The following is a 144179-nucleotide window of genomic DNA, read 5'->3' as shown; positions in this document are numbered from 1 at the left end:
AGCCCAGTTGTACCCCAAACATGGTCATGTTATTCTATGCAGGCTAGAATCTCTAATCTATCTTGCCCACACCCCAATGGGAGATACCTACAGCATATACTTCACTGTAGCTTGAAAAGATTAAATCATACAGGAATTAGAACTGCAATAGAAACAACTAAGCATGGCAGTAAAATTCCTAATAATGTGTTTGGGGGAAAATGCTGGGTATTTTGGAACAAGGTATAAAGACTGTAGAAAATATCAGGATCACATGGCATAAGGTCTTCATCTGGCTGAAAGTCTGATTATCTGAATTCTATGTTCATAAATGGAATCAGTATGAGCAGAAGGTAAACTTCACAAAATGATTAAACTAAGTTTTGTGTATTTTCTGACTATCAGTGGCAGTTATGCCCTTTCCTGGAGCAAGAGGCCCTTTGAACAGTCACTCATGCCCTGGTCATCTCCCATATTGTAATGTAATGCACTCTACATGGGGCTTCCCTTGAAGAGTACCCAGAAGCTTCAGCTGGTCCAGAAGGCAGCCACGCAGGCAATCAAGGGTGTCCCAAGGTTTGCACACATAACACCTTTGTTGCATGAACTGCACTGGGTCCCAGTCTGCTTCCAGGTCCAATTCAAGGTGTTGGTTATTACCTTTAAAGCCCTACATGGCATGGGACCAGGATATCTGAGGGACCGTCTCGTCCTGATTGCATCGATCCACCCCACCCGGTCCTGCAGGGAGGGCATGTTACAGACTCCATCTGTAAAAGAATTCCATCTAGCGGGGTCTTGAAAGCATGCCTTCTCTGTAGTAGCTCCCGCCCTTTGGAACATCCTTCCCCCAGAGGTGAGACAGGCCCCCTTGCTTCTGGACTTTTGAAAAAGATTAAAGACCTGGTTTTGTCAGCAGGCTTGGAATGGAAGGGGGGATAATTGTACTTGGGGACAGCTAGCACCCTAGAGTGACTCGGATGGACCTACTACACTCATAGTCTGATAAAGAACTTTTGCCCATCATGATTCCATTACCTTCTTATTTTTATTGTATTTATAATTGTTTTGGTTTTTAACTCTATTTTATTGTAAACCGCCCAGAGTCCCTCCTTGCGAGGGAGATGGGTGGTGATAAAATTTGATAAATCAGATAAATAAAATGACATAGGGAGGAATGATATGGTGGAATGTGGATTTAGAAATAATTGTTGCCCATCTTTAAACTGTCGCCAACACAAACAGCCTAAACTTAGCTATGCTTACTCAGAAATAAGTGCCACTGAGTTCAAATTGGCTTTCTCCCAAGAGTAGTGAATTGCAGCTTTAGCACCTAATTTTGTTGCCTTCTTTCTACTAAGTTACATTTGAAAGCAGAAAGAAAAAGGCCTCAGTTGTTTGGTATGGCGTCAGACTCCAGTCCGGCAAGGCGTTGGCGTTTAGCTTACTAGCAAGTATCTCCAGTATAAGTAAGTTGCTTCTGTGGTGTTAAGATCCTCAGAATGTCAAAAATGAGCACAGACAAGGAAAGCGATACTTTCAAATAAGGTTCCTTAGTGCCACTCAAAAAGGAATATCTGGTAGGTGCGTTCAGTATGCATTGCCATCCTACGCAACAAGACAGCAGCAATCGGCACCTTTTAAAATGATAAATGTGACTCTTGTAGAATATTACCAGCCTGGGGCTATGGGGAAAATGATTTCATGAGCTCCCCCATTCATGTCACACTTCTTCCTTCTTTTTAAAAAATATTTTGCTTGCAGACTTAACATTTCAGCATCCAGGTCTACACTCGTATCCATTGCACACCAGAGCAAAGCACAGGAACCTGCTCACCCAGAGCTCAGAGGCCCATGGCGTCATCTGGATGACGTTTCCTGTTTATATCCTGTCCCAAGCCTTTGTACCAGTTGGAATTCAGTTCCTGCCAACAGGAAAGCAGAGATAATTCATGCAGGAAGCACTGACGGTGAGGATGAAGTGAGAAGGGCACTGCCTGGGCCTCTTAGTGGGCCAGGATGTGAATAGCTTCTCAACTTCCTTTGTAAAATAAAGTGAAATGTTGATATAAATGGAACTACTTTCCTCTTACTCAGATGTCTTTCTTCTTTGATATGAATGAGCCAACACACTCCTTTGCAAAACTGTTCGTATCTGTTCTACTACTAAGCAGAGCATTTTATGTATGATTTACATGCATGTACAAAAGTATAAAGTGAAACAACCATCACCTTAAGCCATATATGCTTTATTTGTTTGGATACAGCATGTTTCTGTATCCAAACAAGTTTCTCTAGTCCCTGCTTCCTTGTCTTCTTTTTTCTGTTTGGGCTGAGTTTGAGTTGTCTGAACCTGTCACATCTTGGAGCATTTGGTCTGCCATGGGATCCATCCTTTGGATCTGCTGTCACAACAAATAAGAGCCCCATGTAAGATGAGGATATAAGTACCATAAATACAGTGGTGCTTAAAAGTGTGTGAACCCTTTTGAATTTTCAATATTTCTGCATACATACTGTATGACCTAAAATGGGATCTGTTCTCCATACAAGTCCTAAAACTAGATCAAGTGAACCCAATTAAACAAATGAGTCAAAACATTACTGTATACTTGTTCATTTATTCATTCAGGAAAATGAGCCAAAGCTACATAGTTGTGTGTGGCAAAAGTATGAATCATCCAGAAATGTTCTAAAATGTGTCCTGCACATGTCCAAAGACAGATCACCTTCATTCTCATGTGCTTTATTGCTTCAATTTGAAAACACAGTGTTTCTATGTGTATATATTTTTCTTATATGATGCTGATTATATATTTTGGAAAAAGTTGAATACAAGTTGAAAAGAATATAAAAAATAGATAATGAAGGTGAAAAACCAGATATAAGCCGTAAAATACAGGTGGATGCCCAACAAATCTAACATGTCCTGTGACTAATATATTCTCATACATCATTGAAAGCTTCTTATACTATAAAACATTTCAGATCCATTTTCTAATCAAAACATGTGACAGGTCACTTTCAAAGGCGTAGAATTTCCCATCCCAAAGCAGAATTAAGACACTTTTATGCCTTTGGTGGAGTATCAAATAATAAAACTGGATCCAAATACACTTTCACAATACCAGATTTATGGACAAATGATTGACTTCTCTGGACTTCTCTAACATAAGCAAAAATTCTCAGATGGGTTAGTCATTAGTGGTTATTAGTGGTGACAGTACCTCCACTTCTGAAAAAGCTCAGTGGGAGGAATTTTCTGTGATGTCCTTTACAGGGAGATGGCAAACTGTCAGAGAGACGATGGAACAGTGAAAGGCAAGAATGCCACAATATATCCATGTTTCCAAATTTCTCTTCTGTGTTGAAAGAATATCTAAAGCAAATGCTCTTTCATCAAACTAAATAAGAACTGATAGAAAAAAAACAGAACGGAATGTCTCTACCCAACACTATTGAGTAACACTCCTTTCTACCTAGTTTAAGATGCCCAGTGAACACACAGATCAGAATAATCTTAGTCTGACTATCCACCGCTTTAACTCTCCGTGTGTCACGTTTTGGGGTTGCTGTTTTTCACTGCAAACCATGCTAAGGCTGCCACATTAGAAATGCATGACGCCAAAGTGTCTCTTTGAAGGAAGCACTGTGGGCAGAGCAGGCTGTTTGCTTAATCTGGTGGGATGAGCACTGAGAAGCAACTAGAAGTTGCCAATAAAACCAACTCTGTCATCCCAAGGGAAAAGAGATATGCAAGTTTCAGAGAAAGGAGGAAGAAGAAAAATAAACTGTTGCTGGTAGGCAAAGTCCACCCGATGATGAGATATATTCAAAGGCTGAGAATACTTTAGCTCACTGTTGGGCAGCGTTAGACCTGCAGCGTCTTCAAGGGGGACAGGGTGATGAAAAGCAGTATTGGGCTGTCATGACATAGGCCCCGCCCCTTTTGTCCAAGTATTGTGATCAAGCACAGATGTACAAAAAGGGTGGAGCTTGCAGGGTGATGCTGCTTTAGTCATTTTGATGAAAGCAGCAAGACCTTGCAGATTCTAGAGTTGAGAAGGAGATTTGCAACAGAGAACTCTAAGCACTTACAGTAGCCTTAGAAAGACCACCGCAGTGGGTTTGCTCCATTGAGGAGGAGGGAGAATTGAGCAGGTCCTTTGGAGGATTAAGTTAAAATCATAGAGATGGAACTGACCATAGGGGCCATCTGGTCTAATCCCCTGCTCAGTGCTGGATCCACTAGAGTTTCTCTGACAGAGGACAACTTGTTCCTCTCCCTGTTTGGTGGATTTTGCAGTTAATGGCTTGGTTCGCTGCCATCTGTGGTTTATTCATCAAACTATGATTAATCCAACCATGACTTAGTGCAATGTGTGGTGTTTCTCCGCATATGGAAGTAGGATGGCTGGGGAATAAATTTAGATCATTTAGGAGAGAATCAAAACTTGTTAATTAAGCCTTAAGGCATACAAAAGGGATAAGGTGTACTGTGAAAATTATTATGTTTTCTTTGGAATTGAAATCCAGAATGTGACAAAATAGTGTACTCACTTTCAAGCTCTGTACGACTTTTAATTAAGAGAGGTGCTTCAAAAAGCAGACAAAATGGCATCAGGAAGAATCTTCTGTTCTCTTTTGTGGTGATTTGGTGAGTCCTCCAGAAATGTTCATTTATATTCTCTTATGGTAGCATAGAAGTAGATGTAGAGGGTTATGGAAGCCAACAATTTGCCAAGTCTGGGGAAGATAGTGTAATGCAGTGTTTCTCAAACTTGGCAACTTTAAGATGTGTGGACTTCAGCCCCCAGAATTCCCCAGCCAGCAAGCAAGATGGCTTGGGAATTCTGGGAGTTGAAGTCCACACATCTTAAAGTTGCCAAGATTGCTAACACCAGTCTAATGTTAAGAGCTGGGCTGCAAAATGCAAGACATCTGCTAGATGCAAGCAAATTGCTAACACCCATTTAACCCTTGCTGCCATCTAGTATTCATATCACATTCTGCAACCCAGTGTGTGTGTGTCTGTGTGTGTGTGAGTATGTCTCCTGCACGTAAATGGCTTGATGAGCCTTGGGTGTTGTGTACCCATATGACTTTTGTGAGTACATTTAGGTGGCAACATACATCCCATGCTTTTTGTACTCCCTGTCTCCCTCTCATCTGAGTTTATATAATCCTGACATAGTTTTTTATAATACTCTCGCCACCTGCTGGTGCCTCTGGAAAGACAGGCATATTTTTAAATGCTTTTCAAAGCTTTTTATTAAAAAGGTAATTGCTGACCAAATTCTGCTGCTTATTCAGTTTTTTTCATTTCTTCTTAGAAAGGCTGCCTCTGTAAATAATTTCCATTTTTCACAAGGAGGAGGATTTATTCATACCCATTTCCCACACATTAAAAATCTATGCTGAACCTTAGAAGCAGCTGTCTCCAGCAATGTAGGAAAATAAAGAAAAGAAAAGAAAAGAAAAGAAAAGAGGATTTTCTACCTACAGAGTGAACCAAGAAAATATGGCTTCTATTTCCCTAGTTTTGAAGTACACACTGCATTCATATGTGGAGCAATATGTGTTCAATAAACAAGTCCATTGTTAGTTAAATAAGCCACATTGGTTGTGTTTGTAAATAATAATAAGCTAAAATCAGACCGGCTCTTTTATGGCTTAGCATGATGTGTTGAACTCAGGCTAAGATTGAAAGGCAACTTGGAAAGCATTTAATCTAGCCATTCCCAAACCTGGGGCACTCTGGATGAATGGGATTCCAGCTCCCATCGTTATAATCCATTCCATCAAGTAAACTGGCATGCTAGCCAGGGATTATAGGATTTGTAATTCAACCAATATGCAAGACATCAGGTTGAAGGCTAATCTAGTCCAAATCTTCTCAATGCTACGTCCACCATATGCCAGATGCAACAACAGGGTTGTTGAAAATGCCCATCCAATATTTGCTTAAATATCTCCACTGCAGTCATGCTCATCTCAGCCTCTCAAGTCTGCCTGTTGCATTTCTGGGGGGAGGGGTGGGTGGGATTGAAATGCCCTTGCCCGGCCTTTGCCAACTTAGTGGCATTGACCATACAGGTTGGGAGTTGTAATCCTCGCCAGTTTTGGAAGGCTATTATGTCCGGGAAGGCTGGTTGAGTATTACATGTGAAGATGTGAATCCTCTATCCCCAGAGTTGATTGATGGTCCTTTACCAGCCTCCCTGTCGTCATATCATACTTTCCACTGCAGAGTAAAGTCACTGAAGCACAGAGAAAGCCATTCCCTTTCCCAACCTCATGTTATCTGATATCACTGAATTACAAATCCCATCACCTCCAGACAGTGGCTAACAGGATGATGGACACTGAAGTGGTCAATAGAGCTTAAAGCAACAGTAGACAGTTAAGAAAGAAAAAGGCACTCCAAAAGGGTGTTGCTCCAGCCCAAGGCCAGATCTCTTTCAGGGATTAGGCCTGCTTGTGGTTGTCTGAGTCATGTGTTTACCTAGTTATCACTGTGCTGGCCAAGGATAAAGAAATGCATGCAGGCAGCGCAGAAAGGCAGGCCATTCTAAACAGGCCTGGGGAATTTGGATTGCCTTCCTGTGCTATGGGCCTCACAAGGGTATTAAAATTGTCACGCAACTCCCACAGCATGTAGAAATCTGAAAGTGGAGATGCACAGTCCAGCTCAGCCTGAGGACCGGAGAAATCCTGAAAAAGAACTTGAAAAATCCTCTCTCGTTTGGGTTTGGGACACGAGGACCCACAGTGTGTGTTTCACTGCAGGATGCAACAAGAGCACCTGTATCACAAGTTATCTGAAAGAGGAGTTCTTGACAACCATGCACAACAAAAGGCTGAAGGTAGCCCAGGAGCCATGCTTTGTGATCCACTTGGGTCTCCGTAACTGCAGAAGAGGCTGGGGAAACAGGCACCTGCCTTGACAGTACATAGCTAAAGGCCATGTTCCTTCTGAGAAAAGGGCACGGTGGCAGAATATATATCTTCCATGCAAAATCTCTCCAGTCCATTGCCGGGCTATTAGACAGGGTGGAGAGAAACTTTCAAAACTTGCAGAAATCCAATGCTGGTCAGGATAGAAAATGTTGAGCCAGGGGATCTAAAATTCTAAGGCAGTTTCTTAGGTTCCAGTTCATAAGCTGTGCAAGTCTGACCACGTGCATCTGTGACAAGCTGGCTGTCCTTAGTCTAGCTAAAATGTGCATCTTGATCGTAAGCCATACATTATCTATATCCAGCATCCATATGTCACACTGCGTGCATAGTTCGTCCTAGGAAAAATATAGCAGAGATGCTGTAGGAATAAGAAGGTGTAGCTGTACTTTATCTTCTTATTTACGAAATGTGCCCTCTTGACCCAGATATCGAGGAAATATCAAGAAGTGTTTTAATTGCTCCAGGCTGTGTTACAATGAATTCATGTCCAAAGGTGACCAGTTGTGAAACAAAACCACTCTTGACATCATCAGTGGTAAAGAAGAGTGGATCCTTCCTACAAAAATAAAAGAGAGAAAAAGAACCTAGTAAGCAGTATTTGCACAACTCCGCAAAGTCAGAATGATACTGTAGATGGCTGTCATTTTTTTTCTTAGAAATGCAGTGTCAAATTAGATACGGAAGAAAATCTGCTTCATAGCCTTCTGTAAGGCTTATGCAATCTAGAGAGAAGAATCTCAGATGCTTCCAGTTAGACCAAAGGGGCCCAATTCAGCAGGCTGCTGAATCTCTACTGCCAGCTGGTGGCTTCTGAGGGAGTCGGGGTAGGGCACAAAGTGTGACACCAAACTGGAACTCTGTTCTAACGGGGAGCTATACTGATTGAAAGCTGGAATGCCTTTCTGAACTTAGCAAGGCTTTCTTCCTCTTCATGGGGAGGCATACAGCCTCTTCTGGGAGCAGATATTGGGGTAAAAATAAATTGGGATGAAAGCCACTATTTCTCTTCTCAGCCAACAAAATCTATAAGCACCAAGTTCATTTCAAATAGTCCTAAGCTTGACCTCCAGCTCAGACTTCTTGTGAAATAACCTTCAGAAAACCTAGGTAAGCTAGTGCCAGCCCTCTGGGATCTATCATATGGTTTTAAATTAGAACTCAAGATTCCCCAAGTAGAGTCAAGTATAAAAGACATGCCTAGAACTTCAGACCAGAGTCCAAGAATTTGTTTAGAGCACGACCTCTGGTAATCTCCCAAACGTTTCTCGTTTTGGCAAGATAGGGAATTTTTTTGTTTTGTTTTCTTGCAATTAAACAAATGGGAATGAGAAATTCTTTGCAATCTTTTAGTAGATTTCTATTACCTGTGGTTTCCTCCTTCCTTGCACTGCTCTTTTAAGGTGGATAAACTGAACTCCTCCCTAAATATTTGCTTCACAGTCCCTATACAAATGGGTCACACTATCTGTGTTTAAAAGAGAGGAGTGCCTAGAGTATTCCCTACACATTAAAGTCAAGTATTAATGCAGCAGGTGATCCTTTACCATATTTGTTTTAAAAGCTTACTAAATAAGAGGCTTTATTTAAATCTTAGCAGATCTGCATGCTTAGAGGGTTAGTAGGATGCCTGCCAGTCTCATGCCAGCTGGACGGAAGACATTGATGTTGCAGGGAAAAGAAGTAGAGATGGGCCTCCCACTGGAAGCATGTTAGGCTTTTTGTCCAATGTGCCTTTATGTAATTGCTTTCAAAACAGAAAGCTTCCCCTGCCTTCTCTGACTGACATTGATTAAGCCTGATCCCTTGGGCAGGTAGGAAGATTACCTGAAAACATTGGCCAATTGGTTGGAGGACATAAACACTGCAGGCAAAAGAAGGGCAGATGGATCTCTCATTGAAATCACGGAGTTCAAAAACGAACAGTGAAAATGGAGGATTTCATGATGAAACCAGTGCCAGTTGAATGTAGCTTTGAAAATGAAAATTGAGGAATCAGACAATCCCCTTTTCCCCTTTCTACTATGAAGTTCATTTTTCCCCAGGCATCAGCAAACCCAAAAGGCCATTGATTTGCTATTTTTTTCTCCAGGGATACTGTGCCTTTATTTATTGGATTATCTTACTCTTTTTTTTTCCTAAAGTACTATCTCAGCTTTTTAGTAAGCCTTGATGTTTCTCTTTTTGGCTTCTGAGGTGCATTGTATGGGACCTAAGATCCTATACAGGTGCTTCATATGCATGATCCTTGCTGGGATGTGGGTCTGTAGAAGTGAAGGAATCTCAGCCAAAAGACTGTCTGGAAATCACTTGGCAGCTCCCTCAGAGCCGTAATATCTGCCAGTTCTGAATTCAGGGTAGTGCCTTTCTCGTGCAATGGCAAGCAGATGTCTGCAAAAGGGGATAGTAGTGATCGGATCCAAATGTCTCCATCTCAATTTCTGCCAGTTCTTTCTCATATCTATTGGTTGTAATCCCTTGCTTAGAAAGTTAAAGGTATGGCTGTTTTCTTTTCCCTTCCAAACAAATACTGGATTTATATATGGCAGCTGAACTAATAAGTGAATGGACTGTAACACTTCAACCCACAACTGGAAGCTACCACATTTGAATCTTGCCCGTGAATGAATGACAGCAACCACAACAACACTAACACAGATTATGACTGTATTCTAGCCCTCTGGCTAACCTATGCTGGTTTTCTTTTTGAATGTAAGGAATTTTTGACAAGCACACATTAAAAGTCACGATCCTCCATCTGCACCATGAAATGCTATCTCAGATCTTCTATCATATTTTGCTGCAGGTAGAGATTAGTAGTTACTGATTTATTTAAAATATGTATTCTCTCCTTTATAGCCCTAAGAAACTCTCACCATACAATCACAATCCAATCTAGTATCAGGAATGGCAATAACAGGCTATCACAGTAGAACTATTCAGGTAGCATTTCTATCCTTTGTCCTTGTCTTCTTTGGGGCCATCCCTTGCCCAAGGTCTCTTTGATAGCATAGATGTCTAAGACCCTCTGAGGGAAGAGGACAGACCCAAGCAACTGCCTACAGACAGGGCCGCAACTGGTGCGGGGGGCAACCGGGGCATATGCCCTGTGCGCTGCGCTGGGGGGGGCACCAAAATGAGCACTGGGGGGGCACCAAAATGGGCGCGGAATCCATGTTTGCTCCGGGGTGACACAGACCCTAGTTGCGGCCCTGCCTACAGAGCAAATCCAGCCAACCCTGGCCTTAAGACAGAGAGAAATTAATGTTAGTGTCTGGACTTAATGGTCTTTGAACTACCCTCCTTTTTTAAATGATAAGACACATTATTTCATTTCTGCTCTGTGGCCCCTGGGTATATTTTGCTAAGTGGAATCTATATCTCTGCTTCCAAATCCTACTTTGATGATGCCACTTCCCTGAGGTGGGATTTCTAAAGGGTATTTTACTTCTGTGTACACATACAATCACACACTCCTTAACCAAAAGTGAATTCACCAGGAAGTCATGTTATGCATGGCCAGCTGATACCAGCTGGAGCTATACAAGACAACAGACCAATCTCTTTATATCTATGTTGAAGAAGGTCGGAAGTCATCTGTCTTTTATGTTTTTTCTATCTATTTTTGCACTGTTTTAGTTTTTCTTGTTTCTCTTGAGACTTGTATTCTATCTGTTCTATGTTCTATATTTTGTATTTTAAATATACTTTGAAAAAAATTAATAAAGCTTTATTAAAAAGACAACAGACCAATCTCAGTGGGGCCTATACAGATGTCCTGGATTGCGCTATGATACGAGAGGCTATGATATTTCTGCCTCTCCTTCTGCCATCCTTGAGAGGGCCTGGATCTGATATACTAGAGGGGGATTGACTACCTATTTATTTATTTATTCATTCATTCATTCATTCATTCATTCATTCAATCTGTATAGGTGCCCATCACATATGTGACTCTTGGCAGCTCACAACAATTAAAAAACAACATCAAGAACAAGAAACCAATACAAATAAAAGCAGACATACCAACCCTACTAAAACCATGATTGAAAACCATATTAAAACACAGAAACATAATCATAATCAGCAGCAGAGTACAATCCATACATCACATGCAGTGCAACCATTGAACAGGCATTACGCTATAGCCGGATGCCTGTGCTGATAGGCTGCTCCCACAGTCCTCATTAGTTCAGTCCCTGTCAGGTGCAGATTCCCAATGGCACGTGGTGTAATAGGGCCTCACTGCCACTATAGCAAAAACAGGGCCAGCCTTATCTTTAGCAAAGTGAATTGGCCATCTCAGGCAGGAAATATTGTGGGAAAGAGAATGGCTGTGGGGTATTAGAGGACAGAATAGTCTACTTGTTCTGTGGCTGTCAGATGTGGGGAGGACACTGCGCCGCAGCAACTGCATTGAAATAGGATTGAACATTAAGCTGCCAGTCCTGTCCCAGTTAGCTTATGTACAAAAAGTAAGGAAGAATGCCATCTTGTCCACCATCGGAAGAAAAATTATTGTTGTAAGGTGCTCTGAGTCACTTGCTGAGAAGGGCGGCTATAGAAATCAATCAATCAATCAATCAAATAAATAAATAAATAAGTCTTCAGCTGTTCTCATCATCATCTTAAATACTCAGCCCCTATAAAAGCGCATGCGATTGTCGTCCCTACATTACAAACTCTGCTAGACCCCTAGGATCTACTTTCTTGCAGATCTTTCCTCCAACAATTTGTAAACTCAAAGCAGGTTGATTTCATGTTTTCCTCAGGCAGCTTCCAGTCACGGATAATTCATTAGCTACACCTCCTTAATTAAAATGCTGCCCAGCAGGCTAAATAGTCTTGGAAATTGGCCAAATGGTCAAATGTTCACCCTGGACTGGCCAAGGGTCAGGGCAATCCAATATGGCTTGCATTTGCGAATTGACAGAGCCCTGCAGGGGAGGCAGGAACTGTTAGGGAGATCATTCCGGACCTGGCAGGATTCTGGGCATTCAGAGAGAAAGGATGAAAGTCATTCAAACAGCAGCATATAAGTCCTCTCTAATTCTTGTCATTAGAGATCATGGAAAGAGGCTACCGCTTGGGTTCCCATATTGCGCTAAGCCAAAATATGATTTGGTTTTGGTTTAATGTTATATATGAACCCAGCCATTGTAGTCTGTAACCATGGTGGATGGCTTAGCCTGCTGTGGAACCCAGCCAATGGTCGTTAATTCAGCAAACCATGATTAAAGAAACCATTCCTTAGTATGACGTGTGAATCTAGTCCCTGGATTTAGGTAATCAAGAGGCTCAGCAGATTTGGGGCTCATCGTGCTCCACCTAATCTGCGTTGTGGGTAGATGTATAATGAGTGACAGCCATTTAAGGGATCTTGATCTCTTCCGCTGAATGTGCTCCGTTCCACTGAGAACAATCCAACACTCCACATTACCTATTCCATGGGTCTGGGCACATTGCTTCCACATCTCTCCTCCCAGATGCAGAGCCTGACTTCCTAAAAGGGTATTTTGGAACCAGCAGCAATTTTATTTAACTTGAAGGCAGCTCCTGTGTGCAAGACATTCCCCTGTATCGTTTTCACTCATCTCCTTGCTGCCGCCGCCACCACCACCACCACAGTATCAACAAGTCCCTTTCACAGAACGGCCAGATTTGATTTCCCACTGGGCAGCTTTCGATTTGGACTTGTCTTCTTGGGTAGCACTTTGTTTGAGGCTGGCATCCTGCCTTGGGACTCGAGAGAACAGACAATGGCGGGCAGGGTGGCGGGAGGGCACGCCAAAGAGGGAAATGGTTACATTTCCAGCTTTTTGCTAATGAGATCTCCAAATGTCCACGGTGGGCTGTTCTCAGCATGAAGCTCTCAGCAGCGAAGACAGCCAGGGCCATTTTAATCACTTCCAGATTTGTGTGGGAGGTCAGGGCCCAGGGGTACCGCTCCATGTCAGTTTTATAAACAGTGCAGTTTTTCCAGATGGCTGCTGGCTCCAGCCTGGCTAGCAGGTTGATTGGGCCAGACCAAAATAACAACAGGTGGAGAACAGGCCACGGCAGCCTGACGCTATCTCCGTTTTCCATCCATTCCCCCCAATATTTTTTTTTAAACAAAAAGAAAGTTACAGGCAAATCCAGGAATGTTAAAAGTGGCTACCCATATCAACACAGGGACTTTACTAACCTAATGGTATGGCGATTGGCCTGTATCACCTGCTTTTAATACAGCTTTCTCCAATTGGGCACCCTGCAGATGTGTCTAGATAACACTCCCAGAATTCCTTGCAGGCTGGGAATTCTGGGTTTGGTTGTCCCATCCCATCTGGAGATGCCAGGTGGGAAAGGCTAGTTTAGTATTTCAAGCCTTCCTTTCTGGAAATGGAGCTACTTGCCCTTCAAAAATGTCCATTAATACCAATGGAATTTATGATTTTTTAATGGAGTGGGATTTTCATTGGGACATGGTGGAGGGGGCAGTATGGGGAAGCCCCCACTTCCCAAACACTACAGTCTCTACTATAGGGCTGCTATTGGTTTTTCAAAAAGACAGCTTAGTCCAATTATGATCCTGTGCAAGACATAATGAAAAGGGATAAGAACAGCAAAGCAACAATTATCACACTCTTAATCAGAAAAATGCCTTATACCAAGTAACTCAAATTAACCATATTGACAGGCACTGACTATCCAAGGTGCAGAATGCCTGGAATTGAACAATGGTAACTTCTGCATATCACCTATGCTATTTTATAAATAAAATTATGTGTATGTTCTTGCCTATAAAAACATATTCAACAGTAAATCACTTGGCTTTTTATAATACAATATAATGCCTTTCTTTTTCTTCCCTTCTTTCCCTCCCTCCCTCCCATTAGGAAAAAGATTAATATTGGTAGTTTTCTACATTCTAAATTTGCACATAGCCAGGTGTGTGTTCCTTGTAGAAACTGTTTCATGAAGCTATGCTAAAGGAAGGAGTCTTTGTAAGGATCAGAAAAGGAATTGCAAAGGCGTATGTGCAAATGTGCTATGCTGATGACACTACTCAGATAGCTGAAAATGCAAAGGATCTGCAAGCTCTAGTAATAAAAGTCAAGGAGCACAGTGAATAAATAGGACTAAAATTAAATATAAAGAAGGCCAAAATAATGACAACAGGTACAACAACCAGCCTTAGAATTGATAATGATGATATCGAAGATAGCTTCTGCCTTTTAGAATCAATCATCAACAGTAAAGGAACAAGCAAGTCCAGAAGTAGGCTGCAGACCAGCTCTTGGTAAAGCAGCCATGAAAGCCTTGGAAAAAATATTCAAATGTTGTGATGTGTCTATACCTACAAAGATCAGAACTGTGCAAGCCATGGTATTCCCTGTGACACTCTATGGAAGTGGAACTTGAACTCTGAAGAAGCATGATAGAAAGTATATTGATACTTTTGAAAGTTGGTTTTGGAGAAAACTCCTTGGACATGGACAGCCAAGAAGATAAATGAATCATTGAACAAATCAACCCAGAGTTCTCACTCAAGGCACGAATGACCAGGCTCAAATCATTTTATTTATTTATTTACTGTATTTTTCGAATTTTGTCACCGCCCATCTCACTCAAAGAGCGACTGGGCCAAGCATCCTACTTGGGACACATTATGCAAAGACCCAGTTCTCTGGAGAAGGCTGCAATGCTGGGAAAGGTGGAAGGAAAGAGAAGAAGAGGATGACCAGCAGCAAGGAGGATGGACTCAGTTAAGTGGTGATGGGGGCACCCTTGGAAGACCTGAAGGACCAGATTGTCATGGAGAAAATCTATCTATGTGGTCACTAGGAATCAATATCTGTTTGATGGCACATGATCAATCAATAAGCAAATGTAAAGTCAGAAAAGAAAACAAAGTTGTAAAATTATTATTGACTCTGTTTCAAAGATTGTGTGACAGTAATCATATTTAAAATAAGTGAAAATTTAAGAAATATTTGCAGTTAGCATTCAAGATCCCAATGGTAAAGGGCACAATTCAATAAAAACCAGTCTCACAATCTGCCCATCTTCTATTTTATTCTAACAATGTGATGTCTGGTTTATTCATGTGGCATATGGCATACTCCCCACTCCATTCTCCTGGTGCTAGTTCTTTCTCTACTCTGTTTTGTTTAAATACTTTTATTACAGCTTTTCCAATTATTACCATTTCTCTGCTCTACCAAGTTATGTGTGTTCCAATCTAGACATACCTATCTGACCAGGTGGGAGTGATTTTAAAGCTGTAGAATCTGTTTTGCAAAAATTTCTCTCCTCCTTTGGTTTGGGAATGGAGGCAGGAGCTGTTTTGTTGTTGTTGTTGTTGTTGTTTTATTGTACATTTACACAACTGCACTGCTATAAGTAATCCCACGGTTTTTTTTTACAACATCTGCATTCCGTGCAGCTGTAGAACTGTGCAGGTAGTTGCTTAAAATGTTTTTAAAAGCAGACAAAACAAAACAAATGCAGAAGAAACTGCAGTTATGAACTTATTAGACTGTAGTAGAGGCCTAACAGCCCCAAAAAGCAGACATTGTTTGTGCACAGCCAAAGCTTCACCTGGAACAAACAAACATCCATCCTCAAACCATGCCAGCAGAATCCTGCATTTCCAGCTGTCCTGGTGCTGTGTATGGCTTGTGGCAATGCTCCTGCTACCAGTGCAAATGATAAAATAAGTGAGCTTTCTTCTGTCTACTTCTTCTGTAATAGAACACCAAACATTGCTATGTGGCACTAAGGCCACGTCATGGATATGTCACAAAATACACTGAACTGATTAACTTGCTCCTACCAAAGAGCCACTGGTTACATTCCGGATAAATATTAGCACAATGGCGCATCAGAAACAAAAGGGCTTTGGGTAGGATTCCTGTTGAAATGCTGCTGATTTCAATGAAACATGAAGCACAATTCTCTACAGATTTACAATTTTTTTAAAAAGAACTACTTTGGGGATTACTGTCTAGGAAGCATGTTTTCAATTTCAGACTTAGGGCAAACTACATGTTCCATTAAATTAATAGCATTTAGCTCCTTAATCCAAATTAGGGCCACACAGCATGTGGAAGGGTAATTTAACCCTTGTCTCCTCATTGAAAAATCTCTCTCTTTTTCTCAAACAAAATACCCACCGATCGTTGAAATAGTGTATGTCACTGCATTGGTGTCAACAGGAGCATTTTTTTAAAACTAAGGCTCACTACTGCAGCAGGCTGTGTATGATTCTAGGAGTTTAGGGCTGACTGAAAAGGTGAAAGAAAAAGAATATTTGATAAATAGAGGCGATGCAGCACAGCAACTGGTAAGGAGTGGGATGAGTCACAAGAGAATGGGCAGCAGGAGATCTGCTTGCAGAAGAGGAAAACTTGCAGAAAATGCGCAAAAGAAACTGATGGAGGGACGCATCTATATGCACACTGATTTTTGCTTCATGCCTATTGTAATTGCTGCAATCATTTTTATTTTAAAAAAGGAGGAGCTGGAAACTGTACATTTCTGAAAGGGCAGCCCAAAACATTATTGATATTGTCACCAAGCAAGTTTCAATTAAATCCCAGGTTTCTGAGCATGAGAACCCAGGACAATTAAACTAGGACCACACGGCTGCAGCCAATTATGGTTTTGCTACAAACACAGCTGAGGGTTCCTCCCCCGAGTGCCACAACTGCAAACCATCTGTCCATGGTTTGGTCTTAGGCTCCTATGTAGTCCAAAAGTGATGTATTCAGACCAGAGCAAGCCATAGAGAAAACCCAACTTTGGCTTGGTCTTTCGTAGAAGAAACCATGGTATTCCATTTGGATGAAACAGTAGCCTAAAAAGAAACCACAAATGGCTGGTTTGTAGCCAAGGCACTCAAGGAAAGGATACCCAGGGGTGTTCTTAGCCACTGTTGTGTAGATGTCAGGTTAGAAAAGTGGAAAGATGGAAAAGTACTATAGACCCATGAACCAGTAGGCCAGCAGTGGGGAAAATATTGCCACCTTGAATTACCCAGGAGTATGTAATCTCAAAGATAACAGAAATATAATCACTGCATAATTGTCTCTTGGAAGCAGAAAACTTTGTAGATGCAAATTAGGGCAAAATCAGGACTGGGCAGTAATCTTATGGAATATATTTGTCTAAACAAGCCTTTGGTGGAATGCAATCTTCTACCCCTTTCTCTCTGCCCTTCCCATCCCTATCCCAAGTATTTCTAAGTATACAAGCCAAGAGAAAATATATCTGTCATTCCTGCATAATTTGCAGAAAATGCTCCCAGTCTTGCAATTGGGTCTTTAAATTCCATTTATTTTGTGTCGATTGAATGAAAAGATGGCTTCCTCCTGTGATCAATAAAAACTCCTTGCAGGCAAAAGAGACTCAGATAATATTGCTGGAGGGAGTCCATGTATAAGTTGCCTGGAAGAATTTGCCCCACAGTCCCAGCAGACAGATCATTGTATCCAGTGGTTTGTCTGAAGGAAGCATGTCCTGGCTGTTCTTCTATCCAGATCTGTGCAAGTGCAAGAGTGATAACATGGGGGATGGATAGGATAATCTGGATTTATCCTTTCTGCACATAAACTCTGAATATTGTGGACAACTAACTGCTTATTTAATTGGCTGGCTTGATAACCTTGGCTGCACGTGTATGTGCAAATCAAATATCTGCAGAGCCCAATGCTAATTTGTTCAGTTCATTTATGAAATGCTCTCAGATAAGTAATTGTGTGTTTGCTGACATTTACATGTGTGTCTCAGAGAGGATGAGCTATCTCTCCCCCAGCCAAGCTAATCAACAGTGCCAGAATAAAATTCCACTCACCATGTACCAGCTCTATCAGGGCAATCAACTGCTAACATTAGGGCAGACTTTTTTCCCCTACTTCCTTCCCTGTTCCCTTGCTTTTTTTTTTTCTTTTCCTTTCTGGATAATAGGGCTGGCTGCTAAAAATGAGACTGCAAGAGCTGGCATGCTAGATTAAAGCCAGCCTAAGTGACATTTTAAGGAAAGTCTTCACAGAAATCTGTTAGCTGTAGATAAGTAGACTCTTCAAGAGAATGTCTTGCAGCTAAAAGCTGCAAACAGGGAAAAACAAACATAAGGATAGCATGGGATATGTATATAGCAACCCTCCCCAAGCTCTTGATGCAGAGGAGTCCGGCACATCATCTGGCAGGAACCAGGGTTGGAAGACCACTGTATAATGTCCTGATGTTTTTCCAGAATAAATTGAGGATGCTTAACTTTCATTTTCAGGCATGAGGTTTCCCATGTCCATGTTCAATGTTCCATTATTACAATCCCAAGTGATGTTTTGCAGAGGAAGGACAGCTCACTATAAACCATAGACCACCAACAAACTTTTTGTACCACCTCCTTCTCAATGTGTGTAATGAAGACAGTTTACACACTTCATTGCAATTCTGTTCCTGATGAATACTCCAGTGAATATTATTTAAGCCTCAACTGTCTTAAGTAAATCAAATGTTCCTTAATCTGTTTGATTAAATAAGGGGAAAACATTTTAATAAAGTATAGATATCATATGTATGGGCATTACTAACTTTTGCCTCTTTTTTATCAACTTTTCCATAAATATATGTTTCTATATTATGAAGATTGACTTTAAAATACAGTTATTTTGATTTTAAAGCAATATACTTAAATCCCATTTTAATGCATGCTTGGTACATATGACTTCCTTTAGAAGCATCCTTTATCTTATTATGTACATGTTTTGCTGGAGAACATGCCCAGATGTGGTTGGAGCATTGTAATATCTCCTAACTCACCATATGGCAGGGGGGAGGGGGGAAGACTCTAGATATTATCCAAGTTAGTGGATGCTTTTGGGATAAGCCTCCAGAGCAAAAGTCAACCATCCCATCCATCCCATGGTGGAATAAATGCCGCATGACAAAGCTGGAGGTAAACGATAAGGTGAGCAGCATGAAAAAAGTTGACAGTAATTTCCACAGCTGCTTTCAGAATGGGAGATGGTGTACTTGATGGTGCACTTGGCATGTTTTCTTTAAACCCGTGATGTATTTCACAGTGTTATTTTATGCATACACGCTAAAGAGAACTCCTATGCAATTCAATGGAACTTTCTCCAAAGGAAGTATATAGGGAAGTCTACTTGTATTCTCAATCCTTCTGGCTTTGATCATGTCACTTCCTTAGAGAAACTCTTGCTGCGCTACATTGGAAGGTTAAAAAAGAAGTCCCCGAAGAGGCAATAGCAAACATTTTCCATGGATGAGGCCAGGTGTCCAGCTCAACTGGAGGAAGACTTTTTATCTTATATTTCCTTAATCCTTCTATTTTAAAATATATATTTGGGGAATAAGTCAGAAAACATCCGGATACCAAGCTTATATCATTTAGAGGCACACATTGCAGAAAGAGGTTTCATGGTTTGTTTACTTTTGCCTTAATCAGCTATTGAATCTAAGCATTGTGTCTTACTCAACAAGCCATGGTCTGAAAATATGGAACCAACTAAAATCACCTGTAAATTTGGCAGCAGCCTTCTTTTACTTTCTCTGGTCTCCCACGGTTGTACTTCTGCAGTTTGCTGTGACAGATGGTCCCTAGGATTTGGGGTGGACAAAACACATCCTTCTAACTTCACATCTACCCTCTCTTGCCCTGATAACTTGCACTCCTGGGCATTGCCAAGAAAGAGATGCTGTTAATGGTAAGCAAATAAGCTTTCAATGCCTGGAAAACTGCCTATAACTCCTCCGAGTTCCCCAAAAAAGTCCAGGGTTCCCAAGAGCACAACTTGAGCATTACAGGCTTAGGGAATAACAGAGAAAATGTCTCTTGGAATATGCCATCAGACTATGTTCTCATCTGGCTGTGATTAGCTCTTCAGTCCAAAATGGATCACCATGCCAGATATTGGAAATTCAGAGTGGAGGGTTGTTCTTTCTGTCTTTCTTCCTTTCTTTCCAGCAATCTCTCTCACTCCCACGCTCATTTTTGGCCAACCTGCCAGTGAGCAGGAATTCATCCAAATAGGAAACTGCAGTTTCTTTCCACAATTTCTCATGCCAAAGGATCTGTTCCTGTAAATTGCTATTCTCTTTCCCAGTCCTTCTCCAAGAAAAAAAAAATGTTTTATAATCTGAAGAAGTTCTTAATGATGCACAGAGGGAAATGACAAGTTAAAACACTTCCCAGAGTTCTTAAAGGCTTGGAAAGCACTGGAAGTTCATTGTTCATTGGATATATGCCCTAATTCTGTCTTTCATTTTCCAAATGCAGTTTGACAATGGTTGGGCTCATGCATTGCATTAAACCATGATTAATTGAATAAGCCACAATTAGTTGGGTCTGCTGTGTTAACTGATATGGGATAGAAACTGAGTGTCAGACATGTCTGACTGTGCCTATGTGCTCACTGCCTTGTTTTTAAAGAGGAAAAGGAGTCTCAGTGCCTCCCTAATCAGGGGTAGTAAAGCTTTGACCACTGGATAGGGGCAAGAAATAAGGCTGCTATGTTATGCCCTACCTGTGACCTTCCTAGTTAGATTTTTACAGCTAAGTGAATGCAAGGCAAATGAAAAAGGCACGTCTAGTATCATATATTTAAAATATCAACAGATTCCAACCTAATGCATTGAGTAAGCCAGATGGTATTTGGGTCTCCTGTTCCTTTACGATCAGGATTTTTAATGGAGCATAAAAGATCATCCGAAGGCCCTTTGGAAAAAAAAAACCCTAGGGAATAATTTCACAATGTGAGTTGACCATGAACTAAGAACAGAGAGGGGGAGGTAATATTCAGCAAGCATGAGCTGCATGCAAAAGCTACACTGTAGGAAGAAAGCAAAGCTTTCTTAGAGATCAGATTCTTCTGCTGATCTGGAGGAATTCTTATAAATACTTATAAGGACCATACGCAACCACATTCCTATACAGAGATGCTTGCAGTTGCCTGCAAAATGATGCCTGATTTTAAGAAGGTTCCAAAGAAGAACTGGGTTTTTAAAGAAAAGGAATGTTAATTTAGTCACAGGAAAGTCTGGAGAACATAAAAAGGCAAGCTGAACTACAACACTGTTTCTTTCAGGGTGAAAAATTAAATCTAATTTGTCCCACACTAAACAAGAACATTCATGAAATGTTTACAACAAAAACAATAACCACTGCATTACATAGTCCGCTGTCTTCGATGGTTACTAAGAGCACTTCAGAAGTCTTAGTATGGTTAGGAACCAGCGAGACCAGAAACGTAACAGCTGAGCTGTGTGTGATTTGTCTGATTTTGTTTTAGTGTAATTTAGGAAGTCAGCCACCACTGCAGTATGGAGTGCCCCTGATCAGTAAGCTCCATTCCAGCCTTGTTCCCAGTTTTCCATTTTCCTTTCCCACATGACATGAGGTAGCTATTAACATCATCACTTGCATTCTTGATTAGAGGGAGTGATGAAATGTAGGGATCTAGGCACAGTGCTCAATGAAGTGGTTAACCTCAGTCTACGCAGTACCACTTCAGATTGTAGATAAGTGGAGCTCAGTTGATTGGATGCTTGTATATGCAATAACAGATCTAACACTTGGTATATACTATGACAGGGAAAATCAGCTAACAAGTTTCTTTCTGGCATTTACTTTTCATTTTGGGAAGATAAAGTTGTTGCTGCTGCTGCTGTTTGGGGAATTCAACCATCACAACATCTTTAAATTTCCTGCTCTTGCAGAAGCTAGAATACATCTTTTCAAATGTGGTCTCTAGTTTTAATTTGGAAAAAGGGTTTTCAGTGATCAGAAGTTCATTAAGCAGCACCACGCACATTCAGAAAGATGTATGGGCTAAGCCTCCCCCTTCTCTGCCCTCTCTTTCCCAAGTCAGAATACTCTAAATTCTACAAAACCCCAAATATTGCATTAAAAGAAGATAGTGCACATTCAGCTACTTAATACAATTGGGCTTTGTCTGATCATTTTGTTCTGCATGCCAAGTTTAAATCTCTTTGGCAATGAATCTGGACAGCATTCTGGACTTTTGCAGGTAAGCATACCTATGGAGACATCTATGGTATTACCACAAAGGCTTACAACTCTCTTCAGTGCAATGGGTGTGCACCTGAATTTTGAAGGTGTGTGAGCCCTGTTTGGTTTGGAATATTCATGACTACTAAATAAGCATTAAGAAGAAATGGAACAGCTTTGCCAAACAGCATATGTAGCAGTTCCCACTCCCACATGGAGTGGTGGGATCTGACCAGTTTATGAGAAATGTTTTACCCCTCCCAGCTTCATGACTGCAAGGACTTATAATAGTCCCCTGAGTTTTGCAATATGCTTAGCAGGACAGTAGGATTTCCTATCCAACTGCTCTATTCCATTCCAGATAAGATAAAATGGCATAGAAGAAAGAGCTCTGAAACCCCAAATCACTTGGGAAACTTTGCTGAAGTCTTGTGTACAGAGATTTTAAAAATATGTTTAACCATCAGATTGGCTTGCCCACAAAATATAGCTTTACGTCCTCTCATCTAAGAGACGTTTCTGTTAGGAAACAAGGTCACCCTCATCTTGTGGTTCTCAGTCTTCTGTATCTTAAATCCTACCAATCACTCTGTCAAAGAACCTGGGTCCCACCAAGATAGGGGGAAAAAACTGCCCTATTTTTCCAAGAAGGAGCAAGAGAGAGAAATTAATTAGAGGAATTTTGTTATTCTATTTATCAATTATGCCAATTTTATATCAAAGTAATGACAGCTGATTGGGACTACAGCAGTGTTCACTAGTCAATCTCTAGTCAAAATAGTATATGCCCAAACAATGAGAGCTACAAATGCAATTTTATTTTATATTTCATATTATATGTTTTTATTTTTTTGGCCCCTAAACCCAAACTGTTCAAGGATTCTTGCTCTGGTGAGTGCTCCTCAGTGCACTAGATTGGAGGGTTTGCTGTTCTTCTTTGCTTTCCTGTCTCATGGGCTGCTTCATGATTTGGAGAGTGAAGTCATGTCTCATTAGTCTATTTCTGCATACGACCAACATTACTCATATCATTCCTTGAGAAACACCATCTTACTCAACTCTGAAGAATGGTGGTAGTTCAGATGTCCAAGGCTCAGACCAACCTCCTTCCATGTCATTGCAGGTAAGTGGTCTGATCTGGAGCTGCTTCTGTCAATGTGGCAACTATGTCAGGTCTGCCCTTTTCTTTTAGACACCACCTCACCATGCATGCTTTGGGTATCTCCAGGGGTTGGACTACCATAATTTGCTTTATACGGATCTTCCCTTGAAGCATATCCAACAACTTCAGGCAGTGCAGAAGCCAGAAGTATGGTTGGTCTGAGGGATATAAGACTTCTTCTATCACCCCCATGTTTCTTGAGCTTCAAGCCTATGGCCTCACCAGTATACAGTTCAGAGTTTTAGTACCTGTGTGTAAAGCTCTTAATGACTTGGGACCTCCATGTCTTACCATCCTGCACTCATTTCCTTCCCCATGCAGAGCTGATCACAAGAGGGAGGTACTCAGGTTTTTCTATCCCACTGTCTGGATTGTGCAGGAATAGTATCTTTTCAGGAGCTGAAAAGGCTGAGAAATCGTTTCCCTGTTGAGGGCAGGCAAGTTCCAGTACTTGAATGTTTAAAATTCTGTTCTATGACATTATAATTGAGGAGTGTTTAATATTAAGCTCTCTCTTTTTCCAATATAATTATTGTATTGAGGATATGTACATTTCTGCTTAAGTTGTGAAATATCCAGATTTGTATGTGATTGGATGCTATATGAATATATAAATAAATAAAATGCCTTTATACAACATTCAGCTTTAGATTACATTCAAACCTCTGGAAGTGGATGTTATTGAAGGAAATGGCAATAGATTTCACATTCTGCTGACACTTGCTTCAGTGTAATATGGAGGTTTCAGCTTGATTGCTAGCAATTCCCATTTATTTATTTAGAACATTTATGTGGTTGCCTATCTTCTACATGATCATCCAAGGCAGCTCACAACATTTCATAAAATCAGAATAAATTTGACCCACAAAACCCCACAAGAACATCACATATTTCATCGGGGTGCCACAACATCTTGCCAACTCTACATTTACTCTTGCTAGGCTCACTTCCATCCTAGCCCACTGTCTGGGTAAATAGTCAGGTCCTCACAGCCCTCTGGAAGGTTAATAAGGTGGGGGCCCTCCAAACCTGGTGCGGGGGGCTGTTCCCAATAGCCAGGGCAGCCACAGAAAAGACACATTTTTGAGGTCCCACCAGATGGCAACTTTTAAGAGAAAGGACTTGAAGTGCACCCATTCTATTTGACCTGGTGGGACAGGCAGATACCCTCAGGGAGAGGTGGTGCCACAAATAGCCCATGTCCCTCAATATCTTACACCAATATGAAGAATGTTATAATCCCGAACTATTGTCTTACAACTACATGTTTGCAATCCTCCTGGCCCAAGGGGCTCAGGGGGGTAACTGGGGAATAGCCACACTTCACCTTTAACTAGTCTGTAAATATGGCTATACATGTGAGTTGGCCACACTCTAAGCTTCATGAGTGAATAAGATTAAAACTTATTTCCCTGTGTCAAGTCCTGCCTTCTGCTGTGCTTCATTGACTGTCTCAAGTATTTCTACACAAGATTTTATTACCAAGCTTGCATGACTAGCTTGGTAATAAAATGAGGGATGAATCCACATTTCCAAATGTTCCTGCGGTCATCCCACGCTGAAACAGATAGGAAACCAATCTGCCCTAGATTTGACTGCCACCACAGTACACCCTACGCCAAACACTCAGAGCAAGTGTGCTTTGTGCTGCTGGCCAAATACGCCTAGCATGCACCTTAAAAAAGGATGTGATTGGTGGTTGATTTCTGAGTCAGCTGACATCACCCACTTCACACAAGGCTCCTGCCAGTTGATGCACTGACTACTGCCCATTGGTATGCTGTCTGCTTTTCAAAAAAAAAAATGTGATTCCTTCTGGCATTGCTATCGATACCATGACCCATAGGGTCAAGCGGTCTGTCTTCAAGGCTCATCCAAGAGTTTTTTTTTTAATGGAGAATGATATCATGGTCCAGTTTCCCACACAGGCAAAACAAAAATGAAGAATGGGAAGAATGATCATGGACTGGAGGTAAAGAGGCAGTCCAGGACCATTGTGGAAGAGCCAATAAAAATCACTGATGTAGAACATATCACAGCAAGATGCCTCCTCCATTTGCATCAGAGTGCCCCGCGTTGTCTATATGGAGCTACTTAGGCTGCAATAACACAATAAACATCATCTGAGTATAGGAGCACCTAAACCAGTGTTTCTCAACCTTTGCAACTTTAAGAGGTGTGGACTTCAACTCCCAGAATTCCCCAGCCAGCTGGCTGGGGAATTCTGGGACTTGAGTCCACACCTCTTAAAGTTGCAAAGGTTGAGAAACACTGACCTAAATCGATCCTCAGGCTGCTTTAGCCTCTGGCTGACCTTGAGATGAAAGACCAAGAAGAAACATCAGGCTAGACAATAAGTTTTTCAAAAATCACAAAAGAAGACAGTGACAAATCACTTCTTAGTGTTTGCCAAGAATATGAAGTCCCTAAGGGTTGGGCTTGAGTCAAAGGACACTTTACTTTTTTACTTATATAACAACCCATGCTTAGCTCAGCATTAATTAAGCCTGGGCCTAACCTATTGCTCTTTCCACCGCAGATTATCAAGTTCACCATCCCAGAAGCAACCCCCACCTCCTGGGATGCCAAGCCAGCCCTGTGTGCCCAAGCACCATACAAAAGAGAATGAGTACACATTTCCCGTTTGAAGAGTTTCGGAAACAATCACACAACTGGTTCAGCTTTTTCTGACGTCTTTTCACCTATGTCAACCATGAGCAGAAAATCTGGGTCTGTGAATCATTCCCCCAAATATTACCAACTAAGCTCTTTAACGCAAACTTCCCTGGTGTCCTAGGTGTGGTATACAAAACATCTAAGTTGCAACACCAAACTTCTGAGAAATTTGTGGGAAGGTTTTCACCCTTATGAACCTTTGCCCTACCACTACACCCCCTGCCACCCCACTTGTGAGATGTCAGGGCACCCATGCATCAGGAATTCTCATGGATGTTGTAAACTTTTGTGGGATAATTAGGGTAGGGCTTTTTTCTCCCTTTTTTTCTTTCTTTGTGTTAGCCCTGCCCATTTCCAGACTATGTGCCAGAGCCTCAGTTGCTTACACACACACACACAAAAGGTAGAAGTGTAGAGGTTTTAAAATGAAAAAGGGCATGTGAAGGATCCCTAACCCTTAATTTGCTGCTTCTCCACTCTGGCAAGGTATGTTTGTGAAAGCAAACATGATTTTGAAGACTGAGAGAAGTTCAGAGAAAGAATATTCATTTATTTTTCCCCCACCTACCCCCATAGACATACACATACAACACACAGAGAATGTCTTCTCATGGCATCCAATCTCAATGTAATTTTTTTGGTCTGTATTGTTTTGTGTTAATTGATGCCAGTGACCTAGTGAACAAGACAGCTTTGTTCAGGGGGCTCAACTTTTTTTCCTAATTCTTGGGATTATGTTTTAACTGAATCATTTTACAGCCTTGAATGAAAAGTATTTATCTTTCTGGTCATCTGAAAAACAGAACCGTACTGTGAATGGGGCTTCCCCAACCTCCCAGACTTTGCAGATGCTTTAAAAACTTGATTGTTCTACAGGGAGTATGGCTGCTGGTGGTATAAGAGCTGTCTGAGTTGGTCATATTAGATGTGATTTTGTTTCATAGTTTTATTGACCATAGATGACTTCAAGTCCTTTGCTGAAGTGGGCATAACTACTTGAATAAATAAAGGAATAAACAAATGATGGGGTCCAGACCATCTGCCCCTATTTGTTCCCCTAAAAAAGGCCCTGATTTGCAACCATACAGAAAAAGACAGAGTCATCCATGGGAGGGAGGGAGGTAAAAAAAAGTCAATATGGCAGTTGCAGCCACACCATCAAATCCCTGCGCTCGTGACCAACATTTTGATTTGTTTTAAACTCCCCCCATGAATATTCCTGGAGGAAGGAGAACCATCTGAAGCATAGAAGAGACCACCAAGGAACAGCTCTTCCCTTCTTCCCCTTTCCCCTTCTCATTCATTCCCCCTCCTAATGGTTAAGCATGCACACAACACACATACACAACCACACATACAGAAAGACATATACAACATGAGGTTTTGTGTAATATGCATTAGCTCTTCAGACACAGTACCAAAATATTTTTATTTACTTACTACATATTTCCAATCTGAACCACTGAAGTGGCCTTTTATTGGCTTTTGGTTTATTTTAATGTTTGTTGCTTTAGTTGTATCTTGTAAAACTTTGCACATCATCTTGCTTGCAGTCTTAAAAAAAGGTACTTGAGTGCCTAGAGCCAAGAAGGTAGGGAAAGATGCTATTTTGTCGAGCTTTTTAAAACTAGTCACTAAAAGAATTTCCTCAGTGGGTGTTACCAGAATTATCTGAATTATTTTTGACTGTTGTTGGCTTATTTCTAGCCGATATCCTACCTGCCTGTGGGGGGATTGGAAAGGAACAGCTTGTGTTTGGGATGTAGCCATGATGAAAGAAAACAGATTTCTGAGTTTTGTACTTGGCTAGTACCTTTAGAAATCTTTCCCAATTTCAAGTTTTGTGTGATTTTGGATTATAATTCTCCAGAAGTGCAGGGGGAGAGAGAGAAAAACCAGATGACATTACTTTCCCTTTTGAATCCTTCTGTGTTTCCCATCCCTTCAGTCTTCTTATCAGAAATCATTAGTAAAGGCAAGAAAGATGAAATAGTAGCAGAATGACATTTTTAAACTAACACTTGGCCTTTTTCACTGGAATGTATTCTGTGTGAAAAGGGTACTTTAGAACTTCCTACTACTGAGGAAGTTCATGTTGCAAAACAACACAGACAGGATTCAGGAAGCTGCCTTATATCAAGGGCTTACACCAGGGTTGGCTAACCTTTGTGGTTTAAGGGCATTCCCAGCTGGGCAATGCAGACTGCCAACTAACTGGGATGCGTTAATTTTGATTCCTGCACTGAGCAGGGGTTGAGCCTGATGACCTCAGTGGCCCCTTCCAAGTCTAGGTTTTTATTATTCTAATCTGGGATGGGTGATGATGGAACAAACAGTGGGTATGGCTATGACCAAGAATAGATTGGGACACCCATTTTTTCTCTCTCCCAAGCAGCATGGAAAAGGCAGGGTGCTCTTAGCAGAAGTCTAAACAGATCTCAAGCATAGGGGATTTTGTAATTTCAGCTGTTCATCACCAATGTAGAAATACTGAAAAATGTCAACCCACGTTCACAAGATGGGAGAGCTAAGGAGAAACCAGAAAACTATCACCCCTACTCCTACAGTCTGAGGTTTTTTTATACAAGAAGGGAAATGCAAAGTTTTATATCTTTTCCTTGCTTTCATTCTGGAATATGGCAGACAGGACAGAGGAAACGTGCTGAAGGCTATGGCAATTGAGCAAGAAAGTGCCTTCTTCCCCCCATGGCTTAGAAATCTTCTTTCTTTTCTTTCCTTTTTTCCAAAAAGCAGCCTACCCAGGCAGCCCAGCTTTGCTTTCTTACTTTGGAGGAATTTCTCTGAAACAATAATAGTGACATTGTTCCTCTACTTCGCTGGCGGTTTTATGGGGCTTGCCTGGGAGAAAGGTGACTGCGGATGCCTCTTGGCCCACATGTGTTTACATAAGGAAATGCATGTGGGTTTTGGGGTGGCGCCTGGTGTCAGCAGCCGCCCTCTGTACTCCTGACCCTGACAGAGCTGCTTTCTTGCTTCTGGGTACGTTTACTGCACTCCAGATGTGCGCTGGCTCCAGCATGGCTGCGGAGCGTCAGGGATCTGGCATCCCCCGGCTCATCGGTCTGTGGGGTAGAATGCCATGGTGGTTGTTTTAAAAGCTGTAATGTTTCTTGGTAACACATCGTGATTTATTCAGTCCTTGTTTGACAGAGCTGCTTTATCAAAAACTCATGTGAAGGATTTGCAAGGAGGGGGGTAGGCAGGGGAAAAATGTTGGAGAGAGAGAAAGAACATAAGTCCTCCCTGAATTCAGGTCTTTTATGTTCTGAAAAGGACCACCTCTTCTGCACACTCAAAACATGTGCAATAGGAGAGGAGCTAATTCTTGTGCCTGGCCAAGTGTTGCCCTTTACTCCCCTCCACTCTGAAATCTGTCGGTTAATATTTGGATTGGGGTGGCTTATGCTGTTACTGAGTCTTGGGATGGGCAGTGACATTCCCTGAGAAGTAGAACAGGAGGACTGATCATTTCTGAAGACCGAGGTTTTTCAGAAAGCTGGCCACTGTTATCCAACATTTGTAGTCTTGTTGGGTTTTCATTTTTGTATGGGGATTGTTTGATTTTGTACTTTTTATGTGATCTGCCGAGAGACACTTTTTTTGTGTGGCAGCATGCAAATATATTATTAAACAAGTAAATGCATTCATGGGGGATGGGCCTGCCAAAGCCCCTGATATCATAATGCAATTTCCCCCAGCGTTCCAAAAGGGTTGGAATGCAATGGGCCAAGAATCATGCTGGCTTGGGATTCTGGGAGCTCTAGTCCTACATCAGCTGGAGGAACCTGGGTTGAGATGGTTGGCCTAATGGAGCCACCATGTTAAGAGAATGTAGGGTGCCAAGGAATGCCATTGTTGGAGTGCAAACAAGAGTGGGGAAAATTACCTTCACTCATTGCTTAGAGGTTTCCACTCTGGGGAGCATCTCACTGTTCCCTGTAGGAAATGAGGTCGTAGATGAAATAGCTAGTTTGGCAGGGCTGCAACTATGGTGGGGCAAGCGGGGCATGTGCCCCGGGCGCCGCACTGGGGGAGGGCGCCAAAATGGGCGTGGAATCCATGTTTGCCCCAGGTGACACAGACCCTAGTTGCGGCCCTGTAATTTGTATAACATGCTTTTGATTGATTATGTACCATCAAGTCATTTTTGACTCCTAGTGACCACGTAGATAGATTTTCTCCAAGACGATCTATCCCTGACACTAACCTGTTCTTTCATGTCTCCCAACAATGCACTCATTGCCTCTGTAACTAGTCGTCCTCTTCTTCTCTTTCTTTCTGCCTTTCCCAGCATTAGTCACTCCATTTTCCAGAGAGGTGGATTTTCACATAATGTGTCTGAAGTAGGATAGTTTAAGCCTGGTCATTTCTGCCTCAAGTGAGAACTGGGTGGATTTGTTCAATGATCCATTGGTTTGTTTTCTTGGCTGTCCACCGTATTCTCAGGAGTCTTCTCCAACATCAAAGTTGAAAAGCTTCAATACTTTTCCTACCTTGCTTCTTCAAAGTCCAATTTCCATTTCCATAGAGTTTCACAGGGAATACCATGGCTTGCACGATTCTGATCTTTGTAGGTATAAACACAGCATGGCATTTGACTATCTTTCCAAGGTCATCATAAGGATTGGGAGTTGCACACCTGCCTTACTGTATCTATGGAAATCTATACAGGGATTCTGTCTTGTCATGGTGACAATTCTCTCACTCAGATAATTCAGGATTCTTGCTCCAGAGTTCTCCAATACTAAAATAACCCATTTCACAATGGCTCTATAAAGTCTTTTAATTTTATATCTGAAATCCAACAAACCTTGAATAATTCATTTTCTAGTAATTCAACATTCCAGCCACACTTTATACTTGATAAATCTAATGCAGGTGGAATGGGTGAATTATGCTGGTGGAACCTTTTTAAATATTTGTGTGTGTCAAAATCTCCCTTTAGGCAGAAAAGGCAGCAGATCAGGGAAATGTTTGATCCAAATTCTTGAAGAGCTAGTTTTCAATATGCAAGGAGCTATCCACATAGGAAAGCGTTCAGATATGTTGTTCCTCTCTCTGCATTCTGATGGCAGCCCTGTTAGCATTTTATAGAAGCTTGTTTATGATGGAACAATAGCAATTATTCCGTCATAAGCAAGAGGGGAATTGCTCTCCTGTCTATGTTTCTGAGCTTCCTGGATGTACCCAGTTGCATTGGTTTCATAATACACTGTGATCAGCAGGGCCTTTCTTATGTTCTTGAAAGGGTTAGTGTTCTAAGGGAAAAGATTAACATAAGACTTTCAACAGCACTTTCAGCATCTGCCTCCAGACACACTGGATCTTCAAGCCATGGGTTTTCTATACTGGGGAAAGCATGCCTGTTCATGTAACTATTTTCCGGTGCTGGCTGCAAAAGTATCCTGGTTCAGGACAGTTGTGGTGGTGGAGGGGAGCAGAACCTGCCTCTTCCTGGGCCTTTTCCCATGTTCTTGTTTGTTCATTTCTTTGCCCAGCTATGAGCCCACAGAGCTGTCATCTGGTGCACCCTTGGAGCCTGTTTCGACACAGCAATTTGCAACTAAAGGCAGATTTCTTTGGACTAATTCTTGTGGCTGCATCCACATCAAAAGCATTTTCGTGAGTGACTCATCCATATGGTTTGCTCACATGAGTGCAGGGACGGCAGCTCCCAGAATTCATCCACCGCCCGCAAGGATGATCACATGGATAAACCATTGGCATATAACGTTTCATGTGTACACAGCCACAGGAATGGCTCCAAACATCTTCTTCCAGCTGCAAAAGTTAGAAAGGGCTCTTTTGAACATGAGATAATTAAACAATAGCAGTAATCTCCTAATCCATTAGAACTGGTTGCAGGGCTGTTTCTAGCTGTTCCTTGGCTGCTGTGCTTAAGGAGATACTTAAGAAGAAGCCCCATCACTTAATTCATAGGATGTCTGCTGTAACCTGAAAATTTGCCTTTGTCCTTCTGTATCAAATGCAAAATTGGGTGCAGACAATTCAGCAATCCATTTGATTTCCAGCCCTCTCCTATCCTCTTACCTGCTAAAGGCCAGGTCTGCTTTCCAAAGTAAGTAGAAGAAGTGGGCTGGTAAATCACTGGCCAGCTGGAAAAAAAAGAGCAAGGGAAATCCAGGTTTGCTTCTTTGTTTGTTTAATATATTTTATCCCACCGTATCCATAAATTCTAGGCAAGTTTATTTATTTGTTTATTTGTTTACTTATCATATTTCTACCCCACCCATCTTGTATTACGACTCTGCGCAGCCAATACAGTTATAATCAATACAAGACATCATATACTGTAAAACCACAAAAATAGAATGGTTAAATAACATCATGTTGGCCAGTCCCCAAAAGATATTGTTGGCCTCATACAGCATTTCTTTCCAAAGATTCTGCAGAAAAGCATGATCTTCCCTGCTTTCTTATATGAGAGAAGGGAAGGGGCCATTCTGATCTTGGAAGCCAGCTGTTCCAGAATGAGAGGGCTGTGATTGAGAAGGCTGGCCTCCAGGTCCTTCCTTCCAAAGATAGGAACCTGCAACATGTCCTCACAGCTTGCATGTATTGTGTGGGCCAGGGTTTCTCAACCAGGGTTCCGTGGAACCCTAGGGTTCCGCTAAAGGTCACTAAGGGTTCCCTGGGAGATCATGATTTATTTAAAAAATTATGTCAAATTTGGGCAACTTCACATTAAAGAAGGAAATTTCATTCTTTATTTTTAGTTTAAGAACACTGTTAATGCCTATATACAGGCCTACCCATGAAACGAAGAGAATAATTTTGTATCTTCTGGCCTATATTTGAGTCTGAATGTGCAGGGGTTCCCCGAGGCCTGAAAAATATTTCAAGGGTTCCTCCAGGGTAAAATGGTTGGGAAAGGCTGGTGTAGACAGATACTACTAGGAGTGGACAGTCCTAAAGGCAGTGAGGACTGAAGCCATATCTGCAAATTCAACCACCTGGAATTAATATGTTAATGCTCAGTAAATGTACACAGTGCAAAAATAAATAAATAAAAAATAAATAAAAGTGCCAGTGATGGATCTTGAAGAAAGATATATTCTTTTTGGAATGTGGTTTTTGTTTCAAATGTCTGCCAAATGAAGCACATGGAAGAAAGGAACAGGTGCTGTATGTGGTACCTTTTGGAAAGTGTTTCCTTTAAGATTTTTTTTCTTTTCTTTTGTCTTTGCTGTCACATTGACTACTTAAAAGGTGACGGCAGATTTTAATTGGTGGTTGAAATGTTAGTTCATTATTTGCACCAAATGATCATAGCTGCTCTAAAAAAAAGATGGATAGGGTTGCCAAATGACAACAGAAATCCAGCCCAGGTGACTCTTGTGAATTCAGTAGCAGGTGGAAAGTTGATTTCTAAAGGCCAGGAAACTAAAGATTTATTGATTGATTGAGCTGATATCCCACTGCAAGCATGACCCCCAACAGTTTATATTAAAATTAAAACTTCTATAGTATGGTTGAAAGGACAAAGATCAAGGAAATCATAACATTAACGACTAATGTGTGGCATCACAACAAAAGTAACAGAAATAGAAAGCAAAAAGGTAAAAGATGACTCAGCATCACTGGAACACTCTCTAGAAAAGCTCGGTTCTTACCAGCCCTCTGAAACTCAAGGAGGGGGGAGTATCCTGGTGGGGGCTCTCCTGATCCACATGGGGAGACCATTCCACAGCACTTCCACAACCACTGAGAAGCAGTATCTTCTAGCTTTGGCTCCCCTCACCTCCCGGAAGTGTGGGACCACAAGGTATTTCTCCTGCAATGAAACTTTTTCATATATATCTATTCAATTGGGTCCAATTCTTGGAGACTGCCTGGACTGCAGTTTTCTTGGCCAGGTTTTTCAGAAGTGGTTTGCCATTGCCTCCTTCCTAGGGCTGAGAGAGAGTGACTGGCCCATGGTCACCCAACTGCTTTGTGCCCAAAGCGGGACTAGAACTCATGGTCTCCTGGTTTCTAGCCCAGTGCCTTAACCACTACACCAAACTGGCTCTCTTCAATGAGAATAGGTTGAGCCAATAGGAACTGGAGAAGGCAGTCAAGTGGGTACCCAGGTTTCAAGCCAGAAATGGCGTCATAGGTTACACTCAGCATTTTCAATTCTGCCTGGAACTGAATCAGTAACCAGTGTGGAGCTCACAGTGTGGATCACTGAACAAATCAACCCAGAGTTCTCACTCAAGGCACAAATGACCAGGCTCAAACTATCTTATTTGAGACACATTATGTGAAGACTCAGCTATTTGGAAATTCTAATGCTGTGAAAGGTGGAAGGAAAGAGAAGTAGAGGATGACCAGCAGCAAGGTGGATGGTCTCAGTTACAGTGGCAATGGGGGCACCTTTGGAAGAGCTGAAGGACCAGGTTAGGGACAGATCAGAGAAAAACTATCCATGTGGTCACTAAGAGTCAACAATGACTTGATGGAATATAATCCATCAATCACTCAGGTGGTAATGAGGGTATGAGAAACTGGGACCAGGCTGTGCTGCACCAGATAAGGCCTCAGCTGGCACATCAAAGACCCTTCTAACCAAGGCTTCCACTTGCTGATGCCTGCAGATTGGAAATTGGGGTAAAATCACAGCCAAAGCACAGGACACAATTGTTAGAGCTGTATGAAATTATACATGGCATGAATACATTGTTCTCTGGAAAAGGCTCTAAGGCTGGGAAAGGTGGAAAGAAAGAGAAGAAGATGACCAGCAGCAAGGTGGATAGTCTCAGTTACAGTGGCGATGGGTACATCGTTGGAAATGCTGAAGGCCAGGTCAGGGACAGATCACGATGGAGAAAATCTATCTATGTGGTCACTAGGAGTCAAAAACGACTTGATGGCACATAATCAATCAACCATAAATACATTGTAGTAATACCATCTTATCTCAATGTATGAAATGTAGAGCTATCAGATCAGGGCTGTGAAAACCTGGAGAGCCACTAGATGGCAGCATTCATCACAGCCTATAGAGATGCTAGGTCATTGAGTACTGAGAATATGGCCTATTGGTAACTGCACCGTAAGTATAGAACTCCCTACCAGGGGTGACAGATGAGTCCGGCTCCCTTGTTTCTTTGTTTTAGACAGATAATAAAATTGTTTTACTCCTCACTGAAATGACTTTTGGATAATGCTGTATAACATGATTAATATGTGCTGTTTCATTCCAGTTCAGCTTTTAATAATTTTGCACTCTGATTGTGTCCCTCAGATTTGATTTGATTTGATGTTTATGTTCGTTTATTAAGATGTCAAATATTTTATGGTATTCCATTTTATGTTGCTCTGGCACACAGACACCCCACTAATGTTTTTTATGGCTACCTATCTTGGATTCCAGATTTATTTTGCAAGAGAAAGATTGTCTTTGAATGTTCCAAAATTTTTTAGCTCCATTGCTTGATCTGTAAGTGTTAAATGATTATGCTGAGCTCCCTGGCATGAAAAAAAGATAAGGCTTTTTGAATATCAAGGAAAGCATAATTGGTCCTATCAATGTAAAGGTAGAGGCACACACCAGGTTCTTATTTGCTGATTAATTGGTGACACACATCCCGTATTAGCTCTGCTCTGCAGCTGCTATTGACTTGCACATTTACAATGCACTTTTCATTGCTTACTTTAAATGTTATTCTCATAGGTAAGAATGGATTTGGGAATCTTTAACTCAGAATTAAGTATAAGGCTTCCGTAACTTTAATCACAAGAGGGGTGGTTTAAAGTTGAAACAGGAGATTCAAAGGAAATGGGGGGTGGAATCCTATCTCAGTCAGGATCTCACACTAGCTAGTTCACTTCACAGTTTAAGTAAACAATTCTCATATCCAAGTCAAGGGGAGGGGAAGTGTGTCATATAGATGTGCCTTTTTGCTACTATTTGAATAGTAGCTAGATGCCCAAGGAATTTGTAAATTATTTCCTAAATTATTCATGTAAGAAAGTCTTAAATTTTCAGCTGGAGTTATAAAAGCTATCAATTAATCTAACTTTTATTGTTCTTCTGGGGCATGAGGAAGACATTATTTAAACAAATGGTTTCTATTACCTCCAATTATTTTGCAAAAAGGTTCCCCTGCCCCCCAGCCACACAGAAGTCTTAGGCTTCTATCAGATGGAGAGTGTGCTGCTGCTTTCCCCAAAGAGATAAAAACAGTCATCCAAAAGTTTGCTTCAGACAGTTTTCTTTTGTATGTTCTTTGTGCTTGCTTTATTTTTTTTTACAAATATATGAATGAATGAATGAATGAATGAATGAATGAATGAATGAATGAATGAATGATTTTGGAATCTGGGTTGGAAGTGTCTGAGGATGCCTCCCTCAGTTTAAGGGCAACTTCAGTACTGCAATGCCGAGACAATTTCAGATCTGATCTATACCTGCCTGCACCGCTGTGTATTTGAAAGCACTCCTAAAGAGACTTTCCTTTGGCTTAGTCTGGACAGTTTGTAGGGTAACCCATTTTCCAACTGGCAAAATTTTCAAGTTATGCACCTCTTGGACTCAACTCGGCATCTTCACTCTCCTGGTAGGAGTCAGCTGCCTTAATATTTTGTTCAAATACATTATTTAACAACTCTTACAAATGCAGCAAAGGGATTCTCCTTTGGTGGCTTTGCAGGGGCACTCAGTCGAGGAATGTACACATCATGAAATAAAAGTATGAATGAGGGGATGGGGCACTGGTCAAATGCTGTTCTTTTGTGCTCCAGCTGATCAGCTTGGCTCATGATGCTGTCAGTATTTGAAGGCCAGCAGCTGGTTGGCTTCAGACTGCTTTTGATGGCTTGGGGAGTGGAAGCAGGAGCAATGGAGAAGTGCAGTCTGAGACTAAGAATCTGATAATTTGGCTGAGGTGTCATGAATGTAATCCTGAAGAGACAATTCATCTGAATTAAGGACAGAGGAGAACTGACAGTAGGCTAGTATCTACCATAGATCTCTGGTCATTTGTAATAGATCAGCAAATGTCTCAAATGCCTGTTGAGCAGTGAGAAGACAATTGCCCAGCTAGATGGCATTGCTTGGTCAACCTTGGTTGATCTTGAAAAGCTAAGCAGAGTTGAGCCTGGATACTACCTGCATATGAAGCCACCAGGCAATCCTAGGAAAATAAGATAGACCATGCTGGCTGGGGAATCCTGGGAGTTGAAGTCCACACATCTTAAAGTTGCTGAGGCTGAGAAACACTGAGCTAGACAAAACATCCTGGGAAAAGGAATGGTAAGCTGCTTCCATATTCCATACCCCTGGAACAGGCAATGGCAACCCATGTTTGCATTGTTACCAACAAAACTACATCGATGTGTATGTGATGTTATTAGGCATCAGGTTCAACTCATATTCAGTTTAATCACAGATAGTTGTAGGTTTTGTGTACTACTGAGTATAACATATTTCAGAGCATTGGTACCATAAATTCTATCTGTGGGATAGAACTGCTAAAAAGGATGAGCACGCAATTTATATAAAGCAGGGAAAGTCAACTCCAGACTTTTCTGTTGGTGTTGTGAAATGTACTGTAGGGTTATGAAATCTGGCTAGCTCAGGTTTTCTGCTGAAATTAGGTTGAGAAAGTGACTAGAGTATATGCAAAACATCCATCCAGGGAGGAAGGAAGAAAGGAGCTTTTCAAAGTGCAGACATGAAGGGATGATGGCTTGAATGTGTGCATGCTTGCTGGCAATACATTTGAATTAAAATAACTCAAAAATAGTAGAAAGTGGAGTTGCAAGGCTGTTGATTACCCCAAACACATGGTTTTTCATGCATTTCCTCCAACTTCTCCATTGTTCATCTTTAAAGCACTGCTGAGCATCACCAGCATTTTGGGAAACTGTATCAGTCTTGTCTAGTACACCAAACCACACAGAAATTCAATTTCTTTTGCGATTATTAATTAAACTGGGATTCCCTGGGATTCAAGATAATTTTCTTTTGTTCTTTACAGGATAAAAGCATTACTATTTTTCTTTTTAGCTGGAACACCTTCTTGTCCTCCTCATAAAAGTGATTTAAATATGTTTGGTGGAAAGAAGGACCAACTACTGAAGTTGACATGATCATCTTTCTAGTGGCCTGAAAGGAAGACTTCAGCAGCTGAAGGAAAACAAATCCTTGCTATCCATCTAAATTTTGCACTGTGGGAAAGGGACCTATTGCTTTTTCTCAGTTTTCACAGTCAAAATAAAATCTGCATCTAACTTTGAATCAGGGAGGAAGCCAACTCAGTAAGAGAACTGATAAAACAGATAAGCTTTGGAAAAGGAATTAAAGGCTTGTATTTTTTTTTTCTATCTTTACTTTTTTTAAATAGCTTTAAATCAAATGGTTTAACTTTCCTCTTCAAAATGAGGTTCCCAGCAGGTCTAGCTGGCCTGGTATGTTGCTCTGCTATTAGGTGTTGGTTATCACCTTTAAAGCCCTACATGGCATGGGGCCGGGATACCTGAGGGACCGTCTCATCCCCATCACATCAACCTGTCCCACCCGGTCATGCAGAGAAGGCATGCTACTGACCCCGTCTGTAAGAGAATTCCATCTAGCGGAGTCCAGGAGGCGGGCCTTCTCTGCAATAGCTCCCGCCCTCTGGAACATTCTTCCCCCAGAGGTAAGACAGGCCCCCTTGCTCCTGGACTTCTGTAAAAAATTAAAAACCTGGTTCTGCCAGCATGTCTCAAGCAGGAAGGGGAATAGTTTTTCTTGGGATGGCTAGCACCCTAGAATGGCCCTTTATACTCACAGGTTGAGATCCAATCTTTAGCCATCTAGATTTTATAGCGTTTTATTTTTTACTGTTTATTTATATTCATATTTATTGTATTTATAATGGCATTGAATTTTAAACTTCGTTTTTGTTGTAAACCACCCAGAGTCCCCCCTTTGGGGGGAGATAGGCGGTGATAAAATTTGATAAAATTAATAAAATAAATTAGCCTGTAGAAATTGGTTGATGCTTTTCCTGTGTATAAATGGGATCACCTGCTAATCCCTGCAGTTTATAGTACTGTTTAAAAAACCAGTTTGCAAAACTGGATTTAAAAAATGGCAGCTTGACTGAAGCATGCATATGGAGGAAGGAAACACTATATGTGTTTTGAATTTCAACCATTCTATAATCAGCACAGTCTGATGAGATCACACATACCTAAATCCTGAATCTGAAATTGATCCTATAGTCAATTTATTAATACATTGCTTTCCCCAAAATCAGTACAAGACAAATAGAGAAAATACATTCAGCATATAGCAGCACAGGATGTATGTAATATAGATAAGGTATCCACTGATGTACCACCAAATAAAATGGATCGTGTATAAATGATGACACATATTTGCAAAAAAAAAAGCACTCAAATCAGGGCTAGTTTCTGTGCCCATCCTCCACACAGTTCTGAGATTAAGTGTGCCTGTGGGGAAGGGATATTGCTTGCTTGCTCTTTGGACACACATTACAAGTGCATTGGCCTGCTACCATAGAAAAAAACTGCTTGAATGAAAGAATTGCTAGTCAAATCCACTAGGTTTTTCTTAAGAGAGTCTGTATCTGTGCCTTGTATTTACTTCCAAACATGCACTGGATGGTGTTATGCAAAACAATATGGCTCCTGGGTTTGTGACTTTGTGAATAGGTCTCCTGCAGTAGGAGTGTTTTCCTTTATCAACCAGGAATGTAGACAAGGGAAGGTAGATTCACATATCACACAAGACATTAAACTATGATTTACAATCCATAATGGCTTCATTCACACTATACTCAAAAACACAGCCAGACCACATTAGCTCACTGTCTTGTGAGAATCCAATGTAAGTGGGTTTGGAGGTAGGAAAGTGACAAGGCTTTTGAGTTGATTCATAATAAAAATTGCAAGCTGAACAGCCTCATGAAGCTGTGGGAACTTTAAGTATACCTTATTTGAAATCCTTGGTGAGGAACATGGATATGTTTGCATTTTCTGCAACCTACTGGAACTCCTGCTTCTCTGAGAGAATTCATTTCCAGTGAAATCATGGCTGAAATGTCATCCCTGCAGAGCATAAATTCAGCTAGATAATTCAGTGGCAGTTTTCCAGGTCTGGGCTCACAATGCAATCCACTAAAAGAAGACATGACTCTTTTCTTATTGAGTCTGGAATTTCCCCAGAATATGATTGAACTGTTGAACCTTCAGACAGGCCCAGACACTGGTCAATGTGGTAACCAAAAAAATCTTCTATTTGCAGTATGTACATTCCATTCAATCTCAGTTCTGCTGACTAACATGTTGATGCATGTATTTTTCCCCTGTGTTAATAAATATAGAGCTGTCTCCTTTATTTGGTACCAACCAGCTCCCGGATCCTACGTCAGGTGTTTCTGGAAAGTAGGCTGATTTCAGATCCTTGACTTGAAGGCTGGGCAAGCACAACGGTTGGGTTCCTACATGCACTATGTTAGTGGAAATGTTGATACTCCCGTCAGGCTATAAAAAGTTGCCCTAAGCATAAATCTGTAAGCCATCCTCTAGGGATGTGGGTACTAATGTATAACAGAATTGTGCAAAACACCCAGCTGTCTTTGGGTGTGCTGTGCCTTGACAGGCTGGCCAGTGTGTATGCATATGACCATGCCAGTTGCTGCTCTAACTCTCGGCAGCAAAAGGGTTGATCCTGACTCTTTCTGATAGTTTGACTTAAATCCTTTTCCCATTTTTTCTGCATTTGGACGACAAAAAGATTTTCCTTCTAGGCAGAGTTGAAACCTGGCCAGAAAGGAAGGAGGGGTGTATGCTTGTGCAACAGGAAGGTAATCACTAGAAGGATGCAGTGATGCACCCTCACCAAACACACTTATCTCCCGGAGGGTCACATAGGGACTTGGTTGCTGGCACAGTGACCTCAGACTGTCATTCTATCACAGGGCCCCCTCCGTCTCTCATGTCACACATTAGCCTGTTAACTCTCAGTGCGAGCTCTGCTGACAGACAAGACAGCGATTAAGTGCTTGCTGCAAAAACTCACTTGAGAGTGTCTGCATTTCAAATGGTTTGAAGAGTGGCATCTATTTAGTGAGTCTTCTGCATTTTGCTCTGTGGGGCTTTGCTTTAGCAGCCTTAATAGATGGGAAGAGAAGCAGGCTGCCAAAGACAGAGCAACCAACGTTCATCCTGGCATTCTGAGAGTCTCTTGTTCCATTGTTTAAATTACACAGGTTTCTAGTCCATAGGCAGTATTTGCAGAAAAATGGTAAATGCTAGACAAAGTCTTAAGGTGGCCTCTGAAAAAGAAAATGCATCACTAATTAAAAGAATGGTAATTTGCACAGAATGTCCATGTGCTAGTTTATATCAATGGAAGGACATTGGGAAGGCATTGCTATAATTTAAACAGAATGCAATTAAGCTTGCCACAGGGGGAAAGACAGTGACCCCAGTTGGCTGCTCAAGTAATTAATTGATAGACAGCTTCAGGGTCCCTATAGCTGTCCCTTATCCTTGGTTTTCTCTTTGCACACATTCATCCTGTGTAATCCATGTCTCTTATTTTTTAACTCTCCTTTTATCTCATCTACTATTACTCTAATTTTAAACCTCTTGGGGCAAAAACCCTGAGCTTGGGGTTGTTTTTTTTGTTTTGCTTTTGCCATAAAAGTCCATGAACACTAATTATAACAAACACACTGCAAATAAGTAGTATGATTCTGGCTTTGCGGAACTACATCCATAACTGTGCAATTAATATATTCAGTTAATGGGAGTTCCAGACTATGCCATCTCAGGCCACAGTGCATTACTAGGATTCTAAGGTGCCAAAAAAGAGAAAAAAAGGGGGAAAGGGGCTCTTTGTTGGCTCTGCTGCAGGAGAGGAATCTAACTCACGAAAATGGCACAATTGATGGTTTATGCTACATCTGAGAAGTTGTGGGAAGCCATTGTGGCTTGGGGATATCTATGGAGCTTCTAAATGGGCACAATGATCCTTTTAAAGAGGCCCACAAGCTGCATGACATTCACAAGATCGAATGGAGCATTTCCTTTGATATCCAAACAGCCCTCACAAAGGAACTGAACATTATTTTCGCCAACCACCACCTCTTTTTTCAAAGGGTCTGTTGCTAATAGTGGGATCTGAATAAAAGGCATGTTGTCCTTTAATTTCCTGGAAGGTCTGTGACCCTTATGCTAGCACAGTAGGATATCAGGAGCTTGGTTCCTGCTGACCAGCCCTATCACATTGTTTAAAACTAGTTTGCCAAAAAAAAAAAGTAGTCTCACAGCACGGAACCCATCCATTCATTCTGGTGGATTCAGAGGACGACAGATCAATTTGGCTGAAGATACATTACCTTCCATGCTCACAGCATCTCTCTCCCCCCAATTCCATATCCCTCAAACTGGAGTTAAAAGGTAATGTCAGAATGCTAGCTTCTCTAGAAGGCATATTACAATAGCCAATGTAAGAAAGGTATCTCCTATATATCTCAACAAATGAATTGTCTTCCAACACTATGCTGGTGGTGACTTCCAATAGTAAAACAATATTCTTACAACACTTGTTTTTTGCACACATTACACCTGAGAAATCAGAAATATCTTGTCCAATATTCTACCGTGGTTAGCATTCAGCTTCTGGGATAAACATGGACTGACCTTCCTGTAACATCCCCTAAAGTAGCTCTCCTTGTCCTGGTGTCCTCTTGTATTGGACTATATCTCTCATTATGCCCAATCAGCCTGTTCATCAACCCCACTGGCTGGATATAATGGGAGTTGCAGTACAAAACATCTGGAAAAGACACAGGTCAGGGAAAGCTCCTGTTTGTTATTTGGAAACATTTTTGCCTTCAACTCAGCTTCTAAGGAAAAATGAGCTAATCTAAGCATGCAGATGTCAACCTTCTCTTTCTGGACTCCTGCTGCTCTGTTGCTGAAGCAGCCAACTGGGTGTGTGGGAAGGGAGCCTCCTTCCACTTGGACTCTGTCATGGTCAGAAAGCAATTCTGGGAACAAACCCATGCATTGTGTGTGAAGGACCTCATCTTCTGGTCCTGGTGTTTTTTCCAAAGACAATTGGTGCTTTTAGCTTCAGAATGTAGTTAGACTTTTGGAGGCCTTTGCTGATGTAATTGATGTCTCAGGAATCAGAAATCAGAGAAATAATTATGTCACCTTGCATTTTTTTCCAATCCACATTATTGCTACTATGATGGTACGCTATTACAGGTAGTCCTCACTTAACAGCCACAATTGGGACTGGCAACTCCATCACTAAGCAACATGGTTGTTAAGTGAAACATCATGTGACTGTGCCAGATTTACATCACTTCTACTGTGGTTATTAAGTAAATCATCCACAGTTGTTAAGTGAGACACCATGACTTGCGATTTTACTGCTGGCTTCTCCACTGACTTTGCTTGTCAGAAGCCAGCTGTGAGGGTAGCAAATAGTGATCATGTGACTGCGGGACACTGTGATGGTCATAAATGCTCACCGGTTGCAAAGCACCTGAATGACAATCACATGACTGTGGGGAACGCTGTGATGGTTGTACATTCAACGACCAGTTGTAAAATTATTTTTTCAGCGCCGTTGTAACTTCAAACAGTCACTAAACAGAGCAGTCATTAACCAAGGACTTCCTGTGTTTTATAATAATATCAATGTGCATTGCATACATGATTGCTTACATAACCCAAATGATAGGGTTTTACTCCCCAGGAGCTTACAATGTTTGTAATTGTTATACAGGTAGTCCTTGTTTAATGTCCACTCATTCAGCGAACGTTTGAAGTTACGACAGCACTGAACAAGGGGAACTTACAATGGGTCCTCGCAGTTGTGGCCTTCGCAGTATCCCCACAGTCATGTAATCACGATTCAGGTGCTTGGTGACCGGCTTGCAATTACAATATTGCAAAGTCATACAATCACCTGATCACCATTTGCAACCTTCATTGCTGGCTTCCCACAGGAAAAGTCAATGGAGAAGCCAGCAGGAGGTCACAAATGGTGATCACGTGACCACAGGACACTGTGACCGCATGGGATTTGCCTAACAGCAGCAACTGGAACTGCCAGAACTGCCATCATAAGTCAGCATGATCATGTGACGCTGTGCCTTACGACTGTATAGCTTAGCTATGGAATTCCTGGTCCCGATTACCATCAGTAAGTACGGATTACCTGAAATGCTAATATAATAATGTACATTTGGCTAGAGCTGGAAGGTAGAAAAGATAAGAGGCAAGAGAATTAGGAACAATATGCTAAATTATATGCGCCTAGGTCGTTATATGCGCCTAGGTCGTTTTCGCCAAGTTATTCATAGTGTCTCTAGAGTCATCCAACCATCACTATACCATAATAGTAATGTGAGCAAGCTTTATATCACCAGTGATGGTTGAGTGGTACCAGAATGACACTGTAAGTCACTAGTCTGGAAAGGACCTTAGTTTTGTTTTTAGGAGGACAATATTCTATGACATTCATTCAAGAATTATCAGATATTCCTCAGTGAAATCAGTAATGATATACAAGCTTTATAGAAAAACTTCTTTTCTTTACTACCACCATTCTTGCAATATATGGGTGGTCTCAGTGAATACAACCATACATTCAATAAGCATGGGTAGTCCTCACCTTGGACTGAATATGTGTCCTAAAATACTACTCAGACACCTCAATATACAGCATGTATTTGGAGGCGAGTCAGTGTGGCACAGATTTGTGAAAGGTGAAAGGTCCCCTGTGCAAGCACCGAGTCATGTCTGACCAAAAGGAAGATGGACTATTTATACCATTCTGAAGATACGTTGAAAGACTGGAACAAAGATGATGAACAGCTTGTAGGCCAAACTCTAAGAAGAAAGGCTAAAGAAACTGGGTATGTTCTACCTGGAGAAAGAGGATCAAGAGGTGACACTATAATCACTTTCACGCATCTTCATGGCTGTCATCTGAAGAAGCAAAGCAAAATAAGACAAGTGACAACCAAAGGCACTTTTTATTTTTTTTATAGTAATTTTATTAAATATTCTAATTACAACAGTAAAAAGTAATACAAACTAAAAAAAGATAGAAGAATAAAAAGAAAGAGTAGAAGGTACAGAAAAGAAAGAAGAAAGAGAAAGATAAATAGAAAAGGATGAAAAGTAAGAATATAGTAAAGAAAAAGAAAAGAATATATATATAATGAAGTGATTTCCAACCTTCCTCACAACAAGTGTAAACAATTTTAGTTACTTATCACCTCTCTTGAAATATAACAAATGATCTCTTCTTTCTATATCCCATCTCTTATCTATAAACAAATCCATCAATCATTGTCATTTCAGTTCTGGTGTTAGCAAAGTCCATTAAGGGTTACCAGAGATAACAACATAACTATTTTAACCTTGATCAAATAAACCAACTTTATATCCCTTCCTTTTACTTCTAACAATCTTAATCTTTAGTCCATTGAAATAATGTCAGAGAACTTGATTTCTTTTCATTTTTCTTTTGTCCCTTCTCATGAGATTCGTCAAACTTTAACAAGCCTCTTTTGTAAATCAAATATAGGAAAACTATCCAAGTCACTTGGTTTATTGTTTGTATATCCTTTTTAATTATTAAGGGATCAGCTGGTTTCTTTTGTATGTCCAGTGTAACAGTTTTTTCCATGTTATTTTTGTAGCCTGTCATTTGTAAATCCACTTTCAACTCAGTCTCAATCTTGTCTGGTAGAACTTGTTCTTCTTCCATGACATCTTTTAGACAGTCTCTATAGAGGCAGATGTCTCTGTTGACACTATTAAAATTAACTTATGAGTCCATTGTTCAAAAATATCCTTCAGTATGTCCAATGTTAGAATATTTTGCTTCATTCTGTAATTGTAAGTTGAGTTTATGTGTTCTTCTCCTTTAATTGTAGTCTTTAGTTCCCTCTAGTGTCCAATTTGTAAAATCTTATTTTCTTTTTAATTCAAAACAAAAGCATTTTCCCATGGGAACAATTGTTTATAATTAATTTCAAAATTTTATTTCAAATTTATCTGGACCCTTAGTCCATTTGTAACTTTCTAAAATCAAAATTTTAATCACTCTTTTGCTGTTTATTAAAAAAAAATAAGTTCTTAAACTTGTAGTTAAAACTATTTTTTGCTAAGGATGGAAGGAAAATCACCCAGTGCTGTCAAACATGTCAATCCAAAGTTTTCTAATAGCTGAAAAGTAGTTAACAAGCAATTTCCAGAAGTGATTAGAAAAGGAAGTATGCGAACTTAGAGCCTTCTAAAGGCTCTGACTTCTTCCTGATGACCACAGCAGGATGAAGAGCTGGTGAGAAGACTGGCTCTTTGATCATTACTCTCCCGACAAGGAGAGGACTTGAGATCACCCAGAAGTCCTCCAGACAGCTGCTCCTCATGAGGAAACCTCAAGATAGCAGTCTCCAGCGGGCTTAGAACTCTGGGAGATGAGGGAATAGCCAAAGGGACTTTTGACATGGACTCAGAAGAACTTCTTGAGTGGAAGACAGGCTTTTGGGAAGGTTCCAATTTCTTCTTTTGTTGTGTTTTTTAAGGAGTGACTGGCTAACAAACCACCAGGGATACAACAGCAGCAGATGTCCTGAATCAAAAGATCAAATTAGATGGCCTTTCATGAAGCCATTTCAGCAGCCTGCTAGAACCAATGAAATGGAGCAGAGCTTAACACAGCTTAGAAGCTGGGACAGAAAATTATCTTAGATAGCTTCAGTGAGCATGCCAGAGAAACACAGGTTATTGCTCTTACACATTCAGCCCTCCCAAGCATAAAGAATCACACTTAGACACATTAGGTTAAGAAGTAAAAAGAAGCTTACCGACTTTATTCGTTGTTGCTTCTGCTACATCCATCTTGGTGGGAAAAGATGAAGTTCCTTTGTTCTTCTTTTCTTACTAATTACAAAGTTTACCCTAAACTCTCAGCCCTACAGCTGCCAAGAGGTGAGTGAAAGAAAGGGGCAGAATCCCTCATCAAGCTCCCGAGCACATAGCCCTGATGAAGAGAGCAGCATCCATGCTGCCTCCCCCTGGGTGGAGAAGATGGAAAGAGGAAGTGGGAGTGGCAACAAACAGCTTCCTCTGAGTTGCATTGTGGGGCAACTTACATGTTAATGAGGCATGCTGGATTTGCCAGAACTTCCAACATTTCAGAGCATTTCTAACTATTAGCTCCTCATTGAGACAGTTCTGCGTGTGCCATAGTACTGTAGTCTGAACAGTTCAAGTCAGTTGGATATTGCACTGTCACAGTATTCATGCTTGGCTCTTAAGTGTTTTGTCCTAATGTTTTGTGTTGTATTGTGTAGTATTGAACCAGTGTTTTTCAACCCTTAAGATGTGTGGATTTCAACTCCCAGAATTTCCCAGCCAGCATGCTGGGTCCACACTTTTTAAAGTTGACAAGGTTGAAGAACATTGTATTAAACAAATATTGGATATTGCATGGCTCATAGAACCATAATAGCATTCAAAGATACTAACTTTTTTAGAGGTTGTAATTTTAAAACATTTCTACAGAAAATATATATATATCTTTAGGGCAAATTCCTATGACTTAATGCAGATTTCTCTAGAATTCCAGTGTTGAACTAACGTTACCATCCTGCTTAAGATCTCCCACTTGGTTTGTTTATTTGGCAAATATCTTTCTAACTTGCTAAACAGCTACATATAACTGTTGGCATTCTTAATGAAACTCTCCATCTGCTGCTCTACAAATGTCCAGGAATTGTTCCCATTATCCCCGGCCAGTCTGACTATGCCTGTGGGAAATAGGGTCCTGGATTAGGGAGGCCTTGGGTTTGATTTAGCAAGGCTCTTTCATGTTCTTAAAACCCCAGCATGCTGTACTGGGAATGTGACCTCTTGCTCTAGAGCAGTGTTTCTCAGCCTTGGCAACTTTAAGATGGGTGGACTTCAATTCCCAGAATTCCTCAGCCAGCATGGGGAATTCTGGGAATTGAAGTCCACCCATCTTAAAATTGCCAAGGTTGAGAAACACTGCTCTAGATAACCAATATAAATCTTCACTACAGTTAGCTTCCTACTCCTGCTTACTCCAATCATTCTGCTCAACTGTGGTTCCTAGGAAGTGACTGATACACATTTTTTTTAAAAAGTAGACTACGGAAATACAGAAATAATTAGTAGATTTAAAATGGAAAACTGTACACATTGTCCCCCAGGAAGGGATCAAAAAAGGCAAGATGGTGGCTGCAACTATGGAATTGAAGGTAGACATCAAATAAAACACACAAACACACATACAGAGACAGAGTCTCCTTTCTAATAGGTCCATTCTGAAATCAGTATACACTTCCCATTCATTACCTCATGCAGCTGCTTTTAAGTGTTCCACTTAGTCCAGCCAATAATATTTTGTCTTCAACCTACCAACCCGCTTTCTGTTTAGACTTCCCTTTGGTTGGGGCTGGAAGACAAAAAGGTTGGTACCTCACAAAGGGGAGTTTTGTCTTGAGAGGTTGGCAGCAAGTCAAAGCTATGAAATGCTGTCTATCTTGCATATCTTCACAAGGGTGATGCCCAAATCATATTTTTCTGGAACAAGAGCTAGTCCTTCATCAAGTTTCCCCAGGGTTATAAGGATTTGCTCTTTTATTACTTAAAACAAATGAGGGAGGATTGAAATAGTTTCATTGCATCTCAGGGTTGCCTATGGATGGTTATAGACAAGGGGATCAGGACCGTTACAGCAAAGGAGGAGCAGCAGCAGAGGCGTAAGAGCAGCTCTCTGGGCCCAGGCAAACCTCTCAGTGGGGTCCCCCAATGGTGACTGAACTCAGACCCAGATGTCCCACACACACTTGAAAGAGAGCTGGAGAAAAGGAAGAGGGAAGTGTGGAGGCCGTGGTGCTCTCTGAGGTTGGTTGTTGGCTTGTCGATGTTTCATTACCGGACTAGGTAACCTCATCAGTAATGAAATGTCTGCAAGGAAACAACCAACCTCAGAGAGCACCAAGGACTCCGCAGTTCAACCCTGAGCTACAGATCTTCTCTTCTATTGGAAGAGAGAAACCACCATCCATATCTGGGCTGCAAAAACCAGAACGAGCACTGGATGGCAGCAAGAGACCCTGCATTTTCTGTACTTCTTGCTGTACAGCAGTGTTTCTCAGCCTTGGCAACTTTAAGCCGTGTGGACTTCAACTCCCAGAATCTCCCAGCCGGCTATGCTGTACCGTGTCTTTTTGTTGCTTAGGGGGGGAGGGGGGAAGAGATGGACCAGGGCTAGAAGGCTGCTTGTTCTTCTACCGTTTTCTCAAGCTAGGAAGAGGAGGAGGAGGAGGAGGGCGAGAAGAGGAAGACAGCGGCCGGCGGCAATCGCCTGGGAAGCCGGCAGGATCTCCACCGCCGCCCGCGGAGAGAGTCAAGCTCGACTCTCTCCGCCCTTCCGCGCTGTTCTTCCGTGGCCACTCCCGCGGCGCTCCGCCTCCGCGCTTGAGCTGCCCGGCCCGCGGCGCAAAAGTTCGCCCGGGCGGCAGAGAAGGGGCGCTGTCTTTGCAGCCTCGGGAAGCGTGTTTGTGTATTTAAGGAAACGCAAGGCCAGTTTGGGCAGAAATTAGGAAAAGGTCATTTTGAACGGAAAATGATCTTGCCAAGGACGTTTCCTTCTTCTGCGGTTTCTTCTCGTTTTCCTTGCCGCATCTCCAGACTCTTCCTTTGGCGTAAAGCGAGCACAAGATCCGCACTTGCCTTGGACTGTCTGAATATGCAATTTACTGGAGAGGATTAGGCATCCTCACCCCTCACCGGGGTTGTAGAAAAATCATGAGAGAATGGCAGTCACTATCCCAATAAATACACTTTGAAGGTTGCTGGAAAGGAGCTATCATCGGAATGGGTAAATTTGCAGCCTCCCTTGTTATTGTTATTTCCCCAATCCTATAGATAAGTGTCTCTCAGCCTCAACAACTTGAAGATGTGTGGACTTCAACTCCCAGAGTTCCCCAGCCAGAGTTCCAACTGAATGGGTTTGGGCAGACAGTTGTCTGCAGTATCCCTAATATGGTACCCATGACCATAAATAGCCACATCCACCCATGGTGATGGACTTCCACTTTCAGTTCTGTCAGGCCTCTTACCCATCTGACTTTAAAGAATTTTTTTTTCTTTTTGACTACAACTAAATGAAGTGGGGAGCTAGTTAGGATGCTGGGGAAAAAAAGTGCTGTCCAGCCTCACCTTTATTTCCAAGAACTGAACTAATTGGATCCTTGGAAAATAAAAATGGAGGAGGTTGTGATTCTAAAAACAGTTAAGGGTAAGCTGAGTGGTAATAGGAAGTCTTGTGCAAGGCTAGAGTATTGTTAGGGAAATCCACACTTATGTGTGTTCTAGGAAGTAGCTATTTTGCAGGGCTATGGGGCTCTTTGAATTTGAAGGCAAAAGGGTACCCTGGAGGACAGGGGGAGCATGAATGAAGCATCTGCCTGCAATTCCTTAAAGCAGCCACACCTCTTCCCAGGATGACATGTGTAGCTGCAACACAACCTCTAGAAAAAGAGGCATTTGGTTTAAGGAGTTGCTCTTCTACATGCCCCTGTGTACAACAAAGCATCCTGTTGCTGCATAACCCTAATGTTTTGTGCCAGTTATTTTGTGTCTGGGCAACATTCATGACAACCATTTGAAAGCACTCACAGACAGCTTGCTTCTAAAATTGAAAATTTGCCAGTTAGCCCTCCAGAACTGATGGGCTAAGAGTTTACTGGTAATGATGGTTCAGCAGAATTTCTATGTTTAGAGTAAGTCTGTCTGCAAAACACCAGCAAAGAGTGCCAGGATGAAGGTCTGTGTTGATTTCATCATTCTCTAAAATTGTCCCAATACATTCAGAAAATATAAACCAGATTTTCCTAACCTGATGGCCCCCAGATGGGTTGTATTTCAGTTCCCCAAATTCCTAGCCACCATGATCAATGACCATCATGGATTTTGAAATCCAACATGTCTAGAGAGCACTAGGATGAAGAAGGAGCTGATGGAAGTAATTTAAGATTTATTTTTTTCAATTCAGTTTTTCAAGAGCTTAAATCTCAGGTTCTGATGTGCTAACCTCTTAATGGAATTAGTGATATCTTTTTGCCGTTGTGTTAGAACATCTTGAGAATAAGTTCTCAATGCAAATGAGCCAAGTGTTTATTTTATTTATTGGATTTCTATCCCACCGTTTCTTCAATAGGTCAAGGTGGCTTGCATGGTGATCTTCCGTCATTTTACCCCCACACCACCACCCTCTTAGGAAGGTTGGGCTATGAGGATGAGTGCTCCAAAGTCACCCAGTGAGTTTCCATGGTTGAAAATGGCCTTGAGCCTGGGTCTCCCCGCTCCTAATACAGCACCAGAACCACTACAGCACACTGGCTCTGAATGCGCGCCCAATGCTTTTCCAAACGGGACAGTGGATGCAGCCAGCAATTTACTTTATGAGGGTTCAGTGGAATGTCAAGTCGCGCACCAAGAATAACTTTCCAAGTAAGCTTTTGTGTTCGTGTGTTTGTTTGTTTGCTTTCCCATCTCTGCAGGAGAGTGATTTCATGATGTGCAGGCTGGTTTAATCAACATAAGGGAGGCATGAAATCATACAGAAATGTTTTCAGAGTAATATAAAAGAATGAAGCTAAACATTCCTTTATACGACTGCCCTCAATTACTGCATTTATAACCTCAGGAACTACCGGAACTGAATCTTAGCTATTGTAGCTAGGTACATGCTGGTCCTGGTATGAAATAGGGTTTCCATACAGAGGTAAGTGAGTGGGGTGGCATCTTCATTATCTTTTCTTCTTCTTTTTCACCATCAACACCACCAGATCTTAAAACAAGTTACTCTAGAGCAAGGACAACCAACTCAGATCATTCAGGACCATTGTTAAATGATTCAATGTTATCATGGTAATTTTTAATTAATGCTATTCACCCCCTTTTACCCCTTGTGCCCCCAGGGTATTCTCCCTCTCTGAAGAATGCTAAGCTATGGTGGCAAGAATCTCAGCTCCATGCTTCCTCCAAAGTAGCATTTGGAATATAGTGAGAACATTTAAAATTCATTCATTCATACATACATACATTCAGTCATAGCAGTCTTTCTCATGTAGCTGGAACAATCAGGATAATGGGATGGGAGACATAGTACAACATAGTTGGATGTCATCAAGCTAGGGAAAATTACTTGAGAATATTTTTAGGTTGCCTTTCTGAAAACTATAAAACTATTGTGCAAGAATTTTAAAACACACATCAATCATTAGATCACAAAACATGAAAATGATGCTCTGTACTCCCTAAGAAATGAACTTTGGAAGCAGGAACTGTCTCAAAAAAGATCTGCTGTGGGTCTTAATAACTAGGCAGATCTGAACTGAGGAAGGTCCTTAACTCACCGAGACCTAAACTAGGTGTCCTTAATATTTTGGGGAAGGGAGGCACATTTTTTGGAGTATGAGGTAGGTGTTCATGGAGTCACAAAATGGCATCCTGGTGTGCATGGTCAGTCACAAAACAGCCACTTACCTGATTAATAAGGGTGCTCCCCATTCTAAAGAATGTGATCTTCCTAAGTGAATAGAAGAAGCAAGAGCTGATGCTAAGATGGCAAGGAAGGACTCAGAAGGAACAGAAGCTGGAGTTAGCTGGGAAGGAAGCTTTCTGTTAGGAAAAGTAGACTGAAGAAAATAACTAGTACATATATTTGGGTTTGGGATATGCTGTGCTTTGGATCCAAAAAAGCAAAACAGCTTCAGAGTGGGGTGTGCATGTCACACATGGCAGCAGTACCTCTTTAAAGGAACAGAGTTTTCCTGCAAATACATGTTTGAGTTGGGGAGGCAGTAACATGCCACAAGGTTCTTTAGAGTGGTGTGGGCATGTAGTCAACTTCTCCTGCTACTGTGTGTGGTCAAGAAAAGACACCTGTGATACCAACAGGTGTGGTTCACATACACACAGATGCTCTGTAGCAATGCACAGCAATCCAAAGCACAGCATGTCCCTAATTTTAGTTATTATACTGGTATTGTTCAGTTGAAAGTCTCATGCCATTTTATAAAGAACAAATACCAATACTCCCCCCCCCCCCATAATTCTCCCTGGAGCATCACAACTTCTGCTTACATTGCCTTCTTTGTGAGGTAGGTGAGCATCTTTCCAAATAAGGCACTGGGCTATAGCCAGCTGTTTCCTTTTTCTGTGAATGCCTTGGGGCCAGATGGGACCCAAACCATTATTGAAATAAAGAGGGTGCAGTAAGTTGGTGTTTTGTTTGGGAGTAAGCTTGCTATTCTTTAAAAAAAAAAGCATTTAAAAATAGTCCAGGGGGGATTGTATCCAAGGCAGGTAAGTGGCCATGGGACATGGACCATAGCTCTGATTTCGGTATTGCAGTGACCTTATCAACATGCTAATGTATAATTAGGCAGGTAGCACAACTTTTATGGCTGACTTTCGTATCTTCTCACATAGAAATCTTGTGAAACGATATGGAAGTTACTCAAACATATGGAGAGGATGTGAATGGCAAGGAGAGACAAAATTACTTTGGTATTTCAAAGCATCATTTCTCCTTTCTCTTTCCTGTCATTTGTATGCTTAGACAGATTCATAGGAAATTCAGATCTAAATTCATAGAAATTAATCTATATTAAAGCCATTGATATAACTAGGGTGCTGGATCCAGACTGGCAGTTCTAAGAAGGCACTGGACTAAAGCAGAGATTTCCCCTTGGAAGAACAGAGCAGGGAAATTACACATTCTGCCTTCCATCTGTATTCATCATTTCTCTTTCACAGAGTTATGGTTTGAAGGTACATATCATAGAAAACATCTAGTTCATCCTCCCTGCCCTATGCAGAAATCCACTAGTAAAGCATCCCAGAAAGTGGTCATCCAACTTCTGGGTAAACAATTATAGCAAAAATGAGTCTACATTTCCTGAGGCAGTCTGCTTCATCATTACAGTTAGAAGTGTTCTATGTCCAACTAAAATCTACTCTTTTAAAATTTAAAAATATTGTTTCTTGTCTTCTGAATCACTCTGAACAATACTACCCCATCTCCAAAAAGGTGAAGACAGTTATCAAGTCTCTCTGCAGTCTTCTTTTTCTCAGGCCAAACATACTCAACTCCACCAATCATTCCTCAGGTCTCTTATCATCTTGGTTGCTCTCCTCGGGGCATGCTCCAGTTTGTCAATGCCTTTCTTAAAATGCAGTGCCCAGCATTGGGCACATAGTCTAAATGCAGTTGGACCAGTGCAGAATAAAGGGGAACAATGACTTCTCTTGAACTTGACACTATATCTCTGTTCATGCAGCCTAGGATTGTTTTCTTCAAAACCATTTGCTGTTTTCTTCAGCTATATCACATTGTTGGCTCATGTTCAACTTGTAATCCACTAAGACACCTAGATCCTTTTTGCATGCATTGCTGCCCAATATGATTTTGTTCCATCCTATACTCATGCCTTTGATTTTTCATACCCAACTGTAAGACTTCACTTTTGTCCCTGTGGAAATTCCTCTTCTTGGGTTTTGTTCATTGTTCCAACTTGTCAAGATCTTCTGGAATCTTGATGCTGTTCTCTAAAGTGTTTGCTATTGTAGAGAATAAAGAAGACAACCTTGACAGAAATATGCAAGGACTGTTACATAAGGAAAGAGGGCTGAAACATTCTTTAAGTTCTCAGAAGCAAGATAGTATTTGGAAGGGACTCAAGAAGGCTCCTCCCTGATTCACTGGGGTATAAGAAGGAGGGGAGGTACAGCACAACCAGACTTGCAAGATTCTGTATTATAGCTTGTCTCAATAAAGTGTAATTCTAGTCTTCCAGTGGAGTTGATTTTCTGGTCTGGTTTACTGAGTGAGGCTGACATCAATTATGCAAGCCTGCCTGTGTCACTTCCCAATGGTATCTTGCTATCCCCCAACTTTGTATCATCTACATTTGATAATTGTATTTTCTAACTCCTCATCCAAGTCCTTTATTCAACACAACCCAGGGCCTGTAAGAGAGCCCTGGGGTATACTAGTTGGAACTCTCCCAGCTTGATATGAAGCCACTGAGTTACACTTGTTGCGAATGATTGTTCAGCCAGCTCCATATCCATCTAATGGTAGCTTAGTCCATCCCATATGGTGTCACCTTCTTTACTAATATCTCATGGGAGACTTTGTAGATTACATTTGTTTTCACACAGCAAACTTAAGTTGCTGATGAATTAATCCATTTTCTGGGTTTGTACAACATCAAACTATTAACTAATCAAACAAGTTGGCATTATACAACAGCAAGCTAAGCCCCGCTACCCCAAATCACACTCAAACCCTTAAGTTTAAAATTAACCTCATTTGATAGTGTGTGAATGCATTTGCTAAGTCTTCATCTGACCTGGCTCAGCAAGTTGTATGAAGATGAAAACTTTTATGGTCTAGAAAGTTCCTAAACTGTCTCAAGAACTTTTCAGGAGACGCAGGAAGGAGGCACAAATGAGAAGGAGGAAGAAAGGTCACTCACCTGTCCTTTTGCTCAGGCATAATGAACTCCACTAATGCTCCACTGTGTGTGAATGTATCCAATCATTCAGAGGGATCTAACTTGTGGTCTGCAGATTATGGTGAGCCATGATGGCACTGCAGGTGATTTGGGGTAGAGGGAGATAATACTATAATCCCTTGTTAGTTCTATGTATTATATTCAGTGTTACATTATTATTTGTGATCTAAGTTGCTTCAAAAAGCAAGTAAATGTTCTATGACAAGTACATTATGTTTGTGAATAGGCATAATAAATTATTAGAAATGGTTGCAGTTGAGAGAGAGAGAGAGAGACTCATTTCTTGTCAGACATGGCTATGTTGAAAATGTTTTAAATGGTTTGCAAAAACTTTTGATGATGATGATATAGTTGTCCGTTGAATAGAAAAGTATGGGAATGCATGTGGCATTTCATACAACTAACATTGATCCCAATGTATAGCAACTTAGGGATTATATGGTGGGAAAGAATATGGAAGGAGGGAGGGAGGCAGGCAGGCAGGCAGGATTTTGTATACAATACAACTTGCAGGGCAAAGTGTTGTAATTTCGGTCTTTCCAACTAGTGGTGTTAACGAAGAAAGTTTGCTAGCAAAGGGTATTTTCATATATTAAAGCCATCTGTGCTCACTGGTCTAAACGAATGGTTATCATTCTTCAGGACTGCTCAGATGGGTTAAAAAAAAAGATTACATTTAAAAATCCACTTAGTCCAGAAAAACATTAGGGAGTTTTTATTAATGAACATTCATGTTGCCTTTAACCAATAATCCTTTTTAAAAGAATACAAATAATTTTTTTGGATAGAAAACATTCCCATGCACCTTTCTGGTGAAAGACATCTTGTATCAGTGGAGGAATACCTGATTCTCATCTTAACTTCTTCCACATAAAAGGGTTGAGCCAACCTGGAGTTGGTGCTCTGGCCCTGGGCTCCTAAGGGGGCTTTGAGTAGGTCTCTGGAGGCTGAGGTGATTACCTTTGGGCTCAGATACTTCTTTAGAGTAGTATGCCCATTTGATTAACCCAGTGATGTATAGATTACACTCACTCTTCTCTGTCCCTCTATTGCAGCTTGTGGAATCTGTGGCACCAAATGACAGTACCTCAATGTTCTGTTTTTAAGAATTAAAAGTATCATAGGTACATAAGTACCCAATAAAGCTCTCTACACCTATTTTACTTTTTAAAAGATTGTTGCCCTCTTGAAAGTGGGGAGGGAAGGGCTGAATATTCCCTTGTTGCCCCTCCAGAGTCATCATTGCAGCACACCTCCTCGTTTTCAGCCACTGAAAAATAGGCTACACAAAGACTCTCCACCCATGCTTTAATAGTTGTACCACAGGCAAAACTTCAGCCGATGCAGCTTTTCCAAGGTTTAACATAACTGGTCTGGGGAGAGAGACCCTGTTGAATTTTTTTGCCTGCTGTTCAGATAAATCCTATCAGGGAAAAAAAAGAGGGCGTGAGATCACAAATCAAAGGCAATAACACATTGATTCTTAATTCCTTCCCTGGCCTCTTGGAAGAAGTTTGTTCATAGAGATATCCATTTTTGACCCTTCTGTCACACACAGACTTCTGAACACAGTGATTGCATTACTTTCTATTACAGTGTTGCAACCTAGGCATTTTTTTTTTAAAAAAAGAAAGAAAATATTTGTAAGGGCAAATGAGGAACATGGCAGAAAGCAAAATGAGTTAATGAAAGCTTAGTGCGCAAATGCTCTCTGTTCTATATACAAAAGATTTAAGTAAAGCCTTCATTTGCTAGCCTTCCAATTCATAAAGTATGGCTCCACTTCATAATCCCACAACAGACAGGAAAGAATTCTATATTATTTACTTCATTTCAGAAAGATCACTAAAGCACACATTTTTCAAATAGTGGGGCTTCCCTCCCCACCCCTCCCCTGTTGTTGGCATATAAACAGATGGCATTTGTTTCAATGCTGTTCTTTAAATTATTACCTGATTGAACTACAAGTCTATTGAAAATGGGCCTGAAGAATTACTTTTTCTTAAAGCTCCTTGCCCACCCCACCAGTATTTACATTTTAACAGGAAATGTTCACCCGTGTAAAAATGTCACAGGGCTATCAAGCTGATGGATTCAATCTGCAGATCAAGCACAGACTGTGTAAACAAGCTTTTTAAAAATCCCATAGCAACATGTAACATACTAACTTATGCCTGAAATGGGTATAATAAAAACGGAAACCACTTAATAGCAAACTGAAGAGCTACCTGAGAGAGGCAGATTTCATTAATGAAAATTACCTTCTGAAAGTCTTGCATCAAAATGTGTAAAACAGTGTTTTTCAAACTTGACAACTTTAAGATGTGTGGACTTCAACTCCCCTGGCTGGGGAATTCTGGGAGGTGAAGTCCACACACCTTAAAGTTGCCAAGTTTGAAAAACATTGGTTTAAATGAAGACTTTACCAAGGTAAGGACAACCACTCCTCTACATTATGTGGCATCTTGCTACTGTTCTGTTTTGCACATTGGTTTAATTGCTCCTTACAATCCACCGGGCAAAGAATGAAGCTAGGATCCACATCTGAAGATAGCAGATAAATGAATACAGCACGCCCATCACAATGCATTTCTTTCAGTGCTGTTTAGTGACAGTGGGTCCCACCTTTTAAAAGGAGAATAGCTGAGTGGAAATTATTGTAATTGGTTGTTCCAAAGACACAAGTGTATATGTGTACTTGCATGCTCCACCCCAATAAAACTTTACATTGAAGGACGTGGAATTAACATGACACTACTGCCCCCTTTTTCTGTTCTTTCTTTGGAAGAGTGGATAGCAAGATTATAGCCTTTCCCTCTTAGTCATTTTATCCTAAGTGAAAAATACAATAATACATTTTCACACACGGCACTCATCAGGTCTCCTTGGTTTTCCAGCTCTGAAGAGTATCTTTTTTGTTGAAGCCCACATCTTATGAAAAAGAAAAGATGGAGAGCTCTGGAGAAGCCACACTGTATGTTACATTTGGAGTATATGTAAAATTAGCTTCAACCTTTGTACCAACGCATAAGTGGAGGTTCTCATTCTCTCTCCCTCCTAAATGCATTTTGTGGTATTTTGCATGGTGGGCTGTAGGGAAGAAGATGACGATTCTGTGACTCTTGTTTGCTGGGAAGCCTGATGGCATCCAGTGAACAAGGAGAGTGCTCTAAGCCTTCTGGCCTAAATTATCTGCTAACACAAATAATCAAATTCCAGTGACCACACGGCTCTGGCGCCACTAAAACAAGGGGGAGGCTTGGCCCCAGCATTACATTAGCAGGTGGCAGCTCCAGCTTGAACCACACAAGATATTCTAGTGTGGTAGAATTCTGGATAGGTCTCTCAGGAAGCCGGCATCCCTCACAGTATCGTGGGAAGTTTTTAATGGCTCGCTTAAGGCTAGGCTTCTGCAATGTTTATATTAATACTCGCTTGCTGGATAGCCACTCATTTCAGTCTCAGCTGGAAATCTGTCCAGCAGCTGAAAAACATCTGGTCATTAACCCTAGACAACATCTAATCTGGTAGCCCAGGACTGGGGATTTCTCCAGAGGGAATGAAAATATAGTGAGGGGCTTTTTTATCTGAGGGGAATAAGGAAAGAAATCTCTGTTCTAACCTCATGGATTATTAAGCAGCACTTGGAGCAGTCAGTGTTTCTTTTGCTGTTTTGGAGCAGGGATGGTGCATCCTGTTTGTAGCAAAAATGTTTAAACACTAGACACACATGCATACATGTGATGTCGGAAGAATAAAAGAACAGAAGTCAGTACTTTCCTTTCAGCTTTGAAGTCCACTGGATGGCCATGCATTAATTACTATCTTTCAATCTAATCTACATCACAGGATTGCTGTGAGGCCCTAAAGAACAGGAAGAATAATAATATAGCATCCTGAGAAAACTATCTACAGGTAGTCCTTGGTTAACAGCAGTAACTGGGACTGAAATTTCCTTCACCAAGCGATGCAGTCATAAAGTGTGATGTCATATGACCGTGTTGCTTAGCGATGGCAATTCCAGCACTCCCTGTTGCCATTGTTAAGTGAGGATCACCGGTCGTTAAATGATTCCCAGTGTCTCGCAAGTAAGCCAGCAGGCAGGTGGATGGGTGGCAAGGCATGGCACAAGTGTGGCCGGGTCCTGCTGCCGAATGGGAGAGGGGGTGTGAGTGGCCCATGTGGCACGAGCATAGCAGGCTGGGGGTGGCTGCTACTGGGCAAGGGAGAGCGTGAGCGACTTACCGGAGTGACTTGCGACCTTCCCTGCCAGCTTCCCCATTGACTTTGCTTGTGGGAAGCTGGCAGGGAAGGTCGCAAATGGTGATCATGGTGGCCATGGGATGCTGCAACCATTGTAAGTGCGAGCCAGTTGCCAAGCGCCCAGATCAGGATCACATGACTGCAGGGGTGCTACAATGGCCAGAACATCCAGGACTGGTTATAAGTACCGCTTCTTCAGTGCTGTCGTAACTTCAAATGGTCGCTGAAGGAGTGGTTGTTAATCGAGGACTACTTGCAGAACAAGGGTGAAACAAGAAGACAAACAGAAGCCAATAGGAATGCATTTCCTAGACTCTAATCTGTATACTAGGGATGGGACACCCTAGACTTCAAGCCTATTCTGGCCAATTCAGTGCCTAAGGCCTTGAGCAGAGACCTTCTTCCTTCCCCCCAAACCCTCTGACTTGCTGTATCTCCTCCTACCTATGGGACAAAGTCAGAAATCAGTTGTGCTGAAGGTTCTGCAAGGGTAGTGAAGTCTTCATCCTTTAACTCTTAACACCTGCTTCTGAGAGTGTTCCTGTCTGTAGAACACACTGAACCACAAACTAGTCCACCATGTTTTAGCCTAGCATGTTAATGTGAATCCAACCTTGTGATTAGTTTATGGCTCAGCAGACTGATGTTACCTCATCCTTCAACATGTTCTGACTGCCTCCATTCTCTGTCTACTTTAGGAGTCAGCAATATGGCACCTACAGGTACTAGAGCACACCACCCCCATAAAATAATAGAAAATGGCCAAACTATCATGACTATTGATATGCCTGCTGAAACCTCAAGCAAGTTTTTGGTAAGATCACATTGCATTTCAGCATTACCTTGTAAGAGATTTCTCATTTTTCCATAAAGTCTCATGAAATGTCAATAATTTATTTATTTTTAATTTGGGAGCAGCACCTCTTGGGGATCCAGTCCATACCCTAGTCCCTGCAAGTATGTTAGTTTCATCCCTGCTAGCAGATATTTTTGGTCTAACTTTCCATGCTCACACACCAAAATGTGGGAATGTAGCCTTTGATTGGAAAAAGTTCCCTATCCCAGTTCCAAGTGCAGTATTACCAGTTATCTAACTTACGACCAGTATACTTAATAATGCATTATTGTGTCACAACTATGATGTTGATTTACAGTTATTGTTATAACTGTTTTAATAGGTAAGACCAATTGGCTAAGACCAATTCTTCCCGACTGATTAAAATGATGTATACTATTCAAAATCAAGTGTACTTCACAAACTATGTTTTGTGAAGATTCAACTAAAAGATGAAATCTTAAAGCTCAGTAGATGGGTGTATGGAAGAGTTACAATTCCTGCCTTGCTGTTAGATCTGAGGACTGACCACGTGACAGGATGGCTAATGGTGTTCACCTCCTGTATTCTACCATAACCACTGAAGTCCATTCACTGGGCACTGCTCGATGAAGATCAGATTCAAATTTCATAGCCCAAGGAAGGCTTTGTGTGTTTGGTCGAAACCAATCTATGTGGACTTTTTTTTTTCATTTTATGTCTATGTTTTAAAGAACATATAAGCTCAGGCAGGAAAAAAGTGCACATACACATATAAATCTGTTGATTCAAGTGTAAAATCTTCAACCTCATCAGTACCCTCACCTCCTAAAGCTTCATGTCTTGGCATGAATGAATGGCCTAACTATGCCAACCTTCCAATCCAGAGATTAGGCAGATTAAAGAAAAATAAGAAATAAAAGCAATGATGTAATTTACAGCATTCAGATATGTTACTTAGGGCAGCCTTATTGACCAAGTCTGCTGAATCCACACAATTTCAAAGGAGCCGGGGAGAAGATCTGCTTTTTCTTCTTCACAATGGTAATGCCTCCTGCTCAGAACTGTTGATGGGTTTAGGAACTTGCTTTTCCAGAGATTGACTTTAGAAGGTGAGAAATTCACTGCAGGCAATGTGCCAACACCTGAATCTCTCTGAGAATTTAGTGCAGAGATCATGCTACATTATTCAGAGTCCGGTGTGGCAGCAAGAGGAAGACATATGCTGCTTTAATAAATATTTCCACAGGAAATTCTAGGTCCAGAGATCTCTAGCAGGTAACAACAGCAATTTCATTTTATAAACAAATGCCACCAACCTTTTCCTCCCTCATCTTACAACTTGTTTGTAAGTGTCCTTGTGGCTCGATCAAGCCCTTTGCTGACTGAATAGTGGCTGGAAAGTGTGTTCTTTTCACATTTATCACAGGCCTTCAAGTGGGCCCAATGGTGCAGGGGGCCAAATTTGCTGTGGTATTTGTCTTTGTACACTAGTGTATGCACTTATTTTTTTTAAAAAAAATTGACACTATTACTCAGAAAATCCGAAATGGTAACCACGAATACCAAAGTAGCATTGTCATGAAAGAGCACCAAAACTGCCACCAAGATTGCCATGAAACTCCCTCCTTGGACCAGTAATTTAAGAAGGGGCATTTTTAGGAAGGGGCTGCTTTTCAAGATGATCAGAATTTATACAGACCAGTGCTGGGAAACTTGATCTCCAAAGGCATCCGCCCCCCCCCCTTTTTTTAGCTCTGAATTTTAATTTTCAACCATTTTGAAGTCGAAAATGTATAGCCATGAGCTGGAGACAAAAGGAGTTACACTCCAACATTTCTAGAGGTTATCCATTCCAAGAAGGTTGATAAAGATGATATCCAAACCCCAGACCAATCATCTCAGGCACACTAACCACGGCTGGGCAGTGACAGGAACGTAAGGTTATACAGCTATAAGAGAGTGAGCCAGAGTGAAGCACGCTCCAAAAGCTGCTTTGCAAAACAACACAACTCCTTCACTTGTAAGAGCAAACCAGTGTTGCCTTGTCGCTTCATTTCATCTCCTTGACCAGCACTTGCAAGAATTGGGAGAGGATTTCAGCCAGGGTGTCGGAAAAGATTTTGCTGCCCTACTGGCTTTTGCAAACGCTGGTGGAGCCAAGCAAAGTAACACAAAGTGCTTGTTGAGGCAAACTGCAGTGCCTTAAGAAAGACAATCAGGGCGCAAAGCTCTTTGTCCAGGTGAGTCCAAACTGCCTTGCACAGGCCTAGTGAGCAGCACAACTATGGTTATTTTGGCTTGCATTGCCCAAAGCAGTAACAGACACTTCGTACAAGACAAAGGCCTTCCAAGTCATCTGGAAAGAGTGGAAAAACAATACCAAAAGTTGAAAGAAAATTGTTGGGTGGGGATTCAAATCCTTCTGCTTCAAAGTGGCATTGAACTTGCTGAGTTGCTTATTAAAACAGAAGAAGGTTAACAGTGACAATACTTAAGTGACCAAAGTTTGCTAGTACCCTCTACTGGTAAGTTATAGAAATTACAGGTTTCTCCAGCCCTTACAGCAGCGTTTCTCAACCTCCGCAGCTTGGAGAAGTGTGGACTTCAACTCCCAGAATTCCCTAGCCACCCACGCATCTTCAAGTTGCCCAGGTTGAGAAACACTGCATTAACAGTACTTACATTATTAAATGCTACCTGAGCAGTTGAAACCAAGATCAGGAACGTTTATCAAACTAAATGTATTTCCTAGTTATAACTGCTATGGTAAATAGGAAATAACTACCATAATCAAATTTCTTCTTGCATTCCAATGACAAAAATATTTTTAGCGTATTCCAGTAAATTACTAATGATGTTTTACCACTTCCAGTACTATATTTGGGCTGGTTAGTTGGGTTGTAGGTTAATTACACTGTATTATTATGTTTTAATTATGCTGTGAAAAGGCACAGAAAATCATGCTGGAAAATACATGGGAGAGATACTTGTTCATCTCTTGTATCCAATAAGGGCTCCTGCAGGGGCTTCCAGAAGGGGGGAGTCAAGATGGCAGCACATCTGATACAGGTAGTCCTCGTTCAGCGACCACTCATTCAGCAACCAATTGAAGTGACAACTGGGCTGAACAAGGGGACTTATGACCATTCCTTGTAGTTCCAGCTTCACAGCGTCCCCATGGTCACGATTTGGGTGCTTGGCAACCGGCTCGCAATTACAGTGGGGGCAGCAGCTCCCGTTCAGGTGATTGCCATTTGCAACCTTCACTGCTGGCTTCCGACAAGCAAAGTCAGTTGGGAGGCTGGCAGGCTGCAAGTGGTGATCATGTGACTGGACGTCACAACCATGCAGGATTTGCTTAACGACGGCAACTGGAACTGCTGGAACTACCATTGTTACGTCGGCACAGTCACGGAATGTTGCGCTTTATGACCGCATTGCTTAGCAATGGACTCACTAGTCCCAATTGCCTTTGGTAAGCAAGCACTACCTGTACATATAAAAAGGGTCAGGGCTTAATCACAGTTGTGGCCTCGACTTTTTTTGACACGCACTTTCCACTGCAGATGCCCCAAACTCTTGAAACAGGATTCCCAGGGCTTCACACAACTCTGCATGGCTGCTTTTGGACAGCATACAATGCAAACTGCAGTGTCATGTCCAAGCCACATGGACTTGGTTAAAATCACTATAACCCTCCAAACAAAACTACATTTTAAAATGTTTCTGTAAGCAATTTCTCTCAATTCTTATTTCAGACACTAGTATATATTTATGTGGTGTGCATCTAGGATGCTTACGATTTCTTCTGTTTAATATGTAAAACTGGCAACTAATTAAATGTCCTACATGGATTTATTGGCAGAGGCATATCCCAAGACTTCATATTTAGAATAAAATACCTATAGCAAATGTATATGCGGCATTAAACACTGGCAGACTGTTAATTATTGGATTGGTTTTGTTTTGTTTTGATTCAATCATGTGGTTACAACTGTCTTGAAACATTTTTTCCCCACACTGGTAATGAGTTAGAAAATGTGCCGTAAAGAACTATGTTCTAGAGCAGCATTTTCGCAACCTTGGCAACTGTAAGATGTGTGGACTTCAATTCCCAGAATTCCCCAGCCAGCTAAGGAACACTGTTCTAGAGCCATGTAGATTCTAAGGGCTGCTTTGTTCCAATATTTCAGGTGAAGTACCCCCTTTGCTCATCTCTTCTATAGAGTAAAGTGCTAGGCATCACTCTGCTGTCTATTCTGGCAGAACCAGCAGCTGAGAAGATTCTGAGCATATTTTGCCCAGAAGCCTCTTCCAATTACTGAATGTGCCAAAGTGAGAGTGTTGTAAAGTGCCCTGAGATAAAATGGTGTCATCTGTAGTGCAAACAGCCTTGTCAAGTCAAACTGCAGCCACTTCATGTAGGTCTACATTAGCCCCAATGTCAACAATTTTACAGAACATTCCCAAATTACACCTAAATAACAGATCACAGTATCAAAATATTTTCTGAACTCTGTAGCAATATTACATTTAATAGCAGCAACAATAAATCAAAAGGAATAGGGTGAGTTCCAGTGACATCCACCAAAGTTGCCTAAGCACTGCTAGTGTCCTCTCAAGATCCTGGTAATTATTTCAGTGAGACATTCACCCTGTGTCTTCCTCTCTGCCTCAACTCTCTGGAGGTCGCCACTCTAAACATAAATACGATTACAGCACAGTAATATTAATGCACACTTTTTATTATATTAAAATCAGGCAATGGTCTGATACAATAAAAAGGCTGCTTATGGAATACTGTTAATTTTTTTAATTACAGAGGATGTTAAACCCTTACAACTAATATGCTCCTTAAAAGAGTTAATGGAAACATCAATTATTCATTGACTTGATACTTCTGCTTTTAAACGTGACTTTTGCTTTTCGTTTTACATGAACACTGCATTTTTAATTTCATAAAACTTAACAGGATACATTAGATTGTTTGCATATAAGCTTGCATCCACGTTTCAGCAGTCAGTGGTCCAAAACAAGGAGTTTGAAAAAGAAGTGATTTGCCAAGAAGCCTAACCCACCATGCATGGCGGCACCATCTGATTCTTTAGGAAAGAAAAAGCATCTCCCTCTCTGCAAGGTGTCAGAACACAATCTCCTCTTCACAAAGTGGATTTGTCTTTCTGTCGGCAGGCCGCCACCGAGCTGCGAAGTTATGCACGCTGATGAGCAGCTAACATGGCGTTCAAGCAGAGGTAGTGACCTTCAGCTCAGAAAGCTGGAGTGTTTGTTTCAAACATCTAGGTAGAGATCTTTCCAGAATATTTGGCCATCCTTAACAGACTTAAATGCTCCTGGTAAATTACCGCTCTTTTTCACTGCATCAAAACCCTGCCTAATATGTCAGCCATGGCCAGCTTGCCGGTGTGGAAGCTGCCACAGAACAGGAAGGGAAGGCTATTTGCAAGCAAAACCAGACCTTCTTGTTTTCTTAGCTGGTGAAGATTAATTTATAGACCCTACCCATGCCCCACCCCAAAATTGACAAGCATGAAGCAATAATAATAATAATAACAATAACAATAATAATAACAATAATAACAATAAAATCAGGCAGTTTGCCAGCCACTTACCTCTTTTGGCCAAGTGTAAAGGAAAGCATCGTAGAAGGGGCAAAAAGAAAGCAGCACCCCGACTATGACGAGAGAGAGAGAGAGAGAGAGAGAGAGGAAAGTCTGAAAAGATCCCCCAGATCTATCCTCCCAAGGCCCACGTCCTGGGGGAAGGGGCGGGACAGAAATACAATCTATGCCTTGGCAAAAGTTTTGGGAGAAAGAAGAACCTGCCCCACATGGCTATATAAGCATTCTTTAAAAGCAGAGAAATAAAAACCAACCCTAGAGACATTCAGCATTTTACTAGAGCCTGCACAAAGGGAGGGATGACTGAGGATACCAAAACATCCCATTAGTAGTCAGTACAGCCCAGCCACAGCTGGTAATTGAAACCTTTTGGCACAATCTTTTGGGGACGTTGTCTTGAGCAACCCCTATTGGATGAAGAGAGAACTGTGCAAGAGTACAAGTATCTTCTGGCTCAGACTCCGTTCTTTTCAAAAGGGCTTGGGCAAGATCGCAATCTACGGATTGTGCCCTCCATGTCTACTCTAATAAATAGCCCTGAGCGTGAACTCTATTGCAAACACAGAGAGAGAAAGAGAGAGGGAAAGAGACAGACGGGAGAAAAGATATAAACCCAGGCCAAACACACAGCAATGTGATTGTGTGATGTATGCTTTTTATGCTTTTTCACAGTTGAGTTCAACGTGACACACTGGTCTTTGACAGTAATAAATTTAAATAGACTTTTCTTGATACCAGAAGTTCAACTATGTGGACAGTGGTTACACAGGACAGCATTATTTGTTATAGCACAACTTATTTTCAAATGGAAAAAAAAATTAGTATCATTTACAGTATCTCAAGATAGACTTTCCTTTGCAATGGGAACTTCCTTTCCAGTACTTGGAGATCTACAAGATGCATCTAGAAAATTTACTACTGTGGAAAATGAAGAGAGCTTAAATTGAATGATGGGGCATGATTTTTTTCTTTTTGTTTTTCATTAATTACTGTAACATTGTCCTTCAGGTGGTTGAGGAAGTTTCATATTTTCTTTAGACATCATTAGACGCCGGAGCTCTTGCAGAACGACTTTGATACTATAAGAATTCTGCCATTTTGCTAGGACTGAGATGGCTCTTGGATCAACCTGGGGGAAAGCAATGAACAAACTTAATCTCAAACAGCTTCATGTCCCCTACTTCAACAATTAAAACCATCAGGGCTAGGATTAAAGAGCTAGACAACTCCACATGCACAAAAGGTTCCTGACTTGTATTCTTTGAATATAAGAATACCCTCACTCTAAACCAGTGTTTCTCAACCTTGACAACTTGAAGATGTGTGGACTTCAACTCCCAGAATTCCCCAGCCATCTGGGAGTTGAAGTACACACATCTTAAGGTTGCCAAGTTTGAAAAACACTGCTGTAGAGCATGATATTATATAAAGATACACTTACTGGGGAATATTCCTTTAAATTCACAGTCATGCACAACTGCCACTTTAGTGGTATAACTTCACATTGAAGCAAAAAGGTTAGAAAAAATGCAAAACAGCATATAGGTCAGTGTTTATCAACCTTGGCAACTTGAAGATGTGTGGACTTCAACTCCCAGAATTCCCCAGCCAGCCTACTCCTGATCCAGATGGTCAACTCAGATGGATTCCATGTTCAATGTATCAACTGCTCTCAGATCTAAAAGGATCAACAGAATTGCATCCTCCTGCCTTTTCCCTGCAGTAAGTCATCTGTCAGAGCAACCAAGCCATCCTTGGAATAGAACCAGACTGGAATGGGTCTAGACAATCCAGATCCTCTAGGAACACACAAAGCTGATCAGCCACCACCCTAAGTACCTGATTAACTCCCATATTATTGGCTCTCTGTAAGCTTTAAAAGACTGAATGGTTTTAGAGAGTCTGTGGAGGATAAAATATACCTTGGTTTATTATTGCTGTTGTTACTGTTATTTTAGTTTACAATTTTAAAATTTATAATATGGAAGCTTTATTGTATTTTTGTTTTATTACTGCTTGCCATACAGCCATTATTGATCACCAAAAATCTGTGGATAGCAGTGGATATTCATGTAATAACTTTGAATAAACCAACAAATGTCTTAAATAAATAAATAAATATCCCCCCCCCCGACTGTTTTATACTGCCGTTTACTGTCAGAGGGAAGTGAGATAAAATACTAAAAAATTCCCCTTCTCTCATTAGCTTAAATTACTCCTTTAAATCCTCAAGACACATATATATTGAAAGTAAGCTATTATTTAAAATTATTTAAACTTGTTTTGGCTTACTGTGGCTTTTCCTTTCTGGCTTCACCTGCTCTCAGCCCTGACAAAGCCGTCGCTAATCTCAAGCAGAGGACTTGAGACCCAGATCTTCAGCAGAACTAGTTTCCCACTTGCTTTATAGCTCAATAATCACCCCACCCTGGTCTATTCCCAGATATTTTTAAAATAGCTAGCCCTTTCACACAGAAGACTTTTCACTTTGACCTAAATTGGCCAGTCACCTATAAGGGCAACAACCAGCAGATACTCCAGCATTCCCTATGAAAACTGTATTTGTGTATGTTACAATATAGTGATAGAGTCTGTACCTCATGTACCATTAGAGTTCCCACTATATACTAAATGAAGGACAGGACTTATAACACCAATTGTTAGAAATCTTAATTATTCGTCAGAGGTCATTAATTTTCTCCTATTAGATCAAATCTCAGCTGTTTCCATAAAGGTTGCCAAATTTCACAACAGCCACGGCTCACAGAAGTCAACCAGTTCTCATTCACACGATTAATTGTTTCAGGCTTTTCTGTACAAGTGTTTGTTTTTTAATATTTGATATACTGTTGTACTGTTATGTTTTTAAAAACTGGTCTCAGACTGAAAATAAATGACTCAATTAAAAAAACTATGATACCTTCATCAATAAACAGCTGCAAAATATATATTTTCTTCAATGTTTATAATAGAATAATTGCAAAATAAAATAATAAATAATTAGCTGCATGCTTACAGAGATGTATTACTTTCCTATTCTGCTTGAAAAATTGACAGAATATTACTATTAGGATAGAAATGGTGAAAAACTTACCACTCCATTAGAACTATTTACTCCATTCATATTAATTTTTGTTACAAATCTTACAAATGGAGGTGCTTCGGGATATTTAGGGCCACATTCTATTTTAAGGCTGTATATTCTGTTTTCATAAATTGTCTGTGGGGGGAAAAAAATATTTCTGTCAAAGAATCCATAACTGAAAGACTACCACATTCAAGATAAGTTTCAAATTAGCAAAGCTATTTTCTTTCTTTTCCCCCACCTTCCAAATGAACATAATTTGCATGCACATTTCATAACACAGTAGAAAAATTATCACTGCAGATGGACAAGTACGTCTAAGAAAAAAAATACAAAGATACACAGCCCTAACTCTTAATTCTTTTTTTTTTTTTACTTATTATTTATCCAACACACACAACTCCATATGCTTCTGAACAAGTGGTGGTCTTTTTACATTGACAGGATGTCAAAACATCTGGACTTGCTGCTGGAGGGGAGAACCTACAAGCTGGCATTCTACTAAATCACTGCTTGGATTTAAATATCCTACTTGGCAAGCAGAAGGAATTTAATTTGTATTCATCTTTGGTTACCTGCATAGCCTATAGCCTCTTCCTTTGAACTCAAAATCACTGCCTCAGACATCCTTTCCACCATTCAAGATCTGATTGCTTTTCTTTTAAATACTATTTATTAAAAGTTTTAAAGAGAACATAAAAAACTAACACAGACTAATTCAAAATAGGAAGGAAGGAAGGAAGGAAGGAAGGAAGGAAGGAAGGAAGGAAGGAAGGAAGGAAGGAAGGAAGGAAGGAAGGAAGGAAGGAAGGAAGGAAGGAAGGAAGGAAGGAAATATAAAGAAGCTTCCGATTTTCTCTGCAGCAAATATGATTACAAAATTAACTCTTACTCTATGATTACAAAAAAAGCTCACTTTTTTCTATCATCTATTTTTTTTCCAGTCATCAAAACCACAAGTCATAAGTGCATTTTTTTTCTGTTTCATGCAAAAAGTCTACAAGGGGTTTCCAGTCAGCCATAAATGTAGCTATTGTCTTTTCTCTGATCAAGGACGTTAATTTCGTCATCTCTGCAAGTTCCATCATCCATTCAAGATCTGATTTTGAAGGATATGGAGGCAGATGATGGAAAGCTGTATCAATTAGCCTCCCTGCACAAGCAAAGTCCCTTCTGCTTACCCTTGAGGAGTGGGGGGCACAATCCAATTAAATAACTGCATTTATACTGAGCTGAGCTTCTCCAAAAATTACAAAAGCCAAGGTATGTACAAAATATCTTCCACCAGATGCATTCTAATATCCTCAGTGTAAATTATTGACTTGCAAATTCCATTTGTTATAAATATGCCCTCATTTTTCTCCTAAGAACATTCTGACTTATAAATGGATGTATCACAAGTACAGTTATGACAGTATTTAGGATATAATTTGGCTTGCGACTTATTTCGATGGAAATAATACTTTAATGCTTTCTCAAAACTAATAACCACATATAGATGAGCACTAGCCCCAACATAGAAAAATTCAGCTAGACACAACAGAAATATATATTTTATTATAATTTTATTTATTTTCTATCTCGCTTTATTATTATTATTTATTATAAATAACTCAAGGCAGGGAACATCCCTATTACTCCTTCCTCCTCCTATTTTCCCCCATGAGGTGAGTTGGGCTGAGAGTGACTGGCCCAAGGTCACCTAGCTGGCTTTCATGCCTAAGGCGGGACTAGAACTCACAGACTTCTGGTTTCTAGCCCAGTGCCTTAACCAAGAATGTGACAGGAAGTTGATTCCTCATTTAAATCAGTTGGTCATGATTGACAGCTGGATTCTTTTATCCTCTTTATGCCATGCTGCTCTGGGAAGCTGATGGTGATTAACAAATTAAGGCTGTGCCACAAAAGAAAATCTATTTGAAATTTATTTGAAAAGTAAGCAGAATGATCCATACATTTTATAATGTAAGAATAAGGTTCATGCAATAGAATTATTGATAAAATCAATATAATAAATGGTAAATTAGAAATTAAGACATAATCAGTGGCAAAAAAGCAAATTAATTCAGATCAGGTAGAACTATGTTAACTTCCAAAATTTCCTAAGGCAAGCATGCTTAAGGATCTAAATAATTAATTCAGCATATAGGGAAATATTTGAATCTACCATTCCAAATTATAAACTTTCCTTCAAGATGAGTTCAACTTGTACTGTTTTTATGACATGTCCATGCATTCCAGTGGAAAGTTCAAAATCCTTAGATGGTTTTCAGCTTCAGACGAAAATGCCAAGATTGCAGAGAAAAGTTATGAAGGTTGAGAAAAGTTCTGAAGAGGACTATCCTTTTCTTCTCCTTCAACTAAGGAAATTCAAAAACAAAAATGCCCTGTCTCTCCATCTTGAAAGACCTGCTAAAGATCTAGGGTAAGAAGGAATCTGGCAGCATAGCCTAGTATCCAGGAAGAAGTTCCCCCTTTGACTATATCAGCATTTTTATAAGCAACACTACCTCTTAGTACCATAGATATGACATCTCATGCTCTGATTGGCTGCTATATTTGTGATGTTATCGTAAAATTTCACTGGTTGCCACTTCCTTCAATGCTCATTGGCTGGGCTTACATCCTGGGGCTTTCCAATTAAAACTAACATTTTAATGGATTGTTAGATCAAAACTTTGTATCTTTGATTCTATGCTTCCTAATTAGATTTCACACATCCTGACTCTCCAATAAATATACCAAGTCATAAGTCTGTCCATCCAAATGTCTTGCTCTTGACATCCTACAAATGGGCCTTCTAGCAGAGCAGCATGACCACTGTATGCCTTGGCTGAAGAATGGTATACTCCATCTGGGATAGTCGTTCCTTTCATGGAGAGGCAGTTTTGGAAGGGACACATATGGAGCCCTGAGGGAGGAAGAGGACATCCCCCGACTTAGCCAGACCAACCCTGGTGATGATCAATGGGGTGGCAGGTGTCACAGCCACATTTCTTCACATCCATGTTCTTGACATAAAAAAATCACCTTAAGAAACTGAAGCTAAACTGAATAGTTCATCTACATTTTTATCACAAAACTTGTTTCTATGTAGCAGAATGCTTTGTTATAATGTAACTATGTAAGAAAAGTAACAACAGTACAACAATTACACAAAATAAAATATTTACAGATATTTAAGCAACAGCAATGTAAGTTATTCCTGACATTATTTATATCTGTTAGTTATCATGCACTGTATTCCTTCATGGTCAGATGGGGTGCTATAAACAAACATAAACTTCATAGTTTTAAATTGCCAATTTTAATTATGAGGAATTGTAGGTGCACTATCTTCACTCCTTCAGATTTCAAAGTAGCGTAGAATATCTACACTGCAGAATAATTGTGTGATTTAGTGTCTAACTTTCCTTGAGCCTGTTCACATACCGACTTTTATTTTTGCAGCTTTCCATCTTTCATCTGAAGAGACTGAGAAATCCTACATGGATTGTTTAAAGCAATCTTTGTTCAGACATGGGTCCTCAGAACAAGATGTACAGATTCATTTGGTTCTTTATAGAAGAAATGTACAATTTATGGACAGCATATGGCATCCAAAGGGAAGTGTATATCCCACCCTCTCCTCTATTACCATAAAGGTGAACTTTCCCCATTGAGTTTTGCCTTAGTAGATTTTGATCCATTATTATGTACAAAAAAGAAATTGTGGTTAAATTTCCTAATAAGTCAAATAATCAGTTGAACAACAATCAGTTTACTGCTATACTCTAAAAACACAGAAACTGAAATGGGATTTCCATATCATTTAAGAAGGCAAAGGAGAGAAGTTAAACATTGCATTTATCATTATACAACAATCTCACACTATGAACTACTGTGTATTACAAAATCAATCACAAAAAAAATAATGTACCCTATTATAACAGCAGAAATCAGATTTTTTAAAGCAAAGCAATAGTTTTATATCTTTAAAATGATGCTTACCCTTGGGGGCCCAATAATCATGCCTGTCCATCTTGTAAGTGTCATATCTTCATCATCTTCAAGACCCCAGCTAACTGTTCCATCTCCTACTCCTTTCTGGCCTTCTTCCAGCTCTTCCAGCAGTCGAAAATTACGAGGAACTTTTACTCCTGGAAATAAATCAGAATGAACTTTTGAGATTAGAATGGCTGCTGGCAAAATAATATTGAATATCTGGACCAAGGCTTTTGATAAATGTGCTAATTTTAATAATTAACAATATAACTCTATATATCCAAGTTAAGTCCCACTAAATCAAAAGGACTCACTTCTATGTATATAAGTAGATAAAAAACAGTGCTGCAGCTAAAAGAAGCTATTAGTTTAAGCATCAAAACACATTTTAACAAATAATAAACAGAAGTAATTATATTTATAATTAGTTTGTTAACAATTTGCATCCAAGACTTTTTTCTATGGAAGATATCCATTTGACTTTGCAGAGAAGTTACAAGACCTCAGAAAAGTATGAAGAAGAATTGGACAACAGAGACGTCATCTACAACTTATTTTACATGGCAAATTAACCATGCCAAGCTGCAGATAAACTATTATGTCATTGCAGGGTGTTATAAAACAGAACAAATATCTCTTGAGTTAAAAGTTCAAACAAAATATAGCATGACCATTTTCTTATTATAACAAAAAGTTAAAAAGCCACTTGCAGTGAGGAGATAAGAGAACCAAATTCAGAGGATGCTATCCATTCACAGATTAAATCTGTGGCAACCAAGAATGGGAAGAAGAAAAAAGTCTATTTAAAAGTTTATGCAAATGTCAGTAAACTATACCAGCTTCTTTCAATAGGTTACTTTGTTGTTTTGGTCATTACACTGCTACACAGAATGGAGCAACACTCCACTAAGTTCCACAATCTGTTTTCCAGATGTGTTGCACAAAAAGGGCTGTACTGGCTAGAATTGGGAAGTTGTGGCACCAGATTTGAAAGGTACCAGAACGGGAAACACTGTTATAGACAATACTAAATATGGTCCTTAAAACCTGTCCACCAACTTTGTCTTACAATGCATATCTAACAAGTATTTAACCTGTTTACTTCATAAGTCTAATGGAAAAGAAAAAAAACAACAACAGTAAGATTTTTTTTTCTCATAAGCCTGCTGGTTTCCTCATTCAGTTAAAACATAACAAGTAATAACCATTCTACATTACTGCTAAGAAAAGTACATGGGTATGTCCATATGATCCCCAGGACTTGAGCTCGACTCAAGGAAGAATTTATATACATAGGTTGGGGAATTTAATTGAACTTGTCTAATTCTGTAAAGCACTTTTCATTCACAGGCATAAACAAAATTAAGCATGTCAGCCATAAAGCCATAAATACTAAATCTACTCCTATACGTAGTATTTGTCTCCAATTACACCTGAAATACCAGCTGCTCCCCTTCCTAGAAAAACAAGAACTTAATAAACATTATTTGGTTCCTTGGTAACTCTAGCATCAACAACTATAAGCTACAATTGGTGAGTTTATGCTGGAAGAGTCCTTGGGAACCGCAACTAGTATTTAGCATATGATGATATGTCCCTATCTCTCTAACTACGATGCTTATAAACCATCCCAATTCCAGTGGTGTACAGAAATACATAAAATAAAAATACATGATCATAAATCTGAACAATCAAATCTAGAAGATGAACACATCCAATCAAGACCATTAGGGGCCAAACGTTTGCTGAAACAATATAGACTTGATTTGCTTATAGAATAGTTAGCAAGGTAGAGACTGCATGTATCTCCAGGAGCAGGGAGTTCCATAAAGCAGAGGCTGTTTGAAGGAAGTTCTGTTGTGTAGCGCATGCCCATGTACCTCATGAAGGGGTGGGATGGGGACTTTCAACATGCCCTCGTTCAATAACAGAAGTGCAGATTCAATCCTGGCAAGGCACTGCTTGTCATATCCCAGTGCTGTGTGGTACAGGGCTTTAAAGGTAATGACTAGCAATTTGGATTTGACCAGAAGTTGACACTAGTTGCTTGGGATCTAAACAAATCACTTTTAACTTCTTGACTCTACTGTTATTTTTCTCACTAACTGTGGCAGTCACTGAAGGACCAGAAGCAAATTCCTGTGTTCCAGAATCCTGGCTCAGCTGCTGCTTTCCATATTGCGACACTGATGTCCATAGTGGCCAGGATGCTTTTTGTTCTCTAGTGACCATCCATGGCAGTGGCACCATCCACACAGCTCACCCCCACCACTGCACATATGCTGTCCAAGGGTAAGATTCATTTGCAATAACTTTCTGGCAGGTCTGGCATAAAAGTCAATACCAGCATTATCCATCGAAAACTTCACACAACCCCCTCTCTAGTTTCACATTCTCCTCATTTATAAACCTTCTATCCCACCTTTGACTCTATTCAATTACCAATTCTAACTCTTCTGCCTTCCAGTCTAGCAAGTTTCATTTCTCTGCACTTAAATCCCTAACAAATCACACATTCTTCAAAGTAAAATCCTGCATTAAAACTGACCATTAAGGCCTGATACTGGAATTAACTAAAACAGATCTTTAACTTGAATGCCATCTTTCAAAGTACATTTTAATTTTTTAAAAACCTTAAACATTTGAATTGGCCTAATATCTCTCAAAGACGCTGAAATCTTATTGAAGCAATTTGGGCTAAAAAACTAGGCTCTTCTAAGCAGACCTCAGATTCTATTTAACTTGTCTTCAGTAAGTAGCTTCTTCAAACTGCTACAGACAATCTTGAAGGCTTCCAAGTGCGCACTTACGGCTCTCTCCTAACAACACCTGGTTGGTTTATTATTTCCCAGAACTCAGAATCTTCACAATAAAGACATCCAGGATGCTGAAGCACATTAAACTGGCAGTGATTTAGCAACAGAAAGCTATCTTATACTATGGTTTCATCTAGCTTACTGCTATCTGCAATACCTGGAAATGGTATGCAAGGTGTCAAGGAAGATTCTACTCTTTGCCTACCTGAAATGCCATAGAAAGAAGATGAACCTTTTGCATGCAAAGCAAGTGCTGTACTACTGAGCTATATCCCTCCAATTTTATTCTAGTTTATCTAGTATGAATTATCTATGGTCCTTAACCTAAATACAAGCAGCCCTTTCAAAATCTCCCTGAAAGTGACTGATTCAGAATTCACCTGTCCACTGGACAGAGAGAAAGAGAGAGAGAGAAAAAAAGAATAAAGTAGGGACAGCAGAATAAGTGAGAAAAGGTACTGCCTTCCTTGTTAAATTATAGATCCACAAATTATCCCCAGGAACACTTCTCTTGAATAATTTGCAGCTTTTAAACACCCTGGAGCTTGGGAGGAACAAATTAGAACCATTTCTGCCAGAGCTAACAACACTGCCAAGGTTTTTTTTTTTCATTCCAAAGACAGCAGATGCGTATCTGCTGCCATGAAGCTATTTAAAGCTAAAACGATATTCCATATGCTGTATGATACACAGGCATGCACCTGTGATGATTCAAAACTTAGACACTGTTCAGTCTAGTTTTTCGTTAACTGTTCTTCCTCATCCCATGCTGTGTTACAAATGCTTTAAGCTGCATGGCAACTAGTGTGATTCCACTGGAGGCACGGCTCCACATTTGCCAACCCTCACTCTGGCTTAACTCCTGTTTTCCGGTGGCTCGCTAGTTTTGTTAATTCTCCTTCTCTTATCATTGTAGAAAGGAAAAATCTCAGCTGACCTGTGTCACTGAGACCTGTGTCATGCTGGCTGGGGAATTCTGGGAGTTGAAGTCCACATATCTTAAAGTTGCCAAGGTTGAGAAACACCAATTTAGACAGTGCTAAATCTGGAATCCATTGAAGAAACTCATGGTAGGCAGATTTGGGTGCTATAGCCAACTTTCAGTAGCAGGTTCCAACCTGGAAACCTTTTATACCCATAAACTTACATATTCAACCTTGTTTGCTCAGCATACTCTAGAGCCTTTTCTGTGGCTCACTTCAATGCCTTACCCTCAGCAGTACTAGATGGGAGGTACAGTAGGACTGGATTTACTGAGGGATGCTGTCCTTGTGGTCAGAATGAACCTGGGACCCTATCACACATACTTCTCTGCTGCTCTCTCTATGCCAGTTTACATGCAGACATACCTTTAACCTCCCGCTAACGAAAAATGAATCTGTTATGAGTGAGAGGTGGTTAGTTTCCTACTTGCAGATCAGAAGCCTATAATCACCAACAGAATTGCTAAGTATCTATCTGTAGTGATTTCCATAAGAAGGCATAAAGTGTCCTAACCTTGGAGTGGTGCCATTATGAAGTCTTTCTTTTCTCTTTCGTTTTATTATGTTTCTTTACTTTATTCCATTTCTATTTTATCCTAATTAATACTAATTATCAATATTAATTATATATTAAGAGCACTTTATTGTATCGTATTTAATTTTTTCCTTTCTCCAGATAATTTTTTAGATTTTGTATTAGTGTTACACTGCTTTGTGGCATTTGGTCACTGCTTTGGGGTTGTTTTTTTAAAACTTGCATTTCATTGCCTGTAATTAAATACTTTTGAATTTGACAGCTCTTGACAAAAAAGTTCCCTACATCTTATCTAATGACTGAATTCACAGGCGTAGCTAGGTAGGATTGCTCCTGAAAGTCTTAAGGATCAATAGCTATTAACCATGAGAATAGCAGGACTGCCTTGAAAGCCATCTGCAAGGAGACCAGAAGGATTCCCTGTGCCGCTGGTTGGCCGCTATAGGAACAGACTGCTGGACCAGATAGGTCAGGCATCTGATCCAGTAGAGCACCTCTTATGTTCTTACTGCTAATCTGCCTTGTCCTGTTCAGGAAATGAATGCCCTACATACAGGTAATAGGTGAGGAACTACTATAATAAAACTGAGAATGTTTATTTAGATCAGCAAACTTTGGCAAAGTAATATTAAAAGGATCAAACAGTTTGAATTTTATTGCCAGCTTACATTTGTATTGGTCAGTAGAGCAAAACAATGTTTTAGTTCAACTCTGGGCAGTGAGCAATTAAATATTAAATGCTTAACTACCTCTTTAGGCTTTTAATGCTGTAGCAAGGTCTATAACTCAAACAGGCATGACATTACCAAAATGTAAAGTAGAGAGTAATTTTCACCTTTTTGTTGAAATAACAATCTTGCAAGGTTATATTCTGTTCCTATTAAACTGTTCCAGTAAAGCATTAATATACACATAAATCTTCTGCAACTCAACTTCAAAATGGGTATATCCGTTCAACCCTTGGGCACTGTAATACTGTAGCTTTTTCTTTAATGCTGAGGCAGGCCATTTTTTCTTGTTATTTTCAAGGATATGCCTTCTGATTTAATTTTGGGCTCTTCCCTTTTCATGTGTAGTCATGTTCTTAGCAGACATCGCTTTCTGTTGCTTTTAAAGGGTAAGTGGTAGCTTGTGTTCCAGGTCTGACAAATGTGGCCAGAAGAGATCTCCCAAATTTTATATCAAGCCTTCCTAGAACTTAATACCTTCAGAACCACTGCTTTAGACTCCATTCCAGAATTCTCAAATTAGTCCTGTCCTATCTCAAAACATATCAGGCCTTTTCTCTAGTGAAAATGCAGTGTCTCTTGAAGGCAGAAATGGAACTCTGTACTATTTCCTGTGAAAGGAATTTCATATATCTCTACAGTTTTCAAAGACATTGCCCAGTAAATAAGGGTTAGGAAATAATGATTGATCTCTTTTTTTAACTACACCAAAGTAATAAACATTCCCTTTGCACAAAAACCCCTCTCCATCTATTTATCTGAAACTTGACATTTATTGCCACAGAAAAAACAATTATGCTTACCAGTGTGTTTAAATTCTTCCAAAATAAATAAAATTGTAAGTGCTTCCATTAAAAAAAATCAGAATTTAAAGAAACCTAGATCCAGTATTTGTACATTTCTTTTCTCAAAACTGGGCAAGATTTGTTCCTTAAGAAAAATAATCTGGGCTTGCAAATGTCAATCTATTCTGTTAAACAGTAAAAGAATGATGGACTTCAATAGTTTTCCAATGCTAGTCAATGGGTGACACAAATCATATTTCTGTCTTGGTCCCCAAGTTGAAGAGGGAAATTTCTAATTCAGCTTATGTCAAACTAGTTTTTTTAAAGTACTGAATTGGAGCAGAATAAAATGTGATAGTCACCAAGCACTCCCTGTAGTTCTTAATGCTCCTCCATTATTTCTCAGACAAATAGAGCAAGGCTTTTGAAACAAACCAATGGTTCACAGCCTTTTCAAAGCTAGAAACAGGTGATCAGAGGTCTACAATTCTGGCCGCCCTTAGAGGCCAGTCTTTTTCCTTAGCAAATGCACAAATGGAGAATGGCTGCCTGAATATGCTTGTCATCTAGCTTAGCTTCCTTGTTTGCATGTCTGAAGGCACGTGATGTAGCAACCTTGCTGAAGCTAAGTAGGTCTGGATTTGAATGGGAAGTTACCTATGAATTTTATGTACAGAACCTCAAACTGCATTTAGCTTTTGTCTAGTTTTTACTCCCACCTGTCTTTTTTTTTAAGCACCATGTAAAGTAGTGAACTTCAGCAAAGGATCGTTACCTTGTCGTGGTGCTGGAGCTTGAGCACCTCAGTGATGCCATGAGCTAAACCGTGAAGGGCCACCCAAGACGGGAAGGTCATGACAAAGAGGTCAGACTAAATGCGATCCCTGGGGAAGGTAATGGCAACCCACCCCGGTATTCTTGCCATGAAAACTAAATGGATCAGTACAACCAGAGATATGTGTCATGAGTAAGGATGGCGAGCAGGGGGCTCCCATCCAGACTGTCAAGCGCATGCGTAGCACTGAGGAATTGTTCAGCCATTCAAAGAGACACAGATCGGGACCGCCTTAACCCTTGGGGGTTATATGTCTGGGTTTTTCCCACGCTTCTTCAGTTTGTTAGGATTCCTGTTAAGTACTAGCAATAAATATTAGAGACCAGTTCATTGTCTCAGTGTGTTTCCTGGTTGTTAGGACAATATGTCAGTATACCATTGGAAGATGAGACCCCCAGGTCGGAAGATGGTCAAAATGCTACTGGGGAGGAACAGAGGATGAGTTCAACTAGCCCCAGACGTGATGACGCAGCTACTCAAAGCCGAAAGGACGGCTAGCGGCCGACGGTGCCGGTGGTGAACGGCGAATCTGATGTTCTAAGGATCAACACGCCATTGGAACCTGGAATGTAAGATCTATGAGCCAGGGCAAATTGGATGTGGTTATTGGTGAGATGTCAAGATTAAAGATAGACATTTTGGGCATCAGCGAACTGAAATGGACTGGAATGGGCCACTTCACTTCAAATGACCACCAGATCTACTACTGTGGACAAGAGGACCACAGAAGAAATGGAGTAGCCTTCATAATTAATAGTAAAGTGGCTAAAGCAGTGCTTGGATACAATCCAAAAAACGATAGAATGATCTCAATTCGAATTCAGGGCAAGCCATCTAACATCACCGTGATCCAAATATACGCCCCAACCACAGATGCTGAAGAAGCTGAAGTAGAGCAGTTCTATGAGGATCTGCAGCACCTACTGGACAACACGCCTCAAAGAGATGTTATTTTCATCACGGGAGACTGGAATGCTAAGGTGGGCAGTCAAATGACACCTGGAATTACAGGTAAGCATGGCCTGGGAGAACAAAACGAAGCAGGACATAGGCTGATAGAATTTTGCCAAGACAACTCACTCTGCAGAACAAACACTCTCTTCCAACAACCTAAGAGACGGTTTTATACATGGACATCACCAGATGGACAACACCGAAATCAGATTGACTACATCCTTTGCAGCCAAAGGTGGCGTTCATCTATACAGTCGGTAAAAACAAGACCTGGAGCTGACTGTAGTTCTGATCACGAACTTCTTCTTGCACAATTTAGGATCAGACTAAAGAGATTAGGGAAGACCCACAGATCAGCTAGATATGAGCTCACTAATATCCCTCAGGAATATGCAGTGGAGGTAAAGAATCGATTTAAGGGACTGGACTTAGTAGATAGGGTCCCGGAAGAACTCTGGACAGAAGTTCGCAACATTGTTCAGGAGGCGGCAACAAAATACATCCCAAAGAAAGAGAAAACCAAGAAGGCAAAGTGGCTGTCTGCTGAGACACTAGAAGTAGCCCAAGAAAGAAGGAAAGCAAAAGGCAACAGTGATAGAGGGAGATATGCCCAATTAAATGCAAAATTCCAGAGGTTAGCTAGAAGAGATAAGGAATTATTTTTAAACAAGCAATGCACGGAAGTGGAAGAAGACAATAGAATAGGAAGGACAAGAGACCTCTTCCAGAAAATTAGAAACATTGGAGGTAAATTCCAGGCAAAAATGGGTATGATCAAAAACAAAGATGGCAAGGACCTAACAGAAGAAGAAGAGATCAAGAAAAGGTGGCAAGAATATACGGAAGATCTGTATAGGAAGGATAACAATATCGGGGATAGCTTTGACGGTGTGGTCAGTGATCTAGAGCCAGACATCCTGAAGAGTGAGGTTGAATGGGCCTTAAGAAGCATTGCTAATAACAAGGCAGCAGGAGACGACGGCATCCCAGCTGAACTGTTCAAAATCTTGCGAGATGATGCTGTCAAGGTAATGCATGCTATATGCCAGCAAATTTGGAAAACACAGGAATGGCCATCAGATTGGAAAAAATCAACTTACATCCCCATACCAAAAAAGGGAAACACTAAAGAATGTTCAAACTATCGAACAGTGGCACTCATTTCACATGCCAGTAAGGTAATGCTCAAGGTCCTGCAAGGTAGACTTCAGCAATTCATGGAGCGAGAATTGCCAGATGTACAAGCTGGGTTTAGAAAAGGCAGAGGAACTAGGGACCAAATTGCCAATATCCGCTGGATAATGGAAAAAGCCAGGGAGTTTCAGAAAAACATCTATTTCTGTTTTATCGACTATTCTAAAGCCTTTGACTGTGTGGACCATAACAAATTGTGGCAAGTTCTTAGCGGTATGGGGATACCAAGTCATCTTGTATGCCTCCTGAAGAATCTGTATAATGACCAAGTAGCAACAGTAAGAACAGACCACGGAACAACGGACTGGTTTAAGATTGGGAAAGGGGTACGGCAGGGCTGTATACTCTCACCCTACCTATTCAACTTGTACGCAGAACACATCATGTGACATGCTGGGCTTGAGGAATCCAAGGCTGGAGTTAAAATCACTGGAAGAAACATTAACTATCTCAGATATGCAGATGATACCACTTTGATGGCTGAAAGCGAAGAGGAACTGAGGAGCCTTATGATGAAGGTGAAAGAAGAAAGTGCAAAAGCTGGCTTGCAACTAAACCTCAAAAAAACCAAGATTATGGCAACCAGCTTGATCGATAACTGGCAAATAGAGGGAGAAAATGTAGAAGCAGTGAAAGACTTTGTATTTCTAGGTGCAAAGATTACTGCGGATGCTGACTGCAGTCAGGAAATCAGAAGACGCTTAATCCTTGGGAGAAGAGCACTGACAAATCTCGATAAAATAGTTAAGAGCAGAGACATCACACTGACAACAAAGGTCCGCATTGTTAAAGCAATGGTGTTCCCCATAGTAACATATGGCTGCGAGAGCTGGACCATAAGGAAGACTGAGTGAAGGAAGATTGATGCTTTTGAACTGTGGTGTTGGAGGAAAATTCTGAGAGTCCCTTGGACTGCAAGAAGATCAAACCAGTCCATCCTCCAGGAAATAAAGCCAGACTGCTCACTTGAGGGAATGATAGTAAAGGCAAAACTGAAATACTTTGGCCACACAATGAGAAGACAGGACACCCTGGAGAAGATGCTGATGCTAGGAAGAGTGGAGGGCAAAAGGAAGAGGGGCCGACCAAGGGCAAGGTGGATGGATGATATTCTAGAGGTGACGGACTCGTCCCTGGGAGAGCTGGGGGTGTTGACGACCGACAGGAAGCTCTGGCGTGGGCTGGTCCATGAAGTCACGAAGAGTCGGAAGCGACTGAATGAATAAACAACAACAAAGTAGTGAAGTTGATGGTGCTATTGACACAATCCATTAAAAAGCATATTAAAATGCTGATTGATAGGGCTATGTAGCACTTCAGATGCAAAGGCAAGAAAGTGCTTCAGAATGCATCCAGGGAATGAGGCTGTGTCACTCGTTAGACCAAATGTGTTTTTCTTCCCTGCAATCATGAAGCAGCTGTGGAGAGCAGCTGGGTGATCCCTGGAAAAGGCATGGCTGCTTTAAGGAGTTGTGGACAGGTACAAAATTAGTGTCCCGGTGTGCTCTGAAGCCCTTTTGCCTTTGCAACCAAAACACTGCTCAGCCTTAGGATCGTGCACTGAAATTTTCCAGCTAAAGACATTCTGAACAAATCAACTTGATAAAGACTAAGCACTTTTATATGATCAGTACATTATAATCTTGAGGGTAATAAAGAAATCATACAGATATTATGTATAATAAAAACATAATTTTAACTAGAAATTAATTAGAATATTTTTGGTATCTACTGATTTAGCATGTGTTGATTCTGAAAACCATTCAATTTAATACCACAATCTACATCTTAAAAAGAAACCTATAGAATGGTTGTAATATTTTTATATAATACAATTTTATACAAATTTATGACAAATATATTCTATTTTATCATAAAATGTACTTTTTTTCACCTTCAAATTGCCATTGCCAGATTCAGAGAAATGCAGAACTGGAAGAATTCTGATTTGTATATTTAATTCAGAAGGTACACATCAGGTAAGTTCATTTCCAAATATGGACTGAACCAAATCATCAAGCATTCTTAATATTATAATTAGATATTCTATTAAGTGTAGACCTGAATGTAATTTAGGGGACAGAATATGTTTCTCTCTCCCCCTCTCTCCACAATATTACAGAATAATTTATAATCTGCATTCCCTCCTCCTCAATATATTTTTTGTTGTATGAATCAGTTCTCTTACCAATTCTTAAAGGACATTTTTTTTAACTCTACCACGACTTAAATCTAAATAGAGGACATTCCAGCACAAACTGATGAGTATCAACTCAGAAGTAATTGACACTGACTTCTGTTGGGCTTACTCCAAAGTTGTTAAGTACAGGATTCCAATACTCTGGACACCTTTGCAAACTCTGTTGGAAAAACCTTTTTAATTTTAATGATATTTACTTCTGAATAGATATGCATAGTTCTGTTTTCTGACTGTTATAAAATGGTTTAATCTGCACTGCACTTCTCATCTAAAATTAGCATAAAATCCACAGTTATCTGCGCAGGAAAGCAGCAGTCTAGCAGAGTTCCCCAGCCTATTGTATAAAGTGATTCTAAATTCTGTTCTTTACTAAGCCTGCATCAGCAATACTTTATTATGTGGTTTCAAGCAGAGTAAACAACCTGGATGAAAAAGGCCAGTGATCTGACCATACATCTACTGCTGCTACACTGATTGACATTTGTTATTCCAACAGTAACAGCAAAAGAAACAAAAGCAGAGGTTACGTTACTTCTCATATGTTACACCTGTCCTGATCTTTGCACAACACAGAAACAGTGAGGGAAAGGAAAACAAAACCAAATTAAAACAAAATGAAATTATGACAGAGGACAATAGCACAGCCACATCTTAATGTGAGTTATTCTCAGAAACCCACAATTAACTTGTGGCAATTAACTCCAAATCTATAAGTCTGACCATTACTTATTTTCTAACTGCAAGTAGTATAAGTATCCCTATCATTGCAGAAATTGTTCTTTTATGGAAAAAAAAACCTGGAAAGCATGGATCCCTATTTTGAACTTCACAAAAACATCACTGTAAGCAGAAAAACTTACAAAAAGAATATTATATGCAAGTAAGATCATAAGCACAGTCACAGTTTCACTTAGCAATCACTCTGCTTAATGACCAAGTTGCTGGCCCCAATTGTGGTCGCTAAACAAGGACTACATGTATTAATAATTTGCCTTGTTCTTCCAGTCAGCTTGAAACTGCAAAGTCAGCAGCTGAAAAATATTACAAATGTATTGAATTGTATGGCTTAGGAAACCAAAATGAAGCAGAAGAATGACTTCTGAATTTCTGCCACTCCAATTATTTTTTCATAGCTAACACTGTTATCCAACAACCAAAATGATGTCTGTATGCATGGACATCACCAGATGGAGTACAAAGAAATCAAGTTGACTATATTATTATTAAAAGGAGGTGAAGGAGCTCAGCTATAGCATCAAGGACATGGCCAGGTGCTGACTGTGGAACAGATCATGAACTGTTCATGTGCAACTTCCAGTTAAGCGAAAGAAGAAGAAAGCCAACCAATTTGCATAATATGATCTTGAGCATATACCCACCATTTTCAAGAAGAACATCAGGAATTGTTTTAAAGTCCTGAATCTCATTAATAGAGAACCAAAGGAACTGTGAAATGAACTTAAGTAAGTTGTTAAGGATGAATATGAAAACAGGATGTCAAAGACCAAGGAGCAGAAGAAAGCAAAATGGATATCAGAACAAACTGTAGAAATTGCCAAGAAGAGAAGAGAAGACAAAGACAAGAAAGACAAAAACATCTCAGGAAGGAACTGAAGAAAGAGTTTCAGAGAGCTGTTACAAAAGACAAGAAGCAGTATTACAACAACATCTGTAAAGATATTGAAGATGGAAACAGACATGGAAAAACGAGGAAAATCTTCCAAAAGATCTCTGAACTGAGAAGGAGGTTCCAACTTTGAATTGGTATAGACACCAACGGATAGAGAATAACCAATTCAAAGAAGATCAAAGATGGAAGGAGTATAATGAAATACAGTACTGTACAGTAAAGATGTCAACATCCAAGATACCTTAGAAGATATTCCTTACTTGCAGAAACCTCTAATACTAGAAGATGAAGTTAGATCAGCACTCTAGTCATTAGCAAGCTGGAAGGCTACATGTACTGATGGAATACCCACAAAAATGTGGCAAGCAATAGAAGAAGAATCAATAAAGGTCCTAACCAAATTATGCCAGCTAATCTGTAGAATGACACAGTGGTCAACCAATTGGAAAGGGTCAAGCTACATTCCAATACCAAAAAAGGAGACTTAACAGTGTGTGCAAATTATCATACAATATCCTTAATTTCACATGCTGGCAAAATAATGTTTAGGATCATCCAACAAAGATTAGAGCCCTACGTGGAAAAAGAGAAGCCAGGCATTTAAGATGGCTTTAGAAAAGGCCGAGGAACATGAGACATTATTGCTGATGCACGCTGGATAATTGAGAAAGCCAAAGAATACAAAAAATAAGTCAGTATATGATTCATTGATTACAGAAAGGCTTTGGATTGTGTTGATAATGTCAAGCTGTGGAATGTGCTTAGAAAAATGGGGAATTCAGAACATCTCATTGTCCTCATGCAAAACCTATATACAGGTCAGGAAGCAGAAGAAAGAAGAGGAAGACCAGCAACAAGGTGGATGGACTCAGTTACAGTGGCAATGAGTGCACGGTCAGACGTACTGAAGGACCAGGTCAGGAACAGATTGTCATGGGAAAAAATCTATCTATGTATCCCTAAGAGTTGATACCCACTTGAAGGCACATAATCAGTCAATCAATCAATCAATCAATGCTGCACAAGATGAAAGTAAAGAGGTCCCCATGTCAGCATCATATTTTATGCAACATACCAAATTTAAATCTTTCTGCATCTGTAAATGGGTATCTGAGATAGTGTATGAGCCACTACCATAGTGCATTGCCACATATTGTAGCTTTAGGCCAGTACTGCAAAATGTTGAATCAAGAACAAAGGCCAATATGTTGGTGCAAAGGTTGAGAATGGGTATTTCAAATGTGGCTGCTGAAACAGTATGTTTGTAGGAAGACATTTCTAAAATACAAGCTCCAAGCAAGACATTTGACCCAAACAGTGAAATTACTTCCAACACAAATTACTAAAAGGAAGGCTGATACTGCAGTAGAATTATGAATTACCTAAGATTTTTAATTTCCTCATTCACAAATTAGTTCCTTCCTGCTATATACAAAAATGTTTTTTTTTAATTTGCTCCTGTGCTAACACTCCAAAGCAGAATTTAAACTAAACCTACCTTTATTGTTCTTGCCAGAACTAATAAAGCAAAATACAACATAACTAAGGAATGAAAAAAAGACTATTATTTTCCCCTTTTCATACTGTAATTTTGGGTCATTTTATAGAAAATATGATTTCAAAACTGAAAATAGGCACAGATAGCACAGCAAACATATTTTTGTTGAAGAGAATTATCTGCTCAGAAAGGAAAACCTAAGGAACAATGTGATATAGTGGTTAGAGCACTGGATCTGAATTAAAAGAAACAGAAAGAAACTGGGCATATCTTTTGCCATTAACAGTATCTCATCTTAGCTCTTTCACAAGAATTGTAAGGATAGAAAACGATAAATCCATGGAAAAGAGGTAAACGTAATGAATCTGATTGTGTAACTCTATTATTTATAATTAAAATATTTTATACTCTCTTGAAAGATATTCTCAAAGCAGTTTACAAAATAAAAGCATAGCATACAATAAACTTAAAAAATAAGATACAAATAAAAATTACAATTACAATTAAGCATAAAAATAATAAAGGCAGGATAGAAAATAAATAAAATAAAATAATAAATAAATAAAGTGCATTAAAATGTAATATAGAAAATAGTGGAGTAAGACCTTCAAGTATTAAGAAAAATTAAGAAATAGTTATAGGGATTGGTGAGAGCCAGTTTGGTATAGTGGTTAAGATACAAGCTAGAAACCGGGAAACCATGAGTTCTAGTCCTGCCTTAGGCACAAAGGCAGCTGGGTGACCTTGGGCCAGTCCCTCTCTCTCAGCCCTAGGAAGAAGGCAATGGCAAACCACTTCTGGAAAAACCTTGCCAAGAAAACTGCAGGGACTTGTCCAGGCAGTCTCTGAGAATTGGATGCGACTAAACAGAAAAAAATAGGGGTTGGCAGATCCTGTCTTTTGTCCCCACTCATCTGATAGATCTGACAGGCACATGAGAGAGGGCTTCCATAGCTAATCTTAGCATTCAGACAAGTTCATACAGGTTTGGAATGGTATGCTACTTCCTTTGTCAGTGGGTTTTTTGGATTATCAAAACAGTGTGCAAATACAACTTCAGAGCAGTTGACAAGCAAAAGAAGGATTTGAACATGCTATTTTTTTAATCTCCGAGGTATACTCCTTTACTGTAAAATCTAAAGAACAGTCCCCTTTGGTTCAGGAATACATTATATTCATCAACATTACAAACTGATTTTGAAATGAATTAAAAACTTCATGCATTTGGATAACATACATCCTAAGCATGGCTTATCAGACACAAGTAATGCAAAGACAGCTACATCAAATTACTAGGATGCTGTTTGGTTAAGTTGCACTAGTCAACTTCAACTAGACACATTAAATTTAAACCAAACCATGGACAGCTGTTTCCTGGCTGGGTGATGGGGCAAGGGAAGCCAATAGTTGAGAGCAGGTGTGTTCACTGATATCTAGCTAGCTGTTTGCTATACTGTTCAAACAGGTCCACTATAAATACAGTCAAGTAACAAAGATGTCAGGCATCTCCCCACTACCAAATAAATAATGAGACAATTCTTGATTTCTTTCATGTCAGTCGGAAAAGAAACATCTAAATTGGCCCAACACTGCTTTGACAACAAAGCAATCAAATCAGCATTATATGTAATATAATCATCTTTTGATTTTTATTTATAGTTGTCTCTAAGTAGACCACAAAGAGCAGTCTTATAAACCAAAAGAAATACCAGTTATCTTTAATTTCTTCTGTATAAATTACAAACTGAAAACTAAAATGTAGGGAAGAGAATAATTTCTATGTGGTCAAGTAAAAGATTTGTTATGTTTCTGCTGTGTGCATGAATATCAGTAACACATGTGAACTAGACAGAAATTATATTCTCTTCCAACTTGTGCTATATGCTCCAGTCTATGACCAAGGATTTCCTCCAAACTGAGGACCCAGAAATGGCTTCTTCCTCTAGAGATACATCAAATTCCTGCCCTAAAAGATGCTTCCCTCCTCTTCTACCCCAGCACGACAAGCTACTGGACAGCTTGGTGATCCAGCACATCCCTTGTACACAGAAGATTCCAGATGGATCAGATAGTAAATAAATGATAGGAAAAATCACTGCCTTAGACTCTAGGGACAATCAACTAATTAGAGTAGCTAATCTGAACCTAAATGGACAAGTACAGTAGTCAAATCTCATAGAAGTCAATTTCCTATATTAATACTGAAGAATAAAGAATGTCCTTTTTAGGCTGCAGTCCTTGCACACCTTCAAGAAAATACTTTTCAATAAACTCAGTAGGATTTCTGAGTAAACATTCATAGGACTGCATAGTTAATATGTTAGCATTTCTTATCACTTCAGTTATGTAGTCATCAGGACAAAGATGCTGGGTTGCCGCAGAATGATTTATTATTGAGAAATGTCTGCTTTTAGAAATATCATATTTATCAATTTACCTGTTGTTTGAAACAATCATCTCCATAGAAAGATGTCAACACCCAAGCCTCTTTGATCACTCTTTCAACAGAACACAAGGAAACTCCATCCTAGGGACAGATGCTTTTAATTTGCCAAAAAACATTCCTGTTACTCACTCCTATGAACTATTATCTAGAACAAGTCTTTCAACATGCCATTTGGCATCAGCCCTTTCTGAAACCACAATTAACTCATAGAGACCCTATCAGAAATAATTCAATCACAATATCATGTGACCTACATCAGTGTTGTCCAAAACTGACCCTCCAGACATACTGGACAATTTTCTCCATTTATTTGTCTAATATCCCTCTAAGCCATCACTACAACTTCAGGCAATAACATTTATAACTCTGTCCTGTAAACAAAGATGTAGGTTTCCTGGAAAATTTTGAATTGGAAAAATTTTCTACACAAATGAATTTGTCACCTAGAACTATCTACCCACCTAAGCAACTACTTTCCCCAGAGACAACTTATTCCTAATCAAGCTAGGACACCCACACTCCCAAAATGTGGCTTATAGTGCAAATATATCAAGTAGCTACTCCTTCTCTCCCCCTAGATTTTCTCTGATAAGAAACAGAGACAGGAAAAGCTGCGGGGAAGTCACAAGTGAGTTATAAATGGAATATAATCTTATGTGGACCTTCATCAAATTCAGCGAATGGTACTAAGCAGTTATAGAAGATAAATCTTGTCTGGAAACACCCCAAGAGTCACCAAATTGTCCTCCTACTCTGTTGCTTACAACAAGCCAGCAGACAGTAGTGTCCTCTTAAAACCAACTGAAGGCAGCCAGTAGTATTTGAAAACTGGGCTTGAACAGAGAAAGCCAAGGACCAAATCCTGTTCAGCCACCAGGTTCTCTGAGCAATCATCTCTTGAAATACCATAGACCTATCAAATGAACAACAAATATTTATAATTCATGTCTAAAACACTGGATTATTTTAGCGATTATCACTCTTGAGATACCTCAGGATCATCTCTATGATATGACAGAGTGGATTGGGCCCAAGATAAAAAGTAACTTCCTGCTAGTAGAGTCTACAAAGAGTCATAGTATGAGTTGGGCGGGGAGAAATATGACAATCAATCGATCAATCAAATCTTACTAAAAGCCCCACCTAAATGTAACATACTTCATCCAGCCAGGACCTGATGTTAACTCCAAAAACCTTTCAAATTGTGATAGAGGAGAATATATGCAGCTCAGGGTTAAATGATCAAATGTCACAGAAGGCCAACAGCCCTCTGGCAGTTACCTGGGCCTTACCTTCCACCCTTCACAGATGCTCTGCTTCTGAACGTGGAGGTTCCAAAGAGCTGCCAGAGCTTATATACATCTCCTTCCCCATCCCAACCACCTGCTTTTTCTGATCTGGTGCAATCCAAATGGGCAGGCTCCAACTCCCATCATCCAACCAGCAGGGGATGATGAGAGTTGAAATCCACCAGCTCTAAAGGACACCAAACTGAAAGAAGCTGTCAGTCCCTCTAGAATGAGGTTTCCACAGCCTCTCTCTGCCTCAGGTTGTCCCTTTCCCACCAGCCACCCTTCCTTCCCCTCAACTCACCCCCCATGGGTTCCCCTGCCACACCAACAGGCTACCCGCCCCCCTCTCCCCCAGCTGCAACCTCGGCCAAGTCGCCCCTCCACCCATTCCTCCGGGATACTGACCCCAGGCCACCGCCCCTCGGAAAAAGCTCCCACGCCTGTGCTGTCAAAACACGGCTGGCCACTAGATGGTGGTAAAGAGTCAAGACGTATCTGTCTCTCTCTGCTGCCGCCTGCCGGTCGCCTGGATTAGTTGCAGCCCAGAAACGGCAGCACGACCCTCGGGCCCCAGACACACCCAGCCGGCGAGATCGGCTGGTTGGGAGCCCGCGGGGACGCCTCCGGAGCCCCCCGGGAAAAGTGAGCCCCCGTCGGCGCCATCAACCCCCTCCCGCTCCCCTCAGAGGAGCGCCCCCTTCTCACGGGCCAAGCTGGCCTGGACTACCGGTCCCCGCTCACCCGAGCCCGTGGTGGCCGCCATCTTGCGCCGCTGTCGCTCCAAGCCCGACCTCCCCGCCGCCCACGTCACCTCAACGCGGGAAGTGAACGGCTGCTGCGGCTCTGGCAAGTGGCTGCGGCAGCCGGGGAGCGGGCGGGCGCAAGACAGGAAGAAGAGGCGACAGCCGCAGGCAGCCCTGACCAAAGCCGCTCCGCTTCTGGGCCGGTGTTTGTTTTTCTGGTGCAGATACTCCGTTTGGGAAACGAGCACTTTCGGGAGGGCAGGTCTCCATCTCTAACGAGCCGTTGGACTGGATTAAAATTTGGGAGCAGCCTAAGAGCGGTATTTTAAAAAGCAGTTTCAGGGTTTTCACTTGGAAGAAACGAGATGGGTGGGAAAGACTACGGTACTAGCTGCCGCAGTAAATCTCTAGCTTGAATAGAGGCTACGGAGACGCACAGCCCACGCTAGGATACTAAATCAGGCAAGTCGAGCGACTTAATGGCCAGTTTGAGAGTTTCCTTGTTGAAAGCCTCCAATTGTTTTGCATAATTTGTACTTTTATGCGAAGTGGCTGTGCCAGTATTGCACAGAAATTGGCCCTTCTCCTCAGCTCGTTTTACACCTGGGTTTGTCTGCATACAAAAAATAAAAACATACTTTCTTCTGTAGAATGCAGCAGTTTTCCCCAGTCTGGTGTTAGATTGGCTGTGGATTATAGGGAAGATGGTCCATCGTATTTGCATTTGAACGACACGAAGTTTGGATTCAGTAAGTAAAACGCTAGCTTCAAACATCCCAGATTTGAGAAATCTAGTAAGAGTTACAAAAGATCAGTCTTTCTCAATCTCAGAGCCTTTAAGATGTGTGGACTTCAACTCCCAGAATTCCCCAACTAGCCACACTGCCTGGGGAATTCTGGGAGTTGAAGTCCACACATCTTAAAGGCTCTGAGATTGAGAAAGACTGATTTAAACCTTTTGGATGTAGACCTATAAAACGTGGTCTTGGCTTGGGTGGATATAACTAGCTGGACTGCAGAGAGAAAGCAGTGGGGCCAATTCCTCCGAAATAATGTTGTGTCTTCGAGACAGTCTTGACTCCTGGTGACTACATGGACAAGTCTTCAGTTTTCATGGAACATTTCTGAAAGTGATTTGCCTTTGCCTTCTTCCTAGGATTGAGAGAGAAAGGGACTAGGCCAAGGTCACCTTGCTGGCTTCATGCCTAAGGTAGGACTAGAACTCACAGTCTCCCGGTTTCTAGCCTGATGCCTTTAAACACTGCCCCAAAACTCCATTCAAAACATTATCATCTGGATTAATAGTTTTCATTCAGGACAGAAGAACTGACCCATTAAAATATAGGCCCAGAAGTTATTTCAGCATTCCTCACATACTCCCATGATGGCTATGCTGACTTAAATTAACCCCCCTGCCCAAGTTACACTGATGTAGATGGGAAGGGCCATGGTGGGTGACTGTACCTAGTTGATCTTGGCTAATCTCCAAAAAGGAAAGGAAAAATAAAACTACTGTAAACAAATCGGAAACGGTTAGTTTGAAAACTGGTTAGCTAGAAGAGCTATGTGTGTAGGTTTTCCCAGACTAGGTTAGAAAAACATCCTAAAGGAAGGCAAACTGCTTTCGCGCTGTTGCTACCAAAATTACATGGCTGTGTCTGTGTTGTTACCAGGAGTTAACCTCAATTGGTAGGAGTCTTTTTAGATCAGAAGAACAGGGAGGGGAGGAGAGAGTTCAAATGAACATGGCACTGCTTGGAGTCTTAAAAAACAAGGGCTCTGGAAGTATATTTTACAACATTGGGCCAAAATAACCAAGGGAAGAGTACTCCAAGAGGATCCCAATAAAAACTACTAACAAATGAAGTCCATACATCTTCAATCTGCCAAGGTTGAGAAACAGTGGTGTACACAGAGAAACTTGCCACTTTCCTAGTGAATGCTGTTCTCCACAACCAATAATGCAAACAGTTTGGGATTTGTATGTTCTGGCAGAAGTCGTGGAACCTCAGAGGGCCTTTGCTGGACTATTTCTGTGGTCCCAGTGCAAAACTGGGGGCTTGAAAGATTTCTGATCATGCTTCTCCATCTTTGGGCTACTTGGCTCATCCACAATATCACTGGGGGAGGAGTGTGCAGATTAGCTTTCCACCACCATCCTTACTGAAAGCCTCCAGAGAGGATTAATATTGAGTGTGGTCAGAAAATTACTGGCATGGAACAATCCATACTAAAACTGCCACAGTTCATGTGATGTAGTTGCAGTTCTGTTAAAATCTCAGAGGGAGAGCTAGAAGAATGTTAACCTCCTGCTTTCCTAGGGAATTCAAATTAAAATGTGTTGAACAGCCTCCGCTTGACCACATCCAGTTCCCAACTCCACTTCCATAAATGACTGATTCCATTGTCAACTGCTCTTCCTGTTAGAAAGTTTTTACTGCACACTCAGCTGGAATCTCCTTTGCTGAAATTCAAATCCGTTATTCTGTGTCCTGCACTCAGGAATGATAGAGAATGGATCTTGACCTTCTTCTGGGTGACATCCTTTCAAGTATTTGAGGAGCACTATCTGATTCCCCCTCCATCTTTTCTCAAGGCAAAAGATGTCCAACTCCTTCAATCCTCCTTCACTGCATTTAGTTTCCATTCTCTTAATCCATCTTTATTGTTCTCCTTTCAAACTGCTTCAACTGCTCTCACTCCTTTGAGTGCTGGCTGGGGAACTCTGGGAGATGAAGTCTACACATCTTAAAGGTGTCAAGGCTGAGGAACACTGCCTTAGAGTTTGGTGCCCAGAGTGGACACAGTACTCAGACTGGGGTCTGGCCAATACTGAGTACAGAACAACAGTTCCTGTGCTTTGGAAAGTTTAGTCTTGTGGGTGCATCCTAAAGTTGCCTCTGTGAGTGTGAAAAATGTCAAGATGGCAGCTACACCCGTGTGATTGAACAGTGATCCCTTTCTTATATGTAACGCACAGCAACACAAGCAAAAAAAGAGGTGGGGCTTCAATCGTGTGGTCCCAGCCATCATCTTGACTCCTTTCACCTACCAGATAGCTCATTTCCCTTTTTTGTCTGGCTGCATCATGCTGCCAACTCAGGTTCAGCTTGTGATCAGCTACAGTTCCACTGCTGCAGAATCAGGACTCCCCGATTATATACCTATAAGTTTAATTTCTATTTTTTGAGATATTAACTTGGGTTTCTATTTCTTCAGTAATTGATTGGTAAGACAACTTCTTTAAAATTAAGGAATCTTTCTAGAGTGACTTATTATACAGGAACAGGAACAAATAACACCACATTCAGGCCCTTTGAAAGAATTCCTTTAGTTTCCCCATGTTGTTAATGTCTTACCCTTGCAATATCTACCAGTGACCGGCTGGTGTCTCCAACTACCTAGAAATTATGCTGTGACAAAGTTGAGAAACTGAAAAGGTGAATTTGAAGGTGCAAAACTCCCATTTTTATCTTTTTTTAATGAGACTGACTTAATAAAAGCTATGACAATTACATACGAAAATATTCTTTTCTGAAAAGCCACTCATCTACTAGAATTTGGAAGATAAAAATCAAATACGTAGCAAACTTTATGGGATAAGCCACAATTTGCAAATACAATCCCTATCTCCATTTATCAGTAGATTTCATATTTTCAGTTATCTATGCAATTTTGCCTCTGATTAACTCTTAACTCTGCAAGATGAAATTTTCCTCCTTTGATAGCATTAATTTTTCTGTATCAAGATAAGAAGGTAAGTTCCTGCATAGGTTACGAGGTAGCTAGTAAGGAAATGCAAAGCATTTTGAGCAGTGACTAAATGGACTCTGAAGTGTTATTACTGGATTTACACATCACATTAAGCCATGAATTATTTTAACCATGGTTAATTGAACTCTCATGGCAAAGTTCATAGATCATGCAAAACTACAAACCATGATTGACAAACCACAAATCCACAAAACACCCTAAAATTAAACAAACCGTGTTATGGCTAAACACAACATATGAATCCATTCCAAGTACCCAGTGGCATCTATAGGGGGTTCTAAAAAGTCAAGAGGGTAATTATGACCCTGTGATTGAAGCCTCTCACAAACAAAGGGGTGGGATTTCAATGGTGCAGTTGTGACCACCATCTTGACTTTTTTGAATTGCTCTGTGGATGCTGCTGCATATCCTCTTAATGTTCATCATGAAACCTGATGCAAAAGGCAGTACAATTTAAAGGAAGGTTTTTACTACAATAACTCAGATAATGATAATAATAGCAATACTGATGATGATGATGATTTTTTTTATCCGTTCAATCGTATCCAAATCTCGGAGACTGCCTGAACAAGTCCCTGCAGTTTTCTTGGCAAGGTTTTTCAGAAGTGGTTTGCTATTGCCTCCTTCCTAGCGCTGAGAGCTGAAAGGGAGGGAGGTCACCCAGCTGGCTGTGTGCCTATGGCAGGACTAGAACTCACAATCTCCCGGTTTCTAGCCTGATGCCTTCACCACTACACCAAACTGGCTATGATGATGATGATGATGATGATGATGATACATAATGCAACCTACTGGAGACTTTCAGTGGAGACAGGGAGAACTCTCTCTCAGTCCTTGGCCAGTCCATTCATTCAACTGTATGGAATTCTGTAAGATTTCTGCTTTTCATTCCTGGCTCAATATGGCTACTAAGCTAGAATAGGGGTTATATTACAGTCTTAAAATTCTTGGTCTCTCATTCCTCAACCTTTCTGGAAAATTGTATACTAGTGATTCTGAATTTAAAATAGTCCAAATCCTTGGCACATCACGCAGCATCATAGAAAAAAAAACATAGTAAGCGTTGAAGCTGATATCTGAGTATGAAAGGAAAACATCTAAGATTCATAGTGAGATGAAACAAAACCTTCAGTCTACAAGAATGTGGAATTAGTTTGACAAATTATTTAAGCTAAACAAAGTTATTTCTAAACTAAATAAATGAAACAAAACATCTACCAGATTTTTCAAACATTTAATACATTTATTGTGGCAGGTAAAATTTAGGAACACAATTAAGAGATTCAGAATAGAAAAATAACTTTTATAAATTAAAAAGCATGTATGTTTTACTGGGTTGTGTTCAACTTGACCTGGAGGAACACAAGTTCAGATTCCTATCTAGCATGAAGTTCACTTGATAATTATCTGCCAGGTTATCTGTGGGACCGCCTCTCCCTAAGGACATCAACCCGTCCTACCAGATCAGATAGGATGGGCACGCTTCTAGTCCCTTCCCTTAAACATTACTGTCTTAAGGGATCTAGGAAGCATGCTTTTTCTGTGGTAGCCCCTACCCTATGGAACACCCCCCTGAAGTTTGGCAGGCCCCCCCTCTCCCAGCCTTAAGATCTGGCTTTCCCCCCCAAGTGCTGGGATAGGGTAAGATTGATGGACTATGTGTGAAAGTTTACTTGGTGCCAGGTTTTAATGTTTGTGGCTTTAATATATACATACATACATATACAGTGTGTGTGTGTGTGTGTGTGTATTAATCATATATTGATGTTGTTTTTAACTGTTGGTTGGGAGCTGCTCAGGGTGTGATGTAAGATGGATGGCTATATAAATGTTTTAAACAAACAAAAGCCATTTACTTCCTTTAGTGTAACTCCTTTCAGGATAGCTTTGAAAAAAAGGGATAAAATAAATGATGGGACTTGCCTTTAGGGGTGTGTGTGTGTGCGCTAGGAGTGGGTAGTTAGACTTTTCCTTAATCTGACACTCAGATGGGCCCTCTGTGAAGTCAAATGGTGCACAGTTGGTCTCTCAGGTGTTGATATAAATCATATTATGGCAAAAGGTCATGAGCAGAAAGCAGTCATAGGGGTTCTTGTACTATATAATCAGTACTTCAAGGGCAAAGTAGTTGATAGTCCGTCTTCATTGCCTCTGGTCCAAGTGGCTTATCAGCTAGGTCAGCTAATGTGACTTTTTATGTCTAGGTCAGCTAATGTGACTTTTTATGTCAGCTGTTCAGTTCAAAACTTTATTAGTCATTGTAATAGTCCAAAATAAAACCTGATACTTAATAAAGCACTCAACACTTTTCACATGTAAGCAAAGTTGATGCTGCAGATTGTCATTTTGTCTTGCGATGGGGATCTTCTCATGTGGGAATTGTGTTGCTTAGTAGCAAAATTTTGCTACAGAAAGAGGTGACTTTAGAATTTCTCTCTATTCTAAGGTAGCTGATACAAAACTCTTCAGTACAACCAGAAAGATTTTTAAATAATGGTTGGAGTAGCCATCACCTTAAATTGGAACAAAAGGTTCAGCCTAGAAAAACATGCTTCATGGATTCCATTGTGCCTGATCTAGATGGAATTTGGGGAATTTGTCCTCCAGGATGGCTGAAGGGAGAAAGTCTGCTGTGAATATGTACCCAATTTCTTATTCTGCCCTGTAATCTGGCACCCATTTATACTGCTCTGAATTTCTGGGCCATGGAACAAAGTAATAGTAAAAGGCAAAGTTCCAGTATCTGCAAGCATGAGTCAGCTGTTAGCTATACTGTAAGACAGGAAATGACATCTCAGCTGCAGGAAAGGAGGAAGCGTGAGGAAGAGACTCAAAATTGCCATGCCAGATTCAGATGGTATAAGAGGGAGCCGAGGGGCATTTGGTCAGGCTTTCAAAATTCTATTATACTCTACAACAGTGTTGGCCAACATGTGACAGTGCCATACTAGATGGGGCGTTGGCGTGATACCAAAGCTCTTACATTCTGTTGGCGCATTGCTACTTGTTACTTTCCATTGCACTCCATTGCTAAATTTCCATCTGATTATGGGCATACTTCCTTGTTCCAGTTTTACTACGAAGTTATATTGGTGGTTGTAGCCATGCAGGTCGCACTACCATTGTGTATCCCCTTCTGATACATCAAGGCAGCAAAGAATGTGTGGAAGTTCATGATAAATGTTGCTAGATGGCATCTGTTCTGCTGCATGTTGTGATCATGTTGCTGCTGTGTGCCTCATATGTGGAGCAAACCCCTTCTGAAAAACCTTGCCAAGAAAACTGCAGGGACTAGGCCAGGCAGTGACCAGGAGTCAATACTGACTCAAAGGCAAAAACAAAAACAAAGCACCAGCCCAAGCCATAGGAATGGACAGACTGAAAGTAAGAGAAAGAAATACTTTCCCAAGCTTTGAGATCATAATCAGAAATCCTGCTATCACAGTGAAAGCTGAGAGACTGTCTATGATACTTGCTTTTTCTATAGTGGCCCTTTTCTTTGGATTGTTCCCCAGAAGTGGCACATGCATCTCTTTTGTTTGCCTTCATCTGTTTTTTAGTTATATTTGTTTTCCCAGTTTCCATTTGGTTAATTTTAGCGTTCTCTGCTTTAAACTATGGGTTTAGAGTGCGAAAGGCACAATACTATCCAGGCAAAACGTATCAGAGCCATGGTATGAAGTTAAGATTTTGTACTTAAATAGAAAAGTATCAAAACATACAAGGAAGGGGGAGAAGACAGGTGAGAGCAAATATGTAAGCTTTTCCTTGAAATTAAAAAAGTACAGCTTGATATGCAACTGTAGACATCGAGATTAGCCATCTAATCTCCCTATAAAGGCACAGAAGTCTATCACAAAAATAAAAAGTATTTTGTAGGGCACTCTTGTATTCAAAACAGAAAATCCACTACTGATTTTGCTTGCATACGCTGATTAAAAACCACTGGAGATGCAATTTTACCCATCCCCTCAAAAATGGCAACAAGACTTAACAAATGCAATTAGTATAATTGAACTGCTTTGTTATAAATTATATACATTCAGACCACATTAAAATATTATTCCATATTACACCAAAGAAGTTAAGGCTTTATGATATTTACATGAATGAGCAAGCACCTTAAACACACACACCATTAACATATTCCTTCTAACATTCAAATTTGACAATGACCAATTTTCTATAGCTATTTTAAACTATGTATGTTGGAACAGGAATCATACTGAATAGATCCAATCACTGAACACTACATGATCCAATGAAAGTAATCTAAGTCTGACATTTGGGCAGAACATTCTGTCCCCACCACCCCTAAACTGCTACCAAATTAGTTATAGGCTGATAAAATGGCCTGCTCAAATATCAAGGAATGGATCACTTCTTTATTTTAGGAGACAGTCAGCTCTAAGTAACCTTAATCAACTAGGATGACACTCCCAAATATTCTGTTGCACATTACATAGACAAAGTCTTGACATGATAGCAAGATGAAGCAACTGGAAGGATGCACCAAACACTAAGTGCATTAAAGCGATAACAATACCTTTCCCTCTGATTCTCATACAGCAACTTTGAACTTGTTCTTTAAAAACCGGGAGCTAGCTTGCTGTCATTCCATATTGTCTTAAACCATTTCCAGAGTGGGAATTCATGTTGATACAACACATTACCGTGCCAATGACAAATGTTACTAGGAAGGTGTGCTGCCTTCTCCAACTAATGGCTTTGGAGTGTCAAGGATGACAATGTTCAATACCAGCAAATGTGGCTAACAGAAGGTGCTCAGTAACAAACAAGAATTATCCATTTGCATTTTCAAGTATTGTTTTGAGGAGTGAGTCTTTTAACTGCAGTCTGTTAGCACTTTTTAAAAAGCTTTGTGCTTTAGTCCATTATTTCTCTGCAAGTCTTTTAATTTGGCTGATGGCTTTTTTCTTTTTTTAAAAAAATTGGCAACAGGTTTTCACAACAGCAGAAGCCTGGCAAGTTATTTAATTTTCTGGGCCCATTTCATGTCATCTGCTCTAGGTTTTTCTCCTGTCAGTCCTTCAATGATATTCTCCAGGAATCTCCAAAATCTGATTTTTTCCAGTGGATAGTTCAGCCAGCCTAGAAAGATAATAGAAGGGGAGGAATATGTGAATGTAAATTGGCAAGCAGCATTTCTGATACTGAATTAAATTGTTTTTAGGGTCTATTGAATAACATAAATTCAAGAAATAAAGATGTTATTTTAATAGAAGGTGCAATCTCCAGTTCTATTCAGATTAAGCAGAAATTATTTGAAGTTACTTCTATGACCACTGAAATAAATACAAGAGCATTCTAAAGCCTTCTACATAAATGGCAGACTTTTAATGGTGAAGTTGACACATCACAATAACCCATGTGATGTGGGTTTACCTAGGGTTTGTTGAGCCAGCCAGAATCAGTGTGAATTCAGTAAAACACATCAAACCATACTATGTTTGTTTGGGGTTAACATATTGTGTAAATCCACCCGTAAGCTATGGTTTATGGCTTAGCAGACTGTGCATACTAGTCTGACTCATTTAATAAACCATGACTTAGAATGAAATGTGAACCCAATTTAAGAACTGCAGTTCAATTTAGTAGGTATAGCCTTTTTTTTGGTCAATTCATGGTTTGTTTTCCATTATTATTCTCTCCTGTCTTCCATCTCTGTATAGCCAAAGCCCAGGGAAGGACATGGAACAGAACAGGAAATCATAAACTAAGCATCACTATTGGCACAATACGCAAAGTCACAATCAGTAAGTGAACAAACCATGCTAATTCTGCACTACAGCTTGGTGCTATGTGCAAAGGGGGCACTATGTATGTATCCATTTAATAAACCCAGTCAGATTAATGGACGGTTGGATCTACAACCATCACCAAAGAGCAGTGGTAATTGATTAAGGCAGGAGTGGACAATACTATGCCCATAAGCATCATATGCCCTTAGACACTTATCTTGCTGCCCATGAAGTTCCCTCTCCCACCTGGTATTTTTTAGAAGATCCTTTTAACTAAAAAAATAAACAGAAAGCTGAATAGTGCAAGAAAAGAACCAGATTCTATCATATTTCTTTTATATTTATTTGGGACCTTGCTGGTTAGACAGATAGCATCCTAGAGTTAGTACACAGAGGTTTCAGTGGACTTCTGGGTGCAATTCAAGGTGCTGATTATCACCTATAAATCCCTACATGACATAGGGCCAGGTTATCTGAGGAACCACCTATCTCCCATAGTTTTTCCCTGTCTGGGTTGACTGCACAGAGCCAATACACTTTTGGTCTGTTCAATCCAACAATGACACTTTCTCTGTCGTACCATCTGGAATAATATCCCCCCAGGGATCTGCAGAACTCCATCTTGATGATGTTCTGGAAGACTTGAAACTTGCTGTTCTTCCAGGCCTTGGCATAGAGTGTTTGGGGAGCTGTTTTTGATGTTTTGTGTTAGAAGTGTGTTTGTCTAGATGCTTGAGATTTTCTTTTTATTGTTCTTATCTTTAGTGGAAGCTGCCCAGAATCATTTTGTAGTTGGGTGGCCTCTAAATCTCACAAATAAATTAATATATTTTAGTAAATGGGTGCTTTGTGATTTGCAATGCCATTAGCAGCCACTTGCTTCAGAATTCTGAATTTGTCCCTGGACAAAGGGGAAATACAACAAAACCCATCTTCCAGAACAGGTATGTTACTCATCAACAGTACCTAAACCTTGTTTGGAATGACTTTTGGTTCACTGACCCTAACCCAGTCCACTTTGTAGGTAGTCACTGTATACTCTGGTTGGTCAGATCTCTACTGCATTTAGTTCCCTACTGATAAATAAATTCAGCATTGATTCATGTAGATACCTTACCTGAATCAGATTAAAAGGAGAAAGTGTTGCTGAAAACACCCCACTCCAAATTCCCAAAAGTTGTCCAGAAGATTCTCTTATATACTGCAATATGGCAAACTATGACATCCACCTTCATAAATGCTGCCAAATATTGGTATCCTGGCAATGCTTTTTGGAATCAGCTCTCCAGGTGCAAATTTAATGACAGAAAAAAGACGTCTATTCCATCAACCACTAATTCAGACAGCCTGTTTAGATGTGGTCAAGACTATAAGAAGTTGTAAAAGCTTCTTTGTGAATTAACATCAGTTGCATGTCCTTTGCCATTTTCCCAACAAAACCATCCATCACCATGGCAGCTTGTGCCACTGCATCTAGAGCCAGTGGATAAGGTTAGGGTGGATCCAAATACTCAGAGAAACTGGAATTGCATGCCAACTTCTTGCCCAATTATCTTGCCCACAAAGAATTAAGTAGTTAATGGCCATTGCTACAATTTTCCATATGAAAAGTTCCTCCTGAATAGTCTTCAAACCCACTCCCTTTTACCAAGAGGCATTCACAACTTCCTGAATCCAGTTGGTCATTCCTGGATCCAGTTGGTCAATCCCTCTATGCTCATTATAAACCCAAGAGGGAAAAAAGAAGGATGCTTAGCTGTTCTTTCCAAGTATCTTATCTAGATCCACCAGTGTCTGTGTATTAAGACAAGGTGGCTACTTAGCTAAACAGGAATTTAAATGCCACATAATGGGTTTCACCTTATTTTACCTGTAGTAATACAGAAATATGTCTCATGTGGAGACACATGGTGGATCCGGTGGTGTTTCCGTGGCAGGATAATATGCCAGTCCTGCAGAAAAATTACCCAGCGAGGAAGACCAAAGTAGGTATGAGACCACTTGTGAATCTGGTTGGTCAAGGTTGCAAATATAGACAGGGCAAAAACATAGCACTCCCAAGGGCATGTCTGGTGTAACACTTCTAAAATAAGAGAAAATAGCATTTATTTTACTCTCACTGAACAACAGCTAAACCGTATAATTTGTGACAATACAACTGCTTAATACAGTTCACTGTAATAAAGAGCTTTTGCATCAGAAGTACCACTGTACTCCAATTTGTTATGATAAATATAGAGTTGTGGTGGGTAAGGACAAAAGCTTAACCTCCTAGCCCAGCATCCCAAGTGCTCAGGCATCTGGTACTCAGAGAGATACTAGGGCTAATACTGGAGATAAATAACCACTGTGAATATCACCCACAGACAGCTTTATGATCTATCAATTATTATATCCCTTTTAAGGACATTTGAGCATATCATTACATTTTGCATTAGCAAATAACTGATGCTGAAAACTTCATTAAATCCATAATCAAGCCAACTTTCAGTAGGATTGGTTTCACACAGAAAGTCAAAATTATCACAATATTTTAGTTCAGGAAAGAACAATGGTAACAGTAAAGCTTAGCAGAAACTCAAGAAGCTTTTAGCTCTCCCTTTAGTATGTGATTTGACTTACTTTTCTGAGCGCCCTGGACTATTTTACTTAATTGTTCCTTTAATCAAAGATGCACTTACTGGGAATCTTCTTTTAGAGCAGTGTTTTTCAAACTTGGCAACTTTAAGATGTGTGGACTTCAACTCCCAGAATTCCCCAGCCATCTGGGAGTTGAAGTCCACAAATCTTAAGGTTGCCAAGTTTGAAAAACACTGCTTTAGAGATGATGTTATATAAAGATATACTTACTGGGGAATCTTCCTTTAGAACATGATATTACATGAAACTGGTTAGAGGTTAGGATTACCTAACCCTAATCCTAAATGGTTGTTAAGAATGGACACCAACTTGATGGCACATAATCATACAGTACATTGCAGGGAACATTTTTTAAAAAGGTTTACCCATTTGAAACTGACATAGTTCTTGTACTACTCTGCTCCTTTGGTCAACTACATCTGCTGTCTGCTTGCCCTTACATTTTTTTGCTCCATATACAAGGTGAAAGGTTTCATTAAACTTCTTTGGAAATGTTCATAGAATTAACTTAACTCTGTTGTCTTCAAAGGCCTGCTCACTACTCTGTAGGAGGCTGGGAGTCCACCTTCTTCATGGATTTGTTAGCACCCACTTACCTGGTGATAAAGAAACCAATTTGTAGGCCATGTTTGCCAGAGGAACTACCGTCAACATGCAGTTATCGCCATTGGTTTCTATGAAGTCATGCCTGGTAATTGCTGTTGGATCAATGTGATGTTCTCTGAAAGGTCTGATAAATGCCTGAAAGTAGTAAAAAAGCAGAAAGATGAAACTGTAGTTTTTAGCCCAGGTGAGGTCTTAGCACCCACAGATTTCACTGATCTGCTTATGCACATACCTAAATAGATAATTTAGGTGGGCATCTGCAGGGGAGTGTCCAAAAAGTCAAGGTGGCAGGGGTGAGCAAAGTCCCGCCTCTTCGTATGCGTATGTGACATCAGTGCATGTACAAGAGGGGCTGATCATAACTGCTATCTTGGGCCCAGCTGGATGCACCTGATTTGTGGTTTGGAGGAGAACCACTATCCCTTCCTGTCAAGATTTTTACCATAGACAGACAGGCTACCATGTATTAAAGAATTATCTAAAGCTACATAGTAAATTATGCAGCACTGAGATTTGAATGTGTGAAATGGTTACATATTACCTATCACCTTATTACAAGTACTACAGTATTAGCCTGAGTCTGTAACATCTCGACTGATGCAGTGTGATTACCATGCAAGAGAATAAATGGAATATCAAAAACCAGCCATAAAGCATATCATAGAGAGAGCTCTTTGATTTTTCCTATTTATCCATGTGGAACAGTGTTTCTCAAGTCTGCACATCTTAAAGTTGCCAAGGTTGAGAAACACTGATCTAGAATGTTTAACTCAATATGTGGGCTTTACTCTAACTATACTGTCCCAAGGTTATTAAGATTGGAAAAAGACACAGGGAAAGAGGAAAAAAACGAACAGCAAATAAGTCATTGATATTAGCCAGAAACCGGTGAGCAGACTGGAAATACACCCAAGATATTGGGTGTACTTTATTTGAAGTCTTTATTTTTATTTTGGAATTATTCTGAATTCATAAACTGCAGGTAGGGGAAACACCTTCCTGTTGACTGCATTTAAATAAGATGTTTCAATTGCATAGTTTGGGTTCACACAACTTGCTAAGGCAAAGTATGGTTTGTTAGTTTGTGGCTTAGCATGTTCTGCAAACCCAAGCAGTGTGGTTTTGTTGTGTCAACTCAATTATTATTTATTCAGCCAAAAAGTGACAATTTAGATTTGTCTCATTTTAAAATATCTAAAAGCAACCTGTTTTATTAACGAAGGATTGGTTCAGATATCACAATGAAAAATTAATGAGGGATTGATGTACGTGTTAGAGGCTAGCATACTTTCTTTTCTTCCCTTTGTGCTTGCATTTCCATCCCTGACTTACAGTACCCAGGTTTTCTGTGACATCTGAATAAGATGTTAGTTATAAATCATCATTAAACTAAGGCCATGGTTTGCTTAACTCTGGTTAACTCAATAAAATGCAATTAACTGGTTTCACTATAACATGCTATGCCATAAACTATAGTTTATACCATAAATTATAGTTTAGCAGAGTTTAACTAGTCTAAGGCACATTATGGTTTAGCATAGTATGTGAACCCCACTAGAAATTTTTCATCAAATATTGAACTAATAAGCTCCAGGTATAAGGAAAGCAAAAATCTTAACAGCTCACTCAAATCATGCAGAATTCCACTCCCACAAGCCAAAAAGAAAAAGAAAAAAAAAAAGTCAGACCTTTCCAACTACTGCCAGATCTACAGATCCCCAGGTATCTGCTCCCCAGTGCACTAGACCAGATAGGAAGTCAGCAGTAATGACTCCTGCAACTTAGGAGACAAAGGGAGGGAGGGGAGGGACAGAGAGAAAAGTGAACTATTAGACATTCAGAGCAGTGAATGGCAGTGGTTTTTAAAGAATATCAGTAAAACACAGGCACTGTTTTAACAGATACATAACAGCCAGTAATGGTGATGCTTTTCCAATGCAACGTCATAATAAACCATCTAGGCAGGTAGCAGCACTTGGACATCCTGATACAGTACTGTATAGCCTCAAAAGCGAAGCAGGGATGGGCCTCATTAGTAGTTATAGGGGAGACCACCAAGGATTACCAGGGTAACAGGCTAGACTGGAAAGCTAAAACAACATCCTGCAAGATAACCACCGCAAGCCCCTTCTATATTGCTGTCAAGAAAATTACATGACATGTCTATAAAGTCTCCAGCTTGAATCAAAGGAGACTTTACATTTTCAGCACAACAAACGATTTGACTCTTCAAAGTCCAAATCCAGTCAGTTAAGAAAACACTGTAGCCTATAATACAGCAAGTTGCACACACAATACAACTATGCTTTTGGAAGATGTTATTTCCCATCTTCATAGCCAATAAGCATTCATAAGTATTAAATAAGCATTTCTAAAATGCATCATACATACATGCTTACTTTCCATAGCCTTACTGTACACTACAAATTAAAGTCTCCTCTGAGCTGGGATCCTGGTGTCTTCATAGACACATCGTCATTTCTGTGGCAACAATACTGAAGCAATCTCCCACTGCCTATTTCTGCGATTTTTTTTTACTTCTTAGTGTAGCTAATAGCCCTAGGATTTCCTGATGATCTCAGACCCAAGCACCAACCAGGTCCAACCTTGCTTAGCTTTCTGAGGTCAGCCATGGACTGCTAGGTGCTAACACACAGCACAATATCTATAGCCTGTATCATATTGCACAGAGTGTGGCTTGATTTGGACCTCCTAATATCACAAACTCATCTGAGAACTTTAGATCACAGCATAGCTTTTGCTAGTAAAATATAATACCTCTCATCATGCTGCTGGTAAACAAGCTTTACCTGCCTTTTTTAATTCTAGTAAATCATTTAACAGGCTACTCATTACTACTAACACTAATAATCTAGTGTGAACTAAGGCCTGCAGAATTTGTTTAGGACCTATTCAAGTCCTAGGAAATATTTTGAATTGGCTCATACTTCCTTCACAAGCAATGAGTAACTTTGTTTCAGCTTGCTAGGAATGACAGACGGGTGCCAAACAATGCAACAACAAAAAAAAGCTTCATTAAATCAGACAATGAATGAACAGTTTAGGTCTGACTACAAGGTGTAGTTTGTTGAGAAACTGAGCTTGCTGTTCAGGAAACAGTAACTCACTGTGCTGTTGGGAGGTACTGAAATGCGATTTTAATTGAATCTGGCCACCCAGGATCCAAACAAGACATCTAATAACTGCTAGGTTTCTCCCAAGGAGGTTTATCTTAAAAACTGTTGAAAGCACTCATCCTGCCCTTAGTATGTATACACACACTATACAGTGCCTCTTCTCAATGTGAGCTAGCAAACACCTTCAAGAACAAAGCAGCACTGTGTTCATTTTTGAACTCTATAGCAGTGTTTTGCAACCATGGCAACCTGAAGTTGTGTGGACTTCAACTCCCAGAATTCCCCAGCCAGCATTAGCAGTCCCAATGATCTGAGGGCTGCAGCTCATGAGGTGCCCAAGCAGCTGGTAGAAATGAGCTTATTTACTCTGAGTCTAGCCCAAGTACTCTAATAGTAATGTAACCCTTTGCTTTTAAGGACAATTTATCATATTTCCATTAGAGAGTAACAGCCAGAATGGCCAAAGGGTTTAAGCAGATGATTTGACTCATAATGGGAGTTATTAAACATCCTTAGCAGAAAAAAAAAAAGATCACAAAAGAAAGCTGAAGTAAAGTCTGGAAAGGAATCTCTCTCTTGTTCCAGCTCCTATAAGACACCAGGCTGCCCTTTTATCACTGGGGGGGAGGGGGTGTCTAAAGTCCCAATTACAGGTGATCATTATGTAGACATAACATGCTTGCTTCAAAAGCTATAAATAGCTATCAGTACTCTTCCTATTGCAGAATTTGGGAGGCAGTTAAACTATTTTATTGTTAGAAGTTTGAAAACTAAGTAGAACCACTGAGATTGGGCAGCAAAAACATTAGTTTTAAACTAAAATAAATTAAACGCTCTGGTCAACTTGTCCCAAGGAGGAAGCTACCATTGGTGCTAGTGGGAACTTCACTGTAGGCTGACTGATCCATAGCACTGGGCAGATTTTCAAGGTCCACTGCTGAGAGAAGACATAGCTTCCTGCCTTCACCCAACTAATTTTCCATCTAATTTGGCCCTAATTCGGTGATTACAAAGGAAGGCACTAGATTCCTATTTCAGTTTCAGAAGTGAGAAGATTGAGCAAAGCTTTCTCTCCCAGTTAGGCTACTTAACTGGGACATGGGAGGGATGATCTCTAGGAGAGATGACTGTTCCCAATTAGCAAAACTGCAGATGAAAGCAACAGTCAAGAAGGTAACAGGTTATTTTTAGGAATGCTCAGCATTTTCCTTAGCTATCTGCAGAGAGGGATTACACAAGTTGGATTGTTTTCTTCATAAGGCCCGGCAGGACATAAGGACTCCCAGAATTGACTTCCCTGCCAGTTAAGAGGGCCACTGCACCTAAAGCAGTATTTGTGAATGTGAACTTTTATCAGCCCTCTGATCCTCATCGAAATACAAGGATGTACAGATTCAAATCCATACAAAATAATTGTCTTGCAGAATCCTATCAGACAAGTAAGATGTCTGAATATTTTTCTCCCAATCTAAAATGATTCTGAAGGACAAAGCATGGCATTGTTACGTGTGCATTGAGTGAAGGTGGGAAATGAAGTCTAAAACATGTGCTCTAAAACAGGGATTGGGGCTCAAGGGAAAGAGCTAAACATGATTGAAAAAGAAGACTTATGACACCGGTTGCTATAATGATTAGAGCAGATTTTTTTCACACCTGGGATGGTGAATGCTGCTTTTATTTTAGGTTTATATTTAGGGTTTCACATGCCATTATTTGTCCGTGCCTTGTATGCAGACAGGTGGTATAAAAATGGAAAGAGATTAAAAAACCCTGGAGTCCACTCTAAGAAGCTTTTCATAGAGCAGTACAGGCAGCTATGAAATCCTGCAATCAGACGTGAGCAAACTTCAACAGGAGCCAACTGTACCCAGGATGCCAGAATACAATTATGGCACAATTTGGCTAGGTCAGAGTTTGGAAACCCTTAGCCCTGAGAACTCCACCTGAAGTAGGGGGCCCTGGATTCCTGTTGCCCGCAAATACTGGTGGAAATATTTAAGTGCTAAGTTAGAAAACATTCCAGAGGTATACCAAGGCTACGGTCAATCTCTGGAGGGAGAAAGGAAAATAAAGTTGTGGATCACAGGAGCTGTAGTCCAACCTATCTTGGCAGCACTTGGTTGGGAAAGATTGCCCCCAAAACTAGAAAGAGACAGATGACTCAATCCACATGTTCAGTTTGCAGAAATGGAAATGGTAACAGCGATGTAATCAGTCGGCAGCTATGTCAGGAATGAGGCCACCACACTCGTAAAAGCTTAGCAGGGGACAAAGTTACAGGAACATACCTCATTCTGAACAAGGCATCTCCTGCTTTCTAAATCCTCCCCCAGATTAAGCCTCCACTTTAGTCTCTCCTACTTGGAATGTGTTGCAACATCATGGGTCTCTGAAAAAAAGAAGCTCCTAGGCAAGCAACGCACAAAGCAGCACATGCTAAATGCTGAAGATACCACTAAATCCTTCATCTTTGCTGTGGAGGAAGAGAGGGAAATGGAGTCCTCTGAGTGCTGATATGGCATGGCATGTCAGAAAGCATCTGGGTGCCAAGGCCTCTGCACTGTTCTCCAAAGGCAATGCTTGAAATTTGACAAAGTACCAACCCTACTTCTTTTACACAACAGGTAGAAAATTCTATCTAGCAAGAACTCTAGAAGAAAACATAGTTACCACCAGCTTTCATCTTTACCTCCATCATTCTTCCACTGCATAAGTCCTCTGCCAAAAAATCCTGATGGACTGTTATTTATGCTCGAAAAACAAAATGAATGGGAAGCAGTTTCTCCGATTGATGCTTTCCATGTCCAAGGACTTATGCAATTGAGGCCTCAATCTGCCTCTCCCTGCTGTCCACTATTCTTGCATAATGAGTAAAAAAGAAACAGTCATGGCTGAGAAGCATCCTAAGATGAGCCCTGAATGGGGGTCACAAGACCTATTTGGAACCAAATATTCCCATGAAGAGCAGCACAGGATTTATACTTCCTTCTCTGTAATGAAATACACTTTTTAAGCAGACAGAATATTCATTGTCACATCATTCACACTTAGCCATCAACCATGGTAATACACTTATTGATGCATACAAATAAGGAAGCACTGCTTGAATTTCCCAGGACTGCATCATGAGCAGTATTCCACAAAATTTCTAGAGGCTCATGGAATTAACATTTCCAGGATTCCTATCAAGTACTAGTATACTGCATGCTAGCATCCCAACCTGGTCACCTCCAGATGTGCTAAGATCAAAACTCACCTATGCTGCCTTGGAATTACACAAGAATAACTCAAAGCAGATGTTCAGCCTTTGCTCAGCACTTTGAATGAGTTCCAAAAAGGGAACATTTCACTCTTCACACAAACTCTCAAACTGTTAAAGTTCTCACAGAACATCAGTCCAAAATTCAGTTCCAAGATAGCTGATTTAAGCTGCAGAACAGAAAAGAGAGCCTTGAAGAATATTATAAACGAAGGGGGAAGAACTTTGACCCTGTAGATATTTTGGACTTCAATCTCGATCAAACCTAGGCAATATTGCCAACATTACAGTAATGATATACCAATCAACACCATCTGGAGGCCCACAGATTCCCCATGCTGATATGTTATCCTAAAGCACAGTTTATTCAATGCTTTCCCAATCTGGTGCCCTCCAAATATATTGAGATAATTCTTAAATCACTTGGAGAAGCTGGAAAAACTATGCTGAATACAGTACTGTTTGGGAATTCTGGAAAATGATTTCTCATGTATCTGGAGGCAACTAGGTTGGGAAGAGCTGTTACAGACAGTGATAACAAAGCTATAAAAAGCTATACCAATGAAACGAAAAACTGAACAGCTATTAACCTCTTGGTAACTTTACATTGGAAGCCAATGGTCCAGAATAACCTTACTGTCCCCATGACAGTGGTAATTTGTAACAATTTATAAGCGTGAAGGATTTCATCCCATAGCCTTTAAGTGTTGCTAGGAAATTGTCTGACAACTTATCACTCTATTAGAATTGATTCCATTGCTGTTTTTTACCAAGTGCAAATTCAGTACAGATGCTAAAATACATGCTCCATTCAAGAGCTGGAGACTTTGTAATTGAGTGCATGCACACTTTAATTGTATCTTTTCTTAAAATCAATGAAGTATTGAAAATGAATGTGGGTATAACATTTTATTATAAATACTTGCACACACAACCGTATCAATATATCCCTTCCTTAAACTATGGTTCCATGTGGAGTACTTTACAATTCATTAATACTTGTACAAGGAAGAAAACAAAATTCTGCCATTACAATGTCTAGTACTGTATGAGATGCTTAGGTACATAGATAATCTTAGCTTCTAAGAACAGGATGAACAGTGGCCATCAAAAGGAAACATCTGGAAGTTATCCTTACTTTTTTTGCACAATAAATTCCAAAATTAGGGGATTCAAGCAACGGTGCAGTGTAACAAACCAAGTTTCAACACAGTTTAATAGTGTGGGTGAATGAGCTGTACCAACTTACTAATAAACATAATAGTTTATGGATCCCCCAGGAAGTGAAAAATTGAAAGCAAACAACATGAAGAACAGCCCATCTCAGGAGCTTGGCACTTGCTCAGCATTTTTACCTATAGTTTCATTTCAATATACGTATCCCTTGTAATGCAAGTGGTGGCTTCTTTGAAGCTGTAAGTTTTGCCATTTTCTTACAACTACAGTTTTTTTTTTTAATCCATTCAATGATGTCTGATTCTTGGAGACTGCCTGGACAAGTCCCTGCAGTTTTCTTGGCAAGATTTTTGAAATGACTTGCCATTGCCTTCTTCCTAGGACTGAGAGAGGATTTTAAGGATTAAAATTGCTATGACACCAGAACTCTTCTTAATGGAGCTTATGGACAATGAATTTGAAAAGATTCATGGTAAACTGATACTGGATATGGTAACTGCAGCAAGATTACTGTATGCACAACGATGGAAAAATAATTAAATTCCCACAGTGGAGGAATGAATTGTGAAAGTGTCAGAATTTGCAGAAATGGTAAAACTGACCTGTTTGGTCAGAGAACAAACAACAAAACCCTTTTTGAAACACTAGAAGCCTTATATGGACTTTTTGCTGAAAGAAGAAAAAAATGAATTGATGACTAAATGAAGGAATGAAAGGACTTGTAAAATACTTAAGAGGGAGGAGGGTCAATAAGAATGTAATTATCTGTTGAAAAGAAGGTCAGAAGTCATCTGTATGTTTCTTAACTTTTGTTTTTCTTTTCTGATTTTTCCTTTTGGCTTATTATTATATGAAAATTTTCAATAAATACATTTTTTTTTATAAAAAAGGATAATTTTTCTTTCCTATTTCCCACACTTCCCTAGCAGCTATTGACATGTTTAAAAGCATGCATGTTTTGTGATAAGTTACACCTACAATGGCTCTCTGATCATTAATTAATCATTTATAATTCTGAGCAATTAAGGAATTATTTATAAGTCTTTTAACATGTGAGTTCCAAAACTAACATAGCAAATTCATCTCAACAAAATCTCTTTTACTATTTATGTTTGAGCTAGAGAGAGAGTAGGATAATCTAAAGAACCACTTAAAGCCAGACAAGAGCAGACACCAAATGCTGCTCCTAGGTGAGCTGATTTGAGATGAATGGATTGCACGCATATAAGCTCATTATTCACCATAGAATTGGCGTGGCATTTCTCTGAAAGTCAACTGTTCCATCTGAGAAGGATAATACCACAGTAAATAGCCTTGATCAGACAGAACAGAAGTAAGGAGATGATAAATCGGGTCTGTAGGGCAAGCGCTCAGATACAGAAGTTCTAAGTTTTACATTTCAATATAAAACAAGATCCTTTTTCCATATTTCCTTGTTCAACTTATTCAACTCTTAAGATACACAAATAATTAAAGTTAAATAATTAAAATAAAGTTAAATAAAAATCAGATCACCGAAGACTAGACTACTTGCCTAAACTTGCATATCCCTCTCAAAGCTATTCCTGGCTTTGACAAATGACAACTAGGAAAAGGCTTCAGGGCAGTTTTGAAGCAAACCATATCATCTTTGTTCTTTGATGAGAAAAATCGTGTTGCTTCTGCAGCACAAAACTCTTAGTTGGAGCAAATCTAGATTTCCTTGCCCAGGCCTACAGAACAACCTGTATCTTCTCTTCAGTTTCAAGCTAAAGAGAAGAGCTGAGGCACCCTTCATTCCTCTCAAAAGAAAACAACAACACTTTGAGTAGCAAATAGACTTGAGAGCCCAACCTACATACAAACATTTATGGGTCGCTGCCAATGGTTTTACTATTTTTAAGAAGTTTTGTGAATAACTCTGGGGATATTATTAAAGGGTATGGAATAAATACATTAGATGAACAAATCTTGTTCAGCTCCCATTTTTCATTTCTTGAGGCAGGACAACACACTTAACTTTAATGCATCATTTCTCCTAGAAATACCCTGGGGACAAAATCCGAAGTACTGGATCATATTGCTTCTACTTTATGCTTTTAAATATCATGCCTTTTCTAATTAAGGCACAAAAGACTCTCTGCAAGTTCTTTCTGACATTCTGATTACGTTTTAATCCATTTTTACACTGCTGCCTATATCAAGAGAAAGGAAACCACACATAGGAAATTATTAAAATGTAAGCACATTCCAGAATATAACTTGAAAAAAAAAAAGCACATAGAAGCAAGCACAGAAATTACTCTCAACGTATAGCAACCTACATTAGAACTAAGGTATACTTACATATACCAACAGTAATTGAGAAGGCGTGCTCCAGTCTCAGGCAAAAGAGAAGTTTGTAGAAGTTGAAAGACATCAAGGAGAAACACAAGACGACACTAATCCATTCCTGTAGCCTTTTCCCTGTTTAACAAAAAACGGTAATTTTAAGCATGGTACTTTTTGCTCTCCTCATATTAAAATACTAGCATGCTAACCAACAGTTAATATGAAAGTCTTGGAGGGGCAGATACAACCATTTCTCTGCATAGCCTTCTCTGCAATAGCTCCCGCCCTCTGGAACATTCTTCCCCCAGAGGTAAGACAGGCCCCCTTGCTCCTGGACTTCTGTAAAAAATTAAAAACCTGGTTCGGCCAGCATGTCTCAAGCAGGAAGGGGAATAGTTTTTCTTGGGATGGCTAGCACCTAGAATGGCCCTTTATACTCACAGGTTGAGATCCAATCTTTAGCCATCTGGATTTTATAGCGTTTTATTTTTTACTGTTTATTTATATTCATATTTATTGTATTTAATGGCACTAAATTTTAAACTTTGTTTTTGTTGTAAACCGCCCAGAGTTCCCCCTTTGGGGGGAGATGGGTGGTGATAAAATTTGATTGATAGACAGACAGAGACAGACAGACAGACAGACAAATTTCTCTTGCTGACCTAAAGTATTTCCTTTTTTAAAAAATCCATTCAGTTGTGTCAGATTCTTGGAGATTGCCTGGACAAGTCCCTGCAGTTTTCCTGGCAAGGTTTTTCAGAAATGGTTTGCCATTGCCTCCTTCCTAGGCTAAGAGGGAGTGACTGGCCCAAGGTCACCCAGCTGGCTTTGTGCCTAAGATAGGACTAGAACTCATGGTCTCCGGTTTCTAGCCTGATCCCTTCCACCACTACACCAAACTGGCTCTAAAGTATTTCCTGCTGATTGCTTAAATAGGATGGGCCATCTTTCAGTGCATTTAGCTTTCTGAGGATGGGGACAAGTTTTAAGGTGGAGTTTGGGTGGGATTTCTCTGCTTTTTAACTATGATATGCTTACTTTAGGACTGTTACCAGAGTTGTCATACATTTCTCATTTCAAAATGGCAGGAACTTTGCTGTCCATTTTCAGCAATCACGGTTCAAAAAGGGAGCATGGAACTTGTACAAGGCCCTGGGACCAGAGGCTACCAACCCCTGAGTTATAATAAATACCCCTTCTCTTCAAATAGAGGTAGGGTGGGACTACACCCTAATTTTTGCTGGAAGGAGCTGGCAGGCCCCTTTTCATGTAGGCGTCTGCCACTAAGCACTCTCGGTTAGGTAGATAAAATTACCCTCTTAGTATTTTATTTCTGAAAAAGCCCATTTTGGATTTATATCAATATTTTATTGCTTCCATATTTGAAATACTGTACTGGCACATTATCTTTTACTTGAATAATTCAAAAATACCAGTTTTTCTCAGTTGGGCTAATGCAGTGGAGAAATGAGCTCACCCCTTGCATCAGTTTGGCTTCTGCGTGATCAAAATATTGTCTCGAGCACTCACATAATTCTAAACCCCCCTTGCATGGTGGCAGGGAAACTATAGAATGGCAACATCAGCTCCACAGCCAGGGCAAATGTTAACCTTATCCCAGGAAGAGGTACACATAGTTCCCCTGCCTACATATTGCAGTACACTGACGCCTGCTATCTCAAATGAACAAAGGAAGTTCAAATGAAGTGAGGAGAATGGAAGCAGTTTGTGGAACCCACATAGCTGTCTTATGTAGAACAAAATATAGAATACCAGATTGACAAGATCATGTTATTCAAAAAGTATATGTCGAAATATATTATTATTTTAATTCAGTCTTTATGACACCAAAGTTAATTAATTAAGACCCACATTCTGCAGAGCAGCAATTGCACCCTAAACAGAAGAGCTAAATGTTCAAGTCCACAAGGAACAATTAAGATGTGCAAAACATCAGGGCACTTACATTTTACCTCCCAAAGGAAACTATGCTCAACCTCCTTGTGAAAGCAACCCTGCCATTTCAAGTCAACCACTAGTTCTGTACATATTAAGCAAACATTTCTTTTACTATGATTTACTGAATAAATCAACTGGGCTTGCATAACACACAGTCATAAATCATGATTTAAAATGCCCAATGGATACATTCATGCAATGTACTAAGCCAGTATCAAACAAACCACATTTATGGCTTAATGTGAACCCAAAGTTTCAAAATTGTTTGTATAGAAGAATGAGGGAAGAATGAAGTGCCTAGATCAAGGTACGTAATAGCTAAGACATAACATTATTCGATTTTGTGTTAGCAGATTGTGGAAGCTCAGCCACTGGTGTGCATTTATGGCTCAGCATACTTTCTATATGCCAGCAGTTGTGAACATGGCTAACCAAACTGTGGTTTACTGTGTTGTCTGAATCTAACTGGTGGGTGCTTACAGCACTCAAAGGACCCCACTGTTAAAAAATGACTGCAGATATTATTTTGATCTACCAAACTAAGCAAAGCCTATCAAAAACGCGATAAATTTCCTATTTCTAATTGCCACGGGTGAGACTTTTCAAGCTTCTGGCAAGCCATAGCTCAGGACTACATTGCTGCCTTTTGTTTGGTGGTTCAGATACCACACAGGCCAATTAAGTACATCTCAGGTATCCCAAAGCTGGAGGATTCCCTGAAAAAATGCCAGGTCAAGCAAGAAGACTTGCACTAGCTGTCTTTTGTAAATAAAAATTGAAATGCAAAGTATTAAGCTTCTGGTTTAAGGATGCAAGATTTTCTAATAAACAACTCCAACCTTTAATTCATCTATAAAATATTCAAGTAGGTGTATTTAAGCATCAGTTATTGGGGTAGCTGGATATGATCCGCTGTCAGTTTTTTGCTGCTTTGGCCTCTAGACCAAAGAGGTAACTTGGAAAAGTCAATAACCAAGCCCTAAGTCTTCAACCACAGATAAAATGAACATTCTGACTTACATTAGTACTTGCTAGCTAAGGTATTACAGTAATTAATGACCATCCAGGACTTTTTGCTGTGAGCAGCAACAGTGAGTCTGTAACCACAAAACGCTGCAATCCCCTTGCCGTGAAGGATTTAGCTCACTGGCAGTATGTCAAATACATTCACAATTATCCTGTGATGAAAGACAGTCTTTTTTTTCTCATTGACACAATATGAAAAATGATTATAGTTGCTATTCCAACAGCATTACCGCCAAATGATCTGTCAACTCCCTACACAAAAATGTTTTTGAACATGTATCTAAAACTTTTTTTCATCCTGACCCATTAAAGATCAAGATCACTTTTTTTCATTCCATCAATTTGAGTGACATAGAGACAATGGAGTCCAATTAGAATAATGCATTCCGGACTTCCGAGTGAGGAAGTGGAGAAGTAGTTGTCTCTGAAGGAGTGGAGATGATGCTGTGGCAAGGACCGATGGACTGGAGACAAGCCTGGTCTAATGGAACCTCTCCAGATAAAGGAGAGGACAAGAGATCGCCCACTTGTGCTCCTGATGGCAGCTCCTCGTGGGAAGACCGCAGGACAGTGGTTTCCCACAGGTCTGAGCACCAGGAGACGAGGGAAGCTATCAAGCTGTCAACTGTGGTGGAGCCTGTTAAGGACATTAGGTTTGTTAAGCCTGACTTTCTAAACACCTTTAAAGTGTGTAATTTAAAGTCGAAAGAGATCTTCAAAGCAACAAGTTTGAAAAACAACCTGGTAAGTTAACCTTTGTTCCAGTACAAAAGGCAAATTAACTAACAGCCTAAAGAATTTAAAGAAATTGAAGTAAACATCAAAAAGCTTAATAAGAACTTAATCTAAGAAAGCTACAAATGAATTAAGGGACCAGACAACTTTGGAATATTAGGACTTTTGCTAAAAAATTTGGGAAATAATAAAATAAACAAAACAGTATTTTTGTGGGAATATAAATTGTTTAGTCTATTGGAAAATAAACAATAGAAATTTGAGATTTTGCAATTTTAGAAATGAAACACTAGAGGGGACTAAAGACTTCAGTCAGGAGAAAGATGGAAGGAAATAAGAAAACCCTATCTTTTGTGACACTTATGACAGTCACTGCTATGCGATTTGAGACATTTCAGGAGATTTTTGAAGAATGGAGTCAGAAACTAGTAGCTACAATGTCAGTAACAATGTTTGCTTATATGGATATATTATTTGCAAAAGATTTTAAAGAAGAAATGATAGATGTGAAAGAGAATATTTTGGAAGACCAATAGGATGAAAGGGATAAACAAATATTACCTGATGCAGAAATACTGGAAAATAAAGGAATTCTGGATTATAAGATGGAGATGACAGTCAAAATAGAAATACAAATGATAAGCCAAGATAATGACCTGGACAATGACTTTTTACTGAATTTACAAATGAGGGTTAAAAATTTGATGAGACCTTTGAGATGGGAGAAAGAAAAATTGAAGGGAAATCAAATCCTACAACAACATCTGAATGAATTAAGGACTAAGATTGTTAAAAGCAAAAGGAAGGAATACAAAGTTGATTTATTTGATCAGAGTTAAAATAAGACACATCTTCATAAAATTCTAGGGGCCCTTCATGGACTTTTTGCTTACATCTGGATTGAAACGTTAATGATTCATGGATTTACAAATGGCTAAGGGATGGGTTATGGAAATAAGTGATCCATATATGTAACCTTTTAGGGGGAGAAATATTAAGTTTGTTTGTACTTGTGATGAAGATTGGAAATCACTTGTTTAAATATTGCTTTCTTTTTTCCGTTTATCTTTTTTTTAATCTTTGCACTTTTTACTTCCTTTTTTTTTCTCTGTTTCTGATTTCAGTTTGTATTATCTTTTATTATTGTTAAAATCCTTAATAAAAATTATTTTAAAAATGAATGCATTCAGGAGAGCTACACAATACATAAAGAAAATAGGGAAGCATGTTTGCTGTAAATCTACTTAGGACATCATGTCAGTGTGCCAAGTATTTTTTTCACCCAACAATCAGCCAATACATTAAGCAAGGTTAAGCAATACAGGTTGCAAGGATTAACATAATTCTGATAGCAGAGATAGGGGATAAACAGTAGTTAGAAAACCTACTTAACATGTCAATTGTAGGCCCAAAGAAAATCCTGACTTTGTGGGCACCTCCTGCAGAAATGGCAAATTGAGTATCATATTGGGGTAATTAGAAATTCAAAACTAAACTGCCAACATATCACAGCGCCTTTACATTATTTATGATGTGACTACACTTTGAAAGTTGTATGGATCTTCCAAAGGTATCCTGTTAGGATTAAGAAACAGTACAGAGGACAGCAGGTAAATTGATCAAGGGCCTAGAGCAGTGCTTCTCAACCTCAATAATTTTAAGGTGTGTGGACTTCAACTCCCAGAATTCCCCAGCCAACTTGAGCAGGCTGGTCTAGAATAAGTTTCCTATGTGGAAAGATTACATTTTGGAATAAGATGTAAAAAAAAATGCTAATAAGTGGGACATGACAGAGGCATACAGAATGATAAATGGTATGGGGAAAGTAAATCAGTATTTCTCTTTCATAATGTTAGAACTTGGGAATAGCCAATGAAGTTAATGGTACTTTAGAACTGTTAAAATGAAACACATTTCACCTCCCAAAATGTTCTACTGCCAATGATTCCTTCACATTTCTGTCTCTGGATTAGCAAGAAGGGGGCCAAGCGGTAACCAGAGGATAGATTTTAATATGTGGGCTACATGTGATCATTGCTATTTTAAGCCTTTTATACCTTAATTAAGGAAACAAAAACTCTTTGTGTAAAAAATTCACACATCCCATGAAGTCATAAAGTAGTGCTTGCTTTCCCATTAGCAAGAGGTATGAATCCACAGTATATGTATTAGCATGGCTATTTCGCTAGAAAATAGTCATTTTGCCAATGTGAGCATCTACAACACTACTGATATCATTGCTTTAGATCATAAAGTGAAAATTTCCTTGAAGAGAGTTTGACTCCTAGTCAGACCATGAAGTTTTCTTGACAATAGCCTGAAGGCAGACTTCCACTATCATCTTCCCGGATGTTTTTGACATATCCCCCTAGTCTACACCATTTAAATTTCCTGGCAGTCTCCATTCCAAGTAGTAACAAGGCCCAACCCTGCTTAACTTGTACATAATGGGAAACCCAGGTTGCCATTAAACATGCCTCTAAATAGGAAGCTGAAAACAACCCAAGCTCCTTCAAGTATTTTAACACAAGTTTTCTAATTTTATAATGACAAACTCATATATGCACATCCACTACTGGCTGCAAAAAAGAAATCCTATCCATACATCCATGCAATTCCAAAATATCTGAACAGGTTAAACAAGAATACACCAACTCTAGATGAGCCACAGACCTATTTTATGTCCCACACCCCCATATACTGTCTCTTCTAAGATTGGATTCTTTGATTGGCCTAGTCCCATAGTTAGCTTGCAGCTAAGGCAGCGTTAAGAGCCAACTCTCCTAATTTACAAAATCTGATCCGGAAACTGGGAACGGCTCCTAACATCCTCCATCAGCTAGTCAGCGCCACTTTTTAAAGCACGAGAACACGCGAACCTGCTCGACCCACCCTCTAAACCTTAAGCCCAACTTGCAGGTTCAGACAGGCCACCGAGAAGGCTCGTTCCGACGACCTCCCGGGCGATGCGCTCCAAGGCGCCGCTCCTCAAGCGCGCAATAATCCCGGGAGAAGCAGAGAAGGATGAGCGAGACGGGCGAACCGGGCCACCTTCGTTGCAGCCCCGCATCACAATCCAGGGGACGGGCCAGGGGGCCTTTTAAAGTCCCCCGAAGTCCCGTATCCCTGCTCACCGGGGGAATACAGCTCGGCCAGCTCGCGGGCTCCCGCGTGCTGGGCTCCCCATCGGGGATAGGCGCCCTCGGCGGCGGCTGCTTCTGATTCTCCTTCCTTCTGGGCAGCTGACGCAGCGGCCTCCGCCTCGGACGACGCCCTGGCCGGCTCGCGGCCGGCTTCAGCCCCCCGGAGTGGGGCGCACTCGGACATAGTTCCGGCGCGGCCTCGCTCCCCTTCTTCGTCAGGCGACTCTCGGAGAGCAGCCTCCCCCTGGAGCTCCGGCCCGGCCGCTCGCGCTCCAGGGCCGGGGGAGCCGCCTGCCGCCCGCACGCCGGGCAGGGACGAGGGCGGCGGCGGCGAGAGCAACATCGCGACGCAACCCGCCCGCGGCCAGCCAGCCAGCCGGCGCTCGCCCCTCGCCCCTCGCCGCGCCTCCGGCCGAACGAGGCGTCAGGCGGGTCACGCCCCTCCGGCAAGGAGGCAGCCAATCCGCGCGCCCTCGCCTCAGCCAATGGGGTCCGAGCAGCGGGGCGAACGCCGAGCCGTAGACCTTCGGCTCCGCCCACCACCATCGCGAGCGTAGGAGTTGGGGGGAGCTCCTCCCCGGTTTCCCCGCGACGCTGGGAGAGTTACGTAGGACCCGCGCTCGGCCTTGGGGGCCGCGTGGACGGGTGGGGCTCGGGGGCGCGCGCGCGCGGCTGTCCTTGGGTGTCTCGTGGGCTTCAGGGCGAGGCAATGCAATGCAATGCAAAGTCGGGATGGAAAATCGGAAGGCGTCGCCCGCTTAGCTGTGCTTTCGATTTCATTTTGCACGGAGGTGTAAAGAAAAAACGGGCAAACATTACTTCTGGAGTGTGCCTCCCCTGGGGATGACGAAGTTTGTTTTATATATTTAAAATATTTCTATGGCCGTCCATTTTAAACGCAACTCTGGGCGGCTCACAAGAACAAAACCCAGTAGCTATAAAGTCATGAAACTATAAAATCATAAAACAAAACCTGAGCGCCACTGCGTTGTAAAATGCAATAATAATTACCCATCGGTGGGTTTTTATGAAATGGGAAACCGTCTTTCCCCTATCGAGCCCAAGGCTGCTCCAGTAATTTGCCCAAAATTCCATCCTCACATCCCAGAGAGCAGAATCAGTCTCCAGCTGCTTAGCAAGCTTTAGAACTTAGGTGGGATTTGAACTTAAGACGCAAAAGGTTCATAGAGTAGAGCAGAGGGGTTAGCCTTGTGATGATCAGGGGCCACATTTGACTTGAGAAGATGGGTAGCCTGGTTTGAGCTGAGCTCAACTCCTGGTGATCTCAGGATACCACCAGGCTGTCTTCATGGCAGTGACAGGGAAGTGCTGTTTCTTTAGTTCCCTAGTCCTGGGATTTCCTGGTGGCCTCCCATCCAAGCTCAGACCAGGTCTGTTCCTTCTGAGATCAGCTAAGATCAGCCAGTTCTGTGGGTTGGGGTGGGAGATTCAAAACAGTAGATAGGGTAATGATTCTGCCTGGACTAGGCTAGTATTTGGAGGAAATGAGCGTTTTTTTAAAAAAATAATTCTATTAAAGATTACTATTAAAAAGATAAAAACTAATACAAACTAAGAAAAAAGAATAAGAAAAAATAGAATGTGCAGAAAAAATAGAAAAAAAATAAAAGAAAGAAAAGTAGTATAGTAAAGAAAAGGAAAAGAAATAGAGAAATAGAAAAAAAAAGGAAAATGCCTTAGGCATGAAAGCTGGCTGGGTAACTTTGGACCAGTCACTCGCAGCCCAAGTCACCTCTCAGGGTTGTTGTGGGGAAAAGAGGAAGGAGTATTAGGTGTGTGAATGTGTGTCTTTTCCCGTTATTGCAATTTTAGTAACTTACTACCTTCTCTTAAAATACAGCGATTGATATCTTCTTCCCATATCTCAACTCTTACCTATGAACCAGCTTTCTCAATCTTCTGACCCTGGAGGAACCCTTGAAATATTTTTCAGGCCTTGGGGAACACCTCCACATTCAGGCTGAAATACAGGCCAGAAGTTACCAAATTATTATATTAATTTCATGTGAAGGCCAGTATATATCCATTAGCAGTGTTCTTAAGCTAAAAATAAAGAATGAAACTTACCTCCTTAATGTGAAGTTGCCCGAATTTGAAATATTTTTTAAAATCTTGATTTCCCAGGGAACCCCTAGTGACCTCTCGCAAAACCCTAGGGTTTCACAGAACCCTGGTTGAGAAACCCTGTCATACATGTTGTAGTTACCAGACACTGGAAAACGTGAAAGTTTACTCACTCTTTGTTATGTTTTGGTCAGTCCCAATAAAGATAGGGTTATAATAACACAAGACAATCCAACACACGTTTGTGTTATAATCCAACACAAATTTGGAGTCTCACAAAGTGGCAGAAAAGAGTTAAAGAGTTTCCTGTGTCTCTTTGTTGCCATCTAGAGGTTTGCCAGATGTTTGCAGCAGAGATACGATAGCTCTAAATAAATGAATTGCTCCACTGTGAATTAGGGATGGTTTGATCCCAGTTACTACAGTAATGCAAACAGAGTAACTCAGTCAGACATAGTGCCATCTCAAAATTTCATGACGGGTGGTACTATTTTTGTGACCAATAATTATTTAGATCGTGAGAGGACACTCATAAGGTACTGGTCACATTGACAACACAGTACATAAGAATAGAACATCTAAAGGAACTTCTCTGGATAGACCCAGTACAGCATAGCAAGCTTTCCTGCTTTCTTCTGTTTCAGAATATGGAACAGTGCATCTAAAAGGCTACTCTGCCTGGTGCATTATTAAACAAATAAGGCAAAAGTTATTTGGAATAATTTTCTGGCTTTTTGTAACAGAATAGGAACAGTACATCTCAAGCAGCTTATGCACGCAGTAGTAGCCGTTAGCAGAGGAATGACTTTGCCTTGTTCTAGAATGGCCCACTGAAGTGTATTTTGTTTCTAGGGCCAGGCCTCTTTATGTAGTTCTTGGATGGGTCTAATGTGACTAACAGTTTAGGCAGAAATCAGGTATGTCACTAAATAGCTATAGGTCATTTTAAAGCATATTCTAGAGGTGACGGCCCCGTCCCTGGGGGAGCTGGGGGTGTTGACCAACAGGAAGCTCTGGTGTGGGCTGGTCCATGAAGTCACGAAGAGTCGGAAGCGACTGAACGAATAAACAACAACAAAAACATTTTAAAGCATAGGTTAGGCAGGTGGGCAAATGAGTGGAGCTGAAACAACATTTCATTGTTTCTTGTGCTGAAACTATTTATGTTAGTTATTTTCCAACCAGTGAGACTTCAGAGTAGAGTAAAAAAATCTCAGCAGAAGGAAAAAGCTGGTTTAGGGTCAAAAGTATAAGAATACTCAGGAAAGGGACTGGTCTGTAATCTTGAACTGGGTTCATACATTGTATTAAACCATATTTTCTTTAATAATTTTTTAAATAAGAGTTTTATTAAGTTTTATTAAGTTTAAAACAAAGATAAAAGCTACAGAAAAACAAAAAAACCCTGTATTTTCTTTTATTTATTTATTATTCACATTTCTATTATCGCCCATCTCCCCACAAAAAGGGGGACTCCGGGCAGTTTACAATAAAATCATAATCAATGATTGGTTGAATAAACCACAGTGACTGACTTTATGTAAACCATGATTTATAAACCACAGTGGTCGAATTCAGGCATTAAGCCAAAATCAAATGTGCACAATGTATAACCGGCCTGACCACATGAGAAATTGCAAGGAATGTCTCTTTATTTTTTAAATTGTTTCTGTTTTTTAAAGTGTAAGCTACCAAGACTTGTCTGGGGTCAGGAGGCTTCTAAATTGTATTGGACAATTTATAAATAAATTGTTGATAAATAAATATTTGTAGTATAACGTATATTTAACCCATTTTCTTTGGCCAAACACTTTATTCTGCAGAGGCAGCCGGATTTTTGACAAGAGGCACTGAATCTTCATATTAAAGAACTACAGGCAAAACTGATCTGATTCTGCATTATACAATAACACAAAATTCCCATCTCATTATTGGTGGTAGAAGAAACTGGATAGTGCAGCCTTTTCTACCTATTGCTTTCAAGAGGCACAGAATTTCATTAATTCCCAGCTGGACAATACAGGTAATTGGGACCAGTAACTCTGTTGCTAAGCGATATGGTTGTAAAGCGCGATGTCACATGACCACACCGACTTAAGATGTCAGTTGCGGCAGCTCCGGTTGCCGTCATTAAGTGAATCCCACATGGTTGTTAGGCACAATGTCATCTGATCACCATTTGTGACCTACTGCTGGCTTCCCCATTGACTTTGCTTGTCGGAAGCTGGCAGTGAATGTTGCAAATGGTGATCTCGTGACCATGGGATGCCGTGACCATCATAATTGTGAGCCAGTTGCCGGAATTGTGATCACATGACCTGCAATAGCTGCAATAGCTGCAACTACAAGGACCGGTCTAAGTTTTCCTGTTTAGCGTGGTTGTAACTTTGAACGGTCGCTTAACAAGTGGTCATTAAACGAGGATTACCAACAAGAGGAAATGAAGTCCAACCCAACTAGAGGGCAGTGACCTGAAAAAAAGCTGATTGGGTTATCACTGCCAATAAGTGTATCCTTTCCAATATCTGCTCATGCGGTCATGGCAATTTCCTTGTCATCATCTTACTGTTGGGAGTTTTGCAGCCCAGGTATGGTAGCCCTACTTAAGCTGAACTTGAAGCCAGTTACGCCCATTCCTGGAGCGAGAAGCCCTCCGGACAGTCACTCATGCCCTGGTCATCTCCCATATAGACTACTGTAATGTGGTCTACATGGGGCTACCCTTGAAGAGTATCCAGAAGCTTCAGCTGGTCCAGAATGCAGCTGTGTGGGCTATTTTTGGTGCCCCTAGAAGGGCGCACATAACACCTTTGCTATGTGAGCTGCATTGGATACCAGTCTGCTTCTGGGTCCAATTCAAGGTGTTGGTTATCACCTTTAAAGCCCTACATGGCATGGGGCCAGGCTACCTGAGGGACCGCCTCTTCCCCATTACATCAACCCACCCCACCCAATCATGTAGAGGGGGCATGCTGAGGACCCCGTCGGTAAGAGAATTCCATCTGGCGGGGTCCAGGAGACGGGCCTTCTCTGCAGTGGCCCCTGCCTTTTGGAACATATTGCCCCAGGAGGTGAGGCAGGCCCCATCGCTCCTGACCTTCAGGAAGGCCCTGAAGACTTGGCTCTGCCATCTCGCTTGGGGCGGGAAGGTGGGTAGCCATTCTTGGGGGTGGCTTGCGCCTTAGAGCCCCTCCCACCGGATTGGCATCTCAAAGCCACTTGGATTTTATATTTATTTATATTGTATTTTATATTGATAATTTGTTTATCGGATTTTAATGCTTATTGTTGTGGTATGAATTTTATTGTAAACTGCCCTCTTGGGGGAGATGGGCAGTAACAAAAGTTGAAAAATCAATCAATCAATCAATCAATCAATCAATCTTTAGCATAATTTAGGAACCGGATCATTTTGTTGCTGCTATTGTAAAATAATGAAGGAGAGCTGTGTTAGCCAATGATGGCAGAAATTCAGGAGGACCTGGGTAGCATCTTTTCTGACCACTGCGGCTCATGAAAGTACATGGCTTTTTAATAAAACGCATTAGCAGAAAAGATGCTACCAGGCTCCTCCTGATTCTACACAATTTCTGACTCTCTTATATAACAATCTACATGTCACTCAGAGAGTTGTAATAATACTTTTTTGCCTTTTTTATCACTTGCATCTATTGCCTAAAAGCAAGCCTTCTCTCTCTTTAATCTTAATGCACACCATCCACTCTTACCCTCTGTCTCCTTCCCACATCACTGGCTCAATGAGCACTTGAGAGAATTATGGAATCTGATCTCAGAAAGTTAGTGGAAGTGACATTTAACTCTTAAAGAGGGAAAGTGGATAAGCATAAGCAGGCTATTCCGTTAATTATATTTCAATACCCCCCCTCCCCAGTGCAAGGGGGTGGTGAGAAGGAGGGAGAGCAGAAGAGAGCTAAGTAAACCATGGTTATTTGTGGCTGAGCATTTGTGTGCACACACAGCTTTGAAAGAGGGAGGCCAGTTTTAGAAATAAGAATTCAGCTCCAGAAAGTTGGATAGGGGTAGAATGAAATCATGAGGAAAGGGCAGATTGCCAGGTGAATTCTAGGAATTACAAGTTTGTACAATAAAGAGCTGGAGTTTATTAGATCCTGCAATCAACTTCTCAGTGGACTCAAGAGTAATTCTAGACTTCAAAGAAGAGTATCAAGGATGGATAGATGGATGGATGGATGGATGGATGGATGGATGGAGCTTGCTTGCTTGCTTGCTTGCTTGCTTGCTTGCTTGCTTGCTTGCTTGCTTGCAGGGATATTGGTTGTCCTCAAGATGGGTTTAAACAAAATTCTCAAGTAGTTTGGCCTGAGGCTTGAACAGAAGATTTCCTTCAAATTACTTATTTCTTAGGGGAGTTTTTGCTTCTCACTTCAGCAGTACAATGTTAGGAAATATATTTAGGTGATGTTTCAACCTAGTGATCTAGCTGAAGATGAGGACAGTTAAGAAAAGCAGGCTTCTGGGACAATTGCTTGAGGAGGGTGATAGCCTAGAAGGTGGCGAGGCATGTGCATTTATCTAGATCAGTGTTTCTCAACCTTGGCAACTTGAAGATGGGTGGACTTCAACTCCCAGAATTCCTCAGCCTTGCATGTTTAAGTGGGGGCAACTTGATTTAGCTCTTCTCAAGTCAGTGAGAGAACAAATTTTCTATCATGAATTTGGAGCATATAAGGAGCTTTTTGTTACAACTGAGGTTTTGTGTGCTTCTGGTTGCTCTGACTCTCGTTTATGTAGTCATTCCAGAACAATGACATCCGCTGTGGTTGAAACAACATATGCAGATTGGTGTCCTCTTTTAACAAAGAGCTTCCTGGGTAGGTGGCCCTCCTACCAAAGTTGCTAGTGTCATGGAGGACAAGGTGTATATAATCTATTACATTTGTATCCCATTGTACCCCCCAAAGTGTTACAATTTGATGTATCTCACATACTCTGATACTTGGTTTTTATATTCACAAATCAGGACAACTTGCTGCTAAGGACGTTACATACAACTACAGTGTTATTGCTAACACTTTGCCTGGCGCACTGGAAGTGCTTTATACATGCCAGTCTCCTCTCCAGCCACTCCAGGAATCCATGTGCTTAATGTGTTTAATTGAATAGAACTGTGACTGAGGAAGCCCAGGGTTGAGTCCACCCTCAGCCATGGAAATTCACTGCACAAATTTGGGTTGGTTGTTCTGTACCAATCGAAGCGAATATTTGTAGCTCAGGGTTGAACTGTGGAGTCCTTGGTGCTCCTGAGCCTTGTTGTTTTCTGGCAGACGTTTCATTGCCAGACTAGGCAACATCTTCAGTGCAGAGAGGGAGTGGGCCTTGCTCTCAGTTTATATACTGTGGCTTGCCCTGCTTGTGTTGGTGGGGGTGTTGTTCTCTCCTTGGGAGTTCTTTGATTGGGCTGTTGTTTGCTGCTTGGTTGATTGCCTGAGTTAATGGTTCATTGATTAGGGTGTATTGTGCTGTTTGATGGTTCATCTGGTGTTAACACCCCCACCAACACAAGCAGGGCAAGCCACTGTATATAAACTGAGAGCAAGGCCCACTCCCTCCTCACACTGAAGATGTTGCCTAGTCTGGCAATGAAACGTCTGCAAGAAAACAAGAAGGCTCAGAGAGCACCAAGGACTCCATGGTTGTTCTGTCTCAATCCAAACTATCTCACAGTGTCATGCTGTGGAGAAAAAAAAAATTAGAGGCATGCTATATATGCTGCCTTGAGGTAAAGTGGGATATAAATTTAATATATAAATCATTTTAAGTATGTTTGGAAACACAGAATGTGGAAACTAGGGCCAGATTGAGATTGATTGATTGATTGATTAATTATGGCCACCCATCTTATATGTATGAATCTGGGTGGCTAACAGTTGAAAACAGAATAAAAACAGAGTAAAAACAACCAACGTTAAAAACAACCTAAACAACATAAAATAACATAGCAGCTGAGAACACTCATGACATCCCATATTTAATACAACCGTGGACAAGAAAGGGGCTCAACCACATTATGAGAGCCTCAGGCTTGATGGCAAAACCAGGTTTTTAATACCCCATGACAGGCCAGCAGAGTCAGGGCAAGACTAATCTTGGGGGGGATGACATGATTCAGAGGGCCTGTGCCCCGCCAGATGGCACTTTCTCACGGATGGGGCCCAAACTGTGCCTCTCCTGCCAGATCTAACAGGATGGGTAGTAAATGTGTAACCATGGACCAGATGTTGACCTTCAGCAGTGGAAGAACTAAGAATCCATTGATTTGGAAAGATGGGTGAAAAGGTACATAGGGTTAATTTCTGTGTTCCTGATCTGTGCCTTTATAACTCTGCAGTAAAAATTACCTAACTAGACATGTTGTATCCTTGAAGTTTCTTTGGTCAGCTATAACTGCGGTGTCAAGTTTCTGAAGAGGGGAGATTTGTTGCTTAATCTGGTATGAAGTCAGACATTAAGCATCTGATTCTCAGCAATCAGGTATTGATTCCGTGAGCTGCTCTGGGAAGTAATTGCAGCCCCCCAGATAAAATGCAGATGTAAGTGATCATTGAATGACTTGGTCCTATGGATTACGTGACCTAGCTATAGGTAAGGAACTGATTCACTGGGACATTGTGCACTGCCTTGTGCCAAAACAAAGTATTGTTTGTTTTGGCACAAAATTGTTTCTGATTTCTACCAAGAGTGATTTTTGTTTTAGAAAAATGACACTCCATTTGTGTCTTGTTTAATTTTATCAAGAATATGCTGTTGCATAGAAACACTGAAGTCAGATTTCACTGAGTTCTAAAGGTAGAGTGAAAACGTCTTGCAAATACTTTAATATCTGGAGAACATCTGAAGTATGTTTAAACATCTCCTTTCTCCTTTCATCAGGCTTCTACAGCCTCGCCCTGCAGCTTGTGAAGTCATTGAAACACTTTCTAGATGGTTACTTTTTATTTTTTTTATTTTTTATTTATTTTATTTTCTATCCTGCCTTTATTTTTTTTATAAATAACTCAAGGCGGTGAACATACCTAATACTCCTTCCTCCTATTTTCCCCACAACAACCACCCTGTGAGATGAGTTGGGCTGAGAGAGAGTCACTGGCCCAAGGTCACCCAGCCAGCTTTCATGCCTAAGGTGGGACTAGAACTCACAGTCTCCTGGTTTCTAGCCCATTGCCTTAACCACTAGACCAAACTTTCTCATTCTGCTAGCCACGAAGAGCCTTGACTTATTAAAGTACTTCTGCTTAAGATGCCTGTGGATCAAACTGACATATTCTGTAATCAAGAAGTTCTTTTATCAACAGAAAAGTAGAAATCCACTCTGGGAATGATGTAGAGGGGTTGCCTGGTACCCTGACCAATCAGGTGGGGCAGGCTTTGCAGACTCCATGTACCCCTGTCTCATGGTAATTACAGGGCCGCAACTGGGAGGGGCAAGCGGGGGGGTGCCAGAATGAGCGCTGGGGGGGGCGCCAAAATGGGCGCGGAATCCATGTTTGCCCCGGGTGACCCAGACCCTAGGTGCGGCCCTGGGTAATTAGTTCAGAGCAACAATAGCCCATAATCTGCACAGTGCAAATTTCCATATGCTAGCCTTCCAGGTGAATGAAATGCAAAAGTATCAGCACTTTCCGATATAGATAGATAGATAGATAGATAGATAGATAGATAGATAGATAGATAGATTTAAGAGGATGCCTTGTGATTCTTCACAGAGAAAATCTATCTGTGTGGTCACTAGAGTTGACAATGACTTGATGGCACATAATTAAAAAAATATTGTGATTCTGTTGATCTAATGGAAGAAGCGATAGGCACTAAGGGGAACTCAATCTGCCCCTCCCCGGTAGAATTCAGTGAAGCAGGCAGCTCAATTAGACACAACAAAAGGCTCATTGAGACGCATCTTCCATCACTGTGAGCTTTCTTTCAGAAGGAGAGAATCACGTGGTCCTGAGCTGGAGGACTTGAAGAATTCAGCCTATAAAATCATGCCACCTTCTTTGGAATGACTGATCCCAGTTGCTGCTGTATGGAAGGGAGAGTGGAAAGTAGTAGTTTAATAGGCAAAGCAGCTGTAAGATGTTTGGAAGGATAAACCCAACCTAATTCAGGATGGTTTCTAAATGAATTATTGTTCAGGTCATTGGGTATCTTGCTTCTGTGAATGTTGTGTTCATATATTATGTGAAGGCATGGTCTGTGTTAACCAGGGTTTAGTAAACAAGCCATAATGGCCAACTTGTGCATAATGCAAAACCATAATCATTGTTTAAAACCATATTGGCTGGGTTCATATAATTCTGAGCTACAACCCAATAGGGTACATCTTAAAATTGGTTGCTTTTACTCAGTAAACTAAGCTAAAATGTGCTGGCTGTTTTGTGGCTCATTATATAGTACAAAGCCAAGGTGGTTACTCTGTGATGCAGTGTGGGCTCAGACAATTGTGTTAATTTATCAAATCATGGCTCAGTTAATAAAGGCTCTGGATATTGCGCAAACAGTCATGGGGATGCTGTGCCAATTCACAAGCAGATCTGAACCTCTTTGGTCTCCAAACGTTCACTGTGTCCAACTGCTGAGCTTTTTTTGACTCGGCTGAAGGGTATTTGCAATTACAGTGAAACTTTTGTCTTTTTTTTTGTTTTTAAGTGCTGTTGCTCTGTGGGGTTTGGGGCTGTTCAATTCCACATTTGCAGTAACTCCTGCTCCACCATAGCTCTTCTGGCTTCAGATCCTTCAAGAGGAAGGCTGCCTTGATGATTTGGCACCTCTGTGACTATCAACAAATGTGCACACAACATGAAGCAAGGTCATGGATGGGATGTGATTGAGAGGAACTGTAGTGCAGTGTGATAAAGGACAGACAAAAGATCCTTGGTTTAGGCCCATATCTTCCCAATGAAGCAAACCTCAGCAAATGAGGTTAATTCAAGTAGGGCTGCCTGGATTGCTGGAGAGGTTGACACGGTCCAGTTAATTTAAATCCAAGGTAGTTTCACCAGTCATAAAGGAAACATTGGTAAATGCAGTTGCCATGAGAAGACATTGAACACTAAGTAAAGTAAAATCATCTTCAAGTTATGCTTAATTCTGTGTAAGCTCATTCCAAGAATATGGAAGTGGTGGCGACTGCATTGAATTTTTTCATTTTGACTTCTGCAGTTTAACTTTGACTTCCGCACTTTCTGCAGAAGTTTAGCTTCTGCTGCAGCATCATGCTGTTGTGCTGCAAGGTCCACCACCCCTTTAGATGTTTGTGGGACACTGTAACATACATACAAAAGAGGGGATGCTTGCATCATGAAGGCATGACACTGATTTCATTATTTGACACCTCCCACCCTGCACCCCCACCCAGACGATAACCAGAACTTTGAATTGTACCAAGAAGCCCTACTGGGAGCCAGTGCAGCTCACAAAACAATGTGATACATGGGTGCAGCAAGGCATGCCCATTACCAGCGCACTGCATTCTGGACCAGCTGCAGCTTCTGGGTGGGTTCAAGGACATCCCCATGTAGAGAAGTGTGAGAAAAAGACTAAGAGGAAGTCTGCCTTATTTGTGGTAGGTATAAGTTGATCTGGAGAATTGCTTTAGCAGGCTTTCAATTCTGCATTTTAGCCTAGGAGCAATAAAGATCTTTTCAGAAATCCAAGTGATTCTTGTTTCCTATGTTTGCTTTCCTCAGAAAGCTTAACACTCCCGTTCCATTACTAACTAGTCCCAACCCTGCTTAACTTTAGAATCCAAACAGGGTTAGCCAAGTGCTGCCACCTACTGGCTTTTAAAGGGCAGAATAATTTTTTTCTCTGGTAAAACGAAAGGTACAGGAAAAATAGCTCTCAGTTTACAGTAGTTGCAATTCTACCCTCTAGATCAGTGTTTTTCAAACTTGGCAACTTTAAGATGTTTGGACCTCAACCCCCAGAATTCCCCAGCCAGCATTCTGGGAGTTGAAGTCCACACATCTTAAAGTTGCCAAGTTTGAAAAACACTGCTCTAGATGTAAGAAATTAGGGTATTTTACAAGAGCTTCACCTTGTGACCAGTCTTACATGGTAAATGTGCTGTTTTGAGGATTCCTGTATCACCTACAGATCCTTCCCTTTCTTTAGAAAAACCCTATTAATTTTATTACTAACATATAATATTACTAAGGGAATGCAGGGATAAATTTAAAAAATCAGTTTTGCAAAAGAATGCTTATATTCTGTAAGTAAATCACTAGTAGAACAATAGCTTTGGAAATACAATTTAACAAGGACAATAATTTGAGAGCAATCCAGACTACTGAAAGTTCATTCGCAGCCAGCCACAATATTTCTTACATTAGTTGCTGAAAATCCTCCAAGTCTTTGGGGCTGGAACTATATCTATAAATAGTTTTGGGTGACATTTTATAACTTCAAAAAGAAAGCCAGGAATGTTTGGCCCTCTTATAAGCATGGCCAGCATGAATACTGAAAGTGTGTGCGTGTGAGAGCAAGCCAGTGAGCAGGCAAGCATTCGTGTGCCTATAAATAAATATTTGTTAAGTGGGTATGTCTCAGTGATCACCTCTAACCACCTTTACACTTAGTTGCTAGAATGTGTGCAAAGGAGGACCAGTTTGTACCAACTCTGCCCAGCGGTGGTCTGTCGAAGGCCTACAGACCAATCTTCCCCACCAACTCTCAAGGTACACTGGCACTGCAGTTCCATAATTCACAGCCCGATGGAACTCTGCCACATGCCAGCCCACTGGGGACACAGGCTGTCACCAACACAGGGTGAACCAGGCCTGCTGATCATACATGGTACTGTTGTCTGCAGCAGGTTGCAATCTATGGGTGTGGAGTAAGGATAGCTTCCCCTGTTGAATCGCAAGAAAAACAAAGATTCCATGTGCAGCTTCAGTTTTGCTCTGCAGCCCTTCCAGAGTGTTATTTTATTTATTTATTTTTTTAATGAAAGAAAAGAAGATAATAGAAGGTGACAATGCCATTACCTGCTAAGGTAGATGGAGAGGATGGAGAGGAAGTTTGCACAGAGAGCAGAGAGGAAAAATAATAAAGCATATCAGGAAGTGAGAACTAAAAGGGAAATGAATTGATCAGAAGTGGGTGGGGTAGGGTGGGGAGCTCAAAAAAGTTAGCTGGTGTCCTCTCAATCACTGCATTTCTAACCAACAAAAGCAGAATATTTCAGTCCCAGTATAACACTTGGGTCTTCAGCAAAGGATCGTTACCTCGTGGTGCTGGACCGTGAGCACCTCAATGATGCCATGAGCTAAACCGTGAAGGGCCACCCAAGACGGGAAGGTCATGACAGAGAGGTCAGACTAAATGCGATCCCTGGGGAAGGTAATGGCAACCCACCCCAGTATTCTTGCCGTGAAAACTAAATGGATCAGTACAACCAGAGATATGTCGGTATACCATCGGAAGATGAGACCCCCAGGTCGGAAGGTGGTCAAAATGCTACTGGGGAGGAACAGAGGATGAGTTCAACTAGCCCCAGATGTGATGACGCAGCTAGCTCAAAGCCGAAAGGACGGCTAGCGGCCGACAGTGCTGGTGGTGAACAGCGAATCCGATGTTCTAAGGATCAACACACCATTGGAACCTGGAATGTAAGATCTATGAGCCAGGGCAAACTGGATGTGGTTATTGGTGAGATGTCAAGATTAAAGATAGACATTTTGGGCATCAGTGAACTGAAATGGACTGGAATGGGCCACTTCACATCAAATGACCACCAGATCTACTACTGTGGACAAGAGGACCACAGAAGAAATGGAGTAGCCTTCATAATTAATAGTAAAGTGGCTAAAGCAGTGCTTGGATACAATCCAAAAAACGACAGAATGATCTCAATTCTAATTCAGGGCAAGCCATCTAACATCACAGTGATCCAAATATATGCCCCAACCACAGATGCTGAAGAAGCTGAAGTAGAACGGTTCTATGAGGATCTGCAGCACCTACTGGACAACACGCCTAAAAGAGATGTTATTTTCATCACAGGAGACTGGAATGCTAAGGTGGGCAGTCAAATGACACCTGGAATTACAGGTAAGCATGGCCTGGGAGAACAAAACGAAGCAGGACATAGACTGATAGAATTTTGCCAAGACAACTCACTCTGCATAACAAACACTCTCTTCCAACAACCTAAGAGATGGCTTTATACATGGACTTCACCAGATGGACAACACCAAAATCAGATTGACTACATCCTTTGCAGCCAGAGGTGGTGGACATCTATACAGTCAGTAAAAACAAGACCTGGAGCTGACTGTAGTTCAGATCACGAACTTCTTCTTGCACAATTTAGGATCAGACTAAAGAGATTAGGGAAGACCCACAGATCAGCTAGATATGAGCTCACTAATATTCCTAAAGAATATGCAGTGGAGGTGAAGAATCGATTTAAGGGACTGGACTTAGTAGATAGGGTCCCGGAAGAACTATGGACAGAAGTTCGCAACATTGTTCAGGAGGCGGCAACAAAATACATCCCAAAGAAAAAGAAAACCAAGAAGGCAAAATGGCTGTCTGCTGAGACACTAGAAGTAGCCCAAGGAAGAAGAAAAGCAAAAGGCAACAGTGATAGGGGGAGATATGCCCAATTAAATGCAAAATTCAAGAGGCTAGCCAGAAGAGATAAGGTATTATTTTTAAACAAGCAATGCATGGAAGTGGAAGAAGACAATAGAATAGGAAGGAGAAGAGACCTCTTCCAGAAATTTAGAAACATCGGAGATAAATTCCAGGCAAAAATGGGTATGATCAAAAACAAAGATGGCAAGGACCTAACAGAAGAAGAAGAGATCAAGAAAAGGTGGCAAGAATATACAGAAGACCTGTATAGGAAGGATAACAATATCGGGGATAGCTTTGACGGTGTGGTCGGTGAGCTAGAACCAGACATCCTGAAGAGTGAGGTTGAATGGGCCCTAAGAAGCATTGCTGATAACAAGGCAGCAGGAGACGATGGCATCCCAGCTGAACTGTTCAAAATCTTGCAAGATGATGCTGTCAAGGTAATGCATGCTATATGCCAGCACATTTGGAAAACACAAGAATGGCCATCAGACTGGAAAAAATCAACTTATATCCCCATACCAAAAAGGGAAACACTAAAGAATGTTCAAACTATGGAACAGTGGCACTCATTTCACATGCCAGTAAGGTAATGCTCAAGTTCCTGCAAGGTAGACTTCAGCAATTCATGGAGCGAGAATTGCCAGATGTACAAGCTGGGTTTAGAAAAGGCAGAGGAACTAGGGACCAAATTGCCAATATCCGCTGGATAATGGAAAAAGCCAGGGAGTTACAGAAAAACATCTATTTCTGTTTTATCCTGTTTTATTAAAGCCTTTGACTGTGTGGACCATGACAAATCGTGGCAAGTTCTTAGTGGTATGGGGATACCAAGTCATCTTGTATGCCTCCTGAGGAATCTGTATAACGACCAAGTAGCAACAGTAAGAACAGACCACGGAACAACGGACTGGTTTAAGATTGGGAAAGGAGTATGGCAGGGCTGTATATTCTCACCCTACCTATTCAACTTGTACGCAGAACACATCATGTGACATGCTGGGCTTGAGGAATCCAAGGCTGGAGTTAAAATCACTGGAAGAAACATTAACAATCTCAGATATGCAGATGATACCACGTTGATCTCCGCAAAGGATCGTTACCTTGTCGTGGTGCTGGAGCTTGAGCACCTCAATGATGCCATGAGCTAAACCGTGAAGGGCCACCCAAGACGGGAAGGTCATGACAGAGAGGTCAGACTAAATGCGATCCCTGGGGAAGGTAATGGCAACCCACCCCAGTATTCTTGCCGTGAAAACTAAATGGATCAGTACAACCAGAGATATGTCGGTATACCATCGGAAGATGAGACCCCCAGGTCGGAAGATGGTCAAAATGCTACTGGGGAGGAACAGAGGATGAGCTCAACTAGCCCCAGTCGTGATGACGCAGCTAGCTCAAAGCCGAAAGGACGGTTAGCGGCCGACGGTGCTGGTGGTGAACGGCGAATCCGATGTTCTAAGGATCAACACACCATCGGAACCTGGAATGTAAGATCTATGAGCCAGGGCAAATTGGATGTAGTTATTGGTGAGATGTCAAGATTAAAGATAGACATTCTGGGCGTCAGTGAACTGAAATGGACTGGAATGGGCCACTTCACATCAAATGACCACCAGATCTACTACTGTGGACAAGAGGACCACAGAAGAAATGGAGTAGCCTTCATAATTAATAGTAAAGTGGCTAAAGCAGTGCTTGGATACAACCCCAAAAACGACAGAATGATCTCAATTCGAATTCAGGGCAAGCCATCTAACATCACAGTGATCCAAATATACGCCCCAACCACAAATGCTGAAGAAGCTGAAGTAGAGCAGTTCTATGAGGATCTGCAGCACCTACTGGACAACACGCCTAAAAGAGATGTTATTTTCATCACAGGAGACTGGAATGCTAAGGTGGGCAGTCAAATGACACCTCGAATTACAGGTAAGTATGGCCTGGGAGAACAAAACGAAGCAGGACATAGGCTGATAGAATTTTGCCAAGACAATTCACTCTGCATAACAAACACTCTCTTCCAACAACCTAAGAGACGGCTTTACACATGGACTTCACCAGATGGACAACACCGAAATCAGATTGATTACATCCTTTGCAGCCAAAGGTGGCGGACATCTGTACAGTCGGTAAAAACTAGGCCTGGAGCTGACTGTAGTTCAGACCATGAACTTCTTCTTGCACAATTTAGGATCAGACTAAAGAGATTAGGGAAGACCCACAGATCAACTAGATATGAGCTCACGAATATTCCTCAGGAATATGCAGTGGAGGTGAAGAATAGATTTAAGGGACTGGACTTAGTAGATAGGGTCCCGGAAGAACTCTGGACAGAGGTTCGCAGCATTGTTCAGGAGGCGGCAACAAAATACATCCCAAAGAAAGAGAAAACCAAGAAGGCAAAATGGCTGTCTGCTGAGACACTAGAAGTAGCCCAAGAAAGAAGGAAAGCAAAAGGCAACAGCGATAGGGGGAGATATGCCCAATTAAATGCAAAATTCCAGAGGTTAGCCAGAAGAGATAAGGAATTATTTTTAAACAAGCAATGCGCGGAAGTGGAAGAAGACAATAGAATAGGAAGGACAAGAGACCTCTTCCAGAAAATTAGAAACATTGGAGGTAAATTCCAGGCAAAAATGGGTATGATCAAAAACAAAGATGGCAAGGACCTAACAGAAGAAGAAGAGATCAAGAAAAGGTGGCAAGAATATACAGAAGACCTGTATAGGAAGGATAACAATATCGGGGATAGCTTTGACGGTGTGGTCAGTGAGCTAGAGCCAGACATCCTGAAGAGTGAGGTTGAGTGGCCCTTAAGAAGCATTGCTAATAACAAGGCAGCAGGAGACGACGGCATCCCAGCTGAACTGTTCAAAATCTTGCAAGATGATGCTGTCAAGGTAATGCATGCTATATGCCAGCAAATTTGGAAAACACAAGAATGGCCATCAGATTGGAAAAAATCAACTTATATCCCCATACCAAAAAAGGGAAACACTAAAGAATGTTCAAACTATCGAACAGTGGCACTCATTTCACATGCCAGTAAGGTAATGCTCAAGATCCTGCAAGGTAGACTTCAGCAGTTCATGGAGCGAGAATTGCCAGATGTACAGGCTGGGTTTAGAAAAGGCAGAGGAACTAGAGACCAAATTGCCAATATCCGCTGGATAATGGAAAAAGCCAGGGAGTTTCAGAAAAACATCTATTTCTGTTTTATTGACTATTCTAAAGCCTTTGACTGTGTGGACCATAACAAATTGTGGCAAGTTCTTAGTGGTATGGGGATACCAAGTCATCTTGTATGCCTCCTGAAGAATCTGTATAACGACCAAGTAGCAACAGTAAGAACAGACCACGGAACAACGGACTGGTTTAAGATTGGGAAAGGAGTACGGCAGGGCTGTATACTCTCACCCTACCTATTCAACTTGTATGCAGAACACATCATGCGACAAGCTGGTCTTGAGGAATCCAAGGCTGGAGTTAAAATCTCTGGAAGAAACATTAACAATCTCAGATATGCAGATGATACCACTTTGATGGCTGAAAGTGAAGAGGAACTGAGGAGCCTTATGATGAAGGTGAAAGAAGAAAGTGCAAAAGCTGGCTTGCAGCTAAACCTCAAAAAAACCAAGATTATGGCAACCAGCTTGATTGATAACTGGCAAATAGAGGGAGAAAATGTAGAAGCAGTGAAAGACTTTGTATTCCTAGGTGCAAAGATTACTGCAGATGCTGACTGCAGTCAGGAAATCAGAAGACGCTTAATCCTTGGGAGAAGAGCAATGACAAATCTCGATAAAATAGTTAAGAGCAGAGACATCACACTGACAACAAAGGCCCGCATAGTTAAAGCAATGGTGTTCCCTGTAGTAACATATGGCTGCGAGAGCTGGACCATAAGGAAGGCTGAGCGAAGGAAGATCGATGCTTTTGAACTGTGGTGTTGGAGGAAAATTCTGAGAGTGCCTTGGACTGCAAGAAGATCAAACCAGTCCATCCTCCAGGAAATAAAGCCAGACTGCTCACTTGAGGGAATGATATTAAAGGCAAAACTGAAATACTTTGGCCACATAATGAGAAGACAGGACACCCTGGAGAAGATGCTGATGCTAGGGAGAGTGGAAGGCAAAAGGAAGAGGGGCCGACCAAGGGCAAGATGGATGGATGATATTCTAGAGGTGACGGACTCGTCCCTGGGGGAGCTGGGGATGTTGACGACCGACAGGAAGCTCTGGCGTGGGCTGGTCCATGAAGTCACGAAGAGTCGGAAGCGACTAAACGAATAAACAACAACAACACCACGTTGATGGCTGAAAGAGAAGAGGAACTGAGGAGCCTTATGATGAAGGTGAAAGAAGAAAGTGCAAAAGCTGGCTTGCAGCTAACCCTCAAAAAAACCAAGCTTATGGCAACCAGCTTGATTGATAACTGGGAAATAGAGGGAGAAAATGTAGAGGCAATGAAAGACTTTGTATTTCTAGATGCAAAGATTACTGCAGATGCTGATTGCAGTCAGGAAATCAGAAGACGCTTAATCCTTGGGAGAAGAGCAATGACCAATCTCGATAAAATAGTTAAGAGCAGAGACATCACACTGACAACAAAGGTCCGCATAGTTAAAGCAATGGTGTTCCCCGTAGTAACATATGGCTGCGAGAGCTGGACCATAAGGAAGACTGAGTGAAGGAAGATTGATGCTTTTGAACTGTGGTGTTGGAGGAAAATTCTGAGAGTGCCTTGGACTGCAAGAAGATCAAACCAGTCCATCCTCCAGGAAATAAAGCCAGACTGCTCACTAGAGGGAATGATATTAAAGGCAAAACTGAAATACTTTGGCCACATAATGAGAAGACAGGACACCCTGGAGAAGATGCTGATGCTAGGGAGAGTGGAAGGCAAAAGGAAGAGGGGCCGACCAAGGGCAAGGTGGATGGATGATATTCTAGAGGTGACGGACTCGTCCCTGGGGGAGCTGGGGGTGTTGACGACCGACAGGAAGCTCTGGCGTGGGCTGGTCCATGAAGTCACGAAGAGTCGGAAGCGACTAAACAAATAAACAACATAACAGTTGGGTGCCATCTAGTGGCTACGTTATATCATGGCATGGAGTTGTATATGGCAGCTACATCCTGGTGCCCTCTAGAAGTGCTGGGACTGTAACTCCCAGAATTCTGGCCAACGTGTAGTACTAATTCACCTGGAGGGCATCAAGTTGGGGAAGGCTTGTTATTTTCTTGACCAGTGGAAAACTCCAGGCAGGGGTGGTGGTGAGTGGGTGGGTGAGTGAGTTAGTTGGGGTTGTTTGTTGTTTATTCGTTCAGTTGCTTCCAACTCTTCGTGACTTCAAGGACCAGCCCACGCCAGAGCTTCCTGTCAGTCGTCGCCACACCCAGCTCCCCCAAGGACGGGTCCGTCACCTCTAGAATGTCATCCATCCATCTTGCCCTTGGTCGGCCCCTCTTCCTTTTGCCTTCCACTCTCCCTAGCATCAGCATCTTCTCCAGGGTGTCCTGTCTTCTCATTATGTGGCCAAAGTATTTCAGTTTTGCCTTTAATATCATTCCCTCAAGTGAGCAGCCTGGCTTTATTTCCTGGAGGATGGACTGGTTGGATCTTCTTACAGTCCAAGGCACTCTCAGAATTTTCCTCCAACACCACAGTTCCAAAGCATCTATCTTCCTTCGCTCAGCCTTCCTTATGGTCCAGCTCTCGCAGCCATATGTTACTATTGGAATACCATTGCTTTAACTATGCAGACTTTTGTTTTCAGTGTGATGTCTCTGCTCTTTACTATTTTATCAAGATTTGTCATTGCTCTCCTCCCAAGAATTAAATGTCTTCTGATTTCCTGGCTGCAGTCAGCATCTACAGTAATCTTTGCGCCTAGAAATACGAAGTCTGTCACTGCCTCTATGTTTTCTCCCTCTATTTGCCAGTTATCAGTCAAGCTGGTTGCCATAATTTTGGCTTTTTTGAGGTTTAGCTGCAAGCCAGCTTTTGCACTTTCTTCTTTCACCTTCATCATAAGGCTCCTCAGTTCCTCCTCGCTTTCAGCCATCAAAGTGGTATCATCTGCATATCTGAGATTGTTAATGTTTCTTCCAGTGATTTTAACTCCAGCCTTGGATTCCTCAAGCCCAGCATGTCGCATGATGTGTTCTGCGTACAAGTTGAATAGGTAGGGTGAGAGTATACAACCCTGCCGTATTCCTTTCCCAATCTTAAACCAGTCTGTTGTGCCTTGGTCTGTTCTTACTGTTGCTACTTGGTTGTTATACAGATTCCTCAGAAGGCAGACAAGATGACTTGGTATCCCCATACCACTAAGAACTTGCCACGATTTGTCATGGTCCACACAGTCAAAGGCTTTAGAATAGTCAATAAAACAGAAATAGATGTTTTTCTGAAACTCCCTGGCTTTTTCCATTATCCAGCAGATATTGGCAATTTGGTCCCTAGTTCTTCTGCCTTTTCTAAACCCAGCTTGTACATCTGGCAATTCTTGCTCCATGAATTGTTGGAGTCTACCTTGCAGGATCTTGAGCAATATCTTACTGGCATGTGAAATAAATGCCACTGTTTGATAGTTGGAACATTCTTTAGTGTTTCCCTTTTTTGGTATGGGGATATAAGTTGATTTTTTCCAGTCTGATGGCCATTCTTGTGTTTTCCAAATTTGCTGGCATATAGCATGCATCACCTTGACAGCATCATCTTGCAAGATTTTGAACTGTTCAGCTGGGACGCTGTCGTCTCCTGCTGCCTTGTTATTAGCAATGCTTCTTAGGGCCCATTCAACCTCATTCTTCAGGATGTCTGGCTCTAGCTCACTGACCACACCGTCAAAGCTATCCCCGATATTGTTATCCTTCCTATACAGGTCTTCTGTATATTCTTGCCACCTTTTCTTGATCTCTTCTTCTTCTGTTAGGTCCTTGCCATCTTTGTTTTTCATCATACCCATTTTTGCCTGGAATTTACCTCTGACGTTTCTAATTTTCTGGAGGAGAAAATTGGCTAGGACACTGTCATAGGCATCCCCCCCTCCCTTGGGTCACTGATAGCTGCCGCTGCCCTCTGCGACCATGTCATCTCAATCTACTTGCCTGTTCAGAACGAACCTTCCCAAGGAAAGCCTGACTGAGCTTATGTGGACTCCTTGTGTGCCTGAAAACACTTGTGTTTTGGAACACTGAGTCCTTTATGGACATGGCACAGGGTACCATGAAGAGTTCCAGGATGTTCACTGGTGTGAGCAGGTGATGTGGTAGCTGCTTCCACCTGCTTGTCCTTTCCTGTCATCCTACAGAAGACTAGCCCACCTAAGTGCAGTGAGGCAGAGCCATATGGCTTACATTGAGGCCATTCTTGATGGCCTACTTGGGGATGCCATGGCATTTCTTTGCAATACTTCATCAGTTGGTGATATTTGGGAGCTGAGGTGAAATTAATGAGTTTTATCAGTTTCCCCTTCTAGTCTGGATGACAGGAAGCATTGCAAACCAGTCTTCTTTAAGATTGGTAAATCTTTGTCCAAACCTAGGCCTGTTGACAGGTTGATGGATGGGACCTTTACCCCATGCCTCTTCTGTGCCCTACTGACCTGTAGGCTGGGCTATTTCTGGACAGAGGTTGACCAGTGATAGCAAAGACTGGTAGACAGGTTTACTGCTCTTCCTGTCACTTGGACTTCCTGAAGACCAGCAGACCTGTGTTCCAAATTAGACCAAGTGGCATGTTGCTGGTGTGGAGCACCCCCTTGCCAGCAACCTGAAACCCAAGGAACTTGAAGATGGCTAAAACCTTCATCCCAGGCACCCACTCACCCAAGCCTACCCTACCCCACTTTAAGTGAATGATGATGTTTTTCCCACCAGAGCTGGCACTGGGTAGGAGGGGAAACAGAGCTGCAAAAGCTTACCGTGAGTGACATGAGAAAGGGCGTGAGAGTTGGGAAAGGTCTCTTCCAACAGAAGAGAATTGCCAAGAGTGGTGTAGAAGGCAGAGTGAATGGCCTTGAGGGACAGGAGGAAGAGCTGCTGCCGAGACAACAGTCAGAGAAAAGGAACTTGAGTCTAGGG

At 40.8% G+C, this 144179-nt stretch overlaps 2 protein-coding genes across 3 annotated transcripts; both read right to left on the bottom strand.

The window, feature by feature from the left end:
• Positions 1–65233: 65233 nt before the first annotated feature.
• On the bottom strand, positions 65234–91935 carry UBE2V1 (ubiquitin conjugating enzyme E2 V1). Of its 2 annotated transcripts, none has more exons than XM_063297075.1 (4): positions 91855–91935; positions 73224–73372; positions 69243–69368; positions 65234–67277 (listed from the first exon to the last, which is right to left on the bottom strand). In XM_063297075.1, the coding sequence occupies exons 1-4, from the start codon at positions 91874–91876 to the stop codon at positions 67131–67133; spliced, it is 444 nt and encodes a 147-aa protein (XP_063153145.1). In that variant the 5' UTR covers positions 91877–91935; the 3' UTR covers positions 65234–67130. The 2 variants fall into 2 exon arrangements, with proteins under 2 accessions (XP_063153145.1, XP_063153143.1); XM_063297073.1 differs by having other exon boundaries at positions 91819–91904.
• Positions 91936–99620: 7685 nt separating this feature from the next.
• On the bottom strand, positions 99621–121751 carry PEDS1 (plasmanylethanolamine desaturase 1). The gene is made up of 6 exons (XM_063297072.1): positions 121375–121751; positions 114536–114655; positions 106327–106418; positions 104629–104773; positions 103263–103475; positions 99621–100742 (listed from the first exon to the last, which is right to left on the bottom strand). The coding sequence occupies exons 1-6, from the start codon at positions 121724–121726 to the stop codon at positions 100621–100623; spliced, it is 1044 nt and encodes a 347-aa protein (XP_063153142.1). The 5' UTR covers positions 121727–121751; the 3' UTR covers positions 99621–100620.
• Between the last annotated feature and the right edge of the window lie 22428 nt (positions 121752–144179).

This window comes from Candoia aspera, chromosome 3 (genome assembly GCF_035149785.1).
Source record: "Candoia aspera isolate rCanAsp1 chromosome 3, rCanAsp1.hap2, whole genome shotgun sequence".
Classification (NCBI taxonomy): domain Eukaryota; kingdom Metazoa; phylum Chordata; class Lepidosauria; order Squamata; family Boidae; genus Candoia; species Candoia aspera.
Note: the sequence above shows the minus strand (reverse complement) of the source record. Positions and strands in the feature narration are given on the sequence as shown.

What these genes read in the sequence shown, in the direction of transcription:
- UBE2V1 (XM_063297073.1), bottom strand. Translation starts at nt 91,876, where the DNA reads ATGGCGGCCACCACGGGCTCGGGTGAGCGGGGACCGGTAGTCCAGGCC. An exon ending in AGTCCAGGCCAGCTTGGCCC is followed by an intron (nt 73,373 to 91,818) that starts GTGAGAAGGGGG and finishes ATTTATTTCCAG; the next exon opens with GAGTAAAAGTTCCTCGTAAT. An exon ending in TAAATAGTTCTAATGGAGTG is followed by an intron (nt 67,278 to 69,242) that starts GTAAGTTTTTCA and finishes GCTTTCCCCCAG; the next exon opens with GTTGATCCAAGAGCCATCTC.
- PEDS1 (XM_063297072.1), bottom strand. Translation starts at nt 121,726, where the DNA reads ATGTTGCTCTCGCCGCCGCCGCCCTCGTCCCTGCCCGGCGTGCGGGCG. An exon ending in ATCTGGCAGTAGTTGGAAAG is followed by an intron (nt 104,774 to 106,326) that starts GTCTGACTTTTT and finishes TACTACTTTCAG; the next exon opens with GCATTTATCAGACCTTTCAG. An exon ending in ATTGGTTTCTTTATCACCAG is followed by an intron (nt 103,476 to 104,628) that starts GTAAGTGGGTGC and finishes CTCTTATTTTAG; the next exon opens with AAGTGTTACACCAGACATGC.